Genomic DNA, 109199 nt, shown 5'->3' on the forward strand with positions numbered 1-109199 from the left:
GAACGAGGACGACCGAAAAAGACTTGGCACATATTTATCGTAACTGCAGACAGTTGGTAGAATTCCACATTGAATTGTTGGGTAACATATCCAAAATAAAACACGGTTTTTGTTGGATTGAGTTCTACATTTATTTATGTATATTTTAATACGTGACACGTAGACGACGAGTATTAAAATATACATAAATAAATGTAGAATTCAATCCAACAAAAACCGAGTTTTATTTTGGATATATTACCCAACAAGACTTGGCACAATCAATCAGAACCTATAATCTGGCAGTGCCAAAAGTCTGCGTAATCGGAGGGCATGTATGACTAGATGTATGGATGTGAAGGAGGCGAGGAGTGTATGTCAGGACAGATGAGTATGGCATTCCATTCTTTCTGCCTACCCCTGCGGGGAAACGGCGTGATGGTAGCAGTAGTTAATAGTTTTAATACGTTTAAGAGAAATATTGTTGATGTCTATTTGACTAGTTGATAAAGAAAAATTCTATTATTTGATAAAAACATGTAATGTAAGTTTATTATAAAGTTATACTTTTATGTACATGACAGTTTATTTTTATTTTTAGATTACTTAACCGGATCCACGCGGCTCGCTAAACCGTATGTGTTTTCACAAAACATTCCCCGTATGCGGCTGACATAACCGTATGTGTTTTTACTTTGCTCCAAGTTTCCAACCTCAGTTCAACTTGGAGGGATTTTTTCATGGTGTGGAACTTTGGATAAAATAATACGTCAATCCTCGGCCTTATGACATCTGTTGAAATATCTGACTAATAATTTGTAACATCACAAGGATAAATAAAACAACAGATCCCTGATTTTTATTGCGGTCAGTAATTAGTCCGCCCCATAATCATGCCCTATATCTGTCTCACTCTCGACGCTACGCATCGCCAGTGGGTAAGAGTGACACACGATGCGTGCTTTGATTTATTTATGTTACGATCTAATTTGTTTATATTACGATATATTTCAAGAATAATGTGACACACGTGTATTATAGAGTACCAAAAAGACACAATGAATCCCATTGAACGTTTTTGTTTAGGAAAATAAATCGTTTCTTAACTAAATACATGATAAAAGTAATGATTTAAAAAACGGCGAAATACCGCCGCGCACGGGCATCTCTCAGGAACAAAGTGAACGCGGTTAAAAGGTTAAGTAAAAACCTCTAATTGGAATGTTATTTTTTTTATTTTATTATATTATGTTATTTTTGTTAAATATTCTGTTGGTTTTCAAATAAACAAATAAATGAATATGTAGTAGTAGTAAAAATGTAAATTTATTTTTCAATATCCAAATTACATTGCCATGATTTTAAAAGGAAAAGTAGTTCTTAAGTCTCCAAAGCCAATTTTAAATGATAAGTATTAATTGCCGAATTGGCCTACGCGAATAAAGCAGTGTTTGAACAATTTTGCTCCAATATGGTAATTTCAACAAAAATATTGAATTCCTCTTTGACGATTGAGAATCAGGGTTTATGTCGAAAATTAACATTGTAATGTAAGCCAAAAAGGTTTTAAAAAATCCTCTTTCGAACATCTGTTTGAAAACAACTCGAAGAAATCGGCAATAAATTATTTATGTATGTAGAGATATACAAAAGACCGAATCTTCGACATGGACACAATAACAAAATATGCATAAATACATGATCAATTCCGTATAAATGTTTGTGTTGTTGAGTTCGCTTACCTTCCACATCGAAACAGGGGTCCTGGGAGGCTTCCTCGAGTATGGAAATGACATAAGACAAAACTATATCGTCGACTACATTTAAATTGGCACTCGGGATGTGTTTGGTCACGAATTCGAACAAGCTCTCCTTGACCAGCGACTCCTGCTGAGCTATAGCGCTCATTTTGACGATTTCCACCAAAACTTTGCCGGGAAAAAACGGTTACACTGCCTATCAATTCTTTTCACGGGCGAGAAAAAAATCTGACAGATGACCAGCCGCCAGTTTCGCCGCACATTTGAGCTCGATTATGAGTAAAAGACGGGCATCGCGACGCGAGGGGACATTTTTCCGACGTTCCGGACGAAGACCGACCGCGAGATTTGAGAGTTTTTGCGGAAAAAAACTATTTTTAACAAAAAATCGATATAGCTGATCGCAGAGCCCCCGGAAAGTGTATGTTTTTTTTCTACTCTGAGTTTGACAGCCGCAGGTAGCGACGCTTTTCGAACAAACAAAGAACTAATTTATATTTTTTATTTGCTACTATGGTTATATACTGATCATATAAATAGCTTGATAAAGTACTTACCCTACTTTAGTTAATAAAAACGGGGTTAGTTGTTATTTATTTTTTTCCGCTACATCGAAATTGTTCAGTAAAGGGATATGTTCATAACTTATAGTTATCACATCGCGTTACCGGATCTTATGATACAATATAAATATCGCCTCAGCCAGTCTCAAATTCTGACGCCAACGTTCGCTTTATTGTATCGTCTCCGGTTAAAATAAATCAAGAGAGGTTAGGAACGACTAAGTTAAAACCTTTTTTGATAATTAAGGTATAAAATCTAGCAGATTCCTCCCGATTTGACATTTAAAAAATCTCTCCTTTATTCGAAGAATCTTCCCTGCCTTAGCACTAAAATTAACATAATAATAACATAAAACATATACTTTTTTTTACAAAAGTTATTCTTTATTTTATGCATCCAGTTATTGAATTCAAAGTATTAAAATTGAATGCACATTATGACAACACACTATACAACAGACTATGAGAAAACAAAGAAATGTTTTTCTAAAATTGCTCATGAGGAAAAAAAACAGCATAGTTACAGTAAAAATATATTTATTATATTTTGGACATGTATAAAAACATTAGTAAAATAGATATCTGAGGATTTGGACATAAATATATTACAAAATAAAAGTTTTCATGTATAAGATTACATAAATAATAACGATTTTTTTATATTTTTAATCTGAAGACACCCGTAGCCTTTTTTTCTTGACATAATGTTCAATCCGATTCTCCAAGCTCTCTAAAAAACAAAAATAATTATATAAATTGTGTGTTTTAAAAAATAAGAAAACTCGCAAAGCCTCTACCTTTAACTCTTACCACTCTGTAGGCCAGACATTCTGGCCCGTATGATTCTAGTAGGCAGCTCTGTGGGCCACAATGTCTGGCCCACAGCAGGTATAACTTTAATCACTGATTTCTCTATCACCCAAGTATATTCTACCAAAAAATATTTCAGATAAATACAGTTAATCTTAATTAACATGGTCATACGAATTTCCAGACAGTGTCCCAAAATTAGGGAACCAAAATATTTAGTTTAATGGTAGAAAAACGTCGCATTTTTTTATCAGAGTAGCTGATCAGTTATGAGAAAAAATGGTCAGAGTGAAAAAGGTTAAAGGCTCGTAAAAATAAATCTTTCTTGAATTTATTTTGCAATTGGCGGGATATATTTGTAGCGAGGTTATTGAAATATTTGTTTCCCAGTTGGTAGTGTTATATTGTGAGGTAAAAAAGGTCACTGTAGCATTCTATATAGACATTTGTTGACCGAATTGACTCTTTTAACATAAATTGTTTACATTTATTAAAATCATAATTTTAAAAAAATTTCAAAATATTTTTTAAAAATATTTTATTTAATACCAAGCCACCTTATGTGTCTTGTCGGTGGAGTTCTTTTTACATACATTTTTTATTGTTTTTAACCATTTTAACCTAAATTATACAAACAAAAAAGAGAAAAATTAAGAATATAACCATTTAACAATTTTCCTAAAATTAACTCTTGATCCCATTCCCATTCCTTTATTTTGCCTTTGACCTCCGTCGGCAACAAATTAAAAATGTTTGTATGTTATAATATATTGCATTGTTGGACTCCCATATTTATTGTTAATTCTTGGGACTATCAAACCTTTGTTGTGTGTAAATCGTGTATCACGGTTGTGTACTAAAAGATTTTGATTTTTTTGTCTAGTTTGTTGTTCAAGTAGTTCTCTTACCGCAAGTAGTTCTTCCCAGCAGCGGCTGGTAAGTTCTGGGAGTGACTCCTTGCAGCATGCAGTCACTCTGATGCAGAAACAGGCATTTCTGATTGCCGACTACCAAATCCTGAGAGATTGCATTCTGCGACACTCTTGACAGTTCCTTGTTGTAAAGATTCTCCAAATCTTCGATAATGTCCCTTATCATTGATGCTCTAAAACAGAAAGTAAAATATTCTCAATATCATTAACCCTTTCCACTCTGACCATTTTTTCTCATAACTGATCAGCTACTCTGATCAAAAAAATGCGACATTAATCTACCATTAAAATAAATATTTTGGTTCTCTAATTTTTGTCCGCCTCCGTAGTGTAATGGTCAGCACGCTCGGCTACCGTTCTGGAGGTCCCGGGTTCGATTCCCAAGGGGGGTAAAATAAATATAAGTGATTTTTTCACTGTCATATTTATTCAATATTACCCTGGACTGGGTACCTGAAGCGGAGGGCTGATCACCTTTTCTTCATGTGTAAACCATCAAGATAACACTGCATTTATATGACGCAGTGCCCTATGCACCATTGGGGTGCGGATAAGGGTTTTATTATTATAATTTTGGGACACTGTCGGGCAATTCGTTTGACCATGTTAATTAAGATGAACTGTATTTATCTGAAACATTTTTTGGTAGAATATACTCGGGTGATAGAGAAATCAGTGATTGAAGTTATACCTGCGCCGGGCCAGACATTGTGGCCCACGGAGCTGCCTACTAGAATCATACGGGCCAGAATGTCTGGCCTACAGAGTGGTAAGAGTTAATATTTAAAGCATTTACTTTGTGGTCAGTCATTTTTACTTATTTATTTTTTTACAAAAATGTTAGTAATATTAGTATATAACCACTCACCGAGATTTTTATGTCTACCAGTTTGGAGACGTACCCGTCTCTTCGTCAGGACAATCACTACCACAGCATGCAAACAGTACTACCCTTCACTACCATAGCACACTTAAAACTGTAGTTTTTGTGTACAAAATGTTTAACACATGCGATTTTTGCAGCACAAACATGTGTTACGAGCCGAGGTTGAACATGCATTCAACCTCGGCTCGTGACGCATGTTTGTGCTGCAACCTTTAATGCATGTTAGTATTCGGGTTGACCAAAAATCGCAAGTGTTAAACATTTTTTGTAGTGGTTAATTAGTTAGAAATACTTGATCATGCCAAGTTTTCCTTGGTCTTGCTCTGCTTCTACTACCAAAAAAATATACTTACTGGATAGCTGATTTGGTCCACTGCGTCTGAAAATTCTTGATGACTATCGCCAAATCTTCCAGATCCACTTTCCACCAGTCCTTCTTGAGCTCAACCCTCCCGGAGAAGGCCATGTTCTCATCGTCAGAGTGCTGCATAGGCTCTGCCGCCTGGTAGCCCTCCTCAGCACCTTCCGCATCCTCGTAATCTAGAGCGCCGGTACCACAATGGCCCGCATCCTTCTCCGACGTTTGTGAAGCGCTTTTACTGTCCATATTTTTAATTTCTTCTTCAATCTTATCTAACTCCTGGCAAGTCAGATCGTTCATCAAGCTATCTTCGTCTATTGAAATTTCTCTACGGAATGTCGCTTTTTTGTTTTTGCTGTCAAAATCTAATTCTAAAACACTGTCTTTTGTTTTTCCCGGGGTATTTATAACCTTATTAACAAAATGACATGAATCTGTTTCAAAGACAGCTTCTTCTAAGCTGTTTTCTGGTATTATAATGTCTTTAAGTTGAGATGAAACCGCTTTAGAAACAGCTATCTCTGTCATATTTTCTATATTTGAAGGTACTTTTAAAACTTGATCAGATCCATCAAATTTCACGGCGTTTTCTTTCAAAATATCACCTTTTAATAACGAATCTATGCCATTCTTGTCACTTGTATTTGAATTAGATGTTACAGATATAGATTCGGATCCAGTCGTTTCGTCATAGTCGTCTAAAAATTCAAAAGCGCAGTGGTAAAGATTCAACGGCAATTCTATTGCCATGTTGTATTGTGGTTTTCTGCAATAAATGAAAACAAATTAGAAACTTTTTTGTCATTCTATAGGCAATTCAATATTTATTCTATTTATTTATTTATTTATTTTTTCTACGATACTTTATACAATACTGTAACATAATTTTGTACAAGATTATATATTTTTTATGAACGCCTCACTAAGCATAAAGTATTTTGCCGGATGGTAAAATTCCGTGTAGTGGACAAACGCCCAATGTGTGTATATTTACCTAGGGTTAGTCTTGACGTCCAATAGCTCCGTAATAACAGACGGCTCTTCGTGGCCCGCTCCCACAAGGAATAGAATTGCGGCTATGCACCGGATTTGGTGCCAGAGGAAAGCGTTTGCACGTACCAGCAAGTAATGCATACTGTATCCTAAACATAACAATAAATAATAATATATAAAACCCTAATCCGCACCCCAATGGTGCATAGGGCACTGTGTCTTATAAACGCAGTGTTATCATGATCGTTTTACACATGAAGGAAAGGTGATCAGCCCTCCGCTTCAGGTACCAGTCCATGGTAATATTGAATAAATATTACAGTGAAAAAATCACTTATATTTATTCTTACCCCCCTTGGGAATCGAACCCGGGACCTCCAGAACGGTAGCCGAGCGTGTTGACCATTACACTACGGAGGCGGACATAACAATACCATCATTTAAAAGTATACCATCAAATTGAGGAGAAAAAAACTAAATGACGGGCAGTCAATAATATTACCTCATTTATTAATAATATTTCGAGTTTAGACAGTAGAATTTTGTAGGACTGAAATAAATGTTTGGAGAAAACCATAAACACAATGTCAACAAATGTTTCCTCGTTATATCCGAGATCTCGCTATAACCGTGCTCGTAACAACCAAGTTCGACGGTATAAAGTTTAAGGCACCTTGGCGTAGTTGGGTAGACGCTCGTCTGCTAAACTGGCGTCGCGGGTTCGATTCCCGCCAAGTGCAAAATAAATTCAAGGAAGATTTATTTTCGATTGGTCTGGGTGTTTGTGATGTATTTTTCACATTTACCTTCCCTATCCTTACTATCCTACCTGCAGACAAGCCTCTAATAGAGGCTTCGCGGGTTATCCCTTTAATAAAAAAAAAAAAAAAAAATAAAAATCATAGTTAGTATATTTTCTTAGAAAAGATTAGGAAGAATCGTTTACGGTGGTATGGACATGTGGAGCGAACGGACAGCGAGAGAATGACTAAGAAAATATATGTGGTGAATGCGAGCGGGAAAACAGAATGAGGACGACCGAAAAAGACTTCGATCAACCATCAACCAGATCAACCAGAACCTAAAATCTGGTGGTGTCAAAAGTCTGCGTAATCGGAGGGCATGTATGACTAGATGTATGGTTGTGAAGGAGGGGAGGAGTGTATGTCAGGACAGAAAAGTGTGGCGTTCCATCCTTTCTGCCTACCCCTGCGGAAAAATGGCGTGATGGTAGTAGTAGTAGTAGAAGCTTAAATAAAAAATAATATTTTCACCAGTAAACATTTTAATGTCCACCTCCGTAGTGTAACGGTCAGAACGCTCGGCTACCGTTCTGGAGGTCCCGGGTTCGATTCCACAGGGAGAAAAAAAAATTTAAGTGATTTTTTCAATCTAATAATTATTCAATATTACCCTGGACTGGTACCTGAAGCGGAGGGCTGATCGCCTTTCCTTCATGTTTTAATGATTATGACTACAGTGTGTTTATATGACGCAGTACCCTATGCACTGATGGGATGCGGGTAAGGGTTTGAAAGAAGGAGGGAAACCATTAATAAGTCACAATACTTGCCCTAAATTTAAAGAGAAAATGTCTCACTTGAAATATCGCTCACTCCTTTCAACAACGTTAAAAATATGCCGCTTTTGCTGGGATAAAGTACATTTTCTGGGCATTCCGAAAACATGCACAACTGAAAATTGACGATTTCGTAAGTTTTAATTTTTACCAGAAGATGAAAACATCTGTTAGTTTTTCGAAACTAGTCGTATATATAAATAAACTCATTAAGTGGTATATTCAGGTGTTTAATTTTTTTAAATTAAATTACCTTTGTCATCGTCACATTCCGGTTTTTCTGCCACAATTTTCACACTGGTGACATTGCGTATGAATGCCGTGACTCCATTTGCAACGTCCATTTTGCAGAGGTTCCTGAAGTCCCACGATCCCCTCAGCCTGCCGCATGCGTCAGACATCGCGTTCAGATCCAGGGAGCCGCGCGGGAACCAATACTTGTATGTGCGTTGCTTGCAGTCAAACCTGAGAAGAGAATTACAGCTTATTTAATTTTTATTATTATTTATTAAACCATAGGAGCCCACAAACTGTCTCCAGGCTTTTCTGTCGGCTGCCAGATGCCCTCGCATCCTCCCAAGTCAGATCTGCGTCCCGAAGTTCTGACGAGAACTGCCGACGAATTGTCAGCAGTGTTAGGGAAACTGATGCCTTGTAGAAGAGGCAAGATGATGGCGGCTCTTGGGAGGCATGCGGAGTACATGGCCAAGCCAACTGAATCGCCTTTTCTTGACGACAGTTGTGACCAAGATTTGCTGCGTCCTATGCCTTATCTCTTCAAGATTTCTTTTACTTGGCAAATACCACTATTTCCTAAAATTTCAAACTCCTTATTATTCATTAGATTATTTATAAAAGAGACAGATTTAAGTTCCTTTTTCATTTAGCACATGATCGCTAGCTTTTTACTTTTTTACTTTGTCATCTTTTTTATGTTTAAGTTATGATTTTAAAAAAAAAAATTGCTCACTGAGAGTCAAGTATTTTGTATTTTGTATTAACTAATTATACTTAGAAACCTATACCCTTATACCCTGTACTATGACTATTTATTTTGTATACCCACACACAGGCCATGCCTTTGTGGGATCTTTTTTTGTATTCATTTTTATTTTTTATAAATATTTTTTGTTTTTGAATTTATGTAATGCAAAAAAATTTTAAATAAAGAAAAAAAAAAAAAATTGTTCCCTTTGTGTAATAACACTTGAAAATTCTACTTCACGACTACCGGTTTCGGAATGTAGTGAAACCTCCATCGGTTATAAAGGGACCTATTGAAATAAACTATGAATGCGGGATTAAGAGGTCAATACAAAAGGAGATACTATCGAGTAAAGATACCGTCCTCCTAATCTGCATAACTTTTGGTAGGTTAAAATTCTAAGAAGAATACAAGTTTTAGAAGTAAATAAATGTGTTTTTTAAAAAAAAACAATACTGAACAGAACCTATTTATTTAAATTTTGCATTGTAAATAATCTGTGATCCCATTTGTATTTTTACTGTTTTATTTTAATACATTTTTTTAATTTTTCAAACTTTAAAAACGATCTCCTGAAAAATCAAGTTTTTTGATATTATGACATTATTGAAAGGAGTGAGCGATATGCAATCTATTTTTGTATGAAATGAATTTGGGGTAGCAGAAATAAACGACACACCGGGGAAAACGATTATTCAAGGAACGATAGATAGAGGTTTAACTGTAAATATTAATGAATATCACCTTGCGCTGTAATATTCTCCAGCGTCAGACATGGGAGCCGGTAGCCACGCGACGGCCCTGATGTCCTGCGGAAGCAGCCGGTTGAGGATCTTGCAGTAAGGAAGCTCGGAGGAGCAGCCCCCGTCGCTGCCCAGCTGCTCATCGATGGTCAGAGAACTGCGGACTTCGATTGAAATGACCTGTGAAAAAAGCGGTAACAAGTTTTTAATCATTTATATTTGAAGCACTAACTGTGATTTTCCATTTTATAATTTGACTAACTTTGTTTTAAAATCACTATAAATATTTAATTATAACTTAATTATAATGTCTACCGGTTTCCAAGCTAACCGCTTCTTTATCAATTGATATAATTAAAATGTGACTTTGTTTTAAAATCACTATAAATATTTTATTATAATAATTATAATGTCTACCAGTTTCGAAGCTAACCGCTTCTTTATCAAGGCTGATTAATACTAAGTTTTTCGTTTAAGACAATTAACGTTTTTTATAGCATTAGACAATTGTTTACTAATTGATGAAGAAGAATATGGAAGTCTGGGTATTTACAGGGATTACGACCGGCATAGGCTTGGAAGTGATCACTTTACACATGTCGCTCACTCCTTTCAAGAATGTCATAAATCAAAAAACTTGATTTTTCAGGAGAATGTATTTAAAGTTTAAAAATATAATGAAATATATTGAAAATAAATATCAAGCTACTTATTGAACTTTTTACTGTGCAACTGTTTTTTAATTTCAATTTGTCTGGGTGTGTGATCTGTTTTTCACATTTACCTTCCATACCCATACTATCCTACCTGCAGACAAGTCTCTAAAAGTAGAGGCTTCGCGGGTTATTCTTTTTTTTTTTTAGTCATCCATAGGGAGAAAAACCGGGTTGTCATTTGTTTAAATTTTTTATTTTTATTTATTCACAAGTCTAAAGTTTAGAGTTGTGTCCTTAGACAATAGGGGGTAGGCTTTAGTCATTGCCAAATTGTTAATTATGGGCTGATTGTTATTTATATTTTTATGAATTTGTATTCCATTTGTGCCGTGGCACACTGGAGTGCCGTGAGTGATAACACACCGGTTGCGGAGCACTGAATTAGAAGATAGTCACCTGCCCACTCGCCGAAACACCCTTGTCCGTCCTTCCGCACCTGTGGTAGCTGGATTCAGCCCTCGACTTTATGAGGCACCCTTTTTCCAGGGCATTGAAGAGGTGTGCTTCGATGGTCTCGGGACAGTCTTCCTGAACGGCCAATCCTCTGTAGTTCCCTCCGAGATAGGCAATCCTCAGGAAAATACGTCGAGTTTGATATCTGAAAAGAGACAGCATGGTCAGCATGTCTGCCTCCATAGTGTAATGGTCAGCACGCTCGGCTACCGTTCTGGAGGTCCCGGGTTCGATTCCCAGGGGGGTCGAATAAATATAAGTGATTTTTTCACTGTAATATTTATTGAATATTACCCTGGACTGGTACCTAAAGCGGAGGGCTGATCACCTTTCCTTCGTGTGTAAACGATCAAGATAACACTGTTTTCACATAAAGCAGTGCCCTATGCACCATTGGGGTGCGGATAAGGGTTTTATTATTATTATTATTATGGTCAAAAATATTGTACTGGTTTGGAAAAATAGCTTGTAATTTTTACTTTTTTTTTAATTTTTTTTTTAATTGTTTTGCATTCCACGACATAAATTCAAATACAAAAAAATATGAATAAAATATGATGTGTTTTTAACCTTTCTCTTCCGGTGCTAAAATAAATTGCGCGTCCCGGTGTTGGGTAGTCACTACACAATAAAAAATTAGCGATTTTTAATCGGAAAAATACGGACATTCATAGCAATCCCCTTAATTAATGGGGCCTGTAAAGAAACTTTTTATTAAGCTGAAACTCTTATATTAGTATTAAGCTGAAACTCTTATATTAAGCTGAAACTCTTATATAGTACATCTCACCAATAGATGTCTCTAGTGAAGTTCTAGTGATCCCTTAATTAATTATAAATGAATTAATTTTTTTTAATAATTTAGATTTATTTGCTGAAAACATTAAAACATCATTTGGTAACGCTCACAGAACAAGCATAGGCTCTAGTTGCCAGCTCAAGAGCCACTGACGCGGGCGCTAGCCGCTAACCGAAGGAAGGCTGAGAATGAGCTTTGAGCTCCTCGCACTTGCACAGTGCAAGTATGCAAGAGTGAGATGCGAACATAGTGTCGCGGTTCCCGCACACCCTTCACGCCATGTTTACACGCGAATTTGTTTTCGATATTCACAAAATATCTCCAATGTACCTGATAAATTCTGATTATTATTAATATTATTTTTTAAATCAATGCGTTAATATGTTATAGAGGAATACCTAAAATCTTAGCCTTGTATTTATTATATTTATAGATATTATGGTTATTAGAAGCAATGTGTACACGGTACACAACACCAGGAAGGAAGGGTTAATGGAGTTCTAGAAATTAATGCTAAACCTATAAATATAGGGTGTAGTCGAATTATGAAAATAAATTAATAAACCTGCTAAAATCAAATTTCCTTGATTTTTTTCCGTCCCTTTGTGAGTCATCGAATCCGCGGCATTCGCCATTTTTCTTTGCTATCACATTCCTCAACTGCAAATTGCTCGCTTGCAATTGGATCACCAAGTTCACTAGCTCCTAAAATATAGCATTTTAGAAACAATTATTAATAATATTCTTCTTCTTCTGTTTCGTGTAGGGCTTACGGCCTGTTTTTTTTTTAAATGATTTATTTTATTATAAAAAAAGACATTGGTATTTTTATTATTTACAAAAATACTTCAATTCCATACTATTTCTGTGAGCCTAAGCGGCTGATTATTAGAAATGGGTATCAAATTGTGGTAGAGTGGGTTCGAAACAAGAAACTCTGACTCAAAAGTCCACGACACTTACCACGGGACACAACCCGACACAATCCATTGAATTTTCCATCAATTCTATGAAAATTGTAAAATACTTTAAATTCTTAATTTTTTCCCTCTTTTTTGTTTGTACATTAGGTTAGAATGGTTAAAAACAATAAAAATGTATGTAAAAAGAACTCCACCAACAAGACACACAAGGTGGCGGCTTGGTGGATCTCTATAAAAAAAATAATATGTTTAAAATTGTTCTTTAAATATATGTATACAATTTATATTTATAAAAAATATATAAAAAAGTTGTTTTATTATCATGTTATTTTATTATGTAAAATGCAATTCCACCTTTCCTAGCTTTCAAAATTGGACCGAATTGTAGGGCGTTTTCGGGCCAAAATTTAATTTTGTCATAGGAATCAACATAGGAAACTCGTATCAACCCATACAGAAACAGTTTTAAATCAGCGTCAACCTAAATAAACATAACATAACCTCATTTACTAGTCATTCAAAATGAGCTGGGTAAGTCAGTGAGAGTTGGACTTACCTCTTTTGGCAACAGCAGCAATTCTTCCTTCGATAGATGCTTGTTTTTATTCCTGTCAACTTTTAATTTGTTCATTTCTACGCCAGCTTTTAATTTATTGAGGAAAGCCGCGCGATCCATACTCCCGAGTCAAATGTCAAAACATTTATGAGACGGCGTTTTGTTACTTAGAGTGCTTGTCTGGTGATCGCTGATCAGCGGGCGATCCAAGAAGGCGGATGACGTACTTTTCAACAAATTTGATACTCAATTGACAGTAAAATAGTGATAGAAGGGAAATCACTGATCTGGTTCTGTTATATAAAATTATTAACAATTTTTTGGACAGCCCTGATCTCCTAAACCAAATAAAGCTTAGCGTGCGCCAAAGAGGTACTAGGCAAAAATCTGTATTCGCAGTATTTGTACATAATGCAAACTATGCCATGTTCTCTCCGATTCCGCGGCTTCACATGTTAGCCAATGCTTTTGAAAGTATAGATTTATTCAATATATTGTTATCGTCCTTGAAATCTGTACTTTCTCAGCATTTCTTCTCCATGTTATAATGGATAAATTAAAACGTTGTGTTTCACTCTCTCTTGCTGCTCGCCGATAGTGTTTGCAGGAGACGTGTATTTACTAGTGCTTACTACTTGTTATTTTATTTTTTAATTATGATTTTATGTTATAAGACTATTTGTTACAAGATTTTTTGTTTCTCTATTAGTGTATTCATTAGTGTATTTTTAATTTTTTTTTTGTATTAGATACTGTATATATGTATTATATGTATTACTTTAAAGGCTTCAGCCGTTCAATAAATAAATAAATAAAATAAAAAACATATGACAAATAACGAGTTAAAAAATATGAAGACTGGAAGCAACAAAATACTTTTACCTCTTTGGTGTAATCGTTTGCGTGTTTAGCTACCGTGCTGGAAGTCTCGGGTTTGATACCCAGGAAGGGGGAAAAAATGTTCTCGATTTTACACTGTAATATTTATTTTTTATTACCCTGGACTGGTACCTGAAGCGCAGAAGTGGAAATCTTGCCTTCATATAAATAACTATCAAGATGACGCTGCGACAATACAATGCTGTGCCCTATATACCATTGAGTGTGGATAGGGGTAAAAAGAAAGAATTACACGGTTAGAATATTTTTGTATTTTTTTTTTAAATTGGCAATGAGTGATGCCGCCACCAATCACACTAGTAAGTTTCATATAATATGTAGTCATTTAGCTCAGGTACCTAGTGGCAAGCAACAATACATGTGATGTAAACAATATAATTGTTGCACGATTTTTCATAAAAAATATAAAGATGTCTTTTAAAAAGTCATTAAAACCAAAACTAGTTTATATCATTTCTTATATAAGTTTGTGAGAATTGATAGGCTCTGGTGGTAGCCCATTTATGGGCTATGAAGAGGGGAACGGGCCAGTCCCAGAAAAGATGGGCCGATGGTCCCCGTCGCGGGTAGTAGTTAGTGGATCGAAAAAGCAAAATCGAGGAGTCTGGAAAAATTAGAAGAGGCCTACATATTAAAATAAAAATGGAAATAAATAGAAAGAATAAATATAAGAAAAAAATAGAAGAATAAAATAAAATGAAAAAAATAGAAGAGGCCTACATAAGCAGTGGAAAGACGGTTGATAAAAAAAGAAGATAATTTATTTCTATGGGTATTTTATATTTACCCTTCCCTTTTAGTTAAGTCTGCGTTTGAACTCGAATCAAAATAACGAGTACACTCTGGTACTCAACAAAAAATTCTGATTTTTTCCCTTTTGGAAATTAAAATGATTGTGTGTGTAGAGTAATTTTTTTTAAAGATTTCGTGGAGATGTTTTCAATTGATGGAAGTTATATGGACATTTTATTGTCTATGACTTATACTTTTTATCATTTTTCTATGTTTTAACCCTATAGCTTATGATTCTAGCCTTCTATCTTGTCTGTGGTCTGTGGTCCGTGGCCGGACGCTAAATTTGACAGTTGCGTTTGCTCCTACATATATTTTGACATTTTCCCGGAAAAAAGAGGGTATAGCTCTTTTATTTTGTACGAATTTCATTACAGACAAATTTAAAATAAAATCCAAAAGTTTTAAGTACATTTTTTGGAGAAATAGTTTTTGTACACCCTATACTAACTTATACCAAGAAAATTTGTATTTGACTTTAACCGACGGTTTGAATTATAATTATATTACATGTAGAGGAGCGCGCGAACTTCGTTTTGAAGGTTTTCTTTTACAAACTCAAAGGAACTATATATATATTTTTTAATATGGCATTATTTCCTCAGAAATATAGAGTTATACTTCTGTCTAAGTGATATTTTGAAAATTGATGTTTTTGAACTTCGATTGTCATTTTACTTTATAGTTTAGCTATTAGCGATGAATAAATTTGAAACGTTGTTGTGTTATTTCAAATACCACGCTTTTCGTAGTCACCAAAGGTTTTTTTTATTGGCAGAATCCACAAACGTCTGCAATTTGTTAAAGTACTATGACAATGGTATCAGGATATTTAGCGGATTGACGTGAATATCTTTATGTAATATCTAATGATCAAGATAATGCTTCAATATATTCAGACTACCGTTTTGTACTTTGATTCGTAAGTTTGTTAAGTAGATAAGAATCTGAACACTTTGTAATGAAATAAGTATATCTTTTTTTTAAAATATTCTGTTATATTTATTAGTTGCCTTAGAAAAATTTCCTTGCCTATTATGTACAAAGATTAATAGCATATTTAGTTTGTATGTCTTAAAAATGATAGTGGATGTTTATAGTTCAAAATAAATCAATAAAGTTGATCCCTCAAAATAATATAAAGATACTTGTACAACAATACAATAGACACCATGGATTCAATATCTTATATCAATCAAGATCTGTCACATAGCTCATTTATTTATCTTATTCGTCTTGTTACATTTTCCGATAGGTCTTTATGTCCTATTGCCTCATCAATTTTTGTCAACTGAATACCTTCTTTTGCACATTCTGTGTTCAATTTAAATGTATCTTTTTCATAAATATTGTGTTTAGCTCTGATATTATCGAGTATTTTAAATCTATGTTTAGTCAAGGGACTAAACATAGATTTAAAATACTCGACAACAAGGGTTGAGTTCTTTAAAAAACTTGTGTTTGCAGGTATTAATTGGCATAATAATTGCATATTAATTGGCATAAATATACTATATTACGGTTTAAACTGTTTTAAGTCAACTGAAAAATTGAAAAACGATGGATTTTTCTCTTGTGGCAGTCAAAGTTGAACCAGAGACAGTCGATGAACAAGATGGTACCCTCATTACTAACCCAGAAGCCTCATGTCCAGGTGTATTAGCTACCGACGTACAGCCAGAGTCTGTGGAAATTACCGGGAAAGTGGATAAACCGCTTGATCCCTCCACCGGGAAAGATCTCCCTTCCCAAGAATTATTTATCAAAGCTGAACCTATGACGGACGATGAAGGCGAAGATCAAACGCTATCGTCCGATGTGAAGGAGACGCCCGCTCCAGATATGTCCATAGTCAAAACCGAACCAGGTACCAGCGTTGAAGTCCCGGTACATTTAAGCGAGGAAGCTCGCAAACAAATGATGGATCGCGACGGCATCGAAATAACCCTTAATGACATTAAGAAAGAGCCCATGGATGATGAAGACTCTGGTAATTATATTATTGTCTTCCTTATTTATTTATATATTGGGTGATTTACATAGCGCCGTTTTCGTTAAAAATCACCTCATGAGCGGATAGTTTATATTAATTTGAATACGAAAAACTTCGATTAATATTGTATAGTTTCGATCTATTATTATGTATCACATTTTATGAGAGAAACCCCCCCCCCCTTCTCTACCATTTACGATTTTTTGCTCGTTAGTTTTTGTGATCACCTGTCGATGAAAACATCTGTAGTTTTGGACTAGTCGTGTTAAATATAACTCAATGTATGGTCTAATATAATTGTTGAAATCTTAATTATCAACATGTCATTCCATAAAGTTAATGCCAAATCAATAAATAATATAAATTAGTATTGTAAAGATTTTCAATGTATCATCGCCGTATCAGTAAAATCGGATTTAATGACGATTCTCTTCGTTTCCAGACTCACAGAACGATAGACCCAAAACCAAGAAGAAAAAACCGCGTAAACCAAAATCGTCCGGGAGTAAAAGCGCCAAAGACAAGCCTGCGGCTAATTCCAAGCCGAAAATTCTCCAGTGTGCGCAGTGCAAATATACTTGCAAGCATGAGTGCACACTGAAACGACACATGTTCACGCACACTGGCGAGAAGCCGTTCGCTTGTCCGGTGTGCGACTACACCTGCTCTTGTAAATTCCAGCTGAAGCGGCACGTGAGCATTCACACCGGTGAGAAACCATTCGCTTGCTCACTGTGTGATTTCACCTGCAGGCTGAATTTCATACTGAAGAGACACATGTTCACTCACACTGGCGAGAAACCTTTTTCGTGTTCTGAATGTAGCTACGCATGCGCGATGAAGAACGAACTGACCAGGCATATGATTACTCACACCAAAGAGAAATACTTCGCTTGTTCGATATGTGAGTATACCTGCTCGCGCAAAATTGAGCTAACGCGGCATACGATCACTCACACAAAAGTGAAGAATTTCGCTTGCACTCAGTGTGATTACACTAGCTCGTTTAACTTTCAGCTCACGCGTCATTTAAGCGTTCATACCGGAGAGCGCCCAATCGCTTGTCCGGAATGTTCGTACACGTGTTCGTTAAAATACGAGCTGAGACGTCATATGTTGACCCACACCGGCGAGAAACCTTTTGTTTGTGTGGAGTGTGGTTATGCTTGCTCTTTGAAATTTCAGCTCAAACGCCATATGACGACGCACGCGCTCGACAAGCCATTCGCTTGTACCGAATGCGAGTATAAGTGCTCGTTGAAATTTCAATTGAAGCACCACATGCGGTTCCACTCGGACGAGAAGCCTCTCAGTTGTACGGAATGTCAGTATACTTGCAGGGAAAAGAGCAAATTGAATCGGCACATGCAGACTCATATCGGAAAAAAATGATCGCATCCTACTTGGATGCGATCGGCACAAGCTAATAAATATTTAGTTTTAATGATCAAGGTGAACGCAATATTTTGAATTGGCCCGCCATTTATTTTCGTGCAACCAACGATAAGAGTAATTTCATATACATTCCTTGCAATCTGTCAACGATTTCGAGTCTTCAAAAGTACCTTAATAAACACTGTACGACAAGACACGTGCCTTCATAAACATATACTTGGAGCAACTGATAGAAAAAAACTCTTACTCCCAGATGGAGTGAAAGATAAAAAAGACGCGATTGTTACTTTTGGCTATTTTTTTCTTCCTAAAAGACAATTAGTCGTTTTCAAATTTCATTGTACTACACATACATAATTAGATATTTTACACATTTTACCATTTTTGATTAACACAATAACTCGAAATCGCTTAGGAATACCTTTTAGTGTCACTATAGTGACACTTAAATTTTTAGATACGATATTTTAAAAATGCTATTCCAAACGCCAGGATTTTTAATGTTAGTTTCTCGCAATACACAATGATTTGCGTACATAAATCTGAGACGCAGATGGTCAAAAATATACATGTTTTCTTCTAATAAGCACCGATTTTTAAATATTTTCTGAACATTCAAAGACAGTTTTCATGTCGACTTTATTTACTGTTTATTTTTAAGGATTCCATTTGACCAAACCTAGAAATAAATCTAGAAGTTTGTCCTTATTTACCACTGAACAGAAATCTTTCACTTATTTAGATTGTAATTATTCTTAGGAAAAATTATATAATGTTTTAAGCAAAAATTTGTGTTACTCTCGTAATTTTATGAATATTTTTTTCAATAAAATTATATTATTCATCACAAATAATTCTAAACTATATTTTTAGATTTTTAGTTTTTTTTTAGCTTAATTTCAATAGTTTCTCTGAAACCATTCTTGTGTTACGAGTGAAGAAACAAAATGAATCAATAACTTTTTTAGGAAAATGAAATAAAATCATAATTTATATTTGAAGCACTATTTTTGTGGTTTTCCAATTTTAATATTAAAATGTTACTTTGTTTTTAATTCACTATAAACATTTAAAACAAAGTCACATATCATAAAGAAATGAAATCATGCCATTTATCATAAATAATAACACTTTATGTTAGAAAGTTGTTTTAAAAGCTTAATTTAATAGTTTCTCTGAAACTATTCTTCTGTTACTAGCGTTAGAATGCAAATATGAGGAAATAAATGTAACGAAAATTGAATGAAATTGTTTTATATCACAAATAATTAAATATACATTTTGGATAGTTTTTTTAAAACCATAATTTTAATAGGTTCTATGAAACCATTCTTTTGTTACGAGTGTAGAATAACTTTTACCTTCGTCAATTGGCGGTGGTCGAACTCGCGACGATAATTTTGTAATCTAGGGACATATTTAGCATCGGGTCAACAAAAAATAAACTTACATAAATGTTTATGGTCTTGACTATAAGCCTACTTTTAATAAAAAAAACACTTCAGTTCAAGAATAGTGATTAGCGCTTTGCTCATGACACTTACGGGCCGAGTAAAAATTTTCAAAAGCCTATGGCGGGGATAAAAACTTTATTTAAAGCCCTAAACTAACTGCCTAGCCGCTTCCCCGCAGGGGTAGGTGGAGAGAATAGAACGCCACACTATCATTTACAAAAAATCTTCTCTTTTATTTATATACATCTCATACATACCCACCGATTATTCCAGCTCGTGATCTGACTACGTTACTACCTGCATTCGCTCCTTATTTCATCATTGAACATCTATCATACATTGTTTTGTCGCACTGAGAGATCTTATTTCGACTGAATTCTCAATCATTCATCTTTCTTTTGCAAATGATGTCATTTGGTATATAGAAGTGCTATAAGCTGAGTTTATACGACATGGATACTGGAAAAGAGGGGATTCAATACGGATTTTTCTTTTTTCGAAGTAAATCAATCATAACCTATTTTAATAGAGTAGTATAACAAGTGAGTAATTAAAGAGTTAGTTCAAAAGGATTTATAAATAAAATAAAATATTTTTTAAAAGTCGATTGCGTTTGGTCCCTTTGTACCATTCGGGTGTGAAAAAAATGAATAATTTGAGGTGACCGTTATTAATTATATTACTATTTTCATTCCAAATGTATATAAGCAATATGAAATAAGTTTTCTTTGTGCCAGCATATTTTAATATACTTAATTTTGTATTAAAATTAGCGTAATTTTTAAGAATTACTGCGGTGACATCAAATAAATTTTCTTTTAATATGTATGACTCAATGCCTTCTTGGTAAAATATTATAAATGACTTTAAATAGTAATCTGTTTACAAAGTATTTTGTTCAATCGTCATTTATGATTTCCTGCCGGGAAAGAATCGAATTATTATTGTTGACCTTTTAGACAGATAGTTTAAATTCTGTTATTCCCAATGTAGATGGAATTAATACAGGTATAAAATAAGAAGCAAATATGTTTTTTTTCAAAAATACCAGTCGTGCATTCACGAACGAACTAAGTCGACATTGTGCAGAAATGTGTGCATACTTGGAAGGCCAGCCACAAAGCTGTCGCGAAGCAGTTCTCCATCCTCTGCAGTCATGTGCGCATATACGATGCCCATAATACTACTGTTAATGCATTCACGGACAATCACCAGTTAGTGCAGGTGCAGGTGCACTATCTGGTGTGTATGGGGATATACGGTGTACCTATGTATGGGGATATACAGTGCCCCTGTGACCACCTTTAAAATATTCACAGGCCGTCATTCTTGTGCAGCTATGTGCCCTGCGCAGCAGTGTATACATATATATACGGTGCCCATTAGGCATGCATGGACCGTCAGCATATAACTTGTGCATGCATGGACCATCAGCATAAACCTAGTGGATCTATGTATCTGTATACGGTGCCCTTATGGCATCTCAAAAAACATTCATGGAGCATTAGTCTCCACCCTGTACAAACCTCCTGCTTAGGGTAAAGAATCCTAAAATATTGTATTGATTTATGGCCATGGGACGCATCTCGCACCAAAGCCGGACAACATATTGGATGCAAATGATAAGTTCCTCGACTTTCTAGGTAGGACTGTAAAAAGTGCGAATGACAAATGGCTGGGCCATTACAGCATACACGGTGCCTATATCTCTACTGTTAGCGTGGATGGACTCAGGATAAACTATCTGGATCTATGTGTGCATACAAGGTGCCTATATGGCTACCGTTCAATCATGGATGGACCATGTTGATCTATGTGTGAATACACCGTTTCTTATGGCTACCGTTTAAGCATCAACCGACTCAAAGATTTGTGGGCATGCAAGGTGCCCATATGGCTACCAATCATTCATACACGAACCATAAGCTTCACTATTGTGGAACTATGTGTACATAAACGGTGCACATATGGCTACCGTTGAAGCATGCATGAACCATCAGAATGTCTCGACATGTTATTGACTTTCCTGCTGCTGTCACCCTGGGTATCAACATGGTGGTGGTGTGTACACAAGTAAGCATTGACTTACATGTCCCGCTGATAGTGATAGGGATTTCTTAAGCATTACTTATCGTTTTTATTTTTGCTCGCGAAAAACTTTACAAGATTGATCAAATACCGATATAAGATTTAAAAGAAGAAAAGGAAGGTTTATTTTTTAATGGATGGGTCCGAATGGAAACCAAGACCGGACCTGGGAATTAGAAGGAGATAATTAGTATTTTCCACCACAGCATACAAAATATCCAGTTACGCTACCATAGACAAAATCAAAGTAACCATAGACAAAATGAAATATGTTTGGTAGAAGAGAGAAAAATTAATTACCCACCTAAAATAACGGTCTTCAAGGCGCTGCGCTGGGGAGCAGCTGCTTGTCGTTATGGATGGCCAACTGCAGATGGCGTTTGGTCTCGGACCAGGATTATCCTATTTACCAAACCAGTGGTCTGGTAAATAGGAAAACGTGATTGCTGCGATGTCCTGGAAACTCATGCCTGTAAGAGATAGCAGGTGTTTTTTATAAACACAATTATTTGTATTTCCAAACGCAGAATCTCGTAATTTCGAGTTCGAACGCAGATTTTGCTTACATTTTATAGATATATTTTCAATCCATTTGCATGCTTTATTTCGCGTTTTCAGCTACAACAAAATGACCGGCGTCATAAATATACATAAAAAATCCCATAGAAACAAAGAGTAAATGTTTTTGCCTAAAATTTTCACTCAATAATTAAATTAAAGTAATTATAAACTTAAAAAGCGAACACACTCATAATAATGAATACGCTTCAAAACTTATAAATTTGGAACCTGTGTTGGGCCTTAGTATAAGTGGTGTTGCATAAGCCGTAGCTAGATCTTAGTCACTTGAATGTCAGGTAATTTAAAACAAAGATACGTCTTACTGCATACCGTAGTTTCTTCTTCTGCTTACCCTTATCCCCACCCAATGGTGCATAGGGCACTGCATCGTAGCGACGCAGTGTTATCTTGATCGTAAATTGCATGAAGGCAAGGTGATCAGCCCTGCTCTGCGCTTCTTGTACCAGTCCAGGGTGATATTAAATAAATATGAGAGTGAAAATCGGCCATATTTATTTTGACCCTCCTGGGAATCGAACCCGGGACCTCCAGCACGGTAGCCAAACGCGCTGACCACTGCGCTTAGTCACTTGAATGTCAGGTAATTTAAAACAAAGATACGTCTTACTGCATACCGTAGTTTAACGTATTCTAAATTTGAGATTCGGAGACGTTTAATTTAATTTACTCGAAATATTTCAAATTCCATTAATGTACTGAAATGTTTGCATTATAAGTTAATTTCGCAAAACGAAAATAATGAATTGAATGATTTTTCTGGTATTTTATTATTGAATTAAAAAACGGTTAAAAAACCCCTACTTCTAATTCGGAATACAAAAATTACGAATGCGGAAACGAATTCCAAGTTTCGTGTCTGATAAGGCTAAATGTGAATAAATTTCCACTAGTGATTACGTCATTACAACAAGGTCATCATGTGGGCAAAGTTGCAGCGTTTGTAGGAACTCTACACGTACGGGTTTTGTCACATTTTTAAACGAAGTTTTTTTTATCAAAATGATAATAATTTTAAATTATCTTTTGTGTGCTATTTTTACAAAAGAAATTTAAAGATGTAAAATCTGAGATTAATAGGAAAGACTCGCTTTATATATATTTTTTTCAATTTTTTTATTTATTTTATTAATCCATTTCATCTTGGCCTTTTCAATAAATACGCAGACTGACGTCATAAAACAAAATATACTTTAGTTGTAAGTTATAACCTCCCAGATGCACAAACATATCAAAATTGTGTGTTCCACTTTTGGAAATAATCTTAAAATTCTTCTTTTCTAATATCCTTCAGCTCTTTCGTCACATTTGGATTAATCTCGAATCGTCTCAAATCTTTTTCCTTTCAAAGGACTTGAGTTTAGGCAACAAGAAGTCAAAAAAAGTGAGATCAGGTGAGTAGGGTGGGTGGGAAAAACAGTGATCGAGTATTTAGCAGAAAACTCACATGTTTTGAAATCTCTACGGGCTGGAGCGTTGTTGTTTTATAGGCCTTAGATATTTTATTTGAAATGCATTGCTTCATAGTAATAATCTAATAAATAGAAATACAATATGTTTAACCTTTACCATATTAATGATTTAATTACTGGAAAACAAAATTTATAAAATGTACCTGAACGAAGTTGAGAATTTTTTTTTGAATCGTATAAATATTTATTGAAACCTATTTCGGGGAGGTTTTTTTAAAATCATATTTTTGGATAATAATTTTGAATACGTCGATAATGTCTACAAAATATTTCTAAACAAAATTGATACATTACACTCTAAAATGTAGTGACTAACGTAGACTCCCTTACACTCCTCCAACTTTAAATTAATTTTTTTTAATTAATTTTATTTAAAATATCTGCGGAAGAAACACATAAAATGACACATCTGATTATGAAGTAAATCGCTTGCGATCCAGCAACATCCGAAATTTTCCATTATAAATTTGCAGTCTATGGGCGCTAAAAACCCGTACGTGTATTTCGCCCATCTGCATCCTCTTCAAACCTGCGCCAACTTCACGTCCGATCGCCTTGTCAGTGTCAGAAGCCTGTTGTATTATTTTTAGATAAAAATAATCCCTAGACTTTGCGACTAAACAAACAGAAAAGTCTCCAAACAGTGATATGAACGAGAAATAACACGATTTCAATCAGAACGACTCCATTGCCGAAATTACGACTTATGTAATTCGCGCTGTTGACAAACAGTGCGGGTTTTGCGATCGGAAGTGTTGGTCGTGAATTTGTGTGGTTGAGAGCTTTTATTATCATGAATCAACCGCCTAAGCAGCCGAAGAAAACTCCTATCGTGACTGATTACGAAATTTCAGACACCGTCTTGGGACTAGGCATAAACGGAAAGGTATTTCTTCCATTTCGTCTTTCATTATTTGCTTTTCGGCCATCTCTGAGGTTAGTCATGTTTTCTTCAGAATCCGCATTTCACAACTGCCGTGAAATTGAAACAACATTAATCACTCGTTGATCACACATCGATCGTTTACTCATTTCGCCCATACTCTGGAAGAGGAACAGGTGAAGACACCTGTGTTTTTTCTGTCATTGAATCCTTTGACGTTTTGTTTTGACTTTTTCTAAATTAGATCTCAGCTTTTCTATTTATAAAACGGTTTTCTCACACTTAACGCATTGTTTTGAATGCCAACATAATATTAGATGCTATGTGTAAATATTTGAAGAAAAAAATGTAGTAAAATTTATTCAAAATATATATTTTAAAAAAAAGTGGTAAATGTAATGTTTTATCAACAAAAATGTGTGATGTGTTCGGGATATAAATTATAAATTTTAAAAATACATTTAAACCCTTATTCGCACCCCAATGGTGCATAGAGCACTGCATTATATAAACGCAGTCTTATCTTGATCGTTAACACATGAAGGCAAAGTGATCAGCCCTCCGCTTCAGGTACCAGTCCAGGGTAATATTGAATAAACATTAGTGTGAAAAAATCACTCATATTTATTTGACCCCCCTGGGAATCAAACCCAGGATCTCCAGTACGGTAGCCGAGCGTGAAATCACACTACAGAGGCAGAAAAATACAATTAGAACTTTATTTTTATCCACTTTATTTTTATTAATTTATAATTTTTTTTGGCATTCACAATATGATATAATGTTTTCTCTAACCCTTTCCACACCCAATGGTGACAGAAAGTGTAGTTTTTGCATTTTGAAGAAAAGGTATTGTTTAATTATTTTTTTAAATATACTAAATATTTTTCAGATGGAGAAAAAACCTTCAGGTTTTACCTAAAAAAGATCTGTTGCGCCGTAAAAAGTTTAATAAGTGGCTTGATATTTATTTTTAATACATTGTATTATATTTTTAAACTTTAAAAACGATTTCCCGAAAAATCAGGTTTTTTTAAATGACATTGTTGAAAGGAGTGAGCGATATATATATTAATATGTGACACATTTCGTCTTACTCAGAAATTATGAAACACTCTCTATGTCTATGTGTTTGATAATGTCTTAATAAGAGGAACGCTTCGCATATTATCATATATATGTGAATAAAAGTATTATTTTTTGACATCTCATCAAAGATGAAGAAGAATATCGAAGTCTGGGCATTTACAGGGCTGACGACCGTCATAGGTTGGTTTAAGCGATCACTTTACACACGTGTAACATTCACCAATTCTACCCATTATTGACAACCACACTAATAAAATTCTTGGAAGTTCTATATATATGAACCAATTTAGAAACCTTGTTCTTGAATCACTAGAACCTAACTAGAGACATCTATTGGTGAGATGTAAAGAAGCTCTTTACTAAGCAGAAACTCTTATATTAGTATGTGAGGTGCGAATCAAGTGAACAAGTATTTGGACACACTCAAAATGTTGTAAATAAAAGTAGTTATATTTTTAAACTTTAAAAACATCCTCCTGAAAAATCAAGTTTTTTTATTTATGACGTTGTTGAAAGGAGTGAGCGATATGTGTATGGCACACATTTTTATTGTTGAAAGATGACCATCGCCAGTGTACAACACGGGATTATCTTATGCTTGGAGTGTGCTTGTTGCAGGTTGTGCAATGTGTGGAGCGGAGCACGGGCACTAAGCGCGCGCTGAAGGTCCTGCGGGACAGCGTGAAGGCGCGCCGAGAGGTGGACCTGCACTGGAGAGCCAGCGGGTGCATCCACGTTGTTGCGGTGAGCTATTTTATAAGGATTCAATTGGTTACACTTAACTTTGTATCTTGCTAGTTTTTTAACCGGATCCACGCGGCTCGCATAACCGTATGTGTTTTAACAAAACATGCCCCACACGCGGCTGACATAAGAGTTTGTGTTTTTACATTGCTCCAAGTTTCGAACCTCAGTTCAACTTAGAGGGATTTTTTCATGGTGTGGAACTTTGGATAAAATAATACGTCAATCTGTTGAAATATCTGACTAATAATTTGTAACATCACAAGGATAAATAAAAGAACAGAACCCTGATTTTTCTTGCGGTCGGTAATTAGTCCACGCCATAATCATGCCCTATATCTGTCTCACTCTCGACGCTACGCATCGCCAGTGGGTAAGAGTGACACACGATGCGTGCTTTGATTTATTTATGTTACGATCTTATTTGTTTATATTACGATATATTTCAAGAATAATGTGACACGAGTGTATTATAGAGTACCAAAAAGGCACAATGAATCCCATTGAACATTTTTGTTTAGGAAAATAAATCGTTTCTTAACCTAAATACATGATAAAAGTAATCATTTAAAAAACGGCGAAATACCGCCGCGCACGGGTGTCTCTTAGGAACAAAGTTAACGCGGTTAAAAGGTTAAGGGACGATTAATTTGTATGTAAGGAACTCCTACCAAGCATCAAGCAGAGTGCGCTGACGTACTTCGGACACGTCATGAGAAATGAAAAATATCATCTTCTCCACCTAATCATACAAGGAAAGATTGACGTCGAAGGACATCATGGCTGAAAAACCTACCACAATGGTTTGGCAGAAGCACCAAATCTCTGTTTCGAGCTGCAGCATCAAAAGTGAAGATAGCCATTATGATCGCCGATCTTCATTATAAATAATAATAATAAAACCCTTATCCGTACCCAAATGGTGCATAGGGCACTGTGTCATATAAACTCAGTGTTATCTTGATCGTTTACACATGAAGGAAAGGTGATCAGCCCTCGGCTTCAGGTACCAGTCCAGGGTAATATTGAATAAATATGACAGTGAAAAAATCACATATATTTATTTTACCCCCCTTGGGAATTGAACCCGGGACCTCCAGAACGGTAGCCGAGCGTGCTGACCATTACACTACGGAGGCGGACAAAAGTTATAAGTGGCACAGAAAAAAGAAGAAAAATTTGTATATATAGTGCAACCTGAATATAAGGGGCCCCAAAGGACTGGGATATTTTTGTCATGTATTTTTATTATTATTTTCATATTTTATTTCTCTTATATTCATATATATTTTATTCCTTTGACTAATTTTTTAGTTTTCCTTTCTGCACATCGTATATAGGCAAAATCTTTAAATTATTTTTCTCATTTGTTCATATATCTTTTTGTTCCGACTATATTTTTTAACATGTCTCTCCACGCTTGATTTTTTTAAAGAATGTTTACTGGATATTTTATGTTTTTGAGAATACAGACATAGATTTTTATTTTATTTTTTAACTCCAACTTATTCTTCTTCTAACTCTTATCTGCGCCCAAAGGTGCAAATGCACTGCAACGTTTTGACGCAGTGCTATCTTAATTGTAACTTACACAAAGGCAAGGTGATCACTCCAGCGCTTCACGGACTATTTCTTTTCTTTACATCATATATATGCAAAATCCGACACGTCAATCTATTTTGTCCACCTCTCAATCTCAAATTTATGCGATTATATAGCTATAGCTTTTTCGAGGGTGAAACACACTAAATAAAAAATTGGAACGAGGATAACAAATCAATTTAATTATAAGTTACTGCCAAAATACTAATAATTATCTTATTTATTGATTCGGCATTAACTTTGTGGAATGACATGATTATTTTATTAAAATTAAACACTTGAACAATCCACTTGATCGAGTTTTATTTTTATTTACGACTAGTTTCGAAAACGACATTTGTTTTCTTCTTCTGGTACAAATTAAAACAATTGTTTTAATTTGTACCAGAAGAAGAAAACAATTGTCGTTTTCGAAACTAGTCGTAAATAAAAATAAAACTCGATTAAGTGGATTATTCAAGTGTTTAATTTTAATAAACTAATAATGATCAGTTACCCCCTCTGCGCCTAGTACAGCATTGTAGGTGCTTATTGTATATACATCAATTAATCACTTGCTGATAGCAATCTACTCGTAACACTATCATTATCATTGAGCGTACTTTATTAATATACCACTTATTACCACTAATGATAGCAGTTGCAGAATGCAAACATAGTAAGTGTCATACATCAATATAAATATCTGGGCTTTATATACATACATAGGTTTCAAAAATTGAGTGGTTTAGATGTCAATCATGGGTAAAATGGTGAATGTTGAATGTTACACGTCGCTCACTCCTTTCAAGAACGTCATACACATTGCGAGACCGAGTAAGAAATACTGACATTCGAAGCATGTGTAAGACGGAGGATATCGTGAGGTGGGGACGACAACGAAGGCGATACTGGAAGGAACATATGAACATAATGTCAGAAGACAGACTTCCACGTATCGCCCTCCGAGGCAACCCTGAATGACGCAGACCCCCAGGCAGACCTCCGAAAAGATGGAAAGACAGCTGGGAGTCGACATCCCAAGAGCACAAACAGATCCCTAAGATCTACATAAAGAAGAAAAAGAAGAAGAAGACATAAATTAAAATGAAGTTGTACAAATTAAACGCCAAATCAATAAGTAAATGTAATACGATTGTGTCTTGGTTCCAGATTGTGGACGTGTACGACAACACGTACGGCGGGGCGCGATGCCTGCTCGTGGTGATGGAGTGCATGCAGGGCGGGGAGCTCTTCCAGAGGATTCAGGACCACCAGGACGGCGCCTTCACCGAGAGACAAGCCGCCGAGGTGAGTGCCGCAGTGGTCACAGTGCTGCAAAATGCATGCCATCTTAACCTGGTAACTGCCGGCAGGTACATGTATGGCGGTACCCAGCACGCCGCGAATTTCACCACAAAAATAAAACCTTCTAAACATATCGTTATTGAAAGTGTAATAACGTTTAAATATAAAACTTGCCAAATAAATGAAAAATGAGTGAGGAAAGAACGGTAAAACAAATTTATGAGGCGAATATAAGTGGAAAAAAGAGCAGAGGAAGACCGAGAAAAACATGGCACGATCAGGTATGCCAAATACTTGAAAGTGGTCAGGTTAGGAGTCGTAACAATCGGCGGGTATGTATGAGGAGATGCATGAACATGGAAGAGGCGAAGAATGTTTGCAAAGACAGAGTGGTGCGGCGTTCTATTTTCTCTGCCTACCCCTGCGGAGAAGCGGCGTGATGGTTAGTTAGTTAGTTAGTTAGTTACCGAATAAATGAAGAGCGTGCCAGTCCTGTAGTCATTTATCCATAATCATAAAATTAACTGTTCATGGTTCAGGGTTGTCACAAAATTTGTCATGGAAAATATGAAAACTAAATTATATGTCAAAAGTAATTGTTTATGTTACAGAAATAAAAATCAGAAAATTCTACCGCGAAATAAGTTTCAAATATAATATGAACCGCTATACATGAAACACGAAATAAAACTGTACTCTGTAGATGAAAAATTATATACGCAAAACATCGATCGAAATTCGGGGATTATTGGACAACCCTGAGCGCCATCAGTTGTTCCGACGACAAAGCTCTCTTTAATTTACGTTTAAAGTGGTAAAAACAAATTCTGTTTCAATTCCAAGTATGCAAAGATATTCTCAATAGATGTCACTATGCGTTCAATATATTTGTACATTTAAATTATTAATTCTCTTTAGTAAAAGCCCATTTAAAACGGCGCGTATGTATTAGCGTTTGTATTAGCGGTGCTCCGTTCTCAGAAAATTATGCGTCTTAAGACGCTTTTGGCAGTTAACCGGTTAACACATCGGAAAGGAGTGTTGAGATGGTTTGGATATAATGGAACGAATGAAAGATTCATAAAGGTATAGAAGGGAGAGAAAATGGCAGTCTGAAATCAGTTGTAGCTAGAGCCTAATAGCTAAACTGCGGTGCTTCACAGTGTCCTAGTACCAACAATGCCCATGCACCTCCATAAGTGAAGCATGGATTTTGCAGAAAAAGGATAAAATGCAGTCGGAATTAAATTTCTCAGTGCGGTAAAACCATGTATGATCAATGCTCGAATGGTGATATAAGGAATGAATGCAAGGCTCAAATGCAAGACTTTGATAAACATTATTTATCAAAATGACACATGTTATCAGGTGGTTTTGTTCATCAACTGGGACCCTAATTATACCCTGGCAGTCTGCCGCCCGACTCTCAGTGGTTACAAAAGGTGTATTGAGAAGGTTTGGGTATGTGGAACAAATGAGTGAAAACAGAACGGTAAAAAAAAGTTGATTGCATAGTCTTAAGGTGGAGAGTGACCGGAGTATTTCGCCGTATAACGTCGTAACAAATCAGTGAGCATCCGAAACTATAGATGGAGCGCTCGGCTCGCTGTACTGACTATGCGAACGCTCGCATCGTAACGTGTTACGTTACGACCAAATGCTCCGGTCAGTCTCCACCATTACAAACGGTGATTGGCAGACTGAGTACTGTAAAACTCGCCTTCCGCATAAGATGTGTCAATGTGCTCAGTATATGTGATCTTTTTGACAATCAAGTCAGGACTGCGTCATCCGATGCAGTCCCGGATTAGAATCAGAAGAGCGAGAGACCTAATTCCCCTCTGCATTCCAGATAATGCACTCCATATGCGTGGCGGTGCGCTACTTGCACGACGGCGACATCGCCCACCGAGACATCAAGCCGGAGAACCTGCTGTACTCCGGGACCGAGCCGGGAGCACTGCTCAAGCTGACTGACTTTGGGTTCGCCAAGGAAACCCGGAGCGCGGCGGATACTTTGCAAACGCCTTGCTACACCCCATACTACGTGGCGCCGGAGGTAACACTCACAAGTCCAAGCTAATTTTATACAATTATATATTTTCTTGCTCCAAGTATTCAGACTCTTGTGGCAATGGGCAGGACCTGTTGCGAGACAAGACCCCACAAGATGGACCCCTGAAATTTTTACACATTGTTGTCAGGCAGTTTTTCATCAACCCCGACTCTAATTAGTATTTTAATTAGGGTCGTATACTAATCACAGGTAACTGCAAACCCAATTCCCATCTGTAAAATGTTTTTTGGCATCTCAGACAGATCCCCATGATCTATAGAAAGATTAACACATTGTTTGCGGGAAACGTTTAAAAGCGTCTTTTCCATACTGTTGGTAGAGAGTGGGAGACGCTTGCAAGCGTTCTATTTGCTTACTTTAGGTAGAGCGCGAGAGACGCCTGCAAACATTGTACAGATGGGAATTGGGTGTTGCGGCTACTTGTGATTAGTATACTGAGGGTCGGGCGGCAGACTGCCAGAGTATAATTAGGGTCCTTTTCCATACTGTTGGTAGAGAGCGGGAGACACTTGCGAGCGTTCTATTTGCTTACTTTAGGTAGAGCGCGAGAGACGCCTGCAAACATTGTACAGATGGGAATTGGGTGTTGCGGCTACTTGTGATTAGTATACTGAGGGTCGGGCAGCAGACTACCATAGTATAATTAGGGTCCTTTTCCATACTGTTGGTAGAGAGCGGGAGACGCTTGCGAGCGTTCTATTTGCTTACTTTAGGTAGAGCGCGAGAGACGCCTGCAAACATTGTACAGTTGGGAATTGGGTGTTGCGGCTACTTGTGATTAGTATACTGAGGGTCGGGCAGCAGACTACCATAGTATAATTAGGGTCCTTTTCCATACTGTTGGTAGAGAGCGGGAGACGCTTGCGAGCGTTCTATTTGCTTACTTTAGGTAGAGCGCGAGAGACGCCTGCAAACATTGTACAGATGGGAATTGGGTGTTGCGGCTACTTGTGATTAGTCTGAAGGTCGGGCGGCAGACTGGCAGAGTATTATTAGGGTCCCAGTTGATAAACAAAACTGCCCGACAGCAATGTGTTAAGCAGAAGAAAAAGACATTATTTTATACCCAGTGAACGTGTTAAAGGATCACTTTGTTTGTACATGTCGCTCACTCCTTTCAAAAACGTCACAAATAAAAAAACTTGATTTTTAAGTAGAATGTTTTTAAAGTTTAAAAATATAATACAATGTACTAAAAATAAATATCAAGCCACTTATTGAACTTTTTACTGTGCAACAGATCTTTTTAGGTAAAACCTGAAGGTTTTTTTTCCATTTGAAAAATATTTAGTTTAATACCATTTCTTCAATATGCAAAAACAACACTTTCTGCCCTGTAGCGGGTAAATATTAAGTTAAAAATGTGCCTCTTTTGCTGGGATATAGTACATTTTTTGGGCATTCCGAAAACATGCACAACTGAAAATTTACAATTTTTGATTTATGATATTCTTAAAAGGAGTGAGCGATGTGTGTAAAGTTTGCCATACTTACTTGAACGATTATTTGTAACAAGTTGATTTTGGTTTTAGGTTCTCGGACCAGACAAATATGACAAGTCATGTGACATCTGGTCGCTCGGTGTGGTCATGTACATCCTGCTGTGCGGCTTCCCGCCCTTCTACTCCAACAACGGGCTCGCCATATCCCCCGGAATGAAGAGGGTAGGTCCCGGAATACTCTAATCGCAAAATGCTGCTGTAATTTTATTTACATAACTTGATAACAAAGTTTGATGACGCATAGGGCGCTGTGTCGTATCGGGGCAGTGTTGTCTTGATCGTTTATTGCATGACAGGAAGGTGATTGATCAGTCCTGCGCCTCTTGTACAGGTTCAAGGTGATATAAAATAAATATGAGAGTGAAAATCATCCATATGTATATATATATTATGTATGTAAATATGAAAAAAATATAATCCTTTAATTTTTTTATATCGAACCCGGGACCTCCAGAACGGTAGTCGAGCGCGCTGACCATTACACTACGGAGGCGGATTTTTTCACTCTTATATTTATTCAATATTACCCTGGACTGGTACCTGAAGCGGAGGGCTGATCACCTTTCCTTCATGTGTAAACGATCGAGATAACACTGCGTTTATATGACACAGTGCCCTATGCACCATTGGGGTGCGGATAAGGGTTGTATTATTATTATTTATTAATTTTTTAATATAATCGCCCTACCCATACGAACAAACATGGTACGTCCGTCATATTTTCGCCCTAAAGCAACAAGCTGTATTCCGTACGTTCAGGTACATTATATTAAATAAAAAATTACAAACATTCATTAGAATATTATTATAAAAAAATAATTAACATCCTATGTTGAGAGCCTCTGGCTTGCTGAGGATATAAAAAGGGTCATAAAAGAGTCTATCCTTTAAATTTTTTATCTGGTACATTGTAAAGTAAATGACAAATTTTGTGACAACCCTGCACCATGAATAATTAATTTTATGATTTTGTATAAATGACTGTGAATTTTTGTGAATTTTTGTCCGCCTCCGTAGTGTAATGGTCAGCACGCTCGGCTACCGTTCTGGAGGTCCCGGGTTCGATTCCCAAGGGGGGTATAAGTGATTTTTTCACTGTAATATTTATTCAATATTACCATGGACTGGTACCTGAAGCAGAGGGCTGATCACCTTTCCTTCATGTGTAAACGATCGAGATAACACTGCGTTAATATGACACAGTGCCCTATGCACCATTGGGGTGCGGATAAGGGTTTTATTTATTATTGTTATAAATGACTGTACGACTGGCGCGCTCTTCATTTATTTGGCAGGTTTTATTTTTGTGGTGTCGTGGCGTGCTGGGTACCGCCATACATGTACCTACCGGCGGTTAACCGGTTAATATATAAAATAATGATGTGATAAAATCTTCCAGAGGATACGACTGGGACAGTTTGACTTCCCGGACCCGGAGTGGTCCAACGTGTCCAAGGACGCCAAGAGCCTCATCAAGGGAATGCTCTCCGTGGACCCATCAACCCGCCTCACCATAGAACAGGTCAGTCTCCCCGTTCCCGCTCCCGCAGGTGCTGTGGCATAGTTGGGCAGACGCTCGGCTGCGAAACTGCCATCGCAGATTCTATTCCCCGCCAAGTACAAGAAAATTTATATGATGCAGTGCCCTATGCACCATCGGGTGCGGATAAGGGTTGGAAGAAGATGGAAGACGAAGAAACCTCTATCTATCATTCCTCAAATAATCGTTTTTCCGGATGTGTTGTTTATTTCTTCTACCAATTCATTTAATTGAATTTAATGTCCGCCTCCATAGTGTAGTGGTTAGCGCGCTAGGCTACCATGCTGGAGGTCCCGGGTTCGATTCCCTAGAGGGTCAAAATAAATATTGGTGATTTTTCAGTATGATATTTATTTAATATGACCCTGGACTGGTACCTGAAGCGGAAGGCTGATCACCTTTCCTTCGTGTATTTAACGATCAAGATAGCACTGCTTCTATACGATGCAGTGCCCTATGCACCATTGGGGTGCGGAGAAGGGTTAGAAGAAGAATTTAATGTATGATCATATCTCCTTGTGCATTAACCTCAGAAATGCCAGTTCAATGCGTATGTCTAATAGTAAGTGTACCGACCGAATGCAGGTGATGAACGGACGCTGGATCAAGATGCACCGCAGCGTGCCGCAGACGCCGCTGCACACGGGGCGCCTGCTGCGGGAGGGCGGGGAGGCGTGGGGCGAGGTGCAGGACGAGATGACCCGCTCCCTGGCCACCATGCGCGTAGACTACGATCAGGTACAGCCTTCTGCAGTCATTCTATCCACAATTTTTTTTTTATTTGTATACATTTATTTTAATCACAATTTATACATATTTAGAATTTTTTTTCGCAGAGACCCACCAAGCCACCTTGTGTGTCTTGTCGGTGGAGTTCTTTTTTAATACATTTTTTATTGTTTTTTTGCGCCATTGCACTAACTGTGCCAAAAATATTTTATGTGAGACAGAGAGAGGGAACACGCTAACGTAAAAGTACATCAGTTCTGTCCTAAAAGCACCTATTATTTCAATTTTCAATTTTTCAATTTATTCAACAACAAAAAAATAATATATACATAAAAAACAATATTCAAGGCGTATATATTAAAAGTAAGCAAGAAGACTTAAAGGTGTAGAAGAATCCCGCTTCGGAAAACTCCTTCGGGCACATGGAACAGATCAATATCCAATGTGATATTGTTCAACATAGCGGTAGCTCTTCCTACAGGCATAACCATCGGCAGGTTGGTCCTGTGTATAGGAATGTGAAACAATCTATGTCGCCGCTGTCTTAGGTAACTATCGGGAACATACAGACCAATGTTCCGGATAATTTCAGGATTATCGATCATACCGCGCAACAATCGATAAAAATGCGTAATCAAATACACATTCCTTCTAGTCTCTAAACTATTGTAGCCGAGCATACCCTGGAGAAACTGGGTCGGGTAGAGCCGAGGATAATAGCCGTACTCTCTCATGTTGAGATACCTCAAAAACTTCTTTTGGACACCCGGCAGGCCGCGGGTTGGCTACCCTTGACTTAAACCATCCTATGGTAGATCGTTAGCCCAGACTTCCATATTCTTCTTCATCTGTGTTGACATGTCAATATCGATACATCATCCGTAGGGTGAATAATCTAGTCTGTCGGAATAAGTAATAAATCTTGTCCATGTTTTCAGGTCCAAATGAAGACGTTGGACGCCAGCAACAACGCTCTCCTCAACAAGCGTCGGAGCAAAGCGACGGCCTAGCCGCGTCCGCAAGCGGGCCGTGTCGCCGTGCGGACGTTGCGTCGGCAACGCCACCCGAGGATTGCCGTTTGGCAAAATATTTACTAATATTTGTCCTTGGAAACTTAAACACAATTAGTCAAAATGTACTTCTTTCCTCTGTTATGAATCAAAGCGGTATTTGTCGAGGAATTTCGGATTGCATTGTCACCGTCCACAAAGTCAATCAGACGATTTATTTGCTCATTATGCGACACAACACGAAGCTGAGAAGAACTTCACGTAGAGCTTGCATTTTTAGCATTTTACTTTCTTTTACTTACTTAACAGTAATTCCTCACTATACGTTTTATTTATTAAATTTTTTTTTTACATAACTTTTTACTTATTACAATTTAAAAGTGATTTAAAAAATAACTTGATTCAAATATTGGCGTTGTATAATTTAGTAGATTAATTTTAAAGTAGCAAATAGACCCCTGTTATTGCCAGTTTCATATATATTTATATATTCAAACCCATTTTACAATTTTTCATTATGTATTTAATAATTTGTTTGAAAAATAATTTGTCATAATATTGTCTGTTTTTCAAAATGTAGGATATAATAATTCTCTCACTCTCAACCCTTGTCTGCACCCCAATGGTGCATAGGGCACTGCATAATATAAACGCAGTGTTATCTTGATCGTTAAGCCATGAAGGAAAGGTGATCAGCCCTCTGCTTCGGGTACCAGTCCAGGGTAATATTTATATATTTATTTAAAGGAATTATACGCAAAGCGTCTATTTTAGATGCTTGTCTGCAGGTAAGATAGTCAGGATAGGGAAGGTAAATGTGAAAAATACATCACAAACACCCAGACCGATTGAAAATAAATCTTTCTTGAATTCATTTTGCAATTGGTGGGAATCGAACCCGCGACGCCAGTTTCGCAGTTGAGCGTCTATCCAACTACTCCACGGCACCGTTGAACAAATATTAGACTGAAAAAATCACTTTTATATATTTGATCAAGATAACAATGCTTCTATATGACGCAGTGCCCTATGCACCATTGGATGTGGACATGGGTTAGAAGAAGAAGAATGCCAACTTACTGATAAACAAAATATATAAAAAATCATGGGTTTTAAATACTTGGTACTGCTATTATTATTATTATACTAATTATGCACGTGTCAATGACTGGGGGGTGTCTATAACAATGCTATTTACTCTACTAAAAGAATAATATAAAAAAAAAAATACTTATTTTTTTTGCAAAATGTTTTTTACTAGTGTTTAAAATCGGACAGGTGAGATATATATCGTGAGTGTACTGGCAAAAAACGTTAACTTGAAAATATGCAATTTTGACTTTATAATTTTAAGGGTTTCAATGTTCAAGGTTTTCAAGGTTTTCAATGCAAATTATAAGGTTTTCAATGTTCTACAAACTCATTATTCGATTCGGCAGTCACTTTGTGGTAAAATCTGTCCATTTTTAATTAAAATTTGGCTTAGTAAATATGTACCACTATTTCTTAAATTCTACTGTGACACGTGTTTCCATGCATTCCGCATCATATTAAAACACCGTGTCACAGTGGATTTTAAGAAATAGTGGTATTTACTAAGTAAAACTTTAATTAAAAATGTTCTTTAAACTGGCAAAATACACTTAGTAGTTTGAAATGTCATATTTTGTTTTGAATATTATAAATTAAACCCTGAAGAGGGAATATATATATATATATATATATATATATATATATATATATATATATATATATATATATATATATATATATATATATGTATATGTATATATATATATATATATATATATATATATATATATATATATATATATATATATAAATATATAAGGTGGTAATATTTTTCTTTGTAAAGTGGGTGTATAATAATAAAATAAACAATTTGTTGCTTTGTAATTAAAGTTTATTCTTAATTTATCTTTATAATATTTTTCTATCTATCTATCTGATTCTGACAGTTCAGAATATTCTATTTTTTCTATCTGATGTCTTTTGTTTTATTCAGTGCGACGCATGCGACATCTGGTGGTAGAACTGTTTTATGTAGGTACTATTTGTAAGTACTTAATAAAATGTATAGGTAGGTACCTAGGTATTTTATTACATATATATATATATATATATATATATATATATATATATATATATATATATATATATATATATATATATATATATATATATATATATATATATATATATATATATATATATATATATATATATATATATATATATATATTTATATATATATATGTATATATATATAAATATATATATATATATATATATATAATATATATATATATTTATATATATATATATATATATATATATATATATATATATATATATATATATATATATATATATATGTGTGGTTTGAAAATTAAATTCTACTTTAAGTTTAATAGCGCGTATTTAATTCAGGCTAAAAGCTTTAAATAACAGGGATTATTCAAACAGGGATTTTAGATTTTTTTTTTTGCCAGTACATATACCCATGATATATTAATAGATTTTAATGAAACGTGTTTTTGGAAAAAGCTCATAAATTATTAATGCGTAATGTTATTTTAGAAGAATTGAACTTGGTTTTTAAGTGTTTTATGAATACAGTGGAAGCCCGGATATCCGAACTAATTGGTGCTATGGCCTGTTCGGATTTGAAATGGTTCGGATTAGCCGAGAAATTTGTAATACAGTACATACAGTGTGTACAGAGAATAAACTAGGGCAGGCAGTGAATGCAAGGCTGAGATGAGCATTACGGATAAAATTAAGAAAGGTGTGTTGAAGATATCTAGTTCACAAATCGCTCACTCCTTTCAAGAACGTCATAAATCAAAAATTGTCAATTTTCAGTTGTGCATGTTTTCGAAATGCCCAGAAAATGTACTATTTCCCAGCAAAAGCGGCATATTTTTAACTCAATATTTACCCGTCATAGGTATCTACCCGCTTCAGGGCAAAAAGTGTTGTTTTTGCATTTTGAAGAAAAGGTATTGTTTAATTTATTTTTTTTGATATCATAAATATTTTTCAAATGGAGAAAAAACCTTCAAGTTTTATTTATTGATTTGGGGTTTAATTTGTAGAACTCCATTTTAATTTATGTATTAATTTTAAATCAAACACAGATTTTTTGAGTCTACTAAGTTGTATTTTATTAACAAAAAACACATAAAAAATTATACTGTGACAATTGTTTCGCCTTGTTAGGGCATTATCAAACGAATGTGAAGATCAAATGGACTACGGTCCTTATGTAGCTGTACAATTCTAAGTGACAGTTTTAACACGTGCAGCAATAATTGATGGGAGACAACAGTAGTTAGGGGGGGATGTAGGTATGTACCCTTATATTTATTTTCTGGGAAAGGAAGAATTTATTGACATGGCCATATTTTAGAGAATTAATATTTTAAAGCTTAATACACTTGTTGGTAATATTATTTTTAAGAATTTTTATATTGTCACAATATAATTTTTGATGTGTTTTTTGTTAGTAAAATACAACTTAGTAGACTCAAAAAATCTGTGTTTGATTTAAAATTAATACATAAAATACTTCAAGTTTTACCTAAAAAGATGTTTTGCATAGTAAAAAGTTCAATGAGTGGCTTGATATCTATTTTTAATACATTTTATTATATTTTCAAACTTTTAAAACGTTCTCCTGAAAAATCAAGTTTTTTGATTTATGACGTTCTTGAAAGGAGTGAGCGTAGTGTCTAATGTCATTGACGTACGACGTCATTAGCAAAAATTATAACATGTGATTGATTTTGCGCCACTTTGTATAGTAATTTTATGTAATTATAAATATGGTCTTCAGTCTTTGCGTGTTTTTAAAATGTTTTTCTTCAAAAGTCTTGTTTGAATTTGGGGGGTTCCACTGTATATTTTCCATAATTATATATTAATTACATTATTAATCATACCACAAATAATCAATTATATTTGATATAAATTAAAAATGTGTTTAAGAATAAGCATTATACATTTATTTATTGTTTCGGCATTAACTTTGTGGTAAGACATGTTACAATGATTAAAGAAAACACTTCGTTTTTTACCACTTGAGTTTTATATTATAGACTACATGTTTCAGAAGTTAAACTTCCATCATTCAGGTCTGTATAATAACTAAAATATAAAACATAAAATTGTTCTATAAATAAGGAGGGGGGAAAGTAAGGGGAAGGGGTTAGTCAAGGAACGGGGTTTGAAAACAAAGGAAAAATGGAAAGCAATGGCGAAGAATTTTGAAACAATATATTATTTAATAAATTATTATTAGAATTCAGGTTTTTTTGTATTTCTAAATTTTCAAGATAATGCATAATTCATAATTTTAAATAATATATTGTTTCAAAATTTTTCGCCATTGCTTTCCATTTTTCCTTTGTTTTCAAACTCCGTTCCTTGACTAACCCCTTCCCCTTACTTTCCCCTCTCCTTATTTATAGAACAATTTTATATTTTATATTTTAGTTATTATACAGACCTGAATGATGGAAGTTTAACTTCTAAAACATATAGTCAATAATAAAACTCAAGTGGTATAAAACGAAGTGTTTTCTTTAATCATTGTTAGCATTATACATATTTTAAAATATTATTTTTGTATAAATATTGGACCTTGTGTTAGAAGCTTTTTATTTATATTATAATAATTATGAGGGTTACTGTGTATAAAATACCTTGTGTCATATAGAATGAATGGAAATCCACAAGCTTTGAAAGAAAGTCCACCATATAAAATATTTTTTTATTCATATCGCTCACTCCTTTCAACAACGTCATATATTAAAAATCGTAAATTTTTAGTTGTGCATGTTTTCGGAATGCCCAGAAAATGTACTATATCCCAGCAAAAGCGGCATATTTTTAACTTAACATTTACCCGCTACAGGGCAGAAAGTGTTGTTTTTGCATTTTGAAGAAAAGGTATTATTTAATATTTTTTTAAATATATTAAATATTTTTCAAATGGAGATCAAACCTTCAGGTTTTACCTAAAAATATCTGTTGCACAGTAAAAAGTTTAATAAGTAGCTTGATATTTATTTTTAATAAAATTATATTTTTAAACTTTAACTCTTGAAAAATCAAGTTTTTTGATGTATGACGTTGTTGAAAGGAGTGAGCGATATATCAACTTAGTTCAACAAGAATTTAGAAGTCTGGCCATTTACAAAGCTTGGAACCTGCCATTGGCTGGTTAAAGTGATCACTTTAAGTCTGGCCAATAACAGGTATAACTTTGTATAAAATCTGTTATTTTTTATTTATTGTTTCAGCATTCACTTTGTGAATGACAGACATGATGAAATTGTAAATGAAAAACACATTTATTGTAACTGCAGACAGTTGGTAGAATTCCATATTGAATTGTTGGGTAATATATTTAAAATTAAACAAGGTTATTGGATTGAATTCTACTTTTATTTACATATATATGATAATACGTGACGCAATTCATCTTTATCAAACACTGCGAGTGTTTGATAATGTCTTAATAATATGAAATGCGTCACATATGATCATATATATGTGAATAAAAGTAGAATTCAATCCAATAACCGTGTGTAATTTTGGATATATTATTTTTTGACATCTCATCAAAGATGAAGAAGAATATGGAAGTCTGGGCATTTACAGGCTGACGACCATCATACACACGTGTAACATTCACCAATTCTACCCATTATTAATAACCATACTACTCAAATTCTTGGAAGTTCTATGTATATGAACCAATATTGAAACATTGTTCTTGAATCACTAGAACTTCACTAGAGACATCTATTGGTAAGTTTGTTTATTATAATAACTAATTTCGGAAGCTGTGCTTCCATCTTGAGGTAAGAGCATAAAGTTTATATTTAGACCTCAAGATGTAGCTTCCGAAACTAGTCATTATAATAAAACAAACCAATAAAACACCAATAGATGTCTCTAGTGAAGTTCTAGTGATTCAAAAACAATGTTTAAAAATTGGTTCATATACATAGAACTTCCAAGAATTTTAAATATGAAATAAAGTGTTTTTCATTTACAATTCCATTTTTTTATTGTCAGAATGTTGTTTACTCTTGTTCTTATGATTATTATTAGCTTTTAAAGAAATGCGGTAATATTTTGTATCCAATTAATTTAAACTTGACACGACTCCCGTGTCCAATGTGTGGCAATAATATTAATATGGACACAGGAGCTCGGCTGTCCAAACTCAAAACACAGTAAGGGACATTTTTTTGTAGTACCTTTTTTTTTTGCATTTTTGGACTCAGTAGATTCTACACAGTCCAAAAATGCAAAAAAACGTACCTACTACAAAAAAAGTCCCTTACTGTGTTATAAGTTTGGACAGCCGAGCTGTGTCTAATGTGTGGCAATAATGTTAGTATGGACATAGGAGCTGTGTTCGACGTACGGGACGTGCCAAGTACCTAACTGAACAAACGTTGCAAAGATTATATATATACATATATATTTTTTATATTGTGTTGCATTAAACATAGTTTAGCTGATCAAAAATTTTATATATTTTTTTAGTCACAGCATTTTTAACAGAGCATTTATTTTTATTATTTCGCTTAAATATATATTTATATATATATATATATATATATATATATATATATATATATATATATATATATATATATATATATATATATATATATATATATATATATATATATATATATATATATATATATATATATACATATATATATATAATTTTATTTATTTTTTAAAGATATTTTTTGAGATCAACAGAATTAACTTTACGGTCCAGTATATAAAGCCGCGTCACTAAATGGCTATTAAGGAAAGGTTCAAATACTTTTTATTTATTTATTGATTTACCATTTAATTTGTAGAACTCCATCTTAATTTATGTATTAATTTTAAATCAAACACAGATTTTTTGAGTCTACTAAGTTGTATTTTATGAACAAAAACACATAAAAAATTAATATTGTGACAGTTGTTTCGCCTAGCTGTGGCATTTTCAAACGAATTGAATATGTATAAAGATTGTCGAATGGTATACGTTTCAGCACTCTCCTAAAGATGGCTGTTGCTCAAATTGCAATATGATATTCTCCACGAAGCTGTGGACAATTCCGTCTCTGTTTCTAGATGCCTAATTATGTGTATTAGCATTAAATATAATGATTGCCTTGAATTAGCGCTAGGAGTACTGTACATAACTTTAAATAATAGTAATAAAAAATATTTTTATAACAAATCTGTGTTTAATTTAAATAATCTCTTATCGCGGCTCTGCCTCCGTGGTGTGATGGTTAGCGTGTTTAATTACCGTGCTGGAGGTCCCAGGTTCGATTCCGAGGGGGGACAAAAATAAATATTAGTGATTTTGCACTTCAATATTTATTTAATCTGCCTCCGTAGTGTAATGGTCAGCATGCTCGGCTACCGTTCTAAAGGTCCCGGGTTCGATTCCCGGGGGGGGGGCAAATAAATATACGTGTTTTTCTCTCTCTAATATTTCTTCCATATTCCCCTAGACTGGTACCTAAAGCGGACGGCTGATCACCTTTCCTTCATGTGTTAACGATCAAGACAACACTGCGTTTGTATGATGCAGTGTCCTTTGCACCATTAGGGCGGATAAGGGTTCGAATGAATGAATATTTATTTTATATTACCCTGGACAGGAGTGATCATTTTGCCTTCATGTAAGTAATGATCAAGTTAACACTTTGTCAATACCATGCAGTGCCCTATGCACCATTGGTTGCAAATAAGTTTAGAAGAATTGTGGCCTGTTTTTTAAGAGGGATTGGCCTCCTACGATGTAGATTCCCAGCTATCCACCCATCTCTTTGGTGGTCTGCCCGGGAGTCCTCTAGTGGGGTTGGCTGTTCTGCAATGTGGGGGAGTCTGGATGGTTCCATTTTCCTCACACGCGCATACCATTGTCTCCTTCGTTGCCTTCCCCACCTAACGACATCTCCCATCTCGCATATTTCCCTGATCCTGGCATTTCTTATTCTATCTCGAAGACTCTTGCCTGATATGCTTCTTAGAGTCTTCATTTCTGACACTCTAAGCGCGTGTTTGTGGCAACGGTGTCCGCTCTACTTTCAATTCCATACATCATGATGGTTTTTCTACACAAGCAATAAATAAAAAGTCGTGTGCAACAATTAAAACGTATATTTTCAACACAATAAATAAAGTACATATAATTGCAACATGTCTTTAGTTCAATAACATTCACAAATAAATAAGGGACTTTTGTCCATAACATTAAAACACAATAAATATTATCACAAGTCGTTTTAAAATCAAGTTTCTGATTAGTATTTAATTTATTAATACCTATTGTCCGCCTCCGTAGTGTAATGGTCAGCACGCTCGGCTACCGTTCTGGAGGTCCCGGGTTCGATTCCCAAGGGGGGTAAAAATAAATATAAGTGATTTTTTCACTGTAATATTTATTAGATATTACCATGGACTGGTACCTGAAGCGGAGGGCTGATCACCTTTCCTTCATAAGTAAAACGATCATGATAACACTGCGTTTATAAGACACAGTGCCCTATGCACCATTGGGGTGCGGATAAGGGTTTAATTATTATTAATACCTATACATGGTCGAGATGTCAAGTGCCCGGAAAACGTACAACGTTTTTAAAGGCTGACAATTCAATAAGTAACAAAGAAAATTTGGCAAAGATTTAGAAGAACATGCATAATGGATAAGATTAAAAATGGTTTAGGCAACGTAATAACGAAAGAATGGTGTTGGATACAGGTTTTTCGCTTTTAAATTGGACATTTTACAAACCAAATTGAATATTGTACAAATCAAATTGGACGTTATATTGTATTTTATAAAAAAAGTTTAAAAAAAATTATATCCATATTAGCACTACATACCGCTAGTGAATATACCTGCCTACACATTGTATTCTTAGGACTAGCAAGTGCGTTAGTTGAATGAGTTTAATTACTTTTAATATATTTAAAAAAAATTAAACTTTATTATAAAATAAAATAAAACATTAAATTTGAATTTGTTAACCCTTTGTCCGCCTCCGTAGTGTAATGGTCAGCACGTTCGGCTACCGTTCTGGAGGTCCCGGGTTCGATTCTCAAGGGGGGTATAATAAATATAAGTGATTTTTTCACTGTCATATTTATTTAATATTACCCTGGACTGGTACCTGAAGCGGAGGGCTGATCACCTTTCCTTCATGTGTAAACAATCAAGATAACACTGCGTTTATATGACGCAGTGCCCTATGCACCATTGGGGTGCGGATAAGGGTTTTATTATTTATATTATTAACCCTTTGAGGACAGAATAAATAATATTTTACTTTACACAATTAATTTCTAAAAATAATTTAAAAATAAGTGTATACAGCAACTGAAAATTGTGCACACAGACGATACAATATTTATCCCTCAACAAAATTAGAAATACACATTATGTGCCTGGTGGTTAGCAACAAAGACCATGTTTTATAAAGTATAAATAAAGGCATTTATTAGTGAAAATATGAGGTAAAATATTGTTATATGTTTCTTATTTGTAGTATTATTATAACCTCTAAATATCCCGACATGTGCACATCGCCACAATAAATCGTATGAAATAAGCTCCGAGACAATGATACCAACATGAAATCTATACAAGCAATATTTCTGTTACATAGGCAACACATATTGCACTATGGTTTTAACTAGAAACCTGTAGGCACATAGACAATTTATTTTAAATTTGTGGTTAGCAGCAGTAACCAGTTGTCCTGAAATGGTTAAACCTATAATTTGGTTTGTAAAACATCCAATTTGGAGTGAAAAATCTGTATAAGTTTTGTGCTGACATTTCTTAGTGAAACTGCGTGCATGTATAATATAAAATAACAATTATTTTATCTAACAGTATGTGACTCTTTATCATTCATCGTTCGCTTTGTGTAATACCACTTAAAAACACTACTTCACGACCTTGAGTCATGAAGTAGAGTTTTTAAGTGGTATTACACAAAGTGAATGATGAATGATAAGGAGAGTGTTATATTACCATGCCACAATTTTAACAATCCTTTTTATACACAAAATATAACAGCATGTGATGTCGGTAAAAACTAAACCTGGCCACTAGTCAAATAAAACAAAAATGGAAAGGCTAGTTGTTTTATTATTATGTCAGATCCGTGATGTAGTTGCATATATCGCTAGCAAGAACGAAGACCAGCTGTAGATAAATGATGATGCTCTGTGAGAGATGGGATAGTGATGAAATCGAGGTGGAGGGCAGCAGGCGCCTACTAGACCAGCTGCAGATGAATGATGATGCTTTGCACCACTGTGGGAGATGAGAGAGTGATGAAGTTAAGGTGGAATCGCGGTGGTGCGCCTACTAGACCAGCTGCGGATCGATGAGGATGCTTTACACCACTGTGGGAGATGAGAGAGTGATGAAGTCACGGTGGAATTGCGATGGTGCGCCTATTTGACCAGCTGCAAGTTGGCGATGATGCTCTGCACCACTGAGAGAGTGATGAAGTCGCGGTGGCTACTAGACCAGCTGCAGGTTGGCAATGATGCTCTGCACCACTGAGAGAGTGATGAAGTCGCGGTGGCTACTTGACCAGCTGCAGGTTGGCAATGATGCTCTGCACCACGTCGGAGGAGGTGTGGTGGCCGCCGAGGTCGGGCGTGTGCACGCGGTCCTGGCTGAGGGTCTTGAGCACGGCGCGGGTGATGAGCCCGGCGTGGTGGTGGTGCCCGAGGTGCTCCAGCATGTCTATGGACGCATTCACCATCGCTATCGGGTTGGCGATGTTCTTCCCCGCGATCGCCGTACCTGCCAATCAATCGCAACATTATTACATTGTCAGAAAACCACTCATTCTCACCGTACCTGCCAACCAATCACAACATTATTACATTGTCAGAAAACCACTCATTCTCAACGTACCTGGAAATTAATCACAACATTATTACATTGTCAGAAAACCACTCATTCTCACCATACCTGCCAACCAATCACAACATTATTACATTGTCAGAAAACCACTCATTCTCACCGTACCTGCCAACCAATCACAACATTATTACATTGTCAGAAAACCACTCATTCTCAACGTACCTGGAAATTAATCACAACATTATTACATTGTCAGAAAACCACTCATTCTCACCGTACCTGCCAACCAATCACAACATTATTACATTGTCAGAAAACCACTCATTCTCACCGTACCTGCCAACCAATCACAACATTATTACATTGTCAGAAAACCACTCATTCTCACCGTACCTGGAAATTAATCACAACATTATTACATTGTCAGAAAACCACTCATTCTCACCGTACCTGCCAACCAATCACAACATTATTACATTGTCAGAAAACCACTCATTCTCACCGTACCTGGAAATTAATCACAACATTATTACATTGTCAGAAAACCACTCATTCTCACCGTACCTGGAAATTAATCACAACATTATTACATTGTCAGAAAACCACTCATTCTCACCGTACCTGCCAACCAATCACAACATTATTACATTGTCAGAAAACCACTCATTCTCACCGTACCTGGAAATTAATCACAACATTATTACATTGTCAGAAAACCACTCATTCTCACCGTACCTGCCAACCAATCACAACATTATTACATTGTCAGAAAACCACTCATTCTCACCGTACCTGCCAACCAATCACAACATTATTACATTGTCAGAAAACCACTCATTCTCACCGTACCTGGAAATTAATCACAACATTATTACATTGTCAGAAAACCACTCATTCTCACCGTACCTGCCAACCAATCACAACATTATTACATTGTCAGAAAACCACTCATTCTCACCGTACCTGGAAATTAATCACAACATTATTACATTGTCAGAAAACCACTCATTCTCACCGTACCTGCCAACCAATCACAACATTATTACATTGTCAGAAAACCACTCATTCTCACCGTACCTGCCAACCAATCACAACATTATTACATTGTCAGAAAACCACTCATTCTCACCGTACCTGGAAATTAATCACAACATTATTACATTGTCAGAAAACCACTCATTCTCACCGTACCTGCCAACCAATCACAACATTATTACATTGTCAGAAAACCACTCATTCTCACCGTACCTGCCAACCAATCACAACATTATTACATTGTCAGAAAACCACTCATTCTCACCGTACCTGGAAATTAATCACAACATTATTACATTGTCAGAAAACCACTCATTCTCACCGTACCTGCCAACCAATCACAACATTATTACATTGTCAGAAAACCACTCATTCTCACCGTACCTGGAAATTAATCACAACATTATTACATTGTCAGAAAACCACTCATTCTCACCGTACCTGCCAACCAATCACAACATTATTACATTGTCAGAAAACCACTCATTCTCACCGTACCTGGAACCAATCACAACATTATTACATTGTCAGAAAACCACTCATTCTCACCGTACCTGCCAACCAATCACAACATTATTACATTGTCAGAAAACCACTCATTCTCACCGTACCTGGAAATTAATCACAACATTATTACATTGTCAGAAAACCACTCATTCTCACCGTACCTGCCAACCAATCACAACATTATTACATTGTCAGAAAACCACTCATTCTCACCGTACCTGCCAACCAATCACAACATTATTACATTGTCAGAAAACCACTCATTCTCACCGTACCTGGAAATTAATCACAACATTATTACATTGTCAGAAAACCACTCATTCTCACCGTACCTGCCAACCAATCACAACATTATTACATTGTCAGAAAACCACTCATTCTCACCGTACCTGCCAACCAATCACAACATTATTACATTGTCAGAAAACCACTCATTCTCACCGTACCTGCCAACCAATCACAACATTATTACATTGTCAGAAAACCACTCATTCTCACCGTACCTGGAAATTAATCACAACATTATTACATTGTCAGAAAACCACTCATTCTCACCGTACCTGCCAACCAATCACAACATTATTACATTGTCAGAAAACCACTCATTCTCACCGTACCTGCCAACCAATCACAACATTATTACATTGTCAGAAAACCACTCATTCTCACCGTACCTGGAAATTAATCACAACATTATTACATTGTCAGAAAACCACTCATTCTCACCGTACCTGGAAATTAATCACAACATTATTACATTGTCAGAAAACCACTCATTCTCACCGTACCTGCCAACCAATCACAACATTATTACATTGTCAGAAAACCACTCATTCTCACCGTACCTGCCAACCAATCACAACATTATTACATTGTCAGAAAACCACTCATTCTCACCGTACCTGGAACCAATCACAACATTATTACATTTTCAGAAAACCACTCATTCTCACCGTAATAAAACAAAAATCTAGGTAGACAGTTACATTCAAATTGGAAAAAAATCTTTTGTCCTCTGCTCCACATACTGTGGTAATAGATACGAGTGACAAAAATGTAAGCTTGGAAATTAAATAAATAATACGGTCAGGTTAGGAGTCGTAACAATTGGCGGGTATGTATGAGGAGATGCATGATCGTGGAAGAGGTGAAGAATGTTTGCAAGGACAGAGTGGTGTGGCGCTCTATTCTCTCTGCCTACCCCTGCGAGTGTATTTATGCGGTGTGTGGTTGCGGTACTCACCCGTGTTGCGGGTGCCGGGCTCGAAGACGGCGTAGTGGTCACCGTAATTGCGCCCCGAGAGCAGCCCCGCGCCCCCCACCAGCCCGCACACCACGTTGGACACGATGGTGCCGTACAGGTTGGTCATGATCATCACGTCAAACTGGTGCGGCCTGCAAACAAGCTAGAGTGTTTAAGGTCACGTGGCCCACTATAGCATCAACACATTATTTGTGGGAGCGTTTCCATACTGTCGGTAGAGAGCGGGAGACGCTTGCGAGCGTTCTATTTGCTTACTTTAGGTAGAGCGCGAGAGATGCCCGCAAACATTGTACAGATGGGAATTGGGTGTTACGGCTACTTGTGATTAGTATACTGAGGATCGGGCGGCAGACTGCCAGAGTATAATTAGGGTCCTTTTCCATACTGTCGGTAGAGAGCGGGAGACGCTTGCGAGCGTTCTATTTGCTTAGTTTAGGTAGAGCGCGAAAGACGCCTGCATACATTGTACAGATGGGAATTGGGTGTTGCGGCTACTTGTGATTAGTATACTGAGGGTCGGGTGGCAGACTGCCAGAGTATAATTAGGGTCCTTTTCCATACTGTCGGTAGAGAGCGGGAGACGCTTGCGAGCGTTCTATTTGCTTACTTTAGGTAGAGCGCGAGAGACGCCTGCAAACATTGTACAGATGGGAATTGGGTGTTGCGGCTACTTGTGATTAGTATACTGAGGGTCGGGCGGCAGACTGCCAGAGTATAATTAGGGCCCTTTTCCATACTGTTGGTAGAGAGCGGGAGACGCTTGCGAGCGTTCTATTTGCTTACTTTAGGTAGAGCGCGATTCATCTATTCCATGTGTCTGAGGAAGTATTTCCAAGCGGGATTCTTCTAGCACTTTGACAAGAGTCTTTTTACATTTTACCTTAAGTATAGGTAATTTATATAAATAATCTTTGTAATTTATATTCCTTGACAGACTATCGAAGAGTGCTTACTTGGAGACGAGCTGCATGCAGCAGTTGTCAATGATCATGTCGTTGTGGTCTATCTCCGGGTACTCCTTGGCCACCCGGCGGGAGGTCTCCAGGAACAGGCCGTCAGACAGCTTCATGATGTTGGCCTTGTGGATCGTGGTTACCTGGTAATTCACAGGAACAAAATAAAGATTTCTATCTAACCAATATTTGAACATTTTCCATGCTGCGGCGCCCGACCAGAGCGCCATAGAAAAATGTACTGCGGACGAACATGAAGCATCAAATAGACTGACCATGATGAATTCATTCTAACTAACTAAGTGGCGTTATTGGATGAAGACCAAGAGAATAAGAGGCAAATCGAAAATCGCACCGCCTCATACAGCTAAGTGGTGAAGAACACTCTCAAAGCATTGAATCGGGAAATATTATCGCACCCGCCGTACTCTCCAGACCTTGCCCCGTCCGACTATCACCTTTTCGCATCGATGGGACACTCACTCGCAGAGCAGCGCTTTGCCAATTTTAAAAGAGGCAAAAAATGGCTCGTCCAATGGTTTGCCTCGAAAGAGAAATATTTTTTTTGGAATGGTATCCATGATTTGCCTCTAAGATGGGCAAAATGTATAGAATCCGATGGTCAATACTTTGAATAAAAAAAAATTGAGATTCTCCCGAAAATTAAGCGTTTTCTTTAATGAAAAAACCGGCAAACTTCAACTAACACCCCTGGTAAGAAAGAAATATATGAATAATGACATTGAAGAGCTCACAACTTTGCTACCTTCTTGCATCCATTTTTCTTTGTGTATTCAAAGGTTAACCTATAAGTATGGTACCTTCTTGCGCCCATTCCTCTTGGCGTACTCGAAGGCGTATCTGGCAACCCTCTGTCTCTGCAGTGACCACCTTCATGGACTCCACCGCCTAACATAACCTAACCTAACAAGTATGGTACCTTCTTGCGGCCATTCTTCTTGGCGTACTCGAAGGCGTATCTGGCAACCCTCTGTCTCTGCAGTGACCACCTTCATGGACTCCACCGCCTAACCTAACCTAACCTAACAAGTATGGTACCTTCTTGCGCCCATTCTTCTTGGCGTACTCAAAGGCGTATCTGGCGACCCTCTGTCTCTGCAGTGACCACCTTCATGGACTCCACCGCCTAACCTAACCTAACCTAACAAGTATGGTACCTTCTTGCGCACATTCTTCTTGGCGTACTCAAAGGCTTATCTGGCGACCCTCTGTCTCTGCAGTGACCACCTTCATGGACTCCACCACCTAACCTAGCCTAACAAGTATGGCACCTTCTTGCGCCCATTCCTCTTGGCGTACTCAAAGGCGTATCTGGCAACCCTCTGTCTCTGCAGTGACCACCTTCATGGACTCCACCGCCTAACATAACCTAACCTAACAAGTATGGTACCTTCTTGCGGCCATTCTTCTTGGCGTACTCGAAGGCGTATCTGGCAACCCTCTGTCTCTGCAGTGACCACTTTCATGGACCCCACCGCCTAACCTAACCTAACCTAACCTAACAAGTATGGTACCTTCTTGCGCCCATTCCTCTTGGCGTACTCGAAGGCGTATCTGGCAACCCTGTCTCTGCAGTGACCACCTTCATGGACCCCACCGCCTAACCTAACCTAACCTAACAAGTATGGTACCTTCTTGCGGCCATTCTTCTTGGCGTACTCGAAGGCGTATCTGGCAACCCTCTGTCTCTGCAGTGACCACCTTCATGGACTCCACCACCTAACCTAGCCTAACAAGTATGGTACCTTCTTGCGCCTATTCCTCTTGGCGTACTCAAAGGCGTATCTGCCGACCCTCTGTCTCTGCAGTGACCACCTTCATGGACTCCACCGCCTAACATAACCTAACCTAACAAGTATGGTACCTTCTTGCGCCCATTCTTCTTGGCGTACTCAAATGCGTATCTGCCGACCCTCTGTCTCTGCAGTGACCACCTTCATGGACTCCACCACCTAACCTAGCCTAACAAGTATGGTACCTTCTTGCGCCCATTCTTCTTGGCGTACTCGAAGGCGTATCTGGCCACCCTCTCGCTGTTCTCCGCTGTGACCACCTTCATGGACTCCACCACTCCGTGCACGGACTCGTGTTCCAGCATGGCGTACTCGCCTTCCGTGTTCTGTCTGAGGGAATAAATCACAAATATAATCGGGATATTTGCTTTATAAAAGTATACAATTTTTTTAATAAATATATACATAGTGTAATTAAAATACATGATTTATTTTATTAAAACTTAATTATAATGTTTACCGGTTCCGAAGCTAACCGCTTAATGGAAAATCACAAAGTTATTTCTTCAAATATCAAATATATAGTTTTTTTTACATGTCGCTCACTCCTTTCAAGAACGTCATAAATAAAAAAAAACTAGATTTTTCAGGAGATTGTTTTTAAAGTTTAAATATACAATAAAATGTATTAAAAATAAATATCAAGCTACTTATTGAACTTTTTACTGTGCAACAGATCTTTTTAGGTAAAACCTGAATATTTTTATCTATTTGAAAAAATAATAAAACAATACATTTTCTTCAAAATGCAAAAACATCACTTTCTGCCCTGTAGCGGGTAAATATTAAGTTAAAAATATGCCGCTTTTGCTGGGATATAGTGCATTTTCTGGGCATTCTGAAAACATGCACAACTGAAAATTGTCGATTTTTGATATATGACGTTGTTGAAAGGAGTGAGCGATATTACCTTATGATGACCAGTGCTGATAAGGGTTTACAAGACATGTACCTTATGATGACCAGTGCTGATAAGGGTTTACAAGATATGTACCTTTTGATGACCAGTGCTGATAAGGGTTTACAAGATATGAACCTTATGATGACCAGTGCTGATAAGGGTTTACAAGATATGAACCTTATGATGACCAGTGCTGATAAGGGTTTACAAGATATGAACCTTATGATGACCAGTGCTGATAAGGGTTTACAAGATATTTACCTTATGATGACCAGGTCGATATCCTTCTGCCGGCTGGGCACGCCCTCGTAGGACTTGCAGTGCAGGATGTTGATGAAGAGGTCCAGCTCGTTGCGCATGGCCACGTTGCGCGACAGCACGCCGGCCAGCTCGCTCTTGGTCTCGATGTTGCCCTTGATCCCCACCCCGTTGCGCTTGATGGTGGAGATGGCGTACTCCAGGTCCAGGTTGTCCTCTGCGTCGGGGTCAATGTCAACCATCTCAAAGTCCACGGGCGCGCCGGAGATCCTGACACAGAGACATGCATTTTATTCAAACTTCATGTACAGAAAATAAATAAGTACATTGGCAGGCTTATTAATAAAAATCTATATCTTCTTTTCTAGTTTCTGCTTAATAAAAAGTTTCTTTTCATCTCACCAATAGATGTCTCTAGTAAAATTCTAGTGATTCAAGAACAATGTTTCAATATTGGTTCATATTTCGCTCACTCCTTTCAACAACGTCATAAATCAAAAAACTTGATTTTTCAGGAAAACGTTTTTAAAGTTTAAAAATATAATAAAATGTATTCAAAACAAATTACTAGTCACTTATTGAACTTTTTACTGTGCAACAGATCTTTTTAGGTTAAACCTGAAGGTTTTTTCTCCATTTGAAAAATATTTAGTATATTCAAAAAAATAATTAAACAATACCTTTTCTTCAAAATGCAAAAACAACACTTTCTGCCCTGTAGCGGGTAAATATTAAGTTAAAAATATGCCTCTTTTGCTGGGATATAGTACATTTTCTGGGCAATCCAAAAACATGCACAACTAAAAATTGTCGGTTATTGATTTATGACGTTCTTGAAAGGAGTGAGCGATTTATTTATTTACTTACAGAAAAGAAATAAGTACATTGGCGGGCTTATTGCTAAAAAGCTATAAGCGAGTTTTTTTTATATAATTATGAAAATAACACCTGTAATTGGAGATAATCCAGATTTTGTGAACAAGTATTTGGACACACTCAAAAAATGTTGTAAATAAATTATCTGGTCAAATTTATAAGCTTAAATGATAAAAATGAAAATGATATTTTCTGGCGTTTCTCATGTGTGTGATTATAATCCAGGATTCGGACCTCACATACTAATATAAGAGTTTCTGCTCAATAAAAAGCTTCTTTTCATCTCACCAATAGATGTCTCTAGTGAATTTCTAGTGATTCAAGAATAATGTTTTTGAATTGGTTCATATATATAGAGCTTCCAAGAATTTGAGTAGTGTGGTTGTAAATAATGGGTAGAATTGGTGAATGTTACACGTGTGTAAAGTGATCACTTAAACCAGCCTATGACGGTCGTCAGCCCCGTAAATGCCCAGACTTCCATATTCTTCTTCATCCTTGATGAGATGTCAAAAAATAATATGAAAAATAACTCCTGTAATTGGAGATAATCCAGATTTGTGAACAAGTATTTGGACACACTCAACATGTACATAAAAATCAATTTGGTGACAATTGCTTCGCCTAGTTATGGCATTTTCGAAAATGGCATAACTAAGGTAACGTTTTTTTTGACAGAACATAACAATATATATCTTATACCCAAATTAACAGGCTGCCTGACATGCCTGATAGATCCAGTAAGGGATCCAAAATCCCTGTTATCTCTAACGTCGGATGAAAATATCTACGAAATACGTAATCAGTTACCTACCTGAAGATCTCTTTTACGTATCCCATTAGTTCTGGGCCGATGCCGCCGCCAGGCAACATGGTGACAGCGTGCCTCCCGCCATACTCCGCCTTCGGGAGCACCTCTTGCTTGCGGATCACAGGACATTTGTGCTGCTGGTCGTAGTCCGACAGCTTCGCGGCCGTCGCGTACCCGCTCGCCAAAACTCTCATCTCCGGCGCCAGTTTGGACTTCAGCAGGCTCGGTATCCTTAAGGCCATCGTGGTGATGATTTTTCAAAACAGAATTATGTGAATTATTGTAGTTTAATGGGTTTTACACTTCGCGAAAATTTGGCCCTATTGAATAAGGCTCAAAAAACGAAAATTGGCAGACATCTGATCTGGTGTTGCCACACGGCGAAAATAGTCTCGCTAAATAAAAGCAAATTATCTGAATAGTTTATGACAACTTACTACAAAATGCTTGGTATAAACCAAATCAATTTCGTTTTTCAATATAATAAGAAGTTCCAAGAATTTTAGTATTGTGGTTGTAAATCATGGGTAGAATTGGTGAATGTTATATGACGGTCGTAAGCCACGTAAATGCCCAGACTTCCATATTCTTCTTCATCTTTGTTGAGTTAATTTGAATAAAATTTCAACTAGTCACCCATTCTTAACCTCTTTTTCATGTTTTTTTATGCGAGTTATATCTTATCGAAATCTCTTCACATTATGAGCTGAAACGTGCTAACAATTCCAATTTTAAATCTTGATAGCTTAAAAATCATTCATTATAGAATTCGTTCATAGTTTAGTTTTTTTTCTATGATCGATGACAGCTTGACCCTATTTTTTATAATTAAACGACTATGGGTTTGAAGAGTTGGAAAAAACAATCATTGTTATCATGAAATTTGAAAGTAGATTATTTTAAACTGAAAATAATTCACTTCAACGTCGTCGTAGTTGGGATAGTAAACCGATATATATGAAGAGATACATGCACGGAAAACAAGTAAAAAAATTCATAACAGAATTGTTTGAAATACACACGTAAAAAAATACTCTGTGTATGTATTATGAATTGATTTACATCTTATTATATAATAGTTAATATTCTACCATTTCAGGTAAGCGCAAGGCACTCCCTGGTGGCAACTAATTTAGTTATCAACTAACTAAGCAGTTGATGAAGTAGTGGGATGATTAGTTTCGATGCAGGATTCAATATTAGTAACAAATCCTGCGACCAAACTAATCACTTGTACGATCAGTTTAGTGGTGCTATTTTAATGTTTGGTAGACATAAAACTATAGTTTACTATTCTCGCCAAAGTGTGAATTATGGTATTGTACTTGCAACATTATAGTATATACTAGCGCCACGAGTGTTGACAATGAGAACTATGTATTATTATTTTTTCTTCCGCATCGTTCAGAAATATCACGGATCATCGGTTAAGTCCGTACACCTTCGGCAAAGTCCGTCGATCACGGCCGCCATTCTTCTCGTAAGCGTCCATTTTGCAACGCCATGTTGGATTTGTCGGACATCTTTGGACGCCATATTTAGTCGGACATATTTTATAAACATTTTCGCGTAAATTTCAAATATTCGTCCGCGATAATATTGAGACTTTGCGCGCGTCCCCCCCGACCGGGGCACGGCGAAGCCTGAACTTTGCAAAGTGTCGAGGCTGGCGTGAAAAAGCGGAGTACAGCCGTGGCTCCGAGATCCTTTTGTCGAGAGATAAATTAAATAAAGTTAAATAATCGAGTGCCGGTGGGACAAATGTCCGTTTGACACTTGGTTGTTGTTGTTCGGAAAAGTGATTTTTCGCAATTTTCTTCATATTTGTGATATTCGGGTCGTTTGGTTGGATCTCATTTTCGATTTATGGTAATTGATTGCGTAGTATAAGTTTATATTTATCTGCAATCTCGGAACGAAGAGCCGTCCGCCGCCGGTTGACAACGTTGAACGTGCGTTCGCCCGACGTACAAGTGAGTACACTCGACGCACCTCACAAGTGTTGATATATTATTTTCCTTATTATTATTTTTTTTAAATATAAATGTGACTCTAAAAATAGCCCACCATAAATAAGACCCCATAATTAGCCCCGTTCCTTTCCGATTCATTCAGTAGAACATAACAAATAATATATATTCTTCTTCTAACCCTTATCCACCCAATGGTGCATAGGGCACTGCATCATATAATCGCAGTGTTATCTTGATCGTTAACACATGGAGTAAAGGTGATCAGTCTTCCGCTTCAGGTACCAGTCCAGGGTTATATTGGATAAATATTAGAGTGAAAAAAATCACTTTATTTGTTTGACCCCCCCTGGGAATCGAACCTGGGACCTCCAGTACGGTAACCGAGTGTGCTATATATATATATGTATATATATATATATATATATATATATATATATATATATATATATATATATATATATATATATATATTCTTCATCTTCTTGCTCAATGCTGAGCGTCGTGGTCTTCTGGAATGTCAGGCACTTGGTGCACAAGTCCTCTCCATTCTTCCCGGTCCTGGGCCAACTTGATGGCAGCGTTTAGCGAGGATCCGGTTAATTCCTTTATTTGGTCTGTCCATCTTGTTGGAGACCGTCCTCTTGCCCGCTTGCCTTCAACTGTACCTGTTACTACCAGTTTTTCAAGACTCTTCTCGTTCTTTCTGGCGATATGCCCAAAGTAGGACAGAATCCTTTTCCTGCAAGTCGTGGAGAGTCTTTCTGTCACTGACAGTTCGCGGAGAATGGAGACGTTTGTGCGTCTTGCAGTCCAAGGAATGCGCAGCATCCTCCTCCAGCACCACATTTCAAACACATCCAGCATATGTCTTATATATATATATATATATATATATATATATATATATATATATATATATATAAATACATTTTTTTTAAATATTTTGAGTAAGTATTTTCTTTAAAGCTCTTATCTTAATGTCTTAATGTCTGTCCGCCTCCGTAGTGTAATGGTCATCACGCTCGGCTACCGTTCTGGAGGTCCCGGGTTCGATTCCCAGGGGGGTCAAATAAATATAAGTGATTTTTTCACTGTTGTATTTATTCAATATTACCCTGGACTGGTACCTGAAGCGGAGGGCTGATCACCTTTCCTTCATGCGTAAACGATCAAGATAACACTGTGTTTATATGACGCAGTGCCCTTTGCACCATTGGGGTGCGTATAAGGGTTTTATTTATTATTTATCATATATATATATATACATTTTTTTTGTATATTTTGTGTATGTATTTTCTTTAAAGTTCTTATCTTAATGTTGATACAGGTGTCATGCGTTTTTCTTGACGACTTTGATGCATTACACTTGTGTGTCAGCATAAATATGTCATTTTTTACATCGCATATATTCACTAACCCGAAAATGGTTTCACACTTCTACAACAATATAAATGAATTAATAACCAGACTATGGAATGAATTACCTCTCCTTGTACACAAATCGCTCACTCCTTTCAAGAACGTCATAAATCAAAAAACGTGATTTTTCAGGAGAACGTTTTTAGAGTTTAAAAATATAACACAATGCATTAAAAATAAATATCAAGCCACTTATGGAACTTTTTACCGTGCGACAGATCTTTTTAGGTACAATCTGATGGTTTTTTCTCCATTTGAAAAATATTTTGTTTATTTAAAAAATAATAATTAAACAATACCTTTTCTTCAAAATGCAAAAACAACACTTTCTGCCCTGTAGCGGGTGAATATTAAGTTAAAAATATGCCTCATTTGCTGGGATATAGTACATTTTCTGGGCATTCCGAAAACATGTACAACTGAAAATTGACGGTTTTTGATTTATGACGTTCTTGAAAGGAGTGAGCGAAATGCACCTTCTCTGATAACTTTTAAGAAACGTCTGAGACATTACTATCTATCATTAGAATCCTAACTGTCCATCAAACCTCCTCCCTTAGTTCTTCCCTCTACCTCCTTCCCTAAACTCCCTTTTTCCTTTGCCCTCCTTATTATCATCTTTTGTAATTTATGTTTTTTTAAATGTCAATTTGTAATTTATGTTTTTTTTAATGTTCAAGTACTATCTACCCTCTGATTGCAAACAGTTATATATGGTATCAAACGTTTTAAACAATATCACTAGTCTGTTTTTAATTGGTTGGAAGATATTGCTTTTTAGCAATAAGCCTGCCAATGTACTTATTTAATTTCTGTACATGAAGTTTATATAAATAAATAAATGGTGTTTTTTTTATTTTGTACATTTTTGGTAATTATGTGTTTTAAACAATTTTTTTTTATAATTATATAATTAAAATCTAACTTTGTTTTAAAATCACTATGAATATTTTATTATATATATATTTTTTAAAACCCTTAGCCGCACCCCAATGGTGCATAGGGCACTGCTTCATATAAACGCAGTGTTATCTTGATCGTTTACACATGAAGGAAAGGTGATCAGCCCTCCGCTTCAGGTACCAGTCCAGGGTAATATTGAATAAATATTACAGTGAAAAAAAATCACTTATATTTATTTGACCCCCCCCCTGGGAATCGAACCCGGGACCTCCAGAACGGTAGCCGAGCGTGCTGACCATTACACTACGGAGGCGGACAATTTTATTATAACTTAATTATAATGTGTACCGGTTTCCAAGTTATTATATCCCAGCAAAAGAGGCATATTTTCAACTTAATATTTACCCGCTACAGGGCAGAAAATGTTGTTTTTGCATTTTGATGAAAAGGTATTGTTTAATTATTTTTAAAAAATATAATAAATATTTTTCAAATGGAGAAAAAACCTTCAGGTTTTACCTAAAAAGATCTGTTGCACAGTAAAAAGTTCAGTAAGAGGCTTCATATTTATTTTTAATACATTGTATTATATTTTTCAACGTTAAAAACGTTCTCCTGAAAAATCAAGTTTTTTGATTTATGACGTTCTTGAAGGAGTGAGCGATATGACATTTGATCATCAAAAATAAATTATAATTGATTTGATTACATCATAATTTTTAATTCAGTATTCCGTATTTCACAATTTTAGAAGCATTGTAAACTCTAAAAAATATTCTTCCCCTCCGAGGTAACATTCCCTATACAATGCTAATATATTCAAATAATAAAATACCAAACAGTAAACAAAACAGTGCGAGCGGTATGAAAAATAGTTCAATACGTGAAATGACTCAAACTTAACTAGAGATTGAGATCGAATAAAAACTCGAGATTTCTGGCGACGCCTTTAAACGCAGTACACTAGCCGATCCGGACAAATAACTCAAATAACACATCTCAAATAACGTCGACAGACCCAGGTACCAAATTACCCTTCAATGCATTTTATTTCACGCTGATAACAAACCCGTATATTGCCGTTTCCCGCCGATAACCGACAGTCGACAAAAACGGCATTTGCCGTGTCCCGCAGTTTACCGACAGTCTGCAAAAAACGGCAAATGCCGTGTCCCGCCGACAACGTGTCGATTGCCTTTTTGATTTCTAGTATTTCTAAGTAATCTAATTCAAGTCCTGTATTGCGTGTGTGTAATATATTTAGACCTTTTTAATTTATTTTCAGGCGTGCAGGTTATGGCGGGTCACGCTGCGGACATAATGTGTGAGGTGGAGATCTCCACAGGAATGGTGGAGATGGGGGATGATGAAGTAGGAATCGAGGTTACTATGATTATTCTAAAATATATATAAAACCCTTATCCGCACCCAAATGGTGCATAGGGCACTGTGTCATATAAACGCAGTGTTATCTTGATCATTTACATATGAAGGAAAGGTGATCAGCCCTCCGCTTCAGGTACCAGTCCATGGTAATTTTGAATAAATATTACAGTGAAAAAATCACTAATATTTATTTTACCCCCCTTGGGAATCGAACCCGGGACCTCCAGAACGGTAGCCGAGCGTGCTGACCATTACACTACGGAGGCGGACAAAAAATTATTTTAACATTCTGAAATATATTATTCAATATTTTTTGAAGTATAAAATTATATTTTACTAACAAATAGTTCTTGCAATTTCTAATACAAATTTTCATTCAAATTCAATAATTTCTATCCTTAATTTTTTCAAACCACACCAGTAATATCTGACTTTCAATGGGGAGTGGGTTCTTTTAACAAGAAATAAAAAAATAAAAAAATATGAAATGTATGTAATACAAAGATAGAAATTATTAAAAAATATTTTTTAAATTAGAATATATAGAGACAAGAAGATCAAGAAATACATAATATTTTGAGAAATAAAATGACTTTATGAGTCATAAAATAAATCCTGAAGAGGGCAACAGGCTTTGCGGAAACTTGTTGGTTGTTAATAAAAATTCAAATGGATCAAAAAACAAAGTCTTCTTATTTCTCAAAATAATAAATCAGTATGATCCACAAAGTTAATGCCTTCAATATTCAAAAAATAAAATAATACAATTTACCGATGTTATCAAAGTTACAGTCATCTTTCTAAAAGCTTTGTTGAAAAAATCACAACCTGCTGGGTACGGCCATATTAATACCTTGCGGCATTGAAAGGGTAAATGTTGATACTCCTTTGAGGAAAATTTGCGCCGACTTTCAGTTACGTCCATACTCCCGGAAAATTAAAACAGCACATAAAAATTAGAGATTAAAAACAGCACATAAAAATTAGAGAAAAGAATTAGATTAAAAATTTAGAGATGCGCTTCATGGATGCCATGACGGGTTTGGGACTGATCAAGGAACCTTTTGATTCCAGTATGAAGAAATAGAGACCTCCCAGTACGAGGAGTACATCACGGAGGACCAGTACGAAGAGGTCGAGGAGCAGGTGATAGGCATGCAGCAGCTGGAGGAGGAGGGCAGCGAGGTGGGCATGGATCCGCTCTGCGCCGTGTACACTTCACCCGGCCTGCACAACATCAGGTAACTGCCCCAGGAGACCGCTAAACTAACGATGAAACTCTACCTCCGTACAGTCCCATTAACCTTTTAACCGCGTTAACTTTGTTCCTGAGAGGGACGCCCGTGCGCGGTGGTATTTCACCGTTTTTTAAATGATTACTTTTCTCATGTATTTAGTTAAGAAACTATTTATTTTCCTTAACAAAAACGTTCAATGGGATTCATTGTGCCTTTTTGGTACTCTATAATACACATGTGTCACATTATTCTTGAAATATATCGTAATATAAACAAATAAGATCGTAACATAAATAAATCAAAGCACACATCGTGTGTCACTCTTACCCACTGGCGATGCGTAGCGTCGAGAGTGAGACAGATATAGGGCATGATTATGGCGCGGACTAATTACCGACCAAGAAAAATCAGGGATCTGTTCTTTTATTTATCCTTGTGATGTTACAAATTATTAGTCAGATATTTCAACAGATGTTACAAATTATTAGTCAGATATTTCGACAGGCCAAGGATTGACGTATTATTTTATCCAAAGTTCTACACCATGGAAAAATCCCTCCAAGTTACATGACGCATTCTATGGTCTCTGCCTACTGCTACAGTTAGTGGTATTGAATCTCAGTTTTCCTATCTTCAGGAGTTCCCACCAGCCGCAGGGCCTGCAGCTGGCTACGGGGCTGGTGACTCCGCAGCAGCAGCAGCACGAGGTGCGCGCCGGCACGGCCCCCGCGCGGCGCTGGGAGCAGAAGCAGGTGCAGATCAAGACCATGGAGGGCGAGTTCAGCGTCACCATGTGGGCCACGGGCGAGGACGACGGTAGGTCCATCCATCCACCTCCTGTCCCAGTCGTTGGGACTCACTGCCGGATCTTGACCCGGGCGGTGGACTTGATGACAGTTATTTATTACTTTGTATTATTTTGTATGAAAATGTGATTTTAAAACGGAAAAAACCTGAATATTCCTAAATGTTGTTTTTATTGACCATAATTAGAGTGTGGAAGAGGCGAAGAATGTTTGCAAAGACAGAGTGGTGTGGCGTTCTATTCTCAATTCTATTTATCCTGACAGTACAGTTTTTGAATCTTTGGAAGGCCATGTATGGTAGTTCCAGCTGAATGGGAAATAAATTCTAACTGAAAGCAACAGATGTGCCCTGCATAGTGGTCTTCAATCTGCGGGACGTAAAAATAATGATTTTTTTAAAGAAGAAAAGCAAACAATTAACAATGTTATATAGGTTTGCCATATCATGACAAAATACATTGAAATATATCGTATTAATAAAAAAATTGTCCTTCGTATACGAAAAATAATGCTGAGGCAATACAATGAGTATTTCAAACATTCGTTTTAAAAATTGGATTTGCTCTTTTTGGGAGAATTCAGATTTTTATCAACATCTAAACAATGATGAAAATTTTATTGATTTCAGTATACTTTTTCACCTATATTCAGATAAAACATCATATGCCAATTACTCGATTCTGCGGAGAAGCGGCGGGATGGTTAGTTAGTTTTTAAATTATCTTAAAGACACTTTCATTGGGCGCTCCATCAGTCCATGAAATACGCAGCATTCTCCCGTATAGCCACATTTCAAATGTCTCCATTTTATTAATCCTGGACATTTTGTGAGTGAAAAGAATGGTAAAACATATTCATGAGGTGAATGTAGTTAGAAGTAGGAGCAAAGAATGTCGGTTTATATTAAAAATCTGCAATTTTTCAGACGAAGGATCAAATCCTGAACCAGACCCCGACTACACGGAATACATGACCGGGAAAAAAATCCCAGCTGACGGCATTCCAGGTATGTATTAAATATATTTTTTTTCTGTAATAAAAATTAAAAATTAAAAATTGATAGTCCACATAAAGTGCGCTTCAAGCTTTTTAAAATAAAGTCTTGTGATGAAAAAAGGATTCATAATACATATAGTAAAACCTTATATAACAGACTAATAACCTATGTGTATAATGATATATCGTAGTCATACAGGAAAAAGTGACCAAGTGCATTGTTTTACAAAAACGTTATCATTGACTATTTGATACCTTACTAGCTTAATATTGCCCTAAAAAAATTCCCAAATGATTTTAATCTTGGAAGTATAATATGACTTGTTAAAAATGACTAACTGCATTGATGTTTATTTTGTTGTCAAGCAAAGGTGACTTAAATGGCCCTCCTGAGCATTTTACGTTTTGGTAGTTGGTCACTTTCTCCTGTACGACTTACATATACCTGAATAAATTGACATCTCAACACAGATGAAGAAGAATATGGAAGTTCGGGCATCTATGATCAGATGAGAGAAGCTTTTTACTAAGCAGAAACTCTTTCATTTGTATGTGTGGTCCGAATCCTGGATTATATTCACACACTCGAGAAATGCTAGAAAATACCCTTTTTAGATTTTTGAACAACTATTTGGACACATTCAAAATGTTATAAATAAATAAATATTAAAGTGCCTTTGTAGTCGTACGGAGAAAGTGACCAACTAACAAAAGGTAAAATGTTCAGGAGGGCCATTTAAGCCACTTTTGCTTGGCAACAAAATAAACATCAATGCAGTTAGTCATTTTTAACCGGATCCACGCGGCTCGCATAACCGTTTGTGTTTTTACAAGACATGCCCCATACGCGGCTGACATAAGCGTTTGTGTTTTCACTTTGCTCCAAGTTTCGAACCTCAGTTCAACTTGGAGGGATTTTTTCATGGTGTGGAACTTTGGATAAAATAATACGTCAATCCTCGGCCTTATGACATCTGTTGAAATATCTGACTAATAATTTGTAACATCACAAGGATAAATAAAACAACAGATCCCTGATTTTTCTTGCGGTCGGTAATTAGTCCGCGCCATAATCATGCCCTATATCTGTCTCACTCTCGACGCTACGCATCGCCAGTGGGTAAGAGTGACACACGATGCGTGCTTTGATTTATTTATGTTACGATCTAATTTGTTTATATTACGATATATTTCAAGAATAATGTGACACACGTGTATTATAGAGTACCAAAAAGGCACAATGAATCCCATTGAACGTTTTTGTTTAGGAAAATAAATCGTTTCTTAACTAAATACATGATAAAAGTAATCATTTAAAAAACGGCAAAATACCGCCGCGCACGGGCGTCTCTTAGGAACAAAGTTAACGCGTTTAAAAGGTTAACAAGTGAATATATTATACTTCCAAGTTTAAAATACTTGGGGATTTTTTCAGGGCAATATTAAGCTAGTAAGATATCAAATAGTCAATGATCACGTTTTTGTTTAAAATGCTCTTTCGAACCCTTATCCGCACCCCAATGGTGCATAGGGCACTGCATCATATAAACGCAGTGTTATCTTAATCGTTCATACACGAAGGAAAGGTGATCAGCCCACCCTCCACACCAGTCCAGGGTAATGTTCAATAAAATATTAAAATGAAAATATCACTTATATTTATTAGACCCCCCTCTGGGAGTCGAACCCGGGACCTCCAGAACGGTAGCCAAGTGTGCTGACCATTACACTACGGAGGCGGACAAATGCATTCGGTCACTTTCTCCTGTATGACTGCGATATGTAATTGAATATGCGTAAGACAATATATTCCCGTTCTACAGGTTTGGATCTGTCGGACCCCAAGCAGCTGGCAGAGTTCGCGAGGCCCGGCCACAGAGTGAGGGTCAAGAAACAGCCGCAAGACAGTCTGGACCGGACAATAGGTCAGTTGCTTCAACGCATCACGCCAAGTATTCACGCACAGGAATCAAACCAAAACCTCCTACTCCGGGTTCGAACCCTGCAGCCAGTCACCTGTACTAGAGATAATCGATTCATTGTCTCGCAAAAGATTTTTATTATTTTGATTTTATTTTAAATTAACCCTTTTCCGTGAGTACAATATTTTATTTCCAACTTTCCCTGGGGAGTGGGTTCTTTTTCAACGAAAACTATGTATTACGAAGATAGAAATTATGTAAATTGAAAATAGGGCAGTAATAAAATCCGCAGGGGTAGGCAGAGAGAATAGAGCGCCACACCACTCTGTCCTTGCAAACATTCTTCGCCTCTTCCACGTTCATGCATCTCCTCATACATACCCGCCGATTGTTACGACTCCTAACCTGACCACTTTCAAGTATTTGGCATACCTGATTGTACCATGTTTTTATCGGTCTTCCTCTGCTTCTTTTCCCGCTAACATTCGCCTCATAAATTTGTTTTACCGTTCTTTCCTCACTCATTCGTTCATCAAAAATCGTCAATTTTCAGTTGTGCATGTTTTCGGAATGGCCAGAAAATGTACTATATCCCAGCAAAAGAGGCATATTATCAACTTAATATTTACCCGCTACAGGGCAGAAAGTGTTATTTTTGCATTTTGAAGAAAAAGTATTGTTGAACTATTTTTTTAAATATACTTAATATTTTTCAAATGGAGAAAAAAACCTTCAGGATTCACCTAAAAAGATCTGTTGCACAGTAAAAAGTTCAATAAGAGGCTTGATATTCATTTTTAATACATTGTATTATATTTTTAAACTTTAAAAACGTTCTCCTGAAAAATCAAGTTTTTTGATTTTTGACGTTCTTGAAAGGAGTGAGCGATATGTGTACCAACATAACAAAAAAAAATCGATAATCGAATGTACACAGCCCGCGAAAATTCAACATTCACCTTTTCTTTTGAACAGACCTCGTATGTTAATTTTATGTAAAGATCACAGACAATTTAATCTCATTTTTCTTGTATACATGATCGCTAGCTTTCTACTTTTTACTTTTTCATCCTTTATATTTTTTAAAGTTTATAATTTTATTTAAAAAAAAAATATATATATGTTTTCTGAGAGTCGAAGTATTTTGTGTATTTTATATTAACGCTATTATTCTGGTTCTACTTATAAAACCTATACACTTTAATAATAATAATAATAAACCCTTATCCGCATCCCAATGATGCATAGGGCACTGCGTAATACAAACACAGTGTTATCTTGATCGTTTACACATAAGGGAAAGGTGATCAGCCCTCAGCATTAGGTACCAGTCCAGGGTAATATTGAATAAATAGTGCAGTGAAAAAATCACTTATATTTATTTTACCCCCCCCCCCCTGGGAATCGAACCCGGAACCTCCAGAACGGTAGCCGAGCGTGCTGACCATTACACTACGGAGATGGACACTTTACTATGACTAAATTTTTTGTATACCCACACACAGGCCATGCCTTTGTGGGATCTTTTTTTGTATTCATATTTATATTTTATTAATATTTTTGTATTTGTATTTATGTTATGTAATGCAAAAGAATTTAAAATAAAGAAGAAAAAAAAATTGTTGATGAAAATGTAAAAGTTCAACACACATCCTGATAGGGATTTTGAGTGTATTGAGTGCAGTATCAAGCATGTCCGCCTCCGTAGTGTGATGGTCAGCACGCTCGGCTACCGTTCTGGAGGTTCCGGGTTCGATTCCCAAGGGGGGTAAAATAAATATAAGTGATTTTTTCACTGTAATATTTATTCAATATTACCATGGACTGGTACCTGAAGCGGAGGGCTGATCACCCTTCCTTCATGTGTAAACGATAAGATAACACTGCGTTTATATGACAGTGCCCTATGCACCATTGGGGTGCGGATAAGGGTTTTTTATTATTATGAGTGCAGTATCCAATCCCGCGAGTGTGGAGGTATGGAGGTATGTCCCTCTTCCTGTACTAAACTGTATGTTGTTGTGTTGCCGGGCGTGTGGGTGTGGCAGCCTGTCCGCACAAAGGGTGCTCCAAGATGTTCCGGGACAACAGCGCCATGCGCAAGCACCTGCACACGCACGGGCCCCGCGTGCACGTCTGCGCCGAGTGCGGTGAGTCCCCTACCTAACTACCTCTTCATCTTATTCTCTTGAAATCTGAAAATGATGACAACATTTTCAAATGATTATAGCACCGTGTTAAACGGGTAATTTTATCCAAAACATTGTGTGCGCAGAGTGCGGTGAGTCACCTACGTAACTACCTCTTCTTCTTCTACTCATGTGATACTCCCAAACACGGGGTCATCGGGAAATGATGACAACATTTTCAAATAATTATAGCACCGTGTTAACACGGTATTCACGCACAGGAAAAAAAAACAAAATTACCCGTTTAAACGGGTAATTTCGTTTTTTTTTTTCTGCAGAGTGACAAACGGTGTACACATCGATTTAAAAAAACCTTTTTCCACACATTAAAGATCAAAACCATTGAATTACCTCTAATAGTTTTTTTTTTTATTTAATCATTTTAAATGTTGGCATTGTTTTTCGATTTAGTTATTTTTATTTAAATTTAATATAAAATTATAAAAATAATACAGAAAATTAAAAAATATTTTGCTCTTAGAGAAAAATTATAATTTTGGACAGTAAGTTTATACCGCGATAATCGTATAATGTGTAATCGTCTGCCTCCGTGGTGTAATGGTTAGCGTGTTTAGCTACCGTGCCAGAGGTCCCGGGTTCGATTCTCGGGGGGGTGAAAATAAATATTAGTCATTTCACACTCGAATATTTATTTGATATTACCCTGGACTGGTTACTGAAGAGCAGAAGTGATCACCTTGCCTTTGTGTAACTAATGAACAAGATAACACTGCGTCAATATGACGCAGTGCCCTATGCACCATTGGGTGCGGATAAGGGTTAGAGGAAGAAGAAGAATCGTATAACAAGGTCAGATTTGGCATTGTTTTTCGATTTTGTGATTTTTATTTAAATTTAATATAAAATTATTAAAAAAAATACAGAAAATTAAAAAAATATTTTGTTCTTAGAGAAAAATCATAACTTTGGACAGTTTGTTTATACCGCGGTAATCGTACAACACGGTCAGATACGCCACCCACAAATCCACGTTATGACGCGCCAATTAACTCTGTTTCCAGGCAAAGCGTTTGTGGAGTCTTCCAAGCTGAAGCGCCATCAACTGGTCCACACCGGAGAGAAGCCCTTCCAGTGCACCTTCGAGGGCTGCGGGAAGAGATTCTCACTCGACTTTAACTTGAGGTGACAACCGCTCCTTACCAAGCCCACTCGCTCACTCCGCTAAAGGAGCGGAAGGATTGCGGAAGGCCGCCCCCACAAACCAACATATCGCTCACTCCTTTCAAGAACTTCATTAGTCAAAAATTGTCGATTTTCAGTTGTGTATGTTTTCCGAATGCCTAGAAAATTTACTATATCCCAGCAAAAGCAGCATATTTTAAATTTAATATTTACCCGCTACAGGGCATAAAGTGTTGTTTTTGCATTTTGAAGAAAAGGTGTTATTTATTAAATTATTTTTTTTGAATATACTAATTATTTTTCCAATGGAGAAAAAACCTTCAGGTTTTACCTAAAAAGATCTGTTGCACAGTAAAAAGTTCAATAAGTGGCCTGATACTTATTTTTTAATACATTTCATTATATTCTTAAACTTAAAAAATGATCTGAAAAATCTAGTTTTTTGATGTATGACATTGTTGAAAGGAATGAGCGATATGTTTGTGCTGGGCGCAGAGTGAGCTCTGGTATTGACGTACTCTATGTTGCAGGACCCACGTGCGCATCCACACAGGGGACCGGCCGTACGTGTGTCCCTTCGACGGTTGCAACAAGAAGTTTGCGCAGAGCACCAACCTCAAGTCACACATCCTGACGCACGCCAAAGCCAAGTGAGTTACAGCTCCGAGGATCCGCTAGCTGTCCCAGATCTGATGCAGAGCTATCCAGAAGCTTTCTGACAGAACCTCTCTTGCAAAGCAATTTTATCTTATGAACTGCATACCTTCTTTTGCACATTCTGTTTCCAATTTAAATCTGTCTTTTGAAAAAATTGGACATGCCCACACTAAATGGGGTCAGTCAGTAGTTAGTTAAAAATCAAATTACAAAGTTATAGTAGAGTGTTTGTTTTTGTGTGTGATTCCAGATCCCGGGGCAGCAGCAGTATGAGCCGGATGAGCAGCTTCGACAGCCGCGGCACGGCCCAGTTTGTGCAGCTGGAGTCCCCCGAGGACAGCCCCCAGTTCATCGTGTACGCCGACTAGTCTCTCCCTCCGCCCGAACCCGCCCTGCGTCGCACCGCTGGCCGTCCCAGCCCAATCACCGATCCGACACTGCGGCGCTTCACAGTCAAGTAACCCAGCATACTGACTTTCTGATAAAAGTGCCCGCAATCACCGATCTGACACTGCGGCACTTCACAGTCAAGTAATCAAGCATACTTACTTAATGATACGAGTGCCCGCAATCACCGATCCGACACTGCGGCGCTTCACAGTCAAGGAATCCAGCATACTGACTTTCTGATACGAGTGCCCGCAATCACCGATCTGACACTGCGGAATTCCACAGTCAAGTAACAAAGTCAAGAGCGTAAAGGCTGATATTTACATTGTGATGATACTGACGTCAGTACTGGAGCAGAGAACTGACTTACTGCTGCAAGTGCCCGCAATCACCGATACGACACTGTGTTATTTCACAGTCAAGTAACCAAGCATAAAGGCGGTTTTACTGACAACTGGCTTACAACTTAAAACTGCCAGACAACAATGTGTTGAAAGAGTGCACGGATATTTTTGAAAAATATATATTTATCTAAAAATAAACGATCTTGAATAAGGACGTGGATAATTGATACTGTGGATAAACAACAGCGTTGGACACTCTGTAATGCTGATTCAGCGACTTAACAACCACTGATTTTGGTGTTTATATGATGTCAGTATCGCTGGCGTGAATGGCGGGAGGAGTGGACTGACTTTGAATAAAAACACCGGAAATATCAAAGTCAGTGCTGTACTGACGTGAAATCAATTTATGCAATAGCAGTAATTCCGATTCGGCACTGACTCGCCTTGTGCCTGAAGTCAGCTACAGCCACTATGTGAATCTGGCCCTGCTTTTCTGCGGAGTGACGGATAGTTTTAAATGAAAAACAGCATTGGTGCGTACATGTAGTGGAAGTGAAGTGAACGAGGTGACATTACTCGGGGAATAAGACTATAATAATAATAATTATATACATATATATATTATATACAAGAGTTCATCTCTCCGCACTGCTGTTAGAAGCTGTGTGGTCTTATGGACGATGATAATGAACCGAATACGGTAACACACTTACTCATCTGTGGTTTTCGACCCAACATTAATTATTGCTCATTTTACGCTCCGAGTGAAAGATGAATCTGAACAGGTTTAAAAAATACATCTTTAATTTTTTTTTTTTTTTCCAGTGACCATAATGATAGAAATACACAGAACTCCTCATTCACGCGTTAGATACATACAGGGCTTTTTTCCATATAACGCGTTGGAACGGCGTTCTGGCATATTTTATCACGGATTATTTTTTATTTTCCAATGAATTGACGAAATAATGTTTACGCTAACGTAATTATAATTTTATATGTATATAATTTGTCAAAATGATGGAAAAAAGTTACTTTAACCCTTACTGGTCCAATGTGGAATCTCATTCAGCATGGATTTTTTGCTCCTAGGTCCCATGTCAGATGTTATTCGACATTTTTTTCATCATTAGTATTATTTATTTAAATTCCAAGCTTACATTTTTGTCACTCGTATCTATTACAACAGTATGTGGAGCAGATGACAAAAGATTTTTTTCCTATTGGAATGTTAACTGTCTACCTAGATTTTTTTTTTTAATTTTAGTGGACCGGAAAGGGTTAAATTTTATTTAAGTTATATTTGAATATAATTTGTTTTAGTAAATATATTGATCAAAGTCGAAACGTAGTGTTTGAATTCGCTAGAGACATCCATGGTCAGATAAGAGAAGATAGTAAAACGCTTCTTTAATCTCACCATAGATGTTTCTAGTGAATTCAAACGCTATTATTTTTTGACATGTCATCAAAGATGAAGAAAAATATAGAAGTCTGGGCATTTACGGGGCTGACGACCGTCATAGGCTGGTTTAAGTGATCACTTTACACACGTGTAACATTCACTAATTCTACACAATATTGACAACCACACTACTCAAATTCTTGGAAGTTCTATATATAATATATATATGAATCAATTTTGAAACATTGTTCTTGAATCACTAGAACATCACTAGAGACATCTAGTGAAGATGAAAAGAAGCTTTTTATTGAGCAGCATTTAACTCTTTTATTAATATGTGAGGTCCGAATCCTGGATTATAATCACGCACATCGCTCACTCCTTTCAAGAACGTCATAAATAAAAAAACTTGATTTTTCAGAAGAACGTTTAAAAATATAATACAATGTATTACAAATAAATATCAAGCCACTTATTGAACTTTTTACTGTGCAACAGATCTTTTTAGGTAAAACCTGAAGGTTTTTTCTCCATTTGAAAAATATTAGATATTTTAAAAAATAATTAAACAATACATTTTCTTCAAAATGCAAAAACAACACTTTCTGCCCTGTAGCGGGTAAATATTAAGTTAAATATATGCCGCTTTTGCTGGGATATATATAGTACATTTTCTAGGCATTCCGAAAACATGCCCAACAGAAAATTTAAAAAGGAGTGAGCGACATGAGAACGCCAGAAAATATCATTTTTATTTTTATAATTTTTAACTAAAAAAAAAATCAAATACTGTTTTAACTTTGATCAATATATTTAAGTTCCAAAAATTTGAGTAGTGTGGTTGTCAATCATGGGTAGAATTGGTGAATATTCCACATTTAATGGCATTGTATTATTTAAAAATCATGTATTAAAAGGAGTTTAGTGTATTTAATTCTATTTCAGTCACACTTTGATTTATTTTGTAAATTCTCTGTTCAGAGTTGAAAATCAACTCAGTTAACCCTTTGGCGCGCGATGTTCCAATTTTGGTTATTAGTCTAATCTTCTACGGAAAATATATAATTTATAGCAGGTATTTTTTTTCGTACGCTAAAGGGTTAATAAAAAAAACAAAAAAACAAACTCATTTGCCATGAAGTTATATACGAGGGGTGTAAAAACAAAAGCAGATGTTCCATTTTATCCCACGCTGACGGGACTGAAAAAATGTAAAACCTATTGCTGCGGTAGTCTTTGCAACAAAACCCACACTATTTCTATATCAAACACTTTACCACTTTTTTTTTACTTATTGTATTGTGATAAGAGTCCGCCTCCGAGGTGTAATGGTCACCGTGTTTAGCTACCGTGCCGGAGGTCCCGGGTTCGATTCCCAGGGGGGGGTCAAATAAATAAAAGTGATTTTTTCACTCTAATATTTATTCAATATTACCCTGGACTGGTACCTGAAGCGGAGGGCTGATCACCTTTCCTTCATGTGTTAACGATCAAGATAACACTGCGTTTATATGCAGTGCCCTATGCACCATTGGGGTGCGGAAAAGGGGTTGAATGAATGTAAAAACAAAAGCAGATGTCGCTCACTCCTTTCAAGAACGTCAAAAATCAAAAAATGTGATTTTTCAGGAGAACATTTTTAAAGTTCAAAAATGTAATACAATTTATTAAAAATAAATATCAAGCCACTCATTGAACTTTTTACTGTGCAACAGATCTTTTTAGGTAAAACCTTAAGGATTTTTCTCCATTTGAAAAATATTAAGTATTATTTAAAAAAAAATAATAAAACAATACCTTTTCTTCAAAATTAAAAAAACGACACTTTTTGTCCTGTAGCGGGTAAATATTAAGATAAAAATATGCCGCTTTTGCTGGGATATAGTACATTTTCTGGGCATTCCGAAAACATGCACAACTGAAAATTGACAATTTTTGATTTATGACGTTCTTGAAAGGAGTGAGCGATGTGTCCATTTTATCCATGTATATTGCCCACTCTGACAGGACCAAAACAATGTAAAACCCATGGATAGCCACCATAGGGTAATGTTTGCAACAAAACCCACACTATTTCTATTTCAAATACTTTACCATTTTTTTTTACTCATTCTTATTGTGATAAAAAGGCGAATTTATGAATTTATTATGTTTATGAATTTTTTTTTAATTTTTTCGTCATTTTTTGGGGCATCTTCATATCTGTTTTTACACTCCGGAAGCAATAAGGATGTGAAGTGATGAAGTGATAAGTTGGGATAGAAAGAATAATTATTAAAAGTCCACTATCTTATGTAAAAATTAAATTAAAGTAGTCTTAAGGAATTGTATTTTTAAACAAAAATAATTTTTCACAATAAAATTATATAAACCTTTAAAAAAATTAATACTTTTTATTTATTACATCAAGATTATGTTTGAGGCTGAACAAGGAATAATTCCTCAGAAAAATGCGTGGAAAATCATTGTATGACAGAATTAAAACCGAAGAAGAAATGTAAGGTAAGAAATGTAAATGTAAAGAAATGTAAATAAGAAAGAAATGCAAGGCATAATTGAAAAGATTAGGAATGGTTCTTTACGGTGGTACGGACATGTGGAGCGAATGGATAACGAGAGAATGACTAAGAAAATGTATGTGGCGAATGTGAGAGGGAAAACAGAACGAGGAAGACCAAAAAAGACTTGGCGATCAGATCAATCAGAACCTAAAATCTGGCGGTGTCAAAAGTCTGCGTAATCGGAGGGCATGTATGACTAGATGTATGGATGTGAAGGAGGCGAGGAGTGTATGTCAGAACAAGAAGAGTGTGGCGTTCCATCCTCTCTGCCTACCCCTGCAGAAAGTGGCATGATGGTTAGTTAGTTTCCAATTTGTTTTGTAAAACGTCCAACTTGATTTTTTATAGTGTCCAATATGTTTTTTAAAACATCCAGTTTGATTTGTCAATCATTCTTTTGGTTTCTTAAATGTCCAATTTTGTTTTATAATGTCAAATTTACCTATATAACTAACTAACCATCACGCCGCTTCTCCGCAGGGGTAGATGAGAATAGAACGCCACACCACTCTGTCTTTGCAAACATTCTTCGCCTCTTCCACGTTCATGCATCTCCTCATATGTACCCGCTGATTATTACGACTCCTAACCTGACCACTTTCAAGTAAATACTTGAAAATACTTGCCAAATGGCAAACCTGATCGTGCCATATTTTTCTCGGTCTTCCTCTGCTCCTTTTTCTAATTACATTCGCCTCATAAATTTGTTTTGCCATTCTTTTTTACAGTTTTGTTTTTTAAATGTCCAATTTGGTTTTTCAAATGGCGAATTTGCTTTTTTAAATGTCCAATTTGTTTTGTGAGGTGTCCAGTTCTTTTTTCCAATTTTGTTCAATTTGTTTTTTTTAAATGTCCAATTTGGTTTTTTAAATGTCCAATTCTGTTTGTAAGGTGTTGAACTTGAAACGTCTAATTTCGTTTGCAAACGTCCAGTATGAAATGATGCTCCTCCCGCAGCTGAAAACTAAAGACGGTTGCAAAATAAAAACAAAAACACTTGAAAAATATAAATTTTATATTTAATTTACAATTTTCCTCCTAAAACGATATAATTTTTGAGATTATTCTCATAGACTAAAATACATTCAATAAAAAAAAAACTTAACTTATTTTCTATGTTACATAGATACACATAAGAGGAATATTATTATCAATAACTAAAAAAGATATTAATTTTATTATACAGTCTTAAAAATATACTATAAAAAAATTGTTCATGAATTTATGTTCAGTATACATACTTCTGAACCGAGATGTTTTGAACCGCCCCCATCTTTGCGTTGTTATTCAAAAAATGGGTAAAAATCCTCAGATTGTTTTTCATAAGATCTCTGAATGACAATACTTATTTTTTATACAATGTACCAGATATTTTTTTAAAACAATAAACCCATTTATGACCAATATTGATTTAAAAAAACCTTCTTTGCAAGTCATTTTTCTCAACATAAGACATGCCCGATTGTAATATTATTCTTCTAACCCTTGTCCGCACCCCAATGGTGCATAGGGCACTGCATCGTATAGAAGCAGTGTAATATTGATTGTTAAATACATGAAGGAAAGGTGGTCAGCCTTCCGCTTCAGGTACCACCAGTCCAGGGTCATATTAAATTATTATTGTACTGATAAATCACTAATATTTATTTTGATCCTCTTGGGAATCGAACCCGGGACCTCCAGCATTGGTGGCCTAGCGCGCTAACCTCTACACTATGGAGGCGGACAATATTGAATATTTTTACAAATATATTTTGTATTGAATGCTATGCAGTGTCAGCTTGCTAATGGGAATGCGCTAAGTTCCTGATTGGCCCTCACTAGATTATCCCTCCTGTTCCCAACACGGATTCAAATAAAAACATATTTAATTAGCTAGAAGAAACAAAAATCCACTAAATGATCTATAAACCTTGTACATAATAAGCAAGGTAAGTAATAAATGCTATAACCATCTAAAAAAATATATATATATATACATATATGGGAACGCCCTGCAATCTTAACAATTTCGCGGGTCTGATGACGGCAAGATGCTGATGCTAATTTTGAAAAATTCCTGAAGCCGTGAAAGCTTGCAGCATAGCCGTCAACTGGGCTGAACAAGTCATCCAGAATACTGAGGAATCCATGGTTTTTCAACAAAATACGTTATTTAGTCCTTGAACACCAGTTAGGTTCGTTGGTTCAAAAGGAAACATCTCCCAATTTCTTTAAATCATATTGTGACACGTGTTTTGATCATTCCGCATCACATTCAAACACATCCGGTGTTTGAAAATGATGCGAAAAGCATTGAAACACGTGTTGTCACAATACGGCTGTCCAAATTTAAAACACAGTAAGGGACATTTTTTTTGTAGTACGTTTTTTTTGCATTTATGGATTAAGTAGACTCTACTTAGTCCAAAAATGCAAAAAAAAACCTACTACAAAAAAAATGTCCCTTACTGTGTTTTAAATTTGGACAGCCGAATAGATGATAAGAAACAGTGGTATTTACTAAATAAAAGTTAAATTAAAAATGGGTAGATTTTACCACAAAGTGACTGCCGAATCCATTGAAGAAAATATATAAATTTTTCAAGCTAAAATTAAAATGTTAAATTTTTAAAATTATTCAATCAGTACCTAATTTTTTTTTTAAATAAAGAGCATTCTCATAAACCAACATTCCTTTTTTTCTCTCAATTTTCTCAAAACAGTTATCCGAACCACTGCACGATTTACATTCGGATTAGCTAGCTAGCATAGCTATAAATGAATATAATCTGGACATATTCCGCAAACAAGATAGCCAGGATTTTTTTATGAAAAAAGTATACCCGCAAGTACAGAAATGTTAGTGATACGTCAAATTGTTCCTACTTGCCTCAAGCATACGCCGCATTAAGTATTTCAACAAATACTAAACGCAACATATGCTTTAGGCAAGTAGAAACAATTTGACGTATCACTAAAGTGACCATACGTCCCGTTTTGAACGGGACCGTCCCGTTTTTACATAGCCTGTCCCAATATAAAACAACTTTTTTTTTTTCATTTTTATAAAATTTATTCCTCTTATTTTCTTTATCAATTCCTTTCTTTTTAATAATACATAAAAACTATGAAAAAATACGTATTTTCTTGAATATCCATACTATAAGGTTAAAATTGGTAAATGTCCCGTTTTGGGGACAAAAATCAATGGTCAGTTTACGTATCACTAACATTTCTGTACTCGCGAGTATACTTTTTTTGTACCTGATTATACAAAGTATGGCTTGTTGAATTAGGGCAAAATATAGTGAATATATATCTATTGTGACACATACGTTTGTATGAGTAGGGCGGTTAATTGCAGACTTTATACAGTAGAATCGTGATATAACAAAATTCAAGGGACCAAAAAATATTCATTCGTAATAACGAATTCCCACATATAACGAAATTTAAAAAAAATCATACTAGGTATGTATATGTTTAAACAAAGGAGGAAGGGGGCCATAGGGAACTGAATACCTACATATTTTCACTAGTTTTCTTATTAACCTTACGTTAGTAAAAGTGCCACGTGAAATGATGATACTCGTATGATTTCGTTATATAAATGCGTTTTTGTATGAAAAATTAGTTTAAGGGAATAATTTTTTTGTTTTTTTTTATATACGTCATTTTTCGCCATATCGTGATTCGTTATATCGCGATTCTACTGACCAATGTCCATAAACACAAGTGCTTCTACATATACTAACATCACTTACAAGTGAATATTCACATTCAAAGTAATATTATTTAACGCTTTGAAAGTACATACAAGGTTACACATACAAAAATAAAAAGAATAACTAGCTATTTATTATTTAAATACGAAAATACTCGTAAAACAATTGTATAAACCACTTTTTTAATTTTTAATGTAAACACGACTAGTTTTGAGAACTACGGATGTTCTCATCGGCTGGTGAAAATATAAACAATTTGTATTTCATTTATTGTTTCGGCATTAACTTTGTGATAAGACATGTTACAATGATTAAAGAAAACACTTGGTTTTTTACCACTTGAGTTTTATTAAAGACTACATGTTTCAGAAGTTAAACTTCCATCATTCAGGTCTGTATAATAAACATGTAGTCTTTAATAAACTGTATAATAAACATGTAGTCTTTAATAAACTCAAGTGGTAAAAAACAAGTGTTTTCTTTAATGTTTTGAATATTGAAAGCATTAACTTTGTGGATCATCTTGATATATTATTTCGAGAAATAAAAATACTTTGTGTTCTGATCCACTCACATTTTTATTTAACCAACTAGTTTCGGCAACAACCTGTTGCCCTCTTCAGGGTTACATTTATTACTTTTTTTCTTTAATCATTATAAACAATTTGTATTTTCATGTTTCGGTGAAAACGTCTGCAGTTTTCGAAACTAGTCGTGTTTACATTACTAAACTCAAAAGGGTGATGTTATACAAGCGCTTTATTATTTATTCAAATTATAATGTTATTTTACAAAGTTAATGCCAAATCAAAAACTAAAGTGTCATATTTATATGTATTATTATTATTTAATGTAAATTTGCTCCGATAATTCATCTTCATAATGATACAAAATAAAAAGAAAATCACAAGACTATCGGTTGCATTCTTATTGAAATCTGTAGGGAACTAAGGGAGATATGAAGGTTTAAACTTTACATATTTTAATAAAACGAAAAACGTGCGTTCGCATACGTCATCAAATTTCCCTCATCGAACGTTTTATGACGTCATATGGTTTATAGAGCTGTAATAGTAGTAGTGTGGATTGTTTTTTTCCACTACACTACCATTTGTGTTATACAAATATAAGGGGAGGGGGGACCATAGACATCAACAAACAGAGCCGCCAATAATTTAGCAAATTTACCAATATTAAAATAAGTCCATCGTTTCTGTGACGTCATTCATTACTAACTTACGAAAACAACGTGTTTACGAAGGCGAATTTTAGACTAGAAAATGATGAATGAAAATATTGATTATATCGGCTGTTATAAACACTTCACGAGTGTCATACAATCCTTTATAGGTTGAGTATGTTAAATTAGATATCCCTCCCGTCTGACAATGATCTATTATATATATCAGTACTTCCGTACTGAATTGAATCGTGGACCCAAACAAAAAATAAAATAAAACAAGTGGCCTGTGTTTACATTAATATGCAAAAATGTAGTACATAATACATAAAAAAAATGAAAAATATAAAAATAAAAATTAACAAAAAAATAATATAAAATAAGTAGCTTGGGTATGTAAAAAGATGGTACATACATAATATCCACAAAAATGTAAAAAGATAGTACATAATATCCAAAAATTATAGAAAAAATTTAAATAAACAAAAAAATTAAATTAAATAAGTGGCCTGGGTTTACAATAATATGTAAAAAGATATAGCCAAAAATTAAAATAACTTGAAACAATAACTTAAAAACGTAAATATTTTTTTTCAATATATTGTACAATATAATTTTTTAAAGCCAAAACGAAAAAATTTATGTATATTTTTTATTTTTTCAAAATAAAAAAATTTTTTTTTGACCCTTATCCCCACCTCAATGGTGCATAGGGCACTACATCAGAAAAACGCAGTGTTTTTTTATCGTTATCACATGAGGCAAAGGTGATCAGCCCTCCGCTTCAGGTACCAGTCCAGGGTAATATTGAATAAATATTAGAGTGAAAAAATCATGTATTTGACCCCCCCCTGGGAATCGAACCCGGGACCTCCAGAATGGTAGCCTAGCGTGCTGACCATTACACTACGGAGGCTGACAAAATTGCATGTAATAGACTAAGATTTTTTTTAAAATTGGATAAACAAAAATTCAGGTTTTCAGGTTTCCTTTTCAGTTTTTGAAAAAACGATGCTTCATGTTTAATATAATTATGTTCTTCAAAATTGAGACTTTTTGATGTAAGAACAATTATTTATTATGCTGGTATTATTTTTTGATGACCCTGTACATTGTGAAATCATACTTCAAGTCATTTTCAAATGCAGATAATCCATTTTCAGGTTAGTTGTCTCTAGTCGCGTCGCGCTGCCAACACGTGAGCTTTACTTAGCACATAGGTACATATCGCTTACTCCTTTCAAGAACGTCATAAATCAAAAAACGTGATATTTCAGGAGAACGTTTTTAGAGTTTAAAAATATAACACAATGCAATAAAAATAAATATCAAGCCACTTATGTAACTTTTTACTGTGCAACAAATCTTTTTATGTACAATCTGAAGGTTTTTTCTCCATTTGAAAAATATTTAGTATATTAAAAAAAAAAAATTAAACAATACCTTTTCTTCAAAATGCAAAAACAACACTTTCTGCCCTGTAGCGGGTAAATATTAACTAAAAATATGCCTCTTTTGCTGGGATATAGTACATTTTCTGGGCATTCCGAAAACATGCAAAACTGAAAAAATGACAATTTTTGATTTATGATGTTCTTGAAAGGAGTGAGCGATATGTGTCGCTTACTTTTAAAATCCGCCAGATCCAATTTTATAAGATTTTAAAATAAATACTCTATCGGAATGCCAATTGTCGGTTTTATTGTTTGAAATATTTACATACTTGAAAACCCTGCTAAAAAATATATGAAAAACAGCGTTGTATTTCAAATTCCGCTTTATTCGTGGAACTTGCCTTCTGACCCATATCGGCCAATCAGAGAGTGGAGATAGGTCAAAAATTAAGAAGACGTCATTATCGGTCTGTGTCTCGCGATTTTTTTTTTTAAATACTGAAAATTTTCTAAAAAAAGGGGAAAATTCTGTATTTCATAATGTTTTTTCTAAAGAAACATATCTTTTAAACATAAATGTTGCCCGGAGAACTTTGAATTTTTTGTAAAATCGACATACATGGATCTGGCCGATTTTGAAAGTAGGCGACAGATATACATAAGCGCATAAAGCTCACTTAAAAAAAATTTTATTTACATTTTTTAAATGTTTTGGATTCACCGGAAAATCAAATAAATGTTTTTTTTTTCATCCTAGGGAATCAGAAGTGTACGGCGTAATGTTTGGTTGGCCCCCCCTCCCTTGTTCCCCGAGCTCCCGCCTCACTGGCACTCCTGCAGTGCGATGAGGGATCTCCGGAAGAGCTCCTGCTGGGCCCGGGCGTGTTTGATCTCGAGTTCCGCCATTTCCACAAGGCTGAAACAACACGACACGGTAAAAAAAGGTTAAATAAAAAAAAAAATCACATTATTTTGTGTGTGTTTCAATTTCTATTTCAATTCAATTTCAATTTCAATTCAATTTCAATTTAAATTGAATTTGAATAATTTTAATATTTCAGGGTAATGCATAATTCCTTGTTTTTTTATATATTCTTCCTTGTTTAGATAAGTACTTTTCGCACCAGTAATATACTTTAAAAAATAGATAAAACATATTATTTTATCATAAAGCACATACAAAATGTAATTTATCATGTAAAAGTGGCTACGGCCGTTAACGGCCGTGGCCACTTTTTAACCTTTTAACCGCGTCAACTTTGTACCTGAGAGACGCTCGTACGCGGCGGTATTTCACCGTTTTTAAAATGATTACTTTTATCATGTATTTAGTTAAGAAACGATTTATTTTCCTAAACAAAAACTTTCAATGGGATTCATTGTGCCTTTTTAGTACTCTATAATACTCTTGTGTCACATTATTCTTGAAATATTTCGTAATATAAACAAATAAGATCGTAACATAAATAAATCAAAGCACGCATTGTGTGTCACTCTTACCCACTGGCGATGCGTAGCGTCGAGAGTGAGACAGATATAGGGCATGATAATGGCACGGACTAATTACCGACCGCAAGAAAAATCAGGGATCTGTTCTTTTATTTATCCTTGTAATGTTACAAATTATTAGTCAGATATTTCAACAGATTGACGTATTATTTTATCCAAAGTTCCACATCATGAAAAATTCCCTCCAAGTTGAACTGAGGTTCGAAACTTGGAGCAATGTAAGAACACATACGGTTATGTCAGCCGCGTATGGGACATGTTTTATGAAAACACATACGGTTATGCGAGCCGGGTGGATCCGGTTAAAAAACCTTCAGGTTTTACCTAAAAAGATCTGTTGCACAGTAAAAAGTTCAATAAGTGGCTTCATATTTATTTTTAATACAGTGCATTATATTCTTAAACTTTAAAAACGATCTTGTGTTAAATCAAGTTTTTTGATTTATGACGTTGTTGAAAGGAGTGAGCGAATTGTTCTTCAGAATTGTGACCAGAATTATAGATGTCAAGATGTATCCAAATTTATGATTATTAATCCCACCTCTTCCGGAAGGCCTGCACTCGCCTGGCGCGGAAGTCCAGCAGCTCCTCCCTGCCGCGGGCCGACATGGCTTCGAACCTGCCACACGCTCCGGTCTGGGCTTGCTCCGCCTGCAAAACAACAAGCACAATTAACTATTAATCCGGGATATTTGTTCCTGTATCTCACAGCTGCTTAGGTTCACAGAAATAGTATGAAAAATAAATTATTTATTGATTTGGCGTTTAATTTGTAGAACTCCATTTTAATTTATGTATTAATTTTAAATCAAACACAGATTTTTTGAGTCTACTAAGTTGTATTTTATTAACAAAAACACATAAAACATTTATATTGTGACGATTGTTTCGCCTTGTTAGGGCATTATCAAACGAATGACATTCGTCCGCCTCCATAGTGTAATGGTCAGCACGCTCGTATACCGTTCTGGAGGTCCCGGGTTCGATTCCCGAGGGGGGTAAAATAAATATAGGTGATTTTTTCACTGTCATATTTATTCAATATTACCCTGGACTGGTGGTACCTGAAGCGGAGGGCTTTCCTTAATGTGTAAGCGATCAAGATAACACTGCGTTTATATGACGCAGTGCCCTATGCACCATTGGGGTGCGGATAAGGGTTTTATTATTATTTATTATTTGTTAATAAAATACAACTTTGTAGACTCAAAAAATCTGTGTTTGATTTAAAATTAATACATAAATGAAATTGAAATATTTGTGTAAATAATAAAAACAAAAATATTTATCTTTATTTATTTTTTTAAGACTTTTAAAATTTAGTTTAAACTTATCCGAGAGTTCAAAGTCACCCCTACTAATTTTACTGTGCTGTATTCGTGAATAATTAATTACCTATGTAATACATACCTCTTGAACCTCCAAAGGCTTGCAAAGAAGATAAGTAAAAAAATATTATTCAAACATAAAATTTCCAGTGAAATCATTTGCTTACAGTACTCAATGGATTTCTGGTTATAACCCTAATGTATGGAAGTGAAGCATGAAGTTGGCAAAAGGAAATTGAAAGTAGACTGAATGCAGTCAAAATGCCATCTCTCAGTGCGGCAAGACCATGTATGGTAGATGTTGCAATGGTGACATAAGGAAAGGGTGCAAGGCTGAGATGAGCACTATCCAGCAAACTAAGGAAGGCGGCTTGGGATGGTTTGCGAAGGATGAGAGTAGACTGGATGCAGTCGGGATGCCATCTCTCAGTGCGGCAAGACCATGTATGGTAGATGTTCCAATGGTGACATAAGGAAAGGGTGCAAGGCTGAGATGAGCACTATCCAGCAAACTAAGGAAGGCGGCTTGGGATGGTTTGCGAAGGATGAGAGTAGACTGGATGCAGTCGGGATGCCATCTCTCAGTGCGGTAAGACCATGTATGGTAGATGTTCCAATGGTGACATAAGGAAAGAGTGCAAGGCTGAGATGAACACTATCCAGCAAACTAAGGAAGGCGGGTTGGGATGGTTTGGGAAGGATGAGAGTAGACTGGATGCAGTTGGGATGCCATCTCTCAGTGCGGCAAGACCATGTATGGTAGATGTTCCAATGGTGACATAAGGAAAGGGTGCAAGGCTGAGATGAGCACTATCCAGCAAACTAAGGAAGGCGGCTTGGGATGGTTTGGGAAGGATGAGAGTAGACTGGATGCAGTCGGGATGCCATCTCTCAGTGCGGCAAGACCATGTATGGTAGATGTTCCAATGGTGACATAAGGAAAGGGTGCAAGGCTGAGATGAGCACTATCCAGCAAACTAAGGAAGGCGGGTTGGGATGGTTTGGGAAGGATGAGAGTAGACTGGATGCAGTCGGGATGCCATCTCTCAGTGCGGCAAGACCATGTATGGTAGATGTTCCAATGGTGATATAAGGAAAGGGTGCAAGGCTGAGATGAGCACTATCCAGCAAACTAAGGAAGGCGGGTTGGGATGGTTTGGGAAGGATGAGAGTAGACTGGATGCAGTCGGGATGCCATCTCTCAGTGCGGCAAGACCATGTATGGTAGATGTTCCAATGGTGACATAAGGAAAGGGTGCAAGGCTGAGATGAGCACTATCCAGCAAACTAAGGAAGGCGGGTTGGGATGGTTTGGGAAGGATGAGAGTAGACTGGATGCAGTCGGGATGCCATCTCTCAGTGCGGCAAGACCATGTATGGTAGATGTTCCAATGGTGATATAAGGAAAGGGTGCAAGGCTGAGATGAGCACTATCCAGCAAACTAAGGAAGGCGGGTTGGGATGGTTTGGGAAGGATGAGAGTAGACTGGATGCAGTCGGGATGCCATCTCTCAGTGCGGCAAGACCATGTATGGTAGATGTTCCAATGGTGACATAAGGAAAGGGTGCAAGGCTGAGATGAGCACTATCCAGCAAACTAAGGAAGGCGGCTTGGGATGGTTTGGGAAGGATGAGAGTAGACTGGATGCAGTCGGGATGCCATCTCTCAGTGCGGCAAGACCATGTATGGTAGATGTTCCAATGGTGATATAAGGAAAGGGTGCAAGGCCGAGATGAGCACTATCCAGCAAACTAAGGAAGGCGGCTTGGGATGGTTTGGGAAGGATGAGAGTAGACTGGATGCAGTCGGGATGCCATCTCTCCGTGCGGCAAGACCATGTATGGTAGATGTTCCAATGGTGATATAAGGAAAGGGTGCAAGGCTGAGATGAGCACTATCCAGCAAACTGAGGAAGGCGGGTTGGGATGGTTTGGGAAGGATGAGAGTAGACTGGATGCAGTCGGGATGCCATCTCTCCGTGCGGCAAGACCATGTATGGTAGATGTTCCAATGGTGATATAAGGAAAGGGTGCAAGGCTGAGATGAGCACTATCCAGCAAACTGAGGAAGGCGGGTTGGGATGGTTTGGGAAGGATGAGAGTAGACTGGATGCAGTCGGGATGCCATCTCTCAGTGCGGCAAGACCATGTATGGTAGATGTTCCAATGGTGATATAAGGAAAGGGTGCAAGGCTGAAATGAGCACTATCCAGCAAACTAAGGAAGGCGGCTTGGGATGGTTTGGGAAGGATGAGAGTAGACTGGATGCAGTCGGGATGCCATCTCTCAGTGCGGCAAGACCATGTATGGTAGATGTTCCAATGGTGACATAAGGAAAGGGTGCAAGGCTGAGATGAGCACTATCCAGCAAACTAAGGAAGGCGGCTTGGGATGGTTTGCGAAGGATGAGAGTAGACTGGATGCAGTCGGGATGCCATCTCTCAGTGCGGCAAGACCATGTATGGTAGATGTTCCAATGGTGACATAAGGAAAGGGTGCAAGGCTGAGATGAGCACTATCCAGCAAACTAAGGAAGGCGGGTTGGGATGGTTTGGGAAGGATGAGAGTAGACTGGATGCAGTCGGGATGCCATCTCTCAGTGCGGCAAGACCATGTATGGTAGATGTTCCAATGGTGATATAAGGAAAGGGTGCAAGGCTGAGATGAGCACTATCCAGCAAACTAAGGAAGGCGGGTTGGGATGGTTTGGGAAGGATGAGAGTAGACTGGATGCAGTCGGGATGCCATCTCTCAGTGCGGCAAGACCATGTATGGTAGATGTTCCAATGGTGACATAAGGAAAGGGTGCAAGGCTGAGATGAGCACTATCCAGCAAACTAAGGAAGGCGGGTTGGGATGGTTTGGGAAGGATGAGAGTAGACTGGATGCAGTCGGGATGCCATCTCTCAGTGCGGCAAGACCATGTATGGTAGATGTTCCAATGGTGATATAAGGAAAGGGTGCAAGGCTGAGATGAGCACTATCCAGCAAACTAAGGAAGGCGGGTTGGGATGGTTTGGGAAGGATGAGAGTAGACTGGATGCAGTCGGGATGCCATCTCTCAGTGCGGCAAGACCATGTATGGTAGATGTTCCAATGGTGACATAAGGAAAGGGTGCAAGGCTGAGATGAGCACTATCCAGCAAACTAAGGAAGGCGGCTTGGGATGGTTTGGGAAGGATGAGAGTAGACTGGATGCAGTCGGGATGCCATCTCTCAGTGCGGCAAGACCATGTATGGTAGATGTTCCAATGGTGATATTAGGAAAGGGTGCAAGGCCGAGATGAGCACTATCCAGCAAACTAAGGAAGGCGGCTTGGGATGGTTTGGGAAGGATGAGAGTAGACTGGATGCAGTCGGGATGCCATCTCTCCGTGCGGCAAGACCATGTATGGTAGATGTTCCAATGGTGATATAAGGAAAGGGTGCAAGGCTGAGATGAGCACTATCCAGCAAACTGAGGAAGGCGGGTTGGGATGGTTTGGGAAGGATGAGAGTAGACTGGATGCAGTCGGGATGCCATCTCTCAGTGCGGCAAGACCATGTATGGTAGATGTTCCAATGGTGATATAAGGAAAGGGTGCAAGGCCGAGATGAGCACTATCCAGCAAACTAAGGAAGGCGGCTTGGGATGGTTTGGGAAGGATGAGAGTAGACTGGATGCAGTCGGGATGCCATCTCTCCGTGCGGCAAGACCATGTATGGTAGATGTTCCAATGGTGATATAAGGAAAGGGTGCAAGGCTGAGATGAGCACTATCCAGCAAACTGAGGAAGGCGGGTTGGGATGGTTTGGGAAGGATGAGAGTAGACTGGATGCAGTCGGGATGCCATCTCTCAGTGCGGCAAGACCATGTATGGTAGATGTTCCAATGGTGATATAAGGAAAGGGTGCAAGGCTGAAATGAGCACTATCCAGCAAACTAAGGAAGGCGGCTTGGGATGGTTTGGGAAGGATGAGAGTAGACTGGATGCAGTCGGGATGCCATCTCTCAGTGCGGCAAGACCATGTATGGTAGATGTTCCAATGGTGATATAAGGAAAGGGTGCAAGGCTGAGATGAGCACTATCCAGCAAACTAAGGAAGGCGGCTTGGGATGGTTTGGGAAGGATGAGAGTAGACTGGATGCAGTCGGGATGCCATCTCTCAGTGCGGCAAGACCATGTATGGTAGATGTTTCAACGGTGATATAAGGATAGAATGCAAGGCTGAGATAAGCATTATCCACTTTCAAGTATTTGAACTATTGATCAAGCCAAATTTTATTCGTTTTTCCTTTGTTTTTATTACTAGCCACATTCGCTTCGTAAATTTGTTTGGCTGTTCTTTCTTCACACACTCGATTCACATGCCCAAACCATCTAACCACACCTTTCTTAATGCGACATTATGCAGTCGAAATGCGATCTCTCTGACGAATGTGCAGCCAAACAATGCATGGTTAAAGTTCCAATGGTGATATAAGGAAATAATGCAAGGTTGATATAATTTCCATAATCTATAAAATTAAAAATATGTCCGCCTCCGTAGTGTAATGGTCAGCACGCTCGGCTACCGTTCTGGAGGACCCGGGTTCAATTCCCAGGGGGGGTAAGAATAAATATGAGTGATTTTTTCACTGTAATATTTATTCAATATTACCCTGGACTGATACTTGAAGCGGAGGGCTGATCGCCTTTCCTTCATGTGTTAACGATCAAGATAACACTGCGTTTATATGACGCAGTGCCCTATGCACCATTGGGGTGCGGATAAGGGTTTTATTATTATTATTATTATAAAATTTAAAAAAAAGTGTGTTGTGATGGTTCAGGCATGTGAATTGAATGAGTGAGGAAAGGACGGTAAAACAAATTAATGGGGCGAATGTAGTTGGTAATAGAAGCAGAAGAAGATACTTGTGATAAAAAACAATTAAAACTTGGTCTGACCAAGTATTTCAAATACTTGGGTGTGGTCGGGTCAAGGGTCAGAATAATAGTCAGGTATGTATGGAGTTTTAACTTACGGCGTGGACATCTTTGTTTTTGGCGCGCGCCTTCTCCAAGCTGCGATTGGCCGCCTCATACGTTTGAAGGCATCTGAATTGAAACAATTTTAATATTAATATATTGTATTCTCAATATTATTAATATTTTAAGCATTTACTTTGTGGTTAGTCATTTTTAATTATTTATTTTTTACAAAAATGTTAATAAAATTAGTATATAACCACTCACCGAGATTTTTACGTCTAGCGGTTTCGAGACGTACCCGTCTCTTCGTCAGGACAATCACTAACACAGCATGCAAACAATACTACCCTTCACCACCATAGCAAGAGTATATAAGTTGATTCGATTACAGGTCTTATTTTATTGCACGTTTAACTTCGGCTCGTAACGCATGTCTGTATTGAAAACCATAGTGCATGTTGGTCTTCGGGTCGACCAAAAATCGCATGTGTTAGACATTTTGTGTAGTTTTGAGTGTGTAAATGGTGCTATGGTGGTGGAGGCTAGTATTGTTTGCATGCTGTGTTAGTGATTGTCCTGACAAAGAGACGGGTACGTCTCCAAACCGGTAGACGTAAAAATCTCGGTGAGTGGTTATATACTAATTTTATTAACATTTTTGTAAAAAAATAAATAAGTTAATATATTGTGATTACAGATAATGTAATCACTGAAAGACGTATAGAGAATAGGAGTGATGCAGGCAAAAGGTGGTGTGCCTTCCAAAATTGTGTATTTTTATAAGAATTTGTGTATTAAAATTATATTCATAACTGTATGCGAGAAGAACAAAGAGACGCAGTTCATCGACTTTTATTATAATGATTAAAGAAAACACTTGTTTTTTACCACTTGAGTTTTATTATAGACTACATGTTTCAGAAGTTAAACTTCCATCATTCAGGTCTGTATAGTAACTAAAATATAAAATATAATTTACAACATTTTGAGTGTGTCCAAATACTTGTTCAAAAAATCTGGATTATCTAAAATTACAGGAGTTATTTTCATATTGTTGAATTGGTGAATGTTACAAGTGTGTAAAGTGATCACTTAAACCAGCCGATGACGGTCGTCAGCCCCGTAAATGCCCAGACTTCCATATTCTTCTTCATCTTTGATGAGATGTCAAAAAATAATATGAAAATAACTCCTGTAATTGGAGATAATCCAGATTTTGTGAACACGTATTTGGGCACACTCAAAATGTTGTAAATAAATTATCTGGTCAAATTACAAGCTTAAATAATAAAAATGAAAATGGTATTTTCTGGAATTTCTCATGTGTGTGATTATAATCCAGGATTCGGACCTCACATACTAATATAAGAGTTTCTGCTTAATAAAAAGCTTCTTTACATCTCACCAATAGATGTCTCTAGTGAAGTTCTAGTTAAAACAAGTGTTTTCTTTAATCATTGTAACATGACTTTTATTATGTTTACAATATTGTCCCCACCACATGTAACTCCTATAAAATCGTATATAAAGGGTGGAGGACCAGTATCTGTGTGCTCAGAGAAGATTAAAATTTAAACGTATACACGTCGCGCTTGCTTTTTGTCTATTGGCGTCGCTTTGTTCTTCTCGCCCTTATAACTTTTATAATTTTCGATAAATAAATAATTGCCTTCATTTGCGCGTTTCCGTCTTCCTCATCATAAGTGTTCCAGTAACAATTGTCGTAACAGGTGGCATTAGGTCTTCATCGAGTACAAAGCTACTACTAACACATTGAAAGCTGTCCCAACCGCATTCCCGGATCCAAACGAAGGCATCCAGCGTTCCCGACAGACCTCTCTTGCGGAGCAATATTATTTTATCAATTAACCGGATCCACGCGGCTCGCATAACCGTATGTGTTTTTACAAGACATGCCCCATACGCGGCTGACATAAGCGTTTGTGTTTTCACTTTGCTCCAAGTTTCGAACCTCAGTTCAACTTGGAGGGATTTTTTCATGGTGTAGAACTTTGGATAAAATAATACGTCAATCCTCGGCCTTATGACATCTGTTGAAATATCTGACTAATAATTTGTAACATCACAAGGATAAATAAAACAACAGATCCCTGATTTTTCTTGCGGTCGGTAATTAGTCCGCGCCATAATCATGCCCTATATCTGTCTCACTCTCGACGCTACGCATCGCCAGTGGGTAAGAGTGACACACGATGCGTGCTTTGATTTATTTATGTTACGATCTAATTTGTTTATATTACGATATATTTCAAGAATAATGTGACACACGTGTATTATAAGAGTACCAAAAAGGCACAATGAATCCCATTGAACGTTTTTGTTTAGGAAAATAAACCGTTTCATAACTAAATACATAATAAAAGTAATAATTTAAAAAACGGCGAAATACAGCCGCGCACGAGCGTCTCTTAGGAACAAAGTTAACGCGTTTAAAAGGTTAACAAACAAAATTGCATCCCGATTTCACTGTGAATTTACCTGAGTCTCCTCACCAGCAGGCACTTGGCCGCGTGAGAATCTCTCTGGTAGTAGCGGAACGTGTCGGCGAGCTTCAAGTCCTGGTCGGTCGCCACTCTGCCCTCAATTTTCTGCACCAAAACACAAAATACAACCGTCAATTTAGGCCTTTTGATATCGGAGCGTAATGACAAGGAAGAAGACATGTGGTTGGATATGGTTTATTGTAGAGATCGTACTCATCGTCCTGCCGGCAGAGGAATGATATCGCTCGCTCCTTTCAAGAACGTCATAAATCAAAAACGTAATTTTTCAGGAGAACGTTTTTAAAGTTTAAAGATATAATACAATGTATTAAAAATAAATATCAAGCCACTTATTGAACTTTTTACTGCGCAATAGATCTTATTAGGTAAAACCCGAAGGTTTTTTCTCCATTTAAAAATATTTAATAAATTTAAAAAAATAATAAAACAATACCTTTTCTTCAAAATGCAAAAACAACACATTCTGCCCTGTAGCGGTTAAATATTAAGTTAAAAATATGCCGCTTTTGCTGGGATATAGTACATTTTCTGGGCATTCCGAATACATGCACAACTGAAAATTGACGATTTTTGATTTATGACGTTCTTGAAAGGAGTGAGCGACTTATCCGACATTCAGATATTTGTTTGAAAATGCCATAACTAGGCGAAACAATTGTAATAAATATTATTTTTATGTGTTTTTTAACAATAAAATACAACTTAGTAGACTCAGAAAATCTGTGTTTGATTTAAAAATGAATACCTAAAATGGCATTTTATATATTCCTCCGATCGTTTGTTTTAGTCAAGACAATGGGTTTGATGTAACATTTTTAGGTGTAAGGATGATATTTTTCAATGATAGATTTTTAGGTTAAATATATCGCTCACTCCTTTCAACAACGTCATTTACCAACAATCGTTAATTTTCAGTTGTGCATGTTTTCGGAATACCCAGAAAATGTACTATATCCCAGCAAAAGCGGCATATTTTTAACTTAATATTTACCTTCTACAGGCCAAAAAGTGTTGTTTTTACATTTTGAAGAAAAGGTATTGTTTAATTATTTTTTTAAATATACTAAATATTTTTCAAATGCAGAAAAAACCTTCAGGTTTTACCTAAAAAGATCTGTTGCACAGTAAAAAGTTCAATAAATGGCTTGAGATTTATTTTTAATACATTTTTTTTTTTAAAACTTTAAAAATGATCTGCAGAAAAATCAAGTTTTTTGATTTATGACGTTATTGAAAGGAGTGAGCGATGTGTGTAATGGGTGAATTGTATGAATTTTGGTTTGTTTTTTAAAAAAATACCTATTCTCGGATATTACGAGGAACGGTTATAAAGAGCAAATTCAGTCGGTCCCTTCATCCGCGTTATAGCCGAGTTTGACTGTATTTAGATAAAAAATATGACATTTTTACGCCTTATTTTCCTCGCCGTTCGGATACAAGGCAGGGAGGACTAACTCGAATTTCAGCTTACCCGGCACTTTTCAAAGGTCTCCGAGACCTTGGTGAGGAACCTCTCCATGGGCGGCTGCTCCAGGGTGGCCAGGTGCAGGATGCAGCTGGACAGCTTGATGTAGGAATCCGCCACCTCTGCAAATATGAGACACTCAATTCATTGTCCACAGAATGAATTTTTGAATTACCTAACGTCCAAGTGACTCTAAAATCTAGCTACGGCTTATGCAACACCGTTCATCATGTCCCTGCTCAGGCTTCAACTTTATAAGTTTCATAGCCTATGCCTACTTGTGAGTGGATTTACTCTTTATGTTTAAAGTTACTATAATTTCATGTAATTCATGAGTGAAAATTCTAGGCAAAAACACTCGTCCACAGATTGAATCTTCTTCTTCTAAACCCGTATCCGCACCCGATGGTGAATAGGGCACTGCATCATATTGACGCAGTGTTATCTCGATCGTTACTTACATGAAGGCAAGGCGATCACTCCTGCGCTTCAGGGACCAGTCCAGGGTAATATCAAATAAATATTAGAGTGTAAAATCAGTAATATTTATTTTCACCCCCCCACCCTGGGAATCGAACCCGGGACCTCCAGCACGTTAGCTAAACATGTTAACCATTACACCACGGAGGCAGAGGGATTGAATACTTTATATTATGAACTGATTTGGCATTAACTTTGTTGAATAACATCATAATTAAAATATAAAAATAAAACGCTTTTAATAGACCACTATTGAGATATACAAATTCAAATTTCAAATTAATGGTAACACCCGCCGTGTGGCATGTTGCGCCATCTTGTTGAAACCACAGCTCTGTCACATGAATGCCACTCAATTGAGGTACTCAAGAAGTCAGTAATCATGGTTCTGTAGCTCTCCATTGACCGTAACATTGATTCTGGCCGGCATCGTCTTAAAAAATATGGACCAATGATTTTCCACCTGCACTGCCTTTTAATGCACATGACTTTTAATGGATGTAAGGGTCTTAAAAATAAAATTTATAAAGGCATTTTAGAAAAAAGGTGCCTTGTATTTGTTTGTGATGATGTTGTACAGAGAGGCGTTGTTGGGAACCTTTGTGCTTGGAGGTCATCTTGTCGGAGCGCTGGGTGGCCTCCTTGAGGTGGTTGTTGTACTCCGAGAGGAAGTTCATCTCCTGCTCGAAGAAGTCGTTGACGTCCCGCACGGTGGCGCTCAGGTATATCTCGTCCGTGGTGTTCCCCAGGGACCGCACCTGGAACCAGTCTCAAGCTGTTTATCATCTACTAGTAGCGGGCCATATACTACTCATAGCTAGTATCACTGCTCTGCATTCTGTAGACAACAGCTTGATGTATGGTAGTGAAACGTGGAGTCGGAATAGGAGGATAACGGTGATTGTGCTATAAAGACAACTCACCAGATTCACCAGGCTCAACGGACTCACCAGACCCCCGAAGATGTCCATCTTACCTATATATCCCAATTATAGTATACCCAAACCAGACTTTTGCAAAACTGACGTATAGTGAAGCGTGGAGCTGGAATAGGAGGATAACGGTGGTTGTGCTATAGAGACAACTCACCAGGTTCACCAGGCTCAACGGACTCACCAAACCCCGGAAGATGTCCATCTTACCTATATATCCCAATTATAGTATACCCAAACCAGACTCTTGGAACCCTGATGTATAGTAGTGAAGCGTGGAGTTGGAATAGGAGGATAACGGTGGTTGTGCTATAGAGACACAACTCGCCAGGTTCAGCAGACTCACCAGGCCCCCGAAGATGTCCATCTTGCGGCGCGGCTTGGCGCACAGGTCCTGCTCGTACTCCAGGAACACGCGCAGGTGGGAGTCCCTCCGGAACACGGGGTGTGTGGCCAGCCGCGTCAGGAACACCTCGTGCATGGCCACTGTCTTCTTGAACGTGGCCAGGTACTCGCTGTCGGGCAATACAGTCTAGTTATAGTATGCCCAAACTAGACTCTTGCGACCCCGGTACAGGGAAACGAAACTTGGAGTTGGAATAGTAAGATAAAAGCAGGTTGAATGCAATCTATCAATGCGGCAAGACCATGTATGGCAGATGTTCCAATGGTGATATAAGGAAAGGGTGCAAGGCTGAGATAAGCATTGTCCAGCAAACTAAGGAAGGTGGGTTCAGATGGTTTGGGAAGGATGAGAGTAGACTGAATGCAGTCAGGATGCCATCTCTCAGCGCAGCAAAACCATGTATGGTAGATGTTCCAATGGTGATATAAGGAAAGGGTGCAAGGCCTTCAGACCAAATTAAACCTCGCAGTGTTCAGCTAATAGTGCTTGATCAATTGTCAGGAGATTTTCTTCAGTTTCTGTGACAAGTGATGACCATTCTTTGCAGACGAACACATGACACCAATTCAGTCAAAAGTTGGACCCGCAAGCATACTGAATTGCTTCAAAATCTTAGCTCCTTCCGAGGATAAATTGAAGGAGGGACCCATAGAGGAGAAGGTTTGTAGCTCCTTTCTGAGGATAAATTGAAGGGGGTACCTTTAAAGGAGAAGGTTTTTGGCTCCTTACGAGGATAAATTGAAGGGGGGACCCTTAGAGGAGAAGGTTTGAGGCTCCTTTCTGAAGATAAATTGAAGGGGGGACCCTTGAAGGAGAAGGTTTTTGGCTCCTTCCGAGGATAAATTGAAGGGGGGACCCTTAAAGGAGAAGGTTTTCAGCTCCTTCTGAGGATAAATTGAAGGAGGGACCCTTAAAGGAGAAGGTTTTTAGCTATTTTTGAGGATAAATTGAAGGGGGGACCCTTAAAGGAGAAGGTTTTTGGCTCCTTCTGGGGATAAATTGAAGGGGGGACCCTTAGAGGAGAAGGTTTGAGGCTCCTTTCTGAAGATAAATTGAAGGGGGGACCCTTAAAGGAGAAGGTTTTCAGCTCCTTCTGAGGATAAATTGAAGGGGGGACCCTTAAAGGAGAAGGTTTTTAGCTCCTTTTGAGGATTAATTGAAGGGGGGACCCTTAGAGGAGAAGGTTTTTGGCTCCTTTCTGAGGATAAATTGAAGGGGGGACCCTTGAAGGAGAAGGTTTTTGGCTCCTTTCTGAGGATAAATTGAAGGGGGGACCCTTAAAGGAGAAGGTTTTTGGCTCCTTCTGGGGATAAATTGAAGGGGGGACCCTTGAAGGAGAAGGTTTTTGGCTCCTTTCTGAGGATAAATTGAAGGGGGGACCCTTAAAGGAGAAGGTTTTTGGCTCCTTCTGAGGATAAATTGAAGGGGGGACCCTTAAAGGAGAAGGTTTGTAGCTCCTTTCTGAGGATAAATTGAAGGGGGGACCTTTGAAGGAGAAGGTTTTTGACTCCTTCTGAGGATAAATTGAAGGGGGGACCCTTAAAGCAGAAGGTTAGAGGCTCCTTTCTGAAGATAAATTGAAGGGGGGACCCTTGAAGGAGAAGGTTTTTGGCTCCTGAGGATAAATTGAAGGGGGGACCCTTAGAGGAGAAGGTTTGAGGTTGCTTGTTTCTTCAATCACCATCCATCAAATTAAATGTTTTAGCAGTGGGATTTTTTCTTGTATCGCTCACTCCTTTCAACAACATCATATTTCAAAAATCGTAAATTTTCAGCTGTACATGTTTTAGGAATCCCCAGAAAATGTACTATATCCCAGCAAAAGCGGCATATTTTTAACTTAATATTTACCCGCTACAGGGCAGAAAGTGTAGTTTTTGCTTTTGGAAGAAAATGTATTGTAAGATTATTTTTTTAAATATACTCAATATTTTTAATAATAATTTATATTAGTTGTAATATAAGCTAACTTCAGAAAAAAAAAGTTTTAAAATTATTTATTAGTTTCTGCGGTATGTATATTTGATATGACTTACTCTTCCAGCTCGTCCTTCATCTTGAGGAACTCCCCCCGGGTGAGGGCCCCCTCCCCCTCCCCCAGCCGCTGCAGCTTCTCTCGGCTCGCGTCGAAGTCCGGACGCGGCGGTGCCGGAGGAATCTATGAAAATTCATTCAAGATTTGTATTTGACTTCTGACTCTTAGCTGCACTAAACGGTGCAAGAAGGTTCTGGCAACTAATCAACGCAGTGTTATCTCGATCGTTAGTTGCATAAACGATAGTTAGTAGCACATTGGATATTGATCTGTTCCATGTGTCCCAAGTTTTCCGAAGCGGGATCCTTCTACACCTTTAAGTCTTCTTGCTTACTTTTAATATATACGCCTTGAATATTGTTTGTTATGTATATATTAATTTTTTGTTGTTGAATAAATTGAAATTGAAAATTTAAGGTGATCAGTCTTGCGCTTCTTGTACCAGCCCTGGGTAATATTTATTTGAGTCAAAATTTCACAACACTTTAACAAATTTGTTGATAACTTTAGGAGATTTAAAATTTTGATCAAACAAACATTTATTTGCTAACAATGTGTTCTGGTGACAGATAAAAAAAAATTCTCTACTAAATGGTATTTTATTATTAAAAATTAAAAATAAAATGATGCCATAACAAGGCAAAAAAAATTTAGACACAAATTTTATTAATATGTGTTTTTAAATACATTAATAAAAAATACATTTCAGTAGACTCCAAAAATAAGTGATCATTTTAATATTTAAAATATAATTAAAATGAGTTCTACAAATTAAAAGCCAAATGTATAAATAATGTTTTTTCTATACATTTTTTCAACTGCAATTCCAGCGCTTTCTGTTAAACGTAACAGCAAAACACACACACACACATAATATTAAACATTGTTCATGGCAGACAGCATGCTGCTGTAGACACAGCCGGGTACAGCTAGCAGGAGATAGATATCTTACAATGAAGCCTGCAAACTCTTCATTTTTCTCAAACCGTAATAGCAACACACACACAATTATGTGAGTGTGTTGCTGTGTTCAATACTAAAAATTGCTCATGGCAGACAACATGCTACTGCAGACACAGCTGGGTAGAGCTAGCAGGAGATAAATATCTTACGATGAAGCCCGCATATTCCTCATTCTCTTCAAAACGATCGTGTAGCCAGATGAACTCCTCGTGCTGCCGCACCACGAAGAAGTCTGTCTTCTGGAAGTCCGGGAGCGAGGTCCGAGTGTGCACCGTGAACTTCACCTTCTCCTTCTCACTCAGAGCGTCGGATATATCCACCTTGAACAAAATTATAAAGTAAACTTGTAATATATCCAAAATAAAACACGGTTTTTTGGATTGAATTCTACATTTATTTATGTTTATATTAATACGAAAATAAAATAAAACACGGTTTTTTGGATTGAATTCTACATTTATTTATGTATATATTAATACGTGACACATTTCATCTTCTTAGGACATTATCAAACACTCAATCACAAACATCAGTGTTTGATAATGTCCTAAGAAGACGAAACGCGTCACATATTAATATATACATTGATAAATGTAGAATTCAATCCAAAAAACCGTGTTTTATTTTGGATATATTACCCAACAATTCAAAATGGAATTCTACCAACTGTCTGCAGTTACAATAAATAAAGTTGTTGGAATTTATCACACTCCTCAAATTGCCATTAGATGGCGGCCATTGCCAAAACCATTCCAGGAAGCCGTTCCAATCGTATAAATCTACTAACTAACTGACCATCACGCCACTTTCGCAGAGGTAGGCAGAGAGAAGAGAACGCCACACGAATCTTTGCAAACAATTTTGCCTCTTCTACATTCATGCATTTCCTCACACATGCCTGCCGATTGTTCTGACTCCTGTCCTGACCACTTTCAAGTATATACACAGATGTACACCAGTGAATTGTGGTTCACACAGAGAAGCGCAAAGGATTTTAAAATAAAATTAAGCAAGGTTTGTTGATATGGCTCAGGCATGTGGATCAAATGAGTGAAGATAGAACAGTACAACTGATTTATGAGGCAAATATGGTTTACAAAGACAGACACTTTGCATTGGTGTGGCGTTCTATTCTCTCTCCTACCCTGCGGGGAAAAGGCGCAATGGATAGTCAGTTAGTTTTAGATTTTTAAAATTATAAAAGTTTTTTTTCTTCCTTATCTGCACCCAATGGTGCATAGGGCACAGCATCGTATTGACGCAGTGTTATTTTGATCGTTAACAGATGAAAGCAAGGTAATCAATCCTGTGCTTCAGGGAGCATTCCAGGGTAATATTAAATCAATATTTGAGCGTAAAATCTCTTATATAAATTTTCTACCCCCCCTGGGAATCGAACCTGGGACCTCCAGCGTGGTAGCTAACCAACCAAACAGCATGGAGGCGAACAATCTACACCTAGTTGTTTATTAAATACAAAATGAACAGTTGAAAAAATTTGCTTATAATAATAAAAAAAAAATTATTCCAGCTTGACTAAGCGATGGGTGCAATACTAAGTCAGCCATATATCTTCTTCTTCTTATTGTAGGCCTTGCGGCCTGTTTTTAAGAAGGATTAGCCTCCTGCGACGTAGATTCCCAGCTATCGACCCATCTCTTTGGTAGTCTGCCCGGGAGTCGTCTACCATGGGGTCGGCCGTACAGTGCGATGTGGGGGAGTCTGGATGGTTCCATTGTCTCCTTCATTGCCTTCCCCACCTAACGACATCTTCCATCTCGCATATTTCCCTGATCCTGACATTTCTTATTCTATCTCGAAGACTCTTGCCTGTTATGCTTCTTAGAGTCTTCATTTCTGATAGTCAGCCATATCGTAGTCATACAGGAGAAAGTGACTAAGTGCATTGTTTTACAAAAACGTGATCATTGACTATTTGATATCTTACTAGCTTAATATTGCCCTGACAAAATCCCAAAGGATTTTAAACATGGAAGTATAATATATTGACTAGTTAAAAATGACTAACTGCATTGGTGTTTATTTTGTTGCCAAGCAAAAGTGACTTAAATGGCCCTCCTGAACATTTTACGTTTTGTCAGTTGGTCACTTTCTCCTGTACGACTATGATATTATACTTGTTTTTTTCTCTCTAAGCATTGTACACACGGAGAAAATAATAATCAATCCTTACCAGAAGGCTGTTGTCCGTCAGGGAGACATTCTCACTCGGTTTTCCCAGTTTTGGTTGCAAAGTTTTGGTCTCCAGCGGCGGGAACGTGGCGGAGTTCGTTTGGGAAGAGTCCTCGGCGTTCTCCTTGAAAAATCAAGTGACTTCATCAATATACATACATTTTTTTTTTTTTTTTTTTTTTATTTATTTTTATAAATCACAATTTTTAACATATATTAAAAATAAAAATAAAAAGTTATTTTGCAGAGACCCACCAAGCCACCTTGTGTGTCTTGTCGGTGGAGTTCTTTTTGCATACATTTTTTTATTGTTTTTTTTAACCATTTTAACCTAATATATACACACAAAAAAGGAGAAAAATTAACAATATAATATTTTTTACAATGTTCATAAAATTAACTCTTGATCATTTACCCATTCCTTTATTTTGCCTTTGTTCCATCTTTTATTTTGACCTCTAACATCCGTCGGCAACAAATTAAAAATGTTCGGAACGATATATTGCAGTGTTCGACTTCCATATTTATTGTTGATTCTTGGGACTATCAGACCTTCGTTTTGTGTAAATCGTGTATCATGGTTGTGTACTAGAAGATGTGGATATTTTTGTCTAGTTTGTTGCTCAACGATGATACTCATCCACAATATTCCACGTACCGGCAGTAATTTTAAATGTTTATATAACAAGATTGGATTGTCCCTTTGATTATATATATGACTGGGTACAATTTTTTTGATTATGGAATATTGCAGATTTTGAACCATTTTTAAATTTGTTTTCGTCGAATGTCCCCAAGACTTAATTCCATATCTTATTAAGGATTCTACTAAAGAACAGTATATAATCTTTAAGGTTGGTTTAGGCAGGATAAAGTACAACTTATAAAAAGTACTCCCTAGAGCCCGCAGACGATCACAGAGTTTTATAATATGCGCATCCCATTTGAACTTATTATCTATACATAAACCTAAATATTTAAATTCGCCCACAAATTCAATTCTATCGCAACTACAATTTTGTTGCTTTTTATTGTGCAAACAGTATATACAACATACAACATACAAATATACAACTGAAACAATCTCCTTATTTACAATATTTTGAATGTGTCCAAATGGCCAACCATCACCCCGCTGCCCGCAGGGGTGGGCAGAGGGCAAAGAACTGCTCTGTTTGAGAAAAACATTATTCGGCTTCTTAACATCCATGCATCTCCTCATACATACCCACCGTTTCTTCCGACTCCTGACCTGACCACTCCCAAGTATTTGAAATACCTGATAATGCCAAGTTTTCCTCTATTACCAACCTCATTCACCTAGTAAATTTGTACTACTGCTCTTTCTTCACTCAAATATAAAAAAAAAATACCCACAAGCTTTTCCAAATAAATTATATTACAACATTTTGAGTGTGTCCAAATACTTGTTCACAAAATCTGGATTATCTCCAATTACAGCAGTTATTTTCATATTATTTTTTGACATCTCATCAAAGATCCTGACGAATGGACTCGTTGGTGCGTCTAGCTATCCATGAAATTCAGAACTGTCCATGGAATTTGCATCCAATACCACATTTCGAAAGTGCCAATTTTTCTCCTTTCTATATGTAAAAACATTTATTTTCTTTACAACATTTTGAGTTTGTCCAAATACTTGTTCACAAAATCTGGATTATCTCCAATTACAGGAGTTGTTTTCGTATCATTTTTTGACTTCTCATCAAAAATAAAGAAGAATATGGAAGTCTGGGCATTTACGGAGCTGACGACCGTCATAGGCTGGTTTAAGTGGTCACTTTACACACGTGTAACATTCACCAATTCTACCCATTATTGACAACCACACTACTCAAATTCTTTTTTTAAGAAGTTTTATATATATGAACCAATTTTGAAACATTATTCTTGAATCACTAGAACTTCACTAGAGACATGTATTGGTGAGATGAAAAGAAGCTTTTTATTGTGCAGAAACTCTTATATTAGTATGTGAGGTCCTAATCCTGAATTATAATCACATACATGAGAAACGCCAGAAAATATAATTTTCATTTTTATTATTAAAGTTTATTATATGTTAAATTATATGAGTTCTTTTTCATGTTACTTTTTGACATCTCATCAAAGATGAAGAAGAATATGGAAGTCTGGGCATTATACTCCTATAATTTTCGTTGTTCAAAAATTATAAACTTGATATTCTCAAATGATAAAATATGGTATTGCAATGAACATTTAAATGATATTTTAATATATATTTTTTAAAGTGAAAAGCTTAACATAAAGTGAGTTCGAGGACCTTTTTTGTTTAAATAATAGCCCTGCGTAGTGTTATGAATACAGTAAATACTATGAATTTTCATGTTGAATTGCCATATTTAAAAGATTTTAGCGTTTATTTGGAATATAATAAATATTTGATACGCGGATTCATCATTGCCAACAAATGCGGGTTATCTCCGCTGATAACACTTGTTTTCAACGCCCACGGTATAAACACTATACGACACAGCATTGCCAAGCAAAATATTCAAACAACTGCAACTCACGACTAAGTATTTATTTAATATAAAAATGGTTTACCATGATGTGGGCTGTGATTTGCGCAGCAGAATATGAGGTATACGACACCCGAATTCAAGTAATTGCGTTTGATTTGATCCAATTTACTTGACGCACAGTAGGCCGATCTGACAGATGAAGCGAATTAGTTGAGCTGGCCGGTTAGTGTTGTCACAATAAAAAATAAGTCTTATTTTCAGGAGGTTCCTACGCACGTAATGCACTGGCCAGTGCCGCCTATATTAACATTATTATTAAATTTAATATGTAGAAAAGTAATATTTTGTAGAAATTATGGATTACAAAAAAAATCTAAGTAGCTTCTTCTTTTAATTTAAAAATCATATAGATTATACTTTCGGTTTAGTTTTTTAGTAACAAAAGTTGACACTTATTTGTTACTACCGGGTTCGGAAAATCATTCTTTCATCAGGTAATTTAAATCAAAATAAAATTTTAAATATCAACTTTTTTCAAAAAATAATAATTTGAATGCAATAATTTTATTTTGATTTTAATTATTGATGTTGGAATGATTATCCGAAACCGGTAGTCACAAACAAGTGTTTAAAAAGTGGTATTACACAAAGTAAACAATGGATGGTGAGGAAAGTGTTTTATTACCATACCACAAAGTTATCAATGCTTTTTATTTACGAAATACATTTAATCTGTTTACATTTTTTATATCTATTGTTTACTTTCAGTACCCTTTATTAAAACCTAAAATAACATGCATACCCATACATGGACTATGCCTTTGTGGGATCTTTCATTGTATTTACATAAAATAATATTTTTGTACTTGTAATTATATTATATTGTGAAATTCCAAAAAAAATTAAGCCCATGATTCACGTTTTTCTAGGTTTTCTGTTATTTGGAAATCGATATTTCAACCAAGAAGATAATAGTATGCGCATGTGAGGAGAATGGCCCCCCTTCATCGCATTGCACGGGCAACCCCAAGGTAGACAATTCCCGGGCAGATCAACAAAAATATAGGTTGATAGCTGGAAATAGACATCGCCGGATGCTGATCCCTCTTAAAAACAAGGAATAGGCCTTGTAGCCTGTTTTTAGTATGGACCAAGAAGAAGAAGAAGAACACCTTTTTTAGCACAATGGGGGGAAAGAGTGTGGTTTTTGCCATCTAACTGAATCAGATAAATAAGCCATTCTTATTTATCTGTATTGTTATCATTATACTACCTATACTATAATTTTTACGTTAAATTTTATACCTGCGTTGTGTTGCGTTATAAAATCCAATTTTAGGTTGGGTACCTACTTTAATTTTTGTCCGTGTAATAGTGAACACGCTCGGCTGCCATTCTGGAGGTCCCGGCTTCGATCCCCAGGGGAGGAGGGGTAAATAAATATAAGTGATTTTTCACCCTAATATTTATTCAATATTACCCTTTACTGGTACCTGAAGCAGAGGGCTAGGACCTTTCCTTCATATGTTAACGATCAACACAACACTTCGTTTATATGATGCAGTGCCCTATGCACCATTGGGGTGCGGATAAGGGTTTTAATGAATGAACCTACTTTAAAAAAAACAGATACCGAGATGGATAACACTGCGTTTATATGATGTAGCGCCCTATGCACCAGCGGATGCGGATAAGGGTTTGAGGATTGAAAAAAAAACTACACCTCATTTTTTTATGATCAACAATCAACGTCATAATATTGACAATCCAAATCGAAATAACTGGAAGTGACTGCGTTTATATGATGCTGCGCCCTATGCACCATCGGGTGGGGATAAGGGTTTGAGGATTAAAAATAATTACATTACATTTTTTTAGATCAACAATTAACATCATAATATTAACAATCCAAATCGGAACAACTGGAAGTGACAATTGCAGAATACGTGTCAGGCCTCCAAGGCGCCATATTAGTGAGATAATTCAGCCTATCTGTCGAATTTTATGCAAAGTACCTGATCCACAGCACAAAATAATGTTAATTAGTGTTTTTAATGCTGCATCCACAAATATTTATCGAAGCAGGAAATAAACAATGAGGTACCTACCTATAATTACTTACTGTAATGTTGACCTCAGACGCGCTCTGAAATATTTAGGTAGACATTCTTTGCGTTAAAGGTTGGTAGGTACCTACTTTTATTATTGTTGATCAAGTAGGCAATGTTCAATGCATACTTTTGCAAAATTCATTCATATGAAGAGATTCATAAATTTGGTTGATTTGCCGAGTATTTGTCGGTATTCCTCTGCTTTTATTACCAACCACATTCGCCTCATAAATTTGTTTTACCCCCCTTCACACATTCGATTCACAAGCCCAAACCATGTCAACGCACCTTTTTAATTTTTTTAACGATATTGCGAAATTATGCAGTCCAAATGCGATTTCTCAGACGAATATTTATTCAACATTATTCTGGACTGGTACCTGAAGCGGAGGGCTGATTACCTTTCCTTCACGTGAAAACGATAAAGATAACACTGCGTTTATATGACGCAGTGCCCTATGCACCATTGGGGTGCGGATAAAGGTTTTTTATTATTATTATTTAATGCAGACTAAAAACCAAATAACAGGGATTATTCAAACAGGGATTTTTGGTTTAACGTTTTTTACCAGTATACAAATTTGTATGTGAAGTCCGAATCCTAAAATATGTATATAAATCTTGAAATAACTTTTATTGAATATATTTCTCTTTTATATTAAATAAAACATAAATAAAAATGAAGCAAATGTTATATACTACGCTGCGATTCTTTTAAATTTGGCAGATACAAAGAATGGTATTTTCCAGAAAAATATATTATCTTGTCGGCACAAATTGTCAAGTAATGGTTGCAGGTATCTCTATGTCTAAAAATGATCATTATTAAAAATAACCTCAAAATCTCTATATTAGTTTATTTTTTATAATACTATAATATATATCGTAGTCATAAAGGAGAAAGTGACCAAGTGCATTTTTTACAAAAACGTGATCATTGACTATTTGATATCTTACTAGCTTAATATTGCCCTGAAAAACATCCCAAAGGATTTTAAACTTGGAAGTATAATATACTGACTTGTTAAAAATGACTAACTGCATTTATGTTTATTTTCTATCCAAGCGAAGGTGACTTAAATGGCCCTCCTGAACATTTAACGTTTTATTAGTTGGCCAGTTTCTCTTGTACGACTACGATATATTCGTTTGAAAATGCCACAACTAGGAGAAACAGTTGTCAAAATATTAATTTTTATGTGTTTTTTAACAATAAAATACAACTTAATAAAGACTCAAAAAATCTGTGTTTGATTAAAGAATTAATATATAAATATTTGTGAGTTGTCTAAGAAAATTATGCTTGCCTATAATGTGCGAGAATTTAGAGCATATTTAGTTTATTTATCTTTAAAAAATGATAAAGAATGCGTATAGTAAATAATAAGCGAATAAGGTTGACCTCTTAAAACAATACAATGCATACAACAATACAATAGTCACAATGGATTCAATATCTTATGTCAATCAAGATCTGTCACATGGCTTATTTATTTGTCTTTTTCGTCTTGTCATATTTTCTAAATAAGACACCACTAAATCCGACATATCTTTATGTCGTATTGCCTCATCAATTTTCGTCAGCTGCATACCTTCTTTTGCACATTATATTTCAAATTTGAATGTTTCTTTTTCTAAAATTGGACATACTTCACACTAAATGGGGGCCATCTTGTGATGACATCTCATCACGTTCACAAGTAGACTTTTTTTTACTATTTTCAAAACAGAAGAGGTATTCTCGAAATGCCCCGTACAAATTTGAGTCAATGCATAGCACAATTCATGTTTTTTTTTTAAAACTGAAAATACAAACGATTTTGTTTGGTCGGGAAGAAAGTTTTCATAATTGTTCTCTGTTCTGCTTCTGTATATCGACTATTCAAAATATTTAATAATGTCTCTCGTATCCACTTAGTAAAATGAAAATATACCAAACATGTCGCTCACTCCTTTCAAGAACGTCATAAATCAAAAAACTTGATTTTTCAGAAGAACGTTTTTAAAGTTAAAAAATATAATACAATGTTTTAAAAATAAATATCAAGCCACTTATTTAACTTTTTACTGTGCAACAGATCTTTTTAGGTAAAACCTGAATATTTTTTCTCCATTTGAAAAATATTTAGTATATTTAAAAAAATAATTAAACATTACCTTTTCTTCGAAATGCAAAAACAACACTTTCTGCCCTGTAGCGGTAAATATTGATTTTTAATTAATGTTTTACTTAGTAAATACCACTATTTCTTAAAATCTACTGTGACACGTGTTTCGATGCATTCCGCATCATTTTCAAATAAGAAATAGTGGTATTTACTAAGTAAAACATTAATTAAAAATGGATAGATTTTACCACAAAGTGACTGCCGAATCAATTAAGGTAAATATTGAGTTAAAAATATGCGGCTTTTGCTGGGATATAGTACATTTTTTGGGCATTCCGAAAATACGCACAACTGAAAATTGTCAATTTTTTATTTATGACGTTCTTGAAAGGAGTGAGCGACGTGTTCGACCGATAGCCACTTATGAGATTGAGGCAAGAGCAGATACTTCTAGAACACCACTAAATCCGATAGAATTTTATGTCCTATTGCCTCATAAATTTTCGTCAACTGCATACCTTCTTTTGTAAAGGGTCCGCCAAATAACTTTTTTTTTTTGAAAACAGGGCGCAAAACATCGAGTGTAGCTTCGGCTGTGTGGCACGTAGCGCCGTCCTGTTGAAACCAAATGTTGCCAATATCCTCCTCTTCAATTTTTGTGAACAAAAATCCGTTCAACATGGCCCGATAACGATCGCCATTGACTGTAACGGCCACTCCTTGCTCATTTTCAAAGAAAAATGGCCCAATTATGCCTCTGGACCAAAATCCGCACCAAACAGTGACTCGTTTTGGGTGTACCGGCTTTTCAATGTATGCGTGCGGGTTTTCTGTGCCCCAAATACGACAATTTTGCTTGTTTACATACCCGCCAAGATCAAAATGAGCTTCATCCGAAAAGATGATTTTTTTGGCAAAATCGGCATCTTCTGTAAGTCGATCGCAGGCCCACTCAGCGAAGCGAAAACGCATTGGATGGTCAGTTGGCTTCAACTCCTGAACCAATTGGACTTTGTATGGCGTCATACCAAGGTCTTTATGCAAAATTCGTCTCAATGATGTCTCCGAAATGTTCAATTGTTGAGAACGACGGTGAATTGATGTGGCGCTTCACGCACACTTTCTGCCACAACATCGATATTCTCGGGTGTACGCACTGTTTTTGGCTTTTCACGCTTTGGTTTATCGATGAGGATGCCAGTTTCTTTCACTTTTTTCACAAGATAACGAACATACGGAGCTGACGGTGCTTCTCTTCTTCCAAAAACCGTACGCAATTTTCGCACACATTCTGCAACATTACCATGATTTTCAAAGTAATGTCGCAATATTTCCCAGCGTTGTTCAAGCGTATACACAACCATATTCGCTCAGCGGAAGGATAAAACTAATTATCTGTCAAATCAGACATGAGCTAAGTGTTACCATTCACGAAATAAGCACTAGTTGAAAAAAAAAACTTTAGATGGCGGACCCTATACATTCTGTTTCCAATTTACATGTTTCTTTTTAAAAAAATGGACATACCCCAAACTAAAAGGGGGCCATTTTGTGATGGCGTCTCATCACATTCACAAATAGAGTTTGAGTCAGATGTTCGACCGCACTCTATTACAACTTGATTCCTGTTTTCTTCTTCTTCTTCTTTTCCTGTTTTTAAGAGGGATTAGCCTCTTGCGATGTCGATTCCCAAATATATATATATATATATATATATATATACATATATATATATATATATATATATATATATATATATATATATATATATATATATATATATATATATATATATATATATATATATATATATATATATATATATATATATATATATATATATATATATATATATATATATATATATATATATATATATATATATATATATATATATATATATATATATATATATATTTATAATTATATAAGAGTAAAAAAAAATCACTTATACTTATTTGCCCCCCCCCTTTGGAATCGAACCCGGAACCTCCAGTACAGTGGTCGAGCGTGATGACTATTGCACCACGGAGGCGGATTTATAACTTTTTTCTATTTTTCGTAAAAAATATACGACCTTGCACTTAAACCATTATGCCTCTCGAGTCAATAATTATGAATATATATAAATATATGCGACGTTATATATATCGATTCCTTATTTACCATACAGAAAACACTAATCTGTATGGGGATACACAGGATCAAGAGGCGGTAACTCCATTTCCTAAAAAATAAATATTAAGAAAAAATTATATAAATTAATTGTTTTTTGTATATAAAAAGCATTGATAACTTTGTGGTATGGTAATAAAATACTCCTTATAATCCATTGTTACATTGTGTAATACCACTTTTATAAACACTTATTCGTGACTAAGTCTTGGATAAGTGTTTATAAAAGTGGTATTACACAAAGTAAACAATGGATAATAAAGAAATATTAATTGACTCGGCAGACAGTTTGTGGTAAAATCTATCTATTTGGATTTAAGTTTTACTTGGTAAAAAGTCCCTCTCCAAGC

At 36.5% G+C, this 109199-nt stretch overlaps 6 protein-coding genes across 8 annotated transcripts; 3 read left to right on the forward strand and 3 right to left on the reverse strand.

Annotated features, from left to right (window-relative positions):
- Positions 1-2664: 2664 nt before the first annotated feature.
- LOC148308953 (uncharacterized) lies at positions 2665-13187 on the reverse strand. Its single transcript, XM_088260827.1, has 9 exons — positions 13039-13187; positions 12125-12264; positions 10704-10905; positions 9593-9771; positions 8117-8328; positions 6286-6433; positions 5284-6057; positions 4021-4217; positions 2665-3032 (listed from the first exon to the last, which is right to left on the reverse strand). The coding sequence occupies exons 1-9, from the start codon at positions 13156-13158 to the stop codon at positions 2968-2970; spliced, it is 2037 nt and encodes a 678-aa protein (XP_088116953.1). The 5' UTR covers positions 13159-13187; the 3' UTR covers positions 2665-2967.
- Positions 13188-14987: 1800 nt separating this feature from the next.
- Positions 14988-18969, forward strand: LOC148308954 (uncharacterized). The gene is made up of 3 exons (XM_088260831.1): positions 14988-15071; positions 16198-16720; positions 17166-18969. Exons 2-3 carry the CDS (start codon positions 16291-16293, stop codon positions 18113-18115), a joined length of 1380 nt encoding a protein of 459 aa, XP_088116957.1. The 5' UTR covers positions 14988-15071; positions 16198-16290; the 3' UTR covers positions 18116-18969.
- Positions 18970-24253: 5284 nt separating this feature from the next.
- Positions 24254-36749, forward strand: LOC148308955 (MAP kinase-activated protein kinase 2-like). The gene is made up of 8 exons (XM_088260826.1): positions 24254-24597; positions 26302-26427; positions 29182-29319; positions 31169-31375; positions 32926-33057; positions 34295-34417; positions 35021-35173; positions 36103-36749. The coding sequence occupies exons 1-8, from the start codon at positions 24505-24507 to the stop codon at positions 36172-36174; spliced, it is 1044 nt and encodes a 347-aa protein (XP_088116952.1). The 5' UTR covers positions 24254-24504; the 3' UTR covers positions 36175-36749.
- Positions 36750-45363: 8614 nt separating this feature from the next.
- Positions 45364-55929, reverse strand: LOC148308956 (isocitrate dehydrogenase [NAD] subunit gamma, mitochondrial-like). Its single transcript, XM_088260835.1, has 6 exons — positions 55545-55929; positions 53858-54124; positions 52881-53025; positions 50882-51024; positions 49908-50059; positions 45364-47059 (listed from the first exon to the last, which is right to left on the reverse strand). The coding sequence occupies exons 1-6, from the start codon at positions 55781-55783 to the stop codon at positions 46836-46838; spliced, it is 1170 nt and encodes a 389-aa protein (XP_088116961.1). The 5' UTR covers positions 55784-55929; the 3' UTR covers positions 45364-46835.
- A 1103-nt stretch (positions 55930-57032) lies between these two features.
- On the forward strand, positions 57033-71061 carry LOC148308957 (polycomb protein PHO-like). Of its 3 annotated transcripts, none has more exons than XM_088260837.1 (10): positions 57033-57514; positions 61122-61219; positions 62297-62463; positions 63098-63276; positions 64192-64272; positions 66086-66187; positions 68233-68334; positions 69396-69516; positions 70047-70166; positions 70424-71061. In XM_088260837.1, the coding sequence occupies exons 2-10, from the start codon at positions 61133-61135 to the stop codon at positions 70539-70541; spliced, it is 1077 nt and encodes a 358-aa protein (XP_088116963.1). In that variant the 5' UTR covers positions 57033-57514; positions 61122-61132; the 3' UTR covers positions 70542-71061. The 3 variants fall into 3 exon arrangements, with proteins under 3 accessions (XP_088116963.1, XP_088116962.1, XP_088116964.1); XM_088260836.1 differs by having other exon boundaries at positions 66086-66186; positions 68223-68334; positions 70424-70679; XM_088260838.1 differs by lacking the exon at positions 61122-61219 and having other exon boundaries at positions 57416-57514; positions 66086-66186; positions 68223-68334; positions 70424-70679.
- Positions 71062-80411: 9350 nt separating this feature from the next.
- Positions 80412-102673, reverse strand: Snx6 (sorting nexin 6). The gene is made up of 11 exons (XM_088260834.1): positions 102538-102673; positions 99950-100072; positions 97905-98075; positions 96794-96915; positions 94698-94866; positions 94018-94177; positions 92946-93061; positions 91449-91558; positions 89003-89075; positions 83208-83317; positions 80412-82073 (listed from the first exon to the last, which is right to left on the reverse strand). Exons 1-11 carry the CDS (start codon positions 102538-102540, stop codon positions 81980-81982), a joined length of 1251 nt encoding a protein of 416 aa, XP_088116960.1. The 5' UTR covers positions 102541-102673; the 3' UTR covers positions 80412-81979.
- Between the last annotated feature and the right edge of the window lie 6526 nt (positions 102674-109199).

The sequence above is a fragment of the Brachycentrus maculatus genome, unplaced genomic scaffold (assembly GCF_059751285.1).
Source record: "Brachycentrus maculatus isolate JH-2025_06_01 unplaced genomic scaffold, ASM5975128v1 h1tg000143l, whole genome shotgun sequence".
NCBI classification, from domain to species: domain Eukaryota; kingdom Metazoa; phylum Arthropoda; class Insecta; order Trichoptera; family Brachycentridae; genus Brachycentrus; species Brachycentrus maculatus.

Coding starts and splice junctions, on each gene's coding strand:
- Snx6 (XM_088260834.1), bottom strand. Junction 96,916..97,904: donor AGGAATATGCGGGCTTCATC/GTAAGATATTTA, acceptor GAATTTTCATAG/ATTCCTCCGGCACCGCCGCG. Junction 94,867..96,793: donor ATGAAGGACGAGCTGGAAGA/GTAAGTCATATC, acceptor ATTGCCCGACAG/CGAGTACCTGGCCACGTTCA.
- LOC148308953 (XM_088260827.1), bottom strand. CDS start 13,158: ATGGATCGCGCGGCTTTCCTCAATAAATTAAAAGCTGGCGTAGAAATG. Junction 4,218..5,283: donor TGGACCAAATCAGCTATCCA/GTAAGTATATTT, acceptor TTTCTGTTTTAG/AGCATCAATGATAAGGGACA. Junction 3,033..4,020: donor GCTGGGAAGAACTACTTGCG/GTAAGAGAACTA, acceptor TTTGTTTTTTAG/AGAGCTTGGAGAATCGGATT.
- LOC148308954 (XM_088260831.1), top strand. CDS start 16,291: ATGGATTTTTCTCTTGTGGCAGTCAAAGTTGAACCAGAGACAGTCGAT. Junction 16,721..17,165: donor CATGGATGATGAAGACTCTG/GTAATTATATTA, acceptor CTTCGTTTCCAG/ACTCACAGAACGATAGACCC.
- LOC148308957 (XM_088260836.1), top strand. CDS start 61,133: ATGGCGGGTCACGCTGCGGACATAATGTGTGAGGTGGAGATCTCCACA. Junction 68,335..69,395: donor GCACGTCTGCGCCGAGTGCG/GTGAGTCCCCTA, acceptor CTCTGTTTCCAG/GCAAAGCGTTTGTGGAGTCT. Junction 69,517..70,046: donor TCACTCGACTTTAACTTGAG/GTGACAACCGCT, acceptor TCTATGTTGCAG/GACCCACGTGCGCATCCACA.
- LOC148308956 (XM_088260835.1), bottom strand. CDS start 55,783: ATGGCCTTAAGGATACCGAGCCTGCTGAAGTCCAAACTGGCGCCGGAG. Junction 54,125..55,544: donor TACGTAAAAGAGATCTTCAG/GTAGGTAACTGA, acceptor TCTCTGTGTCAG/GATCTCCGGCGCGCCCGTGG. Junction 50,060..50,881: donor TGCATGCAGCTCGTCTCCAA/GTAAGCACTCTT, acceptor GCTTGTTTGCAG/GCCGCACCAGTTTGACGTGA.
- LOC148308955 (XM_088260826.1), top strand. CDS start 24,505: ATGAATCAACCGCCTAAGCAGCCGAAGAAAACTCCTATCGTGACTGAT. Junction 26,428..29,181: donor GGTGCATCCACGTTGTTGCG/GTGAGCTATTTT, acceptor TCTTGGTTCCAG/ATTGTGGACGTGTACGACAA. Junction 33,058..34,294: donor TATCCCCCGGAATGAAGAGG/GTAGGTCCCGGA, acceptor AAAATCTTCCAG/AGGATACGACTGGGACAGTT.